This window comes from Canis lupus, chromosome 27 (assembly GCF_048164855.1).
Source record: "Canis lupus baileyi chromosome 27, mCanLup2.hap1, whole genome shotgun sequence".
Taxonomy (NCBI): domain Eukaryota; kingdom Metazoa; phylum Chordata; class Mammalia; order Carnivora; family Canidae; genus Canis; species Canis lupus.
In genome coordinates, this window is record NC_132864.1 from 42,427,776 (window position 1) to 42,571,954 (window position 144,179).

At 43.2% G+C, this 144,179-nt stretch overlaps 3 long non-coding RNA genes and 1 pseudogene across 9 annotated transcripts; 2 read left to right on the plus strand and 2 right to left on the minus strand.

Annotated features, from left to right (window-relative positions):
• Positions 1 to 11,850: 11,850 nt before the first annotated feature.
• LOC140619803 (uncharacterized) lies at positions 11,851 to 106,734 on the plus strand. Of its 7 annotated transcripts, none has more exons than XR_012019600.1 (4): positions 11,851 to 11,916; positions 13,576 to 14,148; positions 39,348 to 39,473; positions 42,030 to 42,245. It is a non-coding gene; the product is annotated as an uncharacterized lncRNA (long non-coding RNA). The 7 variants fall into 7 exon arrangements; XR_012019597.1 differs by lacking the exons at positions 11,851 to 11,916; positions 42,030 to 42,245 and adding exons at positions 69,102 to 69,227; positions 106,525 to 106,734 and having other exon boundaries at positions 13,046 to 14,148; XR_012019599.1 differs by lacking the exons at positions 11,851 to 11,916; positions 42,030 to 42,245 and adding exons at positions 69,102 to 69,227; positions 76,019 to 76,547 and having other exon boundaries at positions 13,046 to 14,148.
• Positions 19,757 to 37,947, plus strand: LOC140619805 (uncharacterized). Its single transcript, XR_012019604.1, has 3 exons — positions 19,757 to 21,431; positions 21,711 to 21,778; positions 29,823 to 37,947. It is a non-coding gene; the product is annotated as an uncharacterized lncRNA (long non-coding RNA).
• On the minus strand, positions 20,786 to 24,654 carry LOC140619804 (uncharacterized). Its single transcript, XR_012019602.1, has 2 exons — positions 24,229 to 24,654; positions 20,786 to 21,467 (listed from the first exon to the last, which is right to left on the minus strand). It is a non-coding gene; the product is annotated as an uncharacterized lncRNA (long non-coding RNA).
• Positions 97,314 to 100,777, minus strand: LOC140619841 (alpha-tubulin N-acetyltransferase 1 pseudogene; annotated as a pseudogene).
• Positions 106,735 to 144,179: the final 37,445 nt, after the last annotated feature.

A 144,179-nucleotide genomic window follows, 5' to 3' on the forward strand; every position in this document is an offset into this window, starting at 1 on the left:
AGCAGACTCCCTGCTGAGCAGCTCCCCCCACTACATGGGGAACTGGGGCTCAATCCCACCACCCTGAGATCATGACCAGAGCCGAAGGCAGATGCTTCACCAACTGAGCCACCCCGTGCCCCATCATGTACTGATTTGGTCGAGAAGTCTCTGCTCATCCTGATGTACACGTGGGACGGTTTTATCTTTCCCAAACTGTTTCTAATTATAGACTTGCTTTTTCTCCTGAGAAGCAGACTCTTTTCATAACATCTCTGTATAATTTCATAATATTTTGGTCACTTGGGTTCTTAAAAAAGCTTTTTCTGCTATTCAAAATTCTCCTCCTTTAGCATAGATGAGACTCGTGGGAAGGGGCTCTTGGTTGGTTCTTTTTGTTTCCCTCCATCTACTTTTCCTCCCCTCGTACCCCCAAGCTTCCATCTACCAATGCAGGGGAGGGGTGGCACTGGCTCACCTGGACGACACAACTTACTGCTGAGAGGCACACGTCCCCCCTTCTCTTGGCCACTGCTTCTCAGGGCAAAGCTATCTGCAGAGAGACTTCCAAGTATGGGTCCTCTTTTGTGGGTACCGTTGTTTTTATCTGGAGGACATTACCAGGCTATCCCTTGGGTCCTCTGACCTGGGAGATCTGGCTTGGCAATTGGCCAGTTCCCCCTTCCTCCCAGATTCCCAGCGGGAGATCTGTTCATCCCACAGCTTTTCCTGCTGAGGAGGACTTCTTAATGAAGGGATGGCCCCGGCCCTGGGTGCAGTGGTGGTGGTGGAGCTGGAAGTATGACCTAAGCCTCAGTCTCCAGTCTAAACAAGGGAAGTGTCGACTCACACAGGGTTGCCTGGGAATGTAGACTGCGTCCCGGTGCTCCCTGTCTCGCTGCCCTCTTCTCTCCTGACCCTCTCTGCACACCCAATACCATCGAGTGTTCTACTAGTTTGATGGCTCCACAAGTTTCAGGCAAGCATTTTTTTACCGTCCTCACTCAATGTGGCATGGAAAGGGAAGGTTTTGACACCTGTAATCCTAAGGACAGGATTGGGAGGGTTGACTATTCTCCTCTGTAGAGAGAAATGAGGATCGAAAGGGAGGGTTACCATTGTCCAAGCTCTGTCTGTCTCCAGAAGATGATGACCCTTATCTCCTCCCAGGTCATTCTTGTGTCTCTGGCTGATAAAGACCACCCAAGTAGCTTCTCTCCTACTTGGGAAAAAATGAGAGTCTCACCTGAAGAAAGTAGATGTGGTCCTCACCATAATGCTCTGCTCTAGTGATTATTCCAGACACAGAGAACAGTTTGAATTCCCTATGTCACACCATTTAGTGACCTAACTTTTGAAAAGACTGAATGTGGATAATAAAGAGCCATTTAAAATATCTTCCAATTGTCTTTGCCCTGGGAGAGTGAAGGAGTGGTGGCATCATCCACGAGGATAAGTGACACAAAAAGATGAGGATGAGGACAGATGACAATGTCTTCCAGTGTAGACGTGTTTAGTTTGAGGTGCTTTTGGGAGAACCAGACGGAAGAGCTCAGAGACGAGCTGGGCCTATGTATCTGAGCCTCCCAAGGGAGAAACTTGAGTTTTGGGTATAGATTGGAGACTCACTGGCTCAGAGTTGATGCTACAGATAGTGATTTTAAAAATGCGAGACTTTCCTAAGTTGAAATGAAAATTCCATTCCTCTCTCAAATTTGAAAATTTTCATTGGATTGTAGAACTTCAGGAGGGACATACCTCACATATCATCTACTGGTCCTGCTGAATATTTTTAGGTACAGAGATGTTATCAATACTACTATAGGAAAGTATTAGCTTGGGCTTTTAATTACCTGAGTAAACCCTAAACAATGTAATTTTTGTGTATTTTGTAAAAAAACAAAAGAACAAAAACCAATCCCGCCCCCTCCCCCCCCATTCCTCATAGAGATGTGTTTGTGTGGCAGTAAAGATTCTATGATGTTTGTTCCATGTGATCAAAGCAGCGATTTTACCCTCTGATCCTAGTATCATTCTTTATGGTTTGGGAACGTAGTAATTAAGACCACAGATTATTTTCTTGGTATCCATCACTTTGATAAATCTTAGGCAGCTACATGAGTTCTTTAAAGGAAATAATAAATCTAACAAATACACTTTAGTAACCATTTCAGACTGTATTTATGCCCTGAAATCTAAAGCCTTCATTATGCTTTCTCAAAAGAGTTCTCTTAGAGAGTTAGAACATAACTTTAAATGATATTTTTCAAATTTTATGAGATCCCTTACTGGGAAAGAGTCACAGACGTGTTCTTTTACTGAATGAGATTAAATTACACCAACTCTTAGAAAGAGAATGTCACATTCTTATCGGATTATCCCCCTTATTATATCTTTAAAACTCCCTGGGCAATTTGTCCAGATTATTAGAAGCCTACCCAAGGTAAATGGAATCAAAATTTTCTCAATTTTGTTATGATCTCAGTTCATAAAAAAATATTTCTCACTTACTTAAAACAAGTCCTTCACTAATAAATTTTTTTCTTTTTTTTTTTTTAAAGATTTTATTTATTCATTCATGAGAGAAACAGAGAAACAGAGACACAGGAAGAGGGAGAAGCAGGCTCCGTGCAGGGAGCCTAATGTGGGACTCGATCCTGGGACTCCAGGATCATGCCCTGGGCTGAAGGCAGGTGCTAAACCGCTGAGCCATCCAGGGATCCCCAAATTTTATCTCTTTAAATTAATTAATTAATTTTTTTAAGTAGGCTCCACACCCAACATGGGGCTTAAACTCACAACCCTGAGATCAAAAATTGCATGGTCTAGCACCTGAGACAGCCAGGTACTGCTAAAATTAATGTCACTCTAAGACAAGAATCTTTGGGCTCAAATTTATAATTTTTAATGTTTGATGCTTTAGGTATAGGGACTTTATGTAGCGCTTAGTTAAAAAAAATGTGATTGACTCTACAGTTAATTGTATACAACTGATCAGATCAGCTCTTTATAAATTACTGAACAACCTATAGGTTTTAGAAAGGACTAAATTGACCTGCTGCTTCCCAGTGTGATTGCTAGCAGCATACCATATGGCAGCCAAGCCACCATTTTAGTTACAAAGTATTTGCGTTTGAGGAACTCTTTAGACATTGGCCATATTTTTTTTTCCCATTGGCCATATTTCTAAGAATGGCCTTGTCATCAAAAATTGGCGCCAATGGAAGAGATTGCCATAGCTATCCAGGAATTTAAAAGCTGATAGATGCAGAACATAGGATATTCACAAAAAAGCACAAATCCCAGAATATTGTGGGAACCATTATGTTGAGAATGACTGTAATATGAATCAAACGTGGGGACAATTATCATGTCGAGTGCCATACTTTTGGCTTTTGATCAAAGCATATAAAGAATTCAATTCGTATAACCTATGTCCTGGTTGCTTAGTATCTCACTATTGTGCCAGGTTTCAACAAGTTGCACTTCTGCTGTGTTCTCTGATATAAAAATATTATGTTCCTAAGACGTGGGAAACACTATGGGAGCATTCGGGAAGCACGTGTACAGAGACCCTGTCACTTGTGTCCCTACAGATGGAGTCTCCACAATGCCATGTTTCTTTATGTATGTCATTTCCCTTTTGAACGCTGAAACTTTCCTTGAACCTTCCTAGTTACTAGGCTTGCTTCCAATTTTTGTAAATTTTCACTGTCTCTGCCCTGCAAAAATAATGCAGCTAAGTGTCATCAGGAAACACTAGTTGAAACTTTAAAAATCTGGTTTTTCAAACTATATTCAGCTTCTCTTTCTCTTTACATGTTGTCTCTTCCCATATCTAGTGTTCTCTGCCAGGAAGTTTTGTCATCTGATCAACAATGACCCTATAAATTCAGAGTCTGGTCAGAATTCTTATTTATCACTACTGACAAATCATACATACTATGGATAAACAAAAAAAATAATTTAAAAAATTGCATAAACCTAAAAGCATAGTTTTCCAAGGCAGAAGATTGTAGTTTCTACGTGTGATATACAGGTATTTTTATTATCATTTGTTTGCTTCCATGAATCAAAGGAAGAAAACACCAGAAACATCAGAAAGCCTTAATCCACCTAGGAAAATAATATTTACTTTGGAAGTTTCTGATATTTTGTCATATATTGAAAAACAAAGTAGAGTCACACCATCCAGTATGGTAGCTACTGTATTTAGCTTGGAATGTAGCTAAATACTCCCTCCCTCCCTCCCTCCCTCTCTCCCTCCCTCTCTCCCTCCCTCTCTCTCTGCCTCTCATGAATAAATAAAATCTTTAAAAAATAAAAAAAAAGGAATATAGCTAAAGGCAAGTTGATATTACTGTAAGTATAAAATATATGCTACATTTCAAAGTTTTAGCATAAAAAAACGGATATAAAGTATTGAATTTTTGCTGTTGATTACATGTTGAAATGATAATGGTTTGGACATATTCAGTCAAATGAAACAATTATCCTCTGGATTACACCTGTTTCTTCTTACTTTTTTAATGCAGCTACTAGGAAATTAAAAATTTCATATATGCCTTGTATTATATTTGCATTGGATTGCCCTCTGTTAGAGAATTCATTTTGTTTCCACACAAAAGCCTGAGATCAAAAGTGATCAGAAAGGATTTCTATACTCAGAATTAGAAAATGTTTGCGGGGGGCTGGTACTCTGGCTGAATCGTGGGTAAGCCACACTAGTGTTTTTATAAATGTGGTAGATAATGTGTTGATATTTAAAACAAAGGGCTTTTCCCATATGCCTGCTATGTTGTCCTCCTTCATCTAATTAGGTGGCATCTGGGTCTGACTACACTTAACCTCAGGAGTGATGACCCAGCGGAATCCAGAGAACAAGAGTAAATATTTATTTCGGAGTTTTAAAAGCCTAGAACTTGGGGCATAAACAAAAGGTTTGGGAGGATACTCTAAGCAGTCTGAATGATTTTGTCTTATCTTCAAAAGCAGATAAAGCTTTCTCCAGCTGGAGGGGAGGGCGGGGAGGAAGAGGAAGAAAATCTGAGAGAGTTTAGATGGGGTCACATCCCTGAGAAAGGACCTGAGCCCTGCAGTTCATGGAGGCCACCAACCTAGGAGTGGAGAAGGGGAAATAAAAGAATTCACACACGGGAGACCTAAGTCTTATGCAAACGAGATAGCAAGATCCCAGAGCTGTCCTGACCCCAGAGCTGTCCTGACTTAGAGCACCATCATGCTCCCTGAGCCCTCAGGAGGTGCGGGGACATAAATGGAAGGGGGGTGGACGGACGAGGGAAGGTCCAGGGACGAGGGTGAGGGATGTCACAGTGTGGAGGGCCAGCAACAGACAGATAGGCACCTCTCAGTGGAGGGTGGGGGAGCCATGGCCAGCCTCCTCTGATGGACAGCCGCCTGCTCCCTCAAGAGCTCCTGGAATATACATGAAGCCTGGGGAGAAAAAGAACAAAGAGACACTGAAACAGAAATCAGGCTGTTTGAAAAAAAGTAAAGAAAAAATACTCAGCCATTAGAAACGACAAATACCCACCATTTGCTTGGACGTGTATGGACCTGGAGGGTATTATGCTGAGTGAAATAAGTCAATCAGAGAAGGACAAACATTGTATGGTCTCATTCATTTGGGGAATATAAAAAATAGTGAAAGGGAATAAAGGGGAGAGGAGAAAAAATGAGTGGGAAATATTAGGGAGGGAGACAGAATATGAGACACTCCTAACTCTGGGAAATGAACTAGGGGTGGTGGAAGGGGAGGTGGGCACGGGGTGGGGGTGACTGGGTGACAGGCACTGAGGGGGGCACTTGATGGGATGAGCACTGGGTGTTATGCTATACGCTGGCAAATTGAACTCCAATAAAAAAAAAAAAGAAAATGGACATTAGGTAAAATTAAGGAACTCTGAATAACTCTGGATTTTAGTTAGTAATAGTGTATCAATATTTGTTTATTGTTGTAAAATACACTATACCAATATAAGATGTTAATACTAGAGGAAACTGGGTATAGGGTATATGGGAATTCTGTATACTAGCTTCTCAATTTTTCTGTAAATCTAAAAGTGTCCTAGGGACCCCTAGCTGGCACAGGTGGTGGAGCACGTGACTCTTGACCTCAGGGTCATGAGTTTGAGTTTGAGCCCCATGTTGGGTGTAGAGATTATAAATAAATAAACTTTAAAACAAGTGTTCTAAAAAAAAAAAAAAAAAAGAAAAAGAAAAAAAAGAAAGCTTGTTTGAGAAATATAAAAGAACTGAATTTAATCTCACGAGCTTCCTATCTTCTAGATGATTGATGGGGTAGCAAGGATCTTGAACCTGGTTAAAGTTCTGGATGATTTGAGGAAGTTTTGGTTTAGTTTATTTTAGAAGCATGTATCCTATATCCAGTAAAGAAAATAAATAAATAAGTGTCCCTCTGGTTTGTCTCTAGCGGCCAATCTAGTGCCTACTGGTCAGTCCTCATTAAACATTTTGCATTTTCTCTCTTTTCCCTTAATTAGGGTTTTTTTTTTTTTTTAAGATTTTATTTATTTATTTATTTGAAAGAGAGAGAGAGAGGAAGAGCAGAGTGAAAGAGAGAACATGAGCAGGGGTGGAGGGGCAGAGGCAGAGGGAGAAGCAGATTCCCCGAGGAGCAAGGAATCCGATGCCGGGCTGGCTCCCAGGACCCTGAGATCATGACTTAAGCGGGAGGCAGATGCTGAACCCTAAGCCACTCAGGTGTCCCCTTCTTTTCTAACCACCGCTTCTCCATTTGTCCCAGTGTCTGTTCAATATTTAATGCTCTTGTTTTCTTTTATATCCTCAACTTTTTATTATGCATTTTTCCCAAACAACCAGAAAAGCTGAAATGCAAGTACAACGAACACTGTATTCATACCACACAGGTTTAACAATTAACATTCTGTGTTTGTTCTAGATCTTTCTCTATATGAGTGTGCACACATTTGTTTTCTGAAATGTCTGAAAATAAGTTTCAGACAGTGTGATACTTTCACCCTTAAGTTCCCCAGAACGAGGGCCGTCTGTCACATGAGTGCAATGCCATTAGCACGCCTAAGAAAATTAACATCTTTATTCAGACTTCCCCACGTTTGCCAAGGACTATCTTTTTGAGCTCTTTTTTTTTTTTTTTTCTCTAAAGAGGAATTCAATCAAATCCCACGCTGTGTGTGCTGTCCCATCTTTTTCGGCTTCTCTTAGCGAATACTTCCCTCTACACACTTTTTTTTTTTTTTTTTTTAGGATATTCCTTTTTTCTTTTTTTTTTTTTTTAAGTCTAGACCATTTTATCCATAAGATGCTCCACATTCTGAATTTGCCTAACTGCTTCCTCATTGTGAAGCGTAATATGTTCCATCTCTCTTGTATTTCCTATACATTGAAATTGAGGTCAACAGCTTGACTCAGGGTGACGTTTTGACAAGAATAGGTCATCGGTGACATTGTGTGTTTCGTGTTGCCCCAACATCAGGACTGACAAAATGTCAGGTTGGCCGCCGTTTGATCCGTTGGAGCAGGTGTTTACAACCCGCTCTCTCTACAATAAGTCAGTCATCTGGAAGGTCATTTTACACTCCTCCTCACCCCATTTGTCCTTCCTTCTTTCACGGCTTTGGTTCTCAACCTATTGCTAACCTCAAGGAAGTTATTTCATTTCCCTGAAACGTTTTTCCTCCATCCAGTAACTAAAAATAAAACACATGGTTATTGTAAGGCCTCCGTGAGGTAAAGGATGCGAAGCAGTTTTGTAAACTGTGAAGTGTTTTGCAATTGTGAGTTCCTCGTGTTCCCATAAGGAATAAGTTTCAGATGATGCTCTGAGCGGCCTTCTCATTCGGGGGAAGCCATGGTGTTCTCGTATCTTCACAACAACCAGTTCTCCAAAGACAAAAAGCCCTGCTGTTTAAATTTTGCCCGTTTCGGAGGTGTTAATCCTTCTGCCCTGGCCGATTTCAAGCTGCCAACTCCATGTCAACCAAGCTACAAAATTTCAGAATATTGAATAATCAGCTCTTTCGAGCTTGAAAAAACCATACCAGGGGTAGGGTTGCCAGATTCAGCAACTACAACTACCGCCAATATTTGGGACATATTTATACTAAACAATTTTTTGTTGTGTATCTGAATTCAAATTTAATCAGGTGTCCTGTATTTTATTTGGCAACCTGACGTGGTGAGCATGTCTGTGTGTGCTCGCATGTGTGTACGTGTGTGTTGGGATAGAACTGTGGCCCTTTGAAAGACAGGCACACTCCTCCCCCAATAACTTCAACCACAGAGGGTCTTTATGCATTTGGCTTATTGGCATTTTTTTCTTCCCTTTTCTTCATTTTCTTTGGTTTTGTCGGAAATATTAGACCAGAATTTCCCCAATCTATACTCTGCCTTCATCCTGAGTCTTCAGGACAAAAAGGAGACTTTGAGGACAATTAAGAAGTTTATCCAGGGGCACCTGGGTGGCTCAGGGGTTGAGCGTCTGCCTTTGGCTCAGGGTGTGATCCTGGGGTTCTGGGATTGAGTCCCGCATCGGACGCCCCACAGGGAGCAGGCTTATGCCTCTACCTCTCTCTCTTTGTCTCTCATGAATAAATAAATAAAATATTTTTTAAAAATTGTAAGCAATACGATGAACAATTTTTTAAAGTTCTAAATTATTTCAAGAGGATTCCTACCTCGACCAAACTCAACTCCAGCACTTTTCAAAACACACATGTGAACACAAAAGTCAGTCATCATTAAAAAATCTAGACATTGGGGTTTTCTTTAGAGAGCGGGTAAGAAAATGGTGACTAAAAACTCTGGTGGCCGGGATCCCTGGGTGGCTCAGGGGCTTAGCGCCTGCCTTCAGCCCAGGGCGTGACCCTGGAGACCCCGGCTCGAGACCCAGGTTCGGCTCCATGCATGGAGCCTGCTTCTCCCTCTGCCTGTGTCTCTGCCTCTCTCTGTGTCTCTCATGAATAAATAAATAAATAAATCTCAAAAATTAAAAAAAAAAACAAAAACAAAAAAAACAACTCTGGTGGCTTATAACAGCCCCTGACAAAGAAGCTTCATTGGCAACATTCGGGAGAAGCAGTTCCTTTTAAGATTATGCGTGTGTGAGATAAATTGAAGCCCTGAGCGTGTCTGCCGTGGCCACACTGACTGAGGCAGGATATCCTCTGCCCAGATATTTATATTACAGAATATATAAGAAATATATGTAGTTTTATTGGGGGAAGAATAGGGAGAAAAAGTAGTTTTGTGGTTGTTTTTGTGATCTGAGTGGGCTCATTCCCCCCAAGAAAATATGCATTTGATCCCGTGGTCTACCTGTATTGACCAGTCCCCCCACCCCACCCCATCCCAAGGGGAACCGCCTACTGGGGGGCTTGGGCCACCGAGGTTTACTTTCTCGCAGTTCTGGGGCTAGAGGGCCACGGGGAAGGGGAGGGCGGGTGCTTTCCTCTGAGGCCCCGCTCCTCGGCTTGCAGACGGCCTCCCCCGCCCTGTGGCCTCCGTGACCTCCCCTCGGGCCTCTCTGCCTCCCTCCGGTCTGCTCACAAGGACGCCAGCCGCAGTGGCTTAGGGCCCACTCTAGGGGCCTCCTTTTAGCGTAATCACTTGTCTCCAGGCCCCATCTCCACATCCAGTCCCATTCCGGAGGGCCGGGGGTAGGGACGTCACTACAGGATTTTGTATTTTTTAAAATTTTCTGCGGGGGGCGCGGGGGAGGCCCACCACCCGGCCCACGGCAGCATGTGCTTCCCCGTCGGTATTCCGAGGAGATTCGAGCTGTATGTTTCCAATTCTCTTTCCACGGGAAAAAGAGTCAACGATTCAACAGTTTTAGTCAACACGCAGGCCTGAGGGCACAAGGCCCTTGGGTCCCTTCCGGCCTTGCTCAGAGCACAGTCTTTACGATGTTCTAGAAGGTTCTGCTCCATCTGCTCTCCGCAGCGCCCTCTCCTGAGAGCCAGCGTCCCCGCTCTCAACTGCCGCTGGTGGTGCCGGGCTGGGGCCACGAGGCCGGCTCCCCGGCTGAGGTCTGGGCGCCGCACTCCCGGGGCAGGGAGGTCACTGCTCCCTCCTTTCAGTCACTTGGTCCTCCTGAGCGCGTCCCTGGCCCACGCTCTCAGGGACAGTCCCCCACCCTGACCTTCCCTGCTTTAGGTTTTTTTTTTTCCTCTGAGGGCTTTTTTTTTTTTTTAAGATTCTATTTATTCATGAGAGACAGAGAGAGAGAGACAGGCTGAGGGAGAAGCAGGCTCCCTGCAGGGAGCCTGATGTGGGATTCGATCCTGTGACCCCGGGGTCACGGCCTGGGCCGAAGGCAGCCGCCGCCAGCCAGGCTGAGCACCGGGGCCACCCGGTGTGAAACCAGGGCCAGGGAGGCGCTTCGGGGGGATCTTCTTTCAGGTCCACCTTTGTGGAGAGGACGGGAGCCGCGGTCGGGGGCCCAGGCCTTGGAGGGGGGCAGACGGTCAGTCGGGGGCGGTCTCCCGTCTACACCACCTGCCCAGGGTGGGCCTCGGGCGCCCTACGAGCCTCGGCGCCCCGGGGAACCCAAGTCATCACCTTCGCAAACGGGCTGCGCCGGCCGAGTGGGGAAAGTGGGGTGGTTAACGTTTTGCGGCCCCAGCCTCAAATCTAGGCTCAGAGGAAGTGTCACAGCTGACGCGGCTGGAGACGCGGGGGGACGCCCACCCTCCAACCCCGCCTCAGTTTACCCACGGGGCCTCCAGGGGTTGGCTTTCTCTCCCCGCCCTTCACCGTATAGGGATCCCCTTGGAAACCGGTTACCGCACGAGGTCATCGCAACTGCGGCAGCCTCGTCGAGTCGTGAAGCTGAAAAGCAAATTAAAAAAAAAAAAAAGCAAATTAAAGAAAAAAGCAAATTAGGAAAAAAGCAAATTAAAGAAAAAAGCAAATTAAAAAAAAAAGCAAATAAAAAAAAAAACAATCCAGGATCCGCCGCCACGGCCAGGACCCTGCCCCTTGCCCTCCGGTCGCACACACTGTCGTCTATTTCGCTCGTTCGCTGTGTCGTGCGCGTCCCCCGCACTTGGAAACGTTCCTCGGAGAATCGCGAGTCGCGGGGACCCCAGCCCCGGGCGGCGGCATCGGCGGCGGCTCCCTCCTGCGCGGCCGCACCCGGCGGAACCTGCGACGCGCCCCGGCCCGCAAGGACGCGCTGTCTGGGCGCCGGGGTGTCTGGCGGACGGGGCGCGGCCCCCGCTGGCGGCGCACGGGGCGACGTGCCCACGGCAAGGGCGAGGGCGGGCAGCGGGCGTCAGGCCTCGCCACGGCGCCCCCGGCACGGGGCTTGGGCGGCCGCCAGGGGACGCCCCTGACTTCTGGGGGGCGGGGCGGGGTGAGGCGGGTGTGGACCCGGAGAGGCCGCTGCTGCCCCCGGAGCTCAGGGGAGTGACGGAGGCCGCTGCTGGCCCCTGACCTGAGGTGACTGACAGAGGCTCCTGCTGACCCCTGACCTGAGGGGAGTGACAGAGGCTCCTGCTGACCCCTGACCTGAGGTGAGTGACAGAGGCTCCTGCTGACCCCTGACCTGAGGTGACTGACAGAGGCTCCTGCTGACCCCTGACCTGAGGTGACTGACAGAGGCTCCTGCTGACCCCTGACCTGGGGTGACTGATCCTGATCAAGGCGTTGAGATCCAGGATTCATTACTAGTGACCTCTGACCTGGGGCTACGGATGACCTCCGACGTGAGGTCGTGACGTGAGTGACGTAGGCGTGGTGACGCACGATCGGCGACCAGTGACCTTCGACGTGAGGTCAGAAGGCAGACGGTCCGCTCGGCGCGGGCCCAGGCGCCTGCGGGGCAGGAGGGCGGAGAAGCCGCGGCGGGGCCGTGGAAGACCCTCGGGGCGAGAGGCGGACACGGCAGGGCCTGCTGGGCGCGCTGGGGCGGTCAGTGTTCTTCCCTCCGGGAGCGGAGGCTGGAGTGGGGGCGACGGCGTGTGTGTGGGGGGGGAGGGGCGGGGCTCGGGCCGCAGAGGGCGGCGCCCGGGGAGGGCCGCGGGGGGAGGGGGGCAGAGGGTGCTCCGTCGGGGGCGGCGCTGGGAGCCCCGCGGGGTCCGGCCGAGGCCGCAGCCCGGAAGGCGGAGGGCGCGCATGCGCGGCGGCGGGTGAGCGGTACCGAGGCGCGCCTCAGGCCTCGCTCGCAGCGGGAAGCGGCGGCGGTGACTGGCCACAGGGAGGACGTCGCGCGCTGAGGCCGCCTCCCCTCGCCGAGGCCCGCTGCACTGCGGGGTCAGGAGCGCCGTCCCGTCCCCCCCCCCTGCCGGCCGACCGTCTTCCCGGAACGGAGTCTGCGTTCTGCATCGGGCCGTGCCGCCGTGTTGCGGGCCGCCGGCTCTCGGCCTTTCGCGAACGATTAAAACTCGATGAAGCCTCCCCGAGAGCTTCGCGATCCGAGACACGTGCCGGGAGCGTTCTTCGCCGTAAACCCGGACGTGAGCCTTCCCTCTGCCGCTGAGGAGCACGTCACTCGGTTCTTCCCCCATCTCGGTGTCCCCATCTACAAAATGGGACGGGATCTGTTCTCATAAAGATTGGGGAAAAAATTGTTTGGATTCGTGCACGTGGAGCATTTGCAAAGACTGAAAAGACGAATCGCTGTTCATCGTGACGGTGATTCCGAATATTCTTTTCTTTTCTTTTTTTTAAAGATTTTATTTATTTATTCCATGATAGTCACACAGAGAGAGAGAGAGAGAGAGGCAGAGACACAGGCAGAGGGAGAAGCAGGCTCCATGCAGGGAGCCCGATGCGAGACTCGATCCCAGGACGCCGGGATCATGCCCTGGGCCGAAGGCAGGTGCCAAACCACTGAGCCACCCAGGCATCCCCTCTATTCCCTTTTTTTTTTAAAGCCAAAAAAAAAAAAATAATAATAATAATTGCCTTCCATATTCTCACTTCATTTTATGCAGGACTTTTGTATCCTTAATTACTTCTCCTTGACTTTGAATTTGGGGTTGTATATATTTTTTTTAAACTTTTATTTATTTATGATAGTCACAGAGAGAGAGAGAGAGAAAGGCAGAGACACAGGCAGAGGGAGAAGCAGGCTCCATGCACCGGGAGCCCGACGTGGGATTCGATCCCAGGTCTCCAGGATCACGCCCTGGGCCAAAGGCAGGCGCCAAACCGCTGGGCCACCCAGGGATCCCCTGAATATTATTTTCTATACCGGTAACTGAATCGCCTAAGTCGGTGGCATCTCCACCCCCGCAGCCTCATTCTCCCAGGATACAGCGGTCAGCCTAGGCGGTCAGTACTGCCCTTTCTAACCCTAAATGCTAATAATTCTCTGACCCTAAGGCAAGGTGTGTATGGCCTGAGGGATCTATTATGTGATTTCTTTTCAGATACGTGTACAGGCCTCCCTCTCCACTCTTAAAAATGAGACATTAAAAAATTGATATATAACAAGTGACTGAAAATAGTGGAAAGTGCCTTCAGAGAGCGTAAGGCGAGCTGTGCCTGCTTGCCCTCAAGCTGCGGGGTAGCCCCCTCACCACTTTTTCGGCCCACGGGGACGTGGCATATGATCGTCTCTTACAGGTGCACCGGAAGAAGGGCCAGCTTATCAAACAGAGTGAACGACATGATGATTTTCACAGCTGTCACGGACTCTTCACCGGTTTCCAGGCATCCTTGGCGTGTGACCACCGTGGACGCAGCCTAGCACGCTGGGCACTGAGGGCAGCACATGAAGGGTCACTGATCAGGCTTAAAGTACAAGAGCTGATGCAGGTGATCAGCTTTGCCACACTCCTCCCAGAAAACCTCTGATCCCCTTGCAACTCAGTAAGGGCAGAATTCAAGAGCTGTCCCAGAGTCTCTCTGCCCTCCCTGGCGGAAAGTACAAGGCCCGTTATGTAACTTTCAGCAAGCTCGTTGGCTAAGTTTACAACATTTGGTAAAACCTCTAATTTGCATGTGCTTTCTTTGGATTTTTAAGTCTGTCCAGTTTTGTCTGGTTTTGGAGCATCATCTTTGGAGGGAACGTCAAACAGTTCTTTGGAAATTCTGACCAGTTCCACCAACCGACTCTGATGGGTTGGACCTGTACTTTCACACCTACCTTCGTTTTTTGCAAATAAAATGCCCTAGTGAGAGCTGTAGGGATTTATGGTGAGTGAACTAAAGATTTTCTTTCTCTGTTTCCTTTGACTCAACGTTTGAGAGCACTAAGTGATGTGGTTAGCTGTGAGTGTGGGTTGGCATCCATAAAAATATTTTATACCCTAAAGTAGGCAGAGCCTCTGACTGTGGGACGAGAGAACCCTCAGCGAAATGTATTTTGGCAACGTTGTTATTTTTGTAGTGTTTAGTATTGTTTATCGTAGCCTGCTCTTGGGGGCAGTTTTCTGTATTTATGTCTCCGTCCTGTGAGGGCTTAAACATATATATCTTACTTCCTTTGAGATTGCCAAGATTGTGCACTGAACAAGTATTTACTGATCATTCATTAATAAAATAACAAAGTTCTTTCATAAACTCTTGGGACAAATTGAAGAAAGTAAGAAGCTGTTTTCCTCTGAATAGAAAATAAAATGGCATTCATTTGTGTTTAGATAGAAAAAGCCCTGGGTATTTTGTCCCGTCTTAAACCAGTTTCCTTGTACTACTATTTTATTTAGAATATTTGAGTACTTAGAGAAGTGAAATAAACCTCCACTCTTTAAAGGTTAATTAGTCCATAGAGCTTTCTGTACAATCTTATTATGGATAAAAGTACATCTTTAATAGCTAAAAGTATACTCAAAGAGAGATCTCGTAAGGCTAATTTTTCCAGACTCGTGCCTTGTTACTTAGAAAGTACACTGAATCGTGGTATATCGTACTTAAGCGTGTTCTGGAGTAAGACCTTATAGTACTTGGTGTCTGTATGTCATTGTGGATCGGCACAAAGTAAGAGTGGTTTATCCAAAAGTACTGCTAGCTTGAGAGTGACAAAGTACTTACTATTCTATAAATATATTCCACATACAGTTGTTAAAATAAACACAGATCATTTCAATAAGTCCGATACGTTTTTATTGATCCTTTCCCATCCAAATGTTTTTGAGAAGCTTCCTGTTTATCTGTCAGACAGCAGCGTATGGCAAGTCCATCCTGGAGTGTCTGGAAAGTTCATCATGCTCTAGATCCCTGTGTTTCCATCTGTCTGAACAAAATTAACCTGTCCTCTGTCCCATTCCCTTAGTCACCCATCCTGCTAAAGTCGTTACGGGTGACACGTTACACTCATAAATAACACATTGTTACCTCTTTGTAAAGTTAATGCTTTCATGTAAGAAACGGGCAGAAGTTTCAGACTTTTTTTCAAGTCGGTTGAAAAGAGAGCTTTGAGCAGGTAAGCTGGTTTATTATTTTTTGAATCATATGCTATTATGCTGCTACTTGCCATTTACTACGCATTCATCTACTCTGGAGAGAACTGACGTAAGTATGTGTAGAAGGTAGGATAATTTTCCAGGACTTCTTGGCCATTCTGCCCAACTAATGGATGTTTGAATAACAGAAGACACACATCACATGGAGTTTGGACTGGGCCCATGTTTGTACAAGAGTTTCTCTGTTTTGGGGAGGAAAAGAATGATGTATACATGGCTGGCACTTTAAAGAAACACCAGCCTGTCTAGCCAGTCATTAGTGAGGTATGCCGTTGAATTAGTGGAAGACTTCCAGGTATGCACTGGTCTGTCCTTGTGTAAGCAGTGAATCAAGCCCTGACCCTAGGCCAGGCAGTGCCCAAATAGCAAGAAGGTACTAGATGTTATCTCCTCCACGGGATCGGATTTTCATACAAATTTAAAAGGATGTGGGCAGAGGTAACTAATTTCAATCTGTCTTTTCCTTTTAATGTTTTTGCTTAAAAACATTTCAATCTCTTCGAGATTTTGAGAGGATAGGAGTATATATATATTTTTTTACAAAGCACTGAACTTGAAAAGCAAGTGGGACATTAAGAACAAAGAAAGCCCTACAAAGTAGCTCAGACTTCATTATTACAGACCTCAAATTCTGTTTTAGGCTCTGCCACTGTGATGATGTAAATGTACACGTGACTCTTCAGCACCCCACTTTCTCTGTCATCTCCTCCTCCTACGTCAGAGCAGCTTTTCCCTTTGCCTGTGTTTTTAAGGCCCGTGTTCTCAAACAGCGAAATGTTCTCTTAAAATAGTTCTCATCTTAGCAGACTGGTGGTTGAAATAAGCTACCTGTTGTCCAGACAAAGATAATCAAAATATGTAGGAATCGTCTCTGATCCGGGGATTGAGTCTCTGGTTTGAAGAGGTCAGGCTCTCCCTAGAAAGGAAAGGGCTTTTCCTGAAGAGTTTTCTAAGTTTATATTAACGATTTAAAACCTACACTGGCAAGTACACACAATTCAACACATTCCAGTTTTCATCTTTGCTCTGTACAGTCCCACCTGGCATTGCTTAGCGTGTCACCCTTTCATCGCTCTCAAGCGAGTCTTCATGGTTTCTCCCGATAGACCACCTTCTACTTTTGTTCTCATCCTCCTTTGTCCTAGACTCTGCTTTCTTCCCTTAAAGCTCAACCCAAAAGCCACAAAAGCTTTCTTGGCAGTCCCTGCCCTCAAAATGGCTCTGCTCCCGTGGTCTAGCCCATGAAGTTCAGTACTTGTCAGTGGATCACCCTGTAATAATATAATCCTATCTAATGGTGTGCTGTTTATATCAGAGACCTGTTTAGGTGCTAAACCCATGTTAGCCGATACTCCCAGCAATCATACGAAGAGGACTCTCTTTTTTTAGAGAAGGGAGGGTAGAGACTGGGACCCTCCCCAGCAATCAAAGACACACGTGCCTGTGGGTTTGACCACCATGTACGTCTATGAAGACTCTCATCCTTTATATAAGTTTTACATCTTCCATAGTGCGCAGCAGAAAGTGTGTTATCACTAAATAGTGACTAATTTAACGTCAGAATTAAAGACCAATTATACTTGAGTGTACACAGTCTTATTTTACATTGATGTTGAAATCTGGGAAGAAATAGCAAAGAGTGGCTACTTTAAGAGTCTGTTTAAATCCTTGACATCACCGCGTTTATGTGATATTTGAGAGTTCCAAAGGAGCCAGTCGGTGACCATTTGGATTTCAGGCATTGCTACTTTAGCTATAATAATGATAAAACTTTTACATTAATTTACAACTTTTCCTCTCACCTTGGCAAGAACCCAGCATGGTGCAGAATGGGAGACAAAAGCAGAAACGTTGAGAAAATCACTACGTGTTCACAGTTGCTCTAGGACCTGATAGAGTGAGAAGGGTTCCATGAATCATGAATCATGAGGTAAAAGATAGTCCCAGGTTCAGCGGCTAACCACAGAAAACTGCATGTAAACCAGTTAGCCCTTGAGAGGGACACAGACTCCACAAATGTACAGCATGCATTTTTTAACCACTTACCTGGGAATAAGAGATAGTAATTGCAAAAATGAGATCATGGAAGTGCTTAACCCCGTGACCATTTCAGGCGATGCTGGCAAAGTGCTAACTGCGCCAAGAATAAAAAATAAAAAAAGTGGGTGATTTCATATCCCAGATGAATATCCAATTTACTGACTAGCTTAAAAATAATTTTTCTTGCCCACTGTAAGTCCAAGAGTAATTTTAGTGCTACAGCAGTATAAAAACAGCAACAGAAAACAAGATTTCTTGTTTTCTTTCATTCTTCCCTCTCTCCCACCTGACTTGTGCTCACCCCTCCAATGCCAAAGACATGTCTGTAGCATAGATGTGGGCTGTGTATGTAAGGTTTATGGTGAGTCTGTTCTATATAAACATTTTTCAGGTTGATGATCAAAGACTTTTGTAAAATGCAAGGGATCCAGACATTTGTCCTTTATATTTCGACTGTAGTATCAAGTTTATTAGAAAGCTAATGAGTAGTGAAGTACTGATGCACTAACAAGAAAAAAAACACAATTTACTAACATCAGTATAGCAGTTGCTATCCTAAAATCTCCTTCCCTGACTCCCATCTGTACAAACCCAGTACAACTCAAAGGATGACTTGATTTCTCTTCTTTAAAAAAAAAAAAATTAAATATTTTAAGATACAATTGAATTAAATTTTTAAAGCTTTTTAATTTTTTTCATTTGACAAAAGTTACCACTTGCAATAGGCAGTTGTATGACATCTACAAATACTGTTGCAAAAGGAGATGACCATGGGTTGGAAAGCTGTAAATAGGAGTCACATTGCTATACATTGTGAATAGAAAAGTGGAAAGAAAGTATCTTAGGAAAAAGAAAAATGGATCTATGAATATGGCTTCACTTTTAATTCCACTTTCATTTAGACACAGCAGTCCTTTGTTTTGCAAATAATTCTACATGGGAAACTTCGTTACATACAGTTTACCATAAGAGAAAATGGCAAAACACTTAAAAAAATTTTTATATAAATTTTTGTGCAGAAAGACCAAATTATATTTTTAGGCACTTATGAAAGATTTAAAATATGATTGTATTCTAAAGGTTTTTGTTTGTTTTGGAACCATACCACAAGAGAAGTTTTCGAAGCAATTAATTTCTCGAGGGAATATATAAAAATAGCTAGGTTTAAAAAAATTCTAATATAAATACAGGTCGCCTCTTTAGAAGTAGATTATTTTGATAAAGTTCATTTGTAAGTTAATGGTTTGAAAGTTAACATACCTGCTTAGAGATAGCAAAGCTGAAAAAAAAATTGCTGAATTCGGCACATTAGAACTACAAAATTGTGAGAAAGACGTTCTTAAAATACCATTAAGAGTGCTTATTTCTTAAGTCATAAACTCTTCAGTTATTCCCTGAAGTAGTGCTCTATAAATATTCTTAAATTTACGTCAAGGGATTGTTAAATAAAAAAGCAATCTAAAAATGATATTTACACGGTGATATTTGCGGGAAAAATGGTAAGTCAAGATAAAACCATATATCTGTTCATATGCATAAAATACATGTGTGAGAGATTAACATGCCAGCATACTCATTGCTTGGTCCCTCTCTATTTCTCGTTGTCGGAGTTGAACCCTAAGGGTACTCTCAGTCCATAGGGAAGCAGAAGCAGGAATTTAAAGAAGCTGCTGACCCAAGACTAGGAAAGATTTCGCTTCAGGCTCCAAATGTCGAGATGATTTTTCTCCTTCTAAGACTTGTGAACACGGGTCCAGAGAGGAAGGAGCAGGTAACTGGAGTCCTCACTGGAGAGGAGGAAGCTTCTCGATAGGACCAGGGAGTCAGGTAGAGGGACCTTGGCCTGTACTTCTGCTGGTGTAGACAACAGGCCCTGCCATCTGCCCCTGGGGGCATCTGTAAGCCCCATCACAGGGATGGAGAATTGGATACCGTGTCCACAGTCAGGAATTGTGTACACAGTTGGGGCAATGGGAAAATGCTTGGGAAGGACCTAGAGGAAGCACATGAAAGGGATAATCTTCATGACCAAGGCCATTTGTGGAATTGGGGGAGATGGGAGAATTTGGGGGTATTCTCTGTTTTAAAGGTTTTACAACAAGAAAGTATTTATTTGATGTGTAATCCAAAGAATTTTAACTCATTGATTTAAAAAATAAATCATAATCAAATACTTTAAAATTTATTCTTGACAGCTGATGATTTTTAAAAAAGTTTAAAAAGTGTTACCCGCTGAATGTCTGTATCCCCCCCTCCCCCCCACCCAAATTCACATGTTGAAATCCTAACCCCCAAGGTAATGGTATAAGGAGGTGGAGCCACGAGGGGCGTTGAGGTCGTGAGAGTAGGGCCCCCATGTGTGGTATTAGTACCACAGCCCACAGAGCTGTCATCCCTGTCACCACTGAGGGAGGAAGCATTGTGTGAACCAGGACGCAGTCTCTCCCCTGACACTGAATCTGCTGGCTCCATGATCTTGGACAGTGAGAAATAAATTTCTGTTATTTACACACCACAGGTCTGCAGCAGTTTGTTAGAGCAGCTCGAACAGAATAAAACAGGAAGCAAATGAAAATTTTAACTGAGACTCCAAATGCGTCTTTTAACTGAGACTCCAAATGCTCCAAAGGCATTGCTGAGAGATTTATGAGTTGTATTAGTTACGTCTAATTTCATGTCAAAAGACATTATTTTCCTTTTCCATGGTAATACCTCTAATCATTTATTACAACAAAATATCAGATGTGATTTAGGTTGATTTGAGAGAGATGGAAAAAGAACCAAAAAGGGAAGAGAAAGGGGAAATGTGAAGGACTAAACAGGATATGTGTCTATAGCAGCTGCCATTTGTTGGCATTTATTGAGCGCTTTTTGCATGCCAGCTCCTAATTTTAGCGCTTTACGTAAATTATATAACGAAGTCTTCGAAACAACTTCAAGAGGGAGGTGTTGTTACTACTCCATTTTACATTTACAGTTGGACAAACACTACAACTTGCCCAAGGCCACAGAGCTGGAGGGAGTGAAGAGAGGTGACCCTTGAAAGTTTGACTTTAGGTGTGAACTGCCAGCCAGCATATCTGATTTCCTCCTTCATTGAGTGTAATGCAAAATAGCATAGAGGACTTTAAGGCTGGGGATGGAAAGAGAAGAGTGGAATGTATGCGGGAACTGGTACAAGAGGGAGTCAATTCTGGATCAACCTGTTTCTGTAATTACCACTAGGTGGCAGTGGTGGCCCAGGACACCTTAATTATTTTCAGGAGCAAGAGGGTTAAACCATAGGCCTTAGGGTGATAGGGAGTGAGAAACTGTACAGTCTCATTCAATGGTATGAGATGTTCTTGGATCAAAAGTGACCGCTAAAGGGACCTTTCTGACTCTGGCTCAAGACAGGCATGGCATATTATCTATTAACATTCTCATCAGTTTCTTCTATCAACCTCAAAAATTGTCAACTACAATTAATAATATCATCTCAATAAAGAGATAATTCTGTGCCAAGTATCATGTATTTGTCAGTTGATAAAAAGACTCCATCCTTCTTCTCCAGGGTCATTATCACAAAGATGACAGTGTGACACGAGATTAAAGTAAAATGGTAATTATTAGAAATACGTGTGGCATTGGGCTATAATCAAGTGATATTTAGCTAGGAAATCTAGGATTACTGAACCTAACCACTCGAACCCTATAAAGTTCCTGAGAAGGAGATGCTACTTGCAAGAGGAACAGGTGATAAACTAGTTCCCACCCTTTTGTTGGGGTTGACTTTCTACTAACTGCCCACTAACTGCCCCGTTTGGAACTTGCTGGAAGACTGGACGTTCACAGATGATCTGAGCTCAAGCACAAAGTGGAGCTTCTGCCTTCTATTAGGGCGCTCTTCTTACTGCCAGCTGGTTTGCACGATGAAATAAAAGAGTTAATAAGTCTAAATTCTTCGTGGCCTGAGCAGCTGAGAGCCCAGGATGGCTGGTTTGTATGAAGGGTCTGGATCCTGGGTCACTTTCCCTGTGGAAACAGAAGAGCAGAAAATGTAGGGGCAAAGTCCAAGAGAGAAAGCCATACCGACCATGGGAACTGCTGGTACCTAGCCATCAAAGATTAGCAGCTGTGGCCTGAGCACTGTTCTGGAAGCCAGGCCCATCAAGATAACTTCTCTACACTTTCAGTAGCAAGTGGGGAGAGAATTGAGAATCCTATCCTTCTCCACTGTACAAACAAATAAGGGTAACTGCATTTTACCTTTCCTAGGGCTGTGCTACTCAGAGCCAAGAGCCATCAGCAGCTAGTGAGCACTTGGGAGTGTTACTGAGAGACCGGTGAGACTCAAGAAACTGAATCTTAGATTTGATTTGATTTGAATTAATTTCAGTTTAAAAAGCAGAACAATATAAAATATTTCCCTGTTAAATACATCTTTATTGTCTTGATAGGATTCATTTCTCTTTAGCCATGGTATTGGTTATCTAACCCCTGGATTATCTAACCATTGGTAATCTAACCATTGGATTAGATACTGTTGCATTGTAATGAGTGTGTTGATTCACACATCCTTCCTGGTCTTACAAATACATAACGCCACCAACTGAATCAGTGTCAAAGGATTGATTCAATTGGGGTGGTATTTGTGATGTGTTTATGTGAATTTTTTATTTAGGCAGCGTGAGTTACAGTGATACCTATGTAAATTGTAATTTATAATTAAATTGAAATGTTTAAATGATAATATACTTTCAACATTAATATAAGTGTGGACAAATTTAAAATAAAGGCATACGTCTGATTCAGTCAGTTGGAAAGGAAGAAGATGGTATTTTGAAGGAAACAGTAAAGAAAAAAAATGGAAAAATATATGTGAGAATGTAATGATAAGAGGCAATTACATTCTGTTGGGCAAATCAAAACTGCTTGCTTGTGTAAAAATTTTTTTGAAGATAAAGTGGACAATGTTCAGAGATATTTTTAGCAAACACGTAGTAAATTTGGTAATTAAATGTCTTTATACATTTTAAGTTATTTTTTAACAGTATCTGAGCTTGTAACTCTGACAAGCTATAAAATGACTTGGATACTTGCATAAAAAAAAGAAAATCCTTTTTAGATAGATGACAAAGAAATCATTATTTCAATTACAGCAATTTTGTTAGATAATAAAAAGACTAAAAAATACATTTTATAAAAAGTTAAAGATCATTGAGTAAACTGTCAAATAATCACCCGTAAGGGGCACTGGGGTGGCTCAGTGGTTGAGCGTCTGCCTTTGGCTCAGGGCATGACCCTGGGGTCTGGGGTCCTGGGATGGAGTCCCACATCGGGCTCCCTGCATGGAGCCTGCTTCTCCCTCTGCCTGTGTCTCTGCCTCTCTGTGTGTCTCATGAATAAATAAAATATTTTTAGAAATTACCAATAAAACACAAAGTCTTTCTAAAAATATTAAAGATCAATTGAAAATTTGAAAAACTGAAATACTTTCTTTAAGGTTTAAGATGAATCATGCAGTATGAGATATTGCTCCATTAATATCTTAGTTACCTTTTGTGTCAAAAGGCCTTCAGGTTCACCAAAAAGCTGTTAGCAACTCATGACCTGGAAAATTAAGTTGTGCTATAGATACATTGAATACTTAACTTCTGTTAAGAAGAATTTCAAATTTGTTTCAAAAAGTCACTTTCTATTGTAACAGACTCTAGTTACATTTGGTCAAAAATTCAAATATATTGGAATTTTATGAAACGAGACTCATGTTTTCTTATTGCTTCATTTCACTTTAAGGTGCACATTGGAAATACTTGTGCTTTGTGTACTGAGAGTCTTAAAAGTATCATGAATGAAATTGTTAAAATTATTCAAATTTAAATGTAAAGGCCATGGATATACATATATTCACAGATCATGAGTTATCGTTAGTTTTGGTAACTATTGAAAGAAAAGACAACAGATTCATGAAATCCTGTGTTCTCTGCTAGTGCTCATTAGGTGAGTCATGTGAGAATTTTACAAAGATGTATTGTTACCTCCATATCAGGATTTTTTTAAAGATTTTATTCATTTATTCATGGGAGACACACACACACACACACACACACACACACACACACACACACACAGAGGCAGAGGGAAAAGCAGGCTCCCTGTGGAGAGCCCGATGGACTCGATTCCGGGACCCCAGGATCATGCTGAGCCAAGGCAGACGCTCAACCACTGGGCCACCCAGGTGCCCCAAACTATGGTTGTCTTTAACAGATGCCCCCATATCAGGATCTTTTGAAACAGAGGTAATAATGATGAAAAATGGCAGTGGGATTTATGTTTTCTCAACTTATATCACACTGCATAAAAATAAGTGAAATTTAAAGCTCTCGAAAAGGAAGTATTTGCAACTTAGCTAGACAGGTACAAAAATTTATGTCAAAACTAAAACTATTCATGTTTCAAATCAATATTTTATACATTTTTAAAACGAATCAACAAACAAGACAGTTTTAATTGTAATTGCCAATATTATGTAAATTGGTTGTAAAAATTAGAACAATTTGAGGAACAATGTTGATATTGATAAACTTTTAGAATTGCTTTTTGATTCAGGAAGTTCTTTGAATTTGATGTTAATAACATTGAGCTGACACAAGAGTTAAATTTACTTAATTTGGGTAGACACAGTTGAAACTGACATATTTCTGCTTCAAAGACAAAGTTTTTCTAAAGAATCATGAATCAGTTTTGTCAGTGCAGATGTGAATATTAATAGAAAATGATTTTTTTTACTTGCCTCAGTTATTGGGAAACATTTAAGGATATTTGGGAAATCAGTAGGTGAATCTACTTTTTCAACTGCGAATTTTATGAAGTCTGAGTCCAGATCATGCATTCCCCAGTAAAAATTTAGCTCCCACACAATATGTGCTATGGTCTGTAAATACAATGTGCACACCAGATTTCAAAAATTTAGTACAAGAAAAAGAATGTAAAATAGCTCATTCATATTTTAAAATATTGGTTGTTGAAATGATAATATATTTTGGGCATTGGGTTAAAGTATAATACTCAAATTCAGCTCTCCTGTTCCTTTTTTCTTCTTTTGTAGTTACTGTAAAACTTTAAATTACTCCTCTGGCTCTCATTATCCTTGTGTTGAGCATCATTGGTCTGGGCTGTGCTCCGAATTACTTGGGGAGCTGAGCTCAGCCCTGAGGAATATTGGAGCCTTATTGTGACCTAACATCCTTAGAATGCTTGATTCCAGAGTACTGTCTCAGAAGGGAAGATGCTGTGAGAGCAGAGGGCTTTCCTGGTCTCTCCTACCTCTGGAGTATACATTCCATGACCAACACCTGAGCATACGGTGTCCCCCTGGATCCCAGAGCAGCAGCTCTCCCTCAGATCTGGGGCTGTCCTTCTCTGTTCCTCCCCTCTTCACCCCCACCCTGCCCTGTTTCCTTTGACTTTATTTTTTTTATTATTTTTTTTAGAAGATTTTATTTATTTATTCATGAGAGACACAGAGAGAGAGGCAGAGACACAGGCAGAGGGAGAAGCAGGCTCCATGAGAGAGAGCCTGATGCGGGACTTGATCCCGGGTCTCCAGGATCACACCCTGGGCTGCAGGCGGCACTAAACCGCTGTGCCACTGGGGCTGCCCTCCTTTGACTTTATAAACAAAGCCTTAGCCCCTGCCCTTCTCTAGCAGTCTTATCTTTTTTCCACCCAAGTCCCCCCAAAAACTACCACAACCCTCTTTTCCTTCCTTTTGTCCAGGGCACACACATCTGCTGATGCTAATTGGCTTCCTTTAGAGTCTCTTAGAAGGAATCAGACATTCTAATCAACAGAGAGCTTATCATTTCGTCCATCTGGTTCCAAAAACTTTAAGGAGTTACTATCTACTTAATGAAAGACATGTCTCCTCACCTTCATATAAACTTACAAAGAGGAAAGAAAACCCAGTGGGTTCATTCTTCCCGGGCCTCCAGTTTATGGCTCAGAAAAAAAATCAGAATTATTATGGAACATGAGTCAAAAAGCCAGAGCAAATGGACATATTTATCAGCAAAGACTGATTTAGAAAGTGTTTTTGAAGATTAGCATGCATAGAGGGACAAAGTCTAATGTTAAAAACCTGCTCTGCAAAACTGAAATGTTATAACAAATTCAGTCTGAAATTGTTTTAATTGGTGTGTACATGTGGAAACAATAGAAATCCCTCAAGTAGGAAGTATGCCTATTCAGTTCTGAATGCACCCAGGAATTTTATGAATTATTTTATATTAGAATTCCAAGCAAGAAAATAATACAGCTTCTTCGTAACAGCGAATGAATCCTATAATTAGTTTCTCTCTTCTTTTTCTTTTCTAGCAAAAATAAATATTTTTGCGATAGGTTTCATGTAAATATTCAGGTTATGCATTTAGGGTAATCTGTCCCTTTTCTGATTTTTTTTTTTAATCAGAAAATGGTAAGTCTAAGGTGATGAGTACTTAAAAAAAAAAACATATTTGCCTTCTCTCTAGGCTGATTACTTAATGCTGTAAAATACCAATCTCTCTGAATATTACCTCTCAGTTTTCTTTTCTTCAAATAGGAAGGATAATAGTATCTACTCCTGGGGGTGTTGCAAAGATGAAATTAGATGACCTACCTAGCACAGAGATAGGCAAATAGTGTTATCATCCATTCTCATTCTCATTGCCTGATCACTGTCAGCATCATCCCATCCATATCATTATCAAGTTGCAGTATTTATCAGGACATGTCCCTTCTAGAGTGGCCTTACATCATAATCACATTTAACGTAGGCAGCTTGAACTCTGCTTCCTCTAGAAAAAGGAGATGTAATAGTTTTGTTGATCCATTGGTCCCATGTTTGTAATGTGAGCATCACCAAATAAGATAGCAGAGTTTGAAGAGAGATCTTTTTTCATGCAACACACACTTATTTCAGGAATAAAACCTGGTTATTGGGCTAACTGCAAGATAGTATTTTTTGACTTTTTCAGAGACTGACCTGTATTTCTAGGTAACTTCAGGAATTTCACAGATGATTTTTATAAATGTATTTACCATAAATGTTAATTTCAGAACCTAATTCTGACATTACACAGGACTCTACTAGATGGGACAAAATCTACCTTTTGACAGTTTCCTCTTCATTGGCTGTGTCTTAGCTTAGAATTGTTAAGTCTCTTCCTCTCTCACACAGAAATGAGAGGGAAGCCTGGGAGGGTCTTGTAAATGCCTTTAGTGCCCTAGACCTTTGTACAAGATCAAGAAAGCTTTGGCAGCTACTGAGAGTTTTTGACTAAGAAGTGTAACTGAAATGATTATTTTAAGACATTAAACCGATTTTTAAAAGATTTTTCCCTTGGACATCCACATGCAGAAGAATGAAACTAGACCATTCTCTTACACCATACACAAAGATAAACTCGAAATGGATGAAAGATCTAAATGTGAGACAAGATTCCATCCAAATCCTGGAGGAGAACACAGACAACACCTTTTTTGAACTTGGTCACAGCAACTTCTTGCAAGATACATAGATGAAGGCAAGGGAAACAAAAGCAAAAATGAACTACTGGGACTTCATCAAGATAAAAAGCTTCTGCACAGCAAAGGATACAGTCAACAAAACTAAAAGACAACCTACAGAATGGGAGAAGAGATTTGCAAATGACGTATCAGATAAAGAGCTATCCAAGATCTATAAAGAACTTTTTAAACTCAACAGCAAATAAACAAAATCCAATCATGAAATGGGCAAAAGACATGAAGAGAAATCTCACAGAGGAAGACACAGACATGGCCAACATACACATGAGAAAATGCTCTGCATCACTGGCCATCAGGGAAATACAAATAGAAACCACAATGAAATCCCACCTCACACCAGTGAGAATGGGGCAAATTAACAAGGCAGGAAACAACAAATGTTAGGATGTGGAGAAAGGGGAACCCTCTTGCACTGTTGGTGGGAATGGGAACTGGTACAGCCACTCTGGAAAACTGTGGAGGTTCCTCAAAGAGTTAAAAATAGATCTGCCCTATGACCTAGCAATTGCACTGCTGGGGAGTTACCCCAAAGATACAGATGCAGTAAAATGCCGGGACACCTGCACCCCAATGTTTCTAGCAGCAATGTCCACAGTAGCCAAGCTGTGGAAGGAGCCTCGGTGTCCATCGAAAGATGATGGATAAAGAAGATGTGGTCTATGTATACAATGGAATATTCCTCAGCCATCAGAAATGACAAATACCCACTTTTTGCTTCGATGTGGAGGGAACTGGAGGGTATTATGCTGAGTGAAGTAAGTCAGTCGGAAAAGGACAAACATTATATGTTCTCATTCATTCAGGGAATATAAAAATTAGTGAAAGGGAATAAAGGGAAAGAAGAGAAAATGAGTGAAATTATCAGGGTGACAAAACATGAGAGACTCCTAACTCTGGGAAATGAATAGGGGTAGTGGGGAAGTGGGCGGGGGGTTGGGGTGACTGGGTGATGGGCACTGAGGGGTGGCAATTGACGGGATGAGCGCTGGGTGTTATGCTATATGTTGGCAAATTGAACTCCAATAAAAAAATAATAAAAGCTTTATCCCCTGGAGTGCCTGAGTGGCTCAGGGCTCAGTTGGTGAGCATCTGCCTCCGGGCTCCCTGCTTAGCGAGGAATCTGCTTCTCCATGCCCCTCCTCCCCCAACTCGTGCTCCCTCTCAAATAATTAAAGGTCTGGATGTCCCAGGATGACTGCATGAAGGAAGAAGTAGGTGGCTGAAAATTAACAGTAAGCGTACCTATGGGGTGCCTGGGTGGCACTGTTGGTTAAGCGTCTGATTCTTGATTTCAGCTCAGGTTGTGATCTCAGGGTCATGAGATCAAGCTCCGAGTCTGTCCCCACACTCAGTGGAGTCAGCTCGGGTTTCTCTCTCCCTCTCCTTCTGCCCCTCCCCTCTGTTTGCTTTCTCAAAAAAAAAAAAAAAAATCTTAAATAAGCATAACTAAATAAAATTAGGCTTAACTGCAAAAGGGTTGTCCTGGTTCGGAGTGAGGAAACCAGTGCAAAGTGAAAGAGCCCCAAGGAAAGGCCACTAAATTTCAAAGCATCCATGCTGCCAGCAAAAATCAAAATGTGAAACCACAAGGAGTTTATTGAGCTTCATGGGAGCAGTCACTCTGCTTACCTTGTGAACACAGACCTTAGAGCCATAATCCACAATGTATGCTGAAATTTCAGAGCGAGACCTATGCCAAGACTCACCGGTTATTCATCAGTTAGAATCAGCAGGGCTAGCAGTGTGTGCTGTGTGGATCAAAGTTCCCTTTTCCTTGTGCCCATGAGATTGTATGTCCTTAGATATGCTCCTAATAGCACAAAAGAGGTAAGAACTCCAAAATGAGGGTGCCTGGGTGGCTCAATCGGTGAAGCGTCTGCCTTTAGCTCAGGTCATGATCCCAGAGTTCTGGGATTGAGCCCTGGGTCAGGCTCCCTGCTCATTGGGTGTCTACCTCTCCCTCTCCCACTCACCCTCAGTTGGTGCGCGCTCGCTCTCTCTCTCTCTCTCTCAAATGAATAAAATCTTAAACCCCCCAAAACTCCAAAATGATGATTTATACCCTAAAGAGATTGAATTAATCTGAGCCTTTATAACCACAGGAGACAAAGTTACCATTCATCATCGGGGGTTTTCTGTTTGCTTGGTTGCTTGGAATATACATATATATATATAAAATTCATTTTTAATCAGAGAAATAGATGATCCAGGGCAAAATGAGGTCTGTCCTAGGACATAATAAATGACTATTTCTGCACATCTAAATTGTAGTGTGTGAATTTTAACCTTGCCATAGGAGTATCAGAGTACTGTTTAATCCTCTTCTTTCCTACCTCATGCAAGCCCAACATGCTCTACATATGTAGAATGTAATTTTTTTTCCATCTCTACTGGTAGTAAAGATCAGAATGTTAGCAATTCAATTGATGAATCAAATGCAATCAAAATATTACTTGGAATATAGAGTGAGACATAGGAGATCTTTACATATGGACCAGATAAGAGCTGAAAAGAAAAACTGTTTGTAGAAACAACCAGAAAACTGGCATTATTAGCTGTGAGTCTACTGACATGGCTATTTTAACTGCCATCCTACAGGTGGTGTGAATGAGGCACCTTCCATGGCTTGTGACAATAGCGACTTGGCGGTTAGACACCACCACCCCCCCCCCAAAGGATGCCCCTGCTTGGGTTGATAATTGACAGCACCACACACCGTGATCATTTATAACCTCGGGGTGTTCTCTTGAAAGTTATTTTTAGTTATTTGATGACACATTTCTCCTAATCCACAATACTGTGCTCTTTTTCCTCCAGCATTACATCGGACCAGACCACAGAAGCAGTGTTCAATAAACCATTTCATATCCTCGCCACTTGAAATCTTGTCTACATTTTTGAAAAAAAAATCTCCACCCGCTTGCTGTTGAGTCATGCCTTTTACTTTAAGAAGCAAAAGAGGCAAATGGTTTTTAATTGCCCTGCAAATATTTACATCCTATACATCCTGTGATTCAGCAATTATACTTATCAGCTTTCCACCCCCTGCTAAAGTAAACCACAACATTGTCATGAGGAAATCATGGAAAAAAAAATACCGTAGCAAGCTCATTCAGCTTTGCATGTAGTGCAAGCAGAAATGCCATCCCTCACTAGCTTGACCTGCAAAATTATTTTCCACCCTCAGGAGCAATTGGTCTTTCCCCACCGCTGATGGGCCACCACCGTGGCAGGATCTAACTGTTCCCTCAGAAATTCCGGAAAGGTCGTTCTCTTACAATGCTGTGTCCTGTAAATACTTGAGCTGTGCCTGTAATTGCCCTGAACTGCGTTGCCTGCTGTGCTGACTTACGTCCCAGAGTAGTTTCGAAGGTCAGCCTGAGCGCCTTGATAGCTGGTTGTTATTTGGTAATGAAGTCATCAGGATAAGAAGCTTGGTTCATATTTGCATCTCAGTTATCGAAGAAATGCTTCTGGAAGTCTTTCCTAGGATGATGACGTCACTTGTTCTGACTCGAGTATATATTTAGAGTATTAAGTGGTTGTTTTCAGGAAACATGTAGCAAGCACAGAGTCTCTTGCTCACAAACAGACCTTTCCAGTGATCTGAGGGGAGGGTCGATCTCTATGAATTCTGTGCCTCAGAGGCTGCTTGGCCTTTTCCCTGGACCCTTGCTCTTGGGATAGACTGGATTGAGAATCTGAAAATAGCATCAGTGCCAGGCTGCGTGATGAACTCTTGCCCTAGGCTCTGGGGGTGCTCCACTCGCACAGCCCCCCAGTGACATCCTATGCTAGCTCGCTCCACAGGAAGAGCCTGAAAGAGCAGCATCGCATCTTTCCGTGGTGAAGAACAGATATGATGGCAAAGCGGATGTGGTTAGGATGGGTGTCCTCGCTAGTGGTGGCCCAGGTCAGAGTGCACACTCCCTGCAGCACAGCCCGCAGAGGGGAGTGGGGGGAACCGGGTGCCATTCCCAACCACGCTTCCAAGGGCCACTGGCAAGACACCAGGCCATCAGCACCCCCTCTCGTTGTCTCTTGGGTGAAGAGGGTGGTGCCATCCTGCCAGCCGACCATCAATGCCTCAGGCTTGGCACTGACCCATCTGGAGCTCTCGTTCCTCCAGGTGGGAGATACAACACTGAAGGTGCAGAAAAGCCCCGCCAGCTTAGAACTTCAGTAGGATTCTTTAGGACTGCATTGCCCGCCGTCTTCTCTCCAGAGAAAGATCCATCACTCGGTGGCCTTTTGGTCACAGCCAGCCAGCACTGAGAAGGCCACATGGTGTCCGCCTCGTTCTTCACACCATGTGAGAGCTTACTAACTGTCCTGTGTTGGAGAAGAGCTATTTTCTGAGGCTACGATATGAAGTTTTGTCTATTTATTTGATGTTAGCAATAAATATTCCCTCAAAGACTATTCCCAGATCAATCTAGACGGTGTCAAATGCCTGTTAACAAGTGGGCACAGTGGTAGGCCCTGCTCAAACTTCATCTTCAGTGTTTGCATTATTGACACAAAGCAGATTTTGTCTCTGTTTTACAAATGAGAAAAGGAAGCTTAGGGGGCCTCAATAATTTGCCCACAGTGGGAATTTCAGAATTTGAGCCCAGACTCTGCAGCAGTGCCATCCCCTTTGCACAAATGGAACGCAGAATCCTGAGCCACATGAGTAGCATTTCAAGGACTCCTAAAGGCCATATAGAAGGAAATCCCTATTGGATGGGGAAAGCCTGTGGTGGATATTTTTGTCTGTCACTTGACTGGGCCATGAGGTCTCCAGCCTGGGTGTGTCTGTGACAATGTGCTGGGAAAAGATTATTAGTGTTTGAATAGGTGGGGTGAACAAAGCCGCAGGCCATCCGCAGCATGGATGGGGACCATCTAATTAGTTTGGGGACTGAATGTGACAAAAAGGCAGAGGAAGGTTCAAACTACTCTGTGCCTGACTTCTGAGCTGGGACCTAGGTCTCTTGCCCTTGGAGGTCCTGGTTCTCAGGTCTTTGGACTTGGACTGGAGCTACCCCTGGCTCACCTGGGTCTTTTGCTTGCACATCTAGGATCATAGAACTCAGCCTCCATAATCACATGAGCCAATACCTTACAATAAGTCTTTCTCTCTATATATAGAATATATGTTTTTCTATTGGTTCTGGTTCTCTGGAGAACTCTGAGAGTTACAGTTTTAATACTTTCATATATGTGAGACACATGAACTACATGTAAAGCCAACTAAATTTTAATCTCCTTTAAAGCAGTGACTGTAGTTTTATCTTCTTTGTCATATGGCTGGGCATAGTTTAGAGGCATGCCAGGTTCTTTTACATTTGTCTTTTTTTTAAAGATTTTATTTATTCATGAAAGAGAGAGAGAAAGAGACAGAGGCAGACACAGGCAGAGGGAGAAGCAGGCTCCATGCAGGGACCCCAATGCAAGACTCAATCCTGGGACTCTGGGATCATGCCCTGAGCCAAAGGCAAATGCTCAACTGCTGATCCGCCTGGGCATCCCTACATTTGTCTTAAATGGAAAGATGAACACAAAATGGCCCTGCCCCCGGGTTTTGGTCTCCTTCACTACCTTTTAAGTGCTTTAAGAAGGATACTGTTTTCTAAGAAAGCAGAGACACATGGTGACTTCCACTGGATCCTACACTACTTGGGGTTCTATGGAAGGTAGGGACCCAGTCTTTCAGATCTTTGGTCATCTACAATTCCTAGTACAATGATCTAGACGAAATGAAGGCCTGCCCCCAAAGAAGCTGGATTTCAAGACATACAGAGTTTTCTTCTGTGCCTTTTAGCTAGTAGGAAGTTGTTTAATTTCCCAGAGGTGGAGAGAAGTATCTTTATTTACCCTTTATGTCCACTTCCCTTTTACTTAGATGAACAAAGCCTTGTGCTCTGAAGGATCAAGCAATCCCTTGATCTAGCAGATCAAGGATCTGCTCAGAAAGAGAAGCTCAGGCAGGAGAACATTTAGCCTTCAGTTTAAGGAATGGATCTTGGAAGATTCAAGCACCCAGTGGAGAGAAAGGGAGCTTGGGTGGGCTCTGACACTGAGCTGACTGTGCTGATGAGGACGCAATTTGAGCAGAACACAGAGTGACTGGATGCACCAGATTCCATCATTTTTACCTCAGTGGACTTTTGTGAGGCAAATCACAGGGTGTGCAATTTGGAGCAATAACATTTCTGCTACACTGCAAGGGTAGGGTCACTGCTGCCTTGTTGGCACCTGAGTTACTAGATCTCAGTACCAAGACTGGCATGTGATGCTTACTTAATAAAGTTCATGTAGGTGAATAGATAAATGAGTAGATAAATGTTGGGTAGGGACTTTTAATGTGGAAGAGCTAGAAAGGTCCAGAGTGGAATCCAGAAAAGGAAACGTCAGCCAACTATTCCTGACAGCTTCTGCTACACTGTCTACTATAGCAGCCTTCAGCCACACAAGGCTATTCACATTTAATTAATGAAATCTAAATAAAATTAGAAATTCTGGTTTTCAGTCTCACTAGCCATATTTCAAACATGCAATAGCCACATGTCTCTAGTGGCTACATAAGGTACAGCAAAAATACTGAATATTGCCATTAATACTGACAGTTGTATTGGGCTGCGCTTCTCTAGGACATTTAAGGAAAAAAGGCAAAGGATGTTTTTAAGGTTTTTCTCATTACAGTATCCATCCTAGCTCACAAGTAAGAATGTGAGCAGGGCCCCAGGGCTTTAAGAGAATTCTAGAATATAATATGCATTTGGTTGAGAATATCATATGTTGTTTTATGACAGCAAAAAACAAAAAATGTTTTAGGGAAAGCTATAGAGTAGGAGGGGATCCTCAACATTTCCTCGGTTCAGTCCAGTCTCTGCTTATCGGTGTTAGGTTCTGGGGATTCTGAACTCGTCTTTTTGGGACTCTCAGGACTGGGAACAAATTTTTACATTAAAAAGAATGTGAGGGGCAGCCCAGGTGGCTCAGCAGTTTAGTGCCGTCTTCAGCCCAGGGCGTGATCCTGGAGACCCGGGATTGAGTCCCATGTCAGGCTCCCTGCATGGAGCCTGCTTCTCCTTCTGCCTGTGTCTCTGCCCCCCTCCCCATCTCTCGTGAATAAATAAAATCTTTAAAAAAAATGAAATTTTTCTATTATTGCAGAAGTTCTCCGAAACAAATTTAGGAAATCAAAGTAAATTTAAAAAAAATATGAGAATCAGTTATCTCTTATATTTCAGAATAAACTTTTTCTTTTTTCTATGCACTTGATAAATGCAATGCACTAAAAACCATTCTGCACGTCATTGTTAAACATTCCTCTGCACCATCTTATTAATGAGGGCATTTTATTACATTTGGTGAATATATTATAAATTACTGCATTTTGTCATTGGATATTTAATTCGTTTTTGATGTCACAAATTTTCATGAACACTCATACAGTAAACATCCTTACACAAAAATTTAGTATATATTCTTAAAGTTGTTATGAAGCTGGGAGTTCTGGATCAGATTATAAGCATAATTTTAAGTCTTTTTGACGCACATTGCTAAATCTACCCTCCATATGAACATATACACTTGTGTTTGTCCACTGAATTTTCACTAGAAGAATGTTCTTCTCACAAAAAGTATATACAGGAGTTGTACTTAACTGTTACTCTTGGAGCTCAACTCATGGAAGTTGGTAAAGGTGCATTTTATAACAGAACCAAGGTGGGTTTGCTCCTTGGTGAGACACAGGTACAGCAGGTGGGGTTGGCACACAAAGTAAAATTTATTTGCAATGAGTAAGGAGATCACTAGGAGTAACTTCCAAAGCCCTGACTCTCTGAGCAAGGGTGGATGGGTTTCTTTGTTTAGGGTTAGGATGAATATTCAATTAGGGAAGACTTGTTATGATGTGTAGAGGTGGGCATGAGGTTGGGCGTATGTGTTAAGGAAACATGCCTGCATATACATTACATGTTATGTAATGACATTTGTGCCCCTCCTCGGGCCAAGATTTTATATTAGAATGAGGTAATTGTAGTCATCAATTACTCTAGAGGTCATGCCACGGTCCATCTGCACAGGCATGAGTGGGGTTTTACTCAAACTGGTCTGGGTGGTCAGAGCCAGCTGCAGGTCTTGTCAGGGCAGTTGCTTGCTGTGAGGGGTGGTTTCTGGTTTCCATTTGTTTAAGAGAGAAGCTGGGGAGAAGAGCTCAGGGAAAAATGTGGGACAAAGGTCTGTGAGTACAAGCAGGTGGGGAGTCAAGGTGAGGTCTTGGGGTCCTGCTGGTGACAACTTCAGTGGTTCAGATCTTAACATGATAGCTAGTGAATAAATCATCATGCCTTAGGAATCTACATTGATGAAGACTCCAATAATGGCTCTTTAATCAACACCTGCATGAAGCTATAAAAGGTTGATAAAGTTTAGAGGAGAAATGGTTATGTTTTGCATTGTCTTGTTTCTTTCAGTCAAGGTCACATTGTGACAGTAGCAGGGACGGAGAGCTCAAAATGGAATATATTTATAATTTGATGTTGGTGTGTTGGGGTAGGTAGGGCCATGGTATTTTGCAAACACAAGCTTCTTGCTATCAGCAGTTGGCAAACTCTACTCCATCATCACCCCAGAGTGGAGGCAGAGTGTGCTTTTTCTCCAAAATGACATGTTTAGTCATCATCTTAGACTGTGTGCCAACTCTGGTGCTCTTGGATTCCTAGGTTAAAATGGCATATGGGGAGAAAATAGAATCTTACTCCCTCTTATTCTTAAGGCCCTTACACAGGGCTTACATTTCCAATTAACTTCCTACGTTCATTTCATGTTTTACTAGTAAGATTATACGCTCTTGTCATCCCCACAGTGGAATTATTCAAGCCTTGTTTATTGGATTCTTGTCCTACCACAAACCCTAGTGTCCGTACCTTCCCTAAAGACAGGGACTAATACAAGGATTCAGTGTTGTCCTTTTTCTAAGTCCTTGTGCAGTGCTTTTGTGCTGATTTTTTCTTTTTCTTTTTTTTTAATATTTTATTTTTTTAAGGTAGGCTCCACACCCAAATGGGGCTCAAACTCAAGTCTCCAAGTTCAAGGGTCACAGGCTCTACCAACAGAGTCAGCCAGGCACCCCTGCACTGGTCTTTTTGAGCACACATTTAAAATGTATGAAAGAGAAGCCTCTTTGAATAGTAAAAAGAGTAAATGCACAGATGCTGAAACATTCATCTGGCTTCATGTCTTGGCCCTGCTACTGGCTGGTTGTGTGACTGGGGATGGCTTACTTAACCTTTTTGGCCCTCCTTTATTTGTAAGCTTAGGATACAAATAGTACCTACCTTGTGGGGTTATTAGGATTATATAAACTAACATCTGTGAAGTGCTTATAGTAGTGCCTGGTCCTTAGTATTATAAACCATTTGTTAAATAAAATACCGACATTTACTCTTAAGTCTTTCCTTTTACTGTGGCCAAGTTCAAAAAGGATGTTGTCTGTGTTCTCCTCTAGGATTTTGATGAATTCTTGTCTCATATTTAGATCTGTCATCCATTTTGAGTTTCTCTTTGTGTATGGAGTAAAAGAATGGTATAGTTTCATTCTTCAGCATGCGGCTGTCCAATTTTCCCAGCACCATTTATTGAAGAAACTGTCCTTTTTCCAGTGGATAGTCTTTCCTGCTTTGTCGAGTATTAGTTGACCATAGATTTGAGTGCCCATTTCAGGGTTCTCTATTCTGTTCCATTGATCTATGTGTTTTTGAACCAATACCACACTGTCTTGATGATCACAGCTTTGTAGTACAGCTTGAAATCCGGCATTGTGATTCCCTCAGCTCTGGTTTTCTTTTTCAATATTCTCCTGGCTATTCGGGTCTTTTCTGATTCTTACAAATCTTAAGATTATTTGTTCCAACTCTCTGAATAAAGTCCGTGGTATTTTGATACGAATTACATTGAATGTGTACATTGCCCAGGATAGTATAGATATTTTCACAATATTAATTCCTGGAAGATACACCCATGAAGGCAAGGGAAACAAAAGCAAAAATGAACTATTGGGACTTAATCAAGATAAAAAGTTTCTGCACAGCAAAAGAAACAGTCCACAAAACTAAAAGACAACCTACGGAATGGGAGAAGAGATTTGCAAATGATGTATCAGATAAAGGGCTACTATCCAAGATCTATAAAGAACTTATTAAACTCAACAGCAAAGAAACAAACAATCCAATCCTGAAATGGGCAAAAGGCATGAAGAGAAATCTCACAGAGGAAGACACAGACATGGCCAACAAGCACATGAGAAAATGCTCTGCATCACTGGCCATCAGGGAAATACAAATCAAAACCACAATGAGATCCCACCTCACAATGAGTAAGGAGAATGTGAGAATGGGGAAAATTAACAAGGCAGGAATCTACAAATCTTAGAAAGGATGTGGAGAAAGGGGAACCCTCCTGCACTGTTGGTGGGAATGGGAACTGGGGCAGCCACTCTGGAAAACTGTGTGGAGGTTCCTCAAAGAGTTAAAAATAGACCTGCCCTACGACCCAGCAATTGCACTGCTGGGGATTTACCCCAAAGATACAGATGCAGTAAAATGCCGGGACACCTGCACCCCGATGTTTCTAGCAGGAATGTCCACAATAGCCAAACTGTGGGAGGAGCCTCGATGTCCTTCTACAGCTGACTAGATAAAGAAGATGTGGTCTATATATACAGTGGGATACTCCTCAGCCATCAGAAACGACAAATACCCACCATTTGCTTCAACATGGATGGAACCGGAGGGTATTAATGCTGAGTGAAGTAAATCAGTCGGAAAAGGTTTCATTCATTCGGGGAATATAAAAAATAGGGAAAGGGATTAAAGGGGAAAGGAGAGAAAATGAGTGGGAAATATCAAAAAGGGAGACAGAACATGAGAGACTCCTAACTCTGGGAAACGAACAAGGGGTAGTGGAAGGGGAGGTGGGCGGGAGGTTGGGGTGACTGAGGGGGGCACTTGATGGGATGAGCATTGGGTGTTATGCTATATGTTGGCAAATCGAACTCCAATAAAATATACAAACAAAAAAAGTCTTTCCTTTTACCTGTCAATATTTTCAGAGCATGTTTGTCTTTTTCCGCCCCTCCCTTTCACATTTTATTGCTTTTGTTTTTCTGTAATAGATTTCAAATGAGTTTTTTAAATCCATAATTTTCCCCTCTCATAAGGGATCAGACATTTAGGATTCTCTTGCCAGAATGGACCTTCATTGAGACTAAGTAATAAAATGTCCTAATAATTGCTAGCACTATTTAAGCACTTACTTATGAACCAGAAATGATACTGGGAACTGTACCTAAAGTCTCCTTTATAAGGCTCACAAAATCCTATAAAGTAAATACAGCTATAATGTTCATATTAAGTGAGAGATTTGAAGGATTAAGCCACTTTTCTGGGTCATACAAGTAGTTGCAGAGCCAGGCTAGGAGCTGGATTTGTTGGAAGCTTTTTGAAACCACCCTCCTCCTGCTTTTCACCCTATTTAATGCCCAGGTAGATAAAAAACTTGGTTTACCTCCATCAAGATGCCATTGCTATTGATAGTGACACTAATATTAGCAAAGTGACAGTAAAAATAACTGCTCTTCCCCAGGAGTCTGCTATTGTCAGGGGCCTGTTCTTGCTTATGCCTGTTGGGTTAGCTGCACCAGGAGGCCCTCAGACCCAGCTGGCTCGCACGTCCGCCGTGGCGGCTCACAAGAGCAAACCACACTCTAAGCCTGTACATGCCTTAAAGTCACAAAATCAAAACACTGAGGACCACCACTCACAAAAAGACAACGAGGCTTTAAACTCTGGCCAATCAAATAATTTCCTTACTCTGCTTCTGCACTTTCTCCTTATATGCCTTTGCCCTGCACATCTGACCACTCTTAGTTTTACTTAAATAAACTTAACGTTTTTGTATGGCAAAGTTTATTTTTTAACAGGTTCTGAAAAAACTGTCTAGGCCCGAGATGGGGCCACTCCCGCCCAGAGTGCCATGTCAGCAAACCAAAAACTTAGGTGGCTTTTGAGTTCCTGTAGATAGCCCACATTTACACAGTAAATCTGCACTGTATCCATTCAGTCCCCAAACACCAGGCCACCTCTGGGTCTTCTCACCCAAAAAAGGTTGAGTGTTTGGCCCCAGCCAATCAGATATTCTTTGTTTCCTGTCTTTATTCCTTATCTTATAAAAGCTTCTTGTCCTAGCCCCATTTTACTTCTCTGGACCCTTGAGAACAGAGACTGCCACTTCCTGGAGTGTTCAGTAGGGTTTGTTTGCATCAACTAAATTGTCTTCTTAATATTCTTTTAGCAGTTTTTGGTGATGAAGAACGTGTTCTGAAGCTGACTGCTAGCAGGCTACAGGACAAGGAGACACACAGGCAAGGCACCTGCTAAAACCAGGTTCAGCATTCCTCATCGTTACCAGAGGCCGTGGGTAAGTCCCTCTTGCATTTGAGCTCCGCTCCCTTGCATGCAGCTCTCTGATCCAAACTGACTTTATTTAAAATATACGTGTACATACATATGACAATACATATGTATAATAATAATGTAACAATAATAACATATTTTTTTTTTCAAAAATGAATCTGGGACCCCTTTCTGGGGTTTGTTAAAGTGCCCAGAAAGTTTCTGGAGACCACAGAAAGGTTCTTAGATTTATTTAAATCCCCAGAAAAGGGGTGCCTGGGTGACTCAGTTGGTTAAATGTCTGCCTTCAGCGCAGGTCATGAACCCAGGGTCCTGAGCTCCACCCCACGTTGGGCTCCCTGCTCAGTGGGGAGTCTGCTTCTCCCTCTCCCTCTGCTGCTCCCCCTGCTTGTGCTCTCTCTATGTCAAATAGATAAATAAAAGCTTCTTTAAAAAAATTCTCAGAAAATTCTGGGGTCAGGAAGAGACTCTAGGTAGTTATGTTGGATCCACAGCATTTGGCAGCCTTTAAAGGACTAAAAAAAACAGGAATTAGAATTCTGTAATAGGGGACTTGCTGAAATTAGAATTGGACTGTTTTGATCATCAAATCTAAATCTAAATCTTATTTTAAAAATCTAAATCTGAGCATGAATCAGACTATTACAAGCCATCAGAAATCTTGTCATGAAAGACCTGTAAGTCCAGACTCTTGTTAAGTTGGTGTTGGGAAATCCATTGGTTGTGGATCATTTTCTGCCAGGAACAGCAATTTTCTTTCTTGTCTCATTTTGTGCTCGGAGACCTTGGCTTGGTTTTCTGCCTGCCGGGGGCACCCAGGTTACCTGTTCTCACATATGCAGATGGTTCAGCTGTGAGGTTGGGGGCCCCAAATATGACTGGACAGAAATGTACATTGCACTCCATTTGTGACTGGATGTGCCTGCATAGAAATGTGGGTTGCACCCCCATTTATACCTAAGGTTCTGTTGACTGTTGCCAGCTTTAAGGGGATTATCTAGGTCTTCTTTCTTTGGTTGTCTTTGAGTGTGGCTCTGGATTTGGGGAGTATATTATCTTTTGAACCCTCTTTGGGGATGTCTCTTTGGTCCATAGGGTTATTCAATCCTGCAGGGAATGTTTACTATTTGCTCTGGCTAAAACCTGACAAGATATTTGAAAAGATTTTTAAGTAGCTCTAGAGCTAGAATTTGGACAAAATTTGAAGCTGATACAGAGCCTGATGGGAATTTTTTGGTACACTATGTACCCAGAAGGAAAGAGAAACATTCCAAAGACAAATAGCTTCAAATCTAGAACACAGGAATCTTTTGGTTTCCATCTAGCTGAAGATCTCCCTGATACAAAGAAGCAAATTGAAGATAATGTAGTTGGATAGGTGGGTCAGCTCCTGATATCATTCATGTCGTGACCAAATTCTTTGAGCAATTAAAAACAACTAAATGGGTAAAGAAGATGTGGTATTACATATACAACAGAATATTACTTGCCCATAACAGAGAATGAAATCTTGCCATTTGCAACAGCATGGATGGATCTAGAGGGTATTATGCTAAGTGAAGTAAGTCAGTCAGAGAAACACAAATGCTATATGATTTCACTTTTATGTGGAATTTAAGAAACAAAACAAATGAACAAAGAGAAAAAGAGTAAAAAAAATACAGATTCTTGAATACAGAGAATAAACTGGTGTCACTGCGGGGGAGGTGGGTGGGGGGAATGGGGTGAAATAGTAAAAGAGATTGAGAGTCTACTCATCATGATGAGCTGTGAGGAACTTCTAGAATTGTTGAATCGATCTATTGTGTACAACATAATGTAACACCAACACTGCATGCTATTTATACTTCAATAAAGCAAACACACAACTCTCCTATAAAGTAGGCCAGAATTTCTTACATAAATCTGTCCTCAAGCCATGCCATGTTACCTCACCTGGGAGTCCTCATTTCTATTTTGAATAAATAAATTTTTCTATCAAATTTACTTTATGTGTGTATGCTTGTATGTCTGGATTTGGAGGAACCCAGAGGGTAATGCTCTGGAATGAAGCAGTATATATCAATAGAATAGGAAGTCTTGCTGACAAGAGTTACCTTATTGTGCGTTTTCCCCTTAGGAATGTAAAAATCAAAAAGACAAACATCCAGCTGCAGGAGGCCTATCTTTGTTCTTACCATGGGGGGTGGGGAGGCCAAAGACTACAGATCCAGATCTAGTTTATTGTTTTCTTCAAGCATTAATATTCATCCTTTACTGCCAGGAATGCTTGTGAAGCTCTGTCACTCTAATTTAAAAATGCTTTTGAGGAGGGCTCCATACTGTCTGCTCTGAAATGGGACCTTGCCATTCCTATTTGTAAACTGTCAGCATGAGGCAGGAACTAGCCATCAGGAAGATTTGCTTTCGCAGAAATATAAAGTGATTGGAAAACCCCAAACATCTATAAGTCTAACTTCTTTCATGCCTTATAGTTTTCTTTTTCTTGTGCCTTAAGAAGAGAGCAGAGCATCCACTGGGGGGTTTTCCATTCATTGTTTTGCTGACTTTTAATTCACAGATGATTTATGCCACGGCTGCATTTGCAGAACCAGCTCATGTATATAGGTTACAAAAGAACAAAATAGCATTACAAGAAGTTTTTCTTTCTTCGCTCTCAAAACTTTCCGTGATTTTCAAAGTGAGCGCCTTCTGGATTTCTTCCACACTTCAATACACCAGAGAGCCAGGAGATGGAATCAATGTTATATTAAACAAGGATTGAATAAAGGATCTGTCTTAGGAATTATTTGGTGTCTCCATCTCATGTGTGGTCTCTGAGTGTTTACAAAGGAAGATAACTTTCCCAGTCATCTATGCTGCTCTCCCAGAAGCCCCCACTTGGAGGCACGGCACCCTCAGAGCGGGGAGAAGACACCCAGCAATGAGTTTTAGAGGTGAAAACAGGGCAGCTCAGTAATTATCGGGCACTGCGAACACTTGGATCCACCAAGGCTTATCTTGACTTGTGTCAGATTTCTATTAGGCCAGGTGTGCATTGTTTTTGGGAACCCACAGATTTCAGGGAGTGCAGCCTTTGCATTGACTCTGTGTCATCTGCTTTCACCCTCTTGTCAGTCTTCCCACAAGGACAGGGTGAAGCTAGGGAGCACGGAAAGATGAATATTTACCATTCTTTCCATAATGGAACCATGTACCGACAGCCCCTGGCAAACCACTGGCCTCTACTGGAATTTCAGCCTGCCCTGAGAATTGCTGTTTCCAGAATAACAGATGCACCACTGGCTGAGGTCTGCGAAGCCTTTACAATTTTCCCATCATCTTCTATGTCCTTTTCTGCCACAATATGGTACATATTCTTCTTGTAGATCAACTGTCCATTGGTCTACATTAGTTGGTTTCTCAGCATATTTACCAGCTTGAGTTCTTAAGGACCAGGAATTCTCTCTCTTGATCTAACATCTCAGCTAGCAAATGTGTAGGGCTTCAAGAAGTATTATTTCATAAATGAATGACTGAGCAAATGAATAGAAACAGTGCTTCATTTACTCTTTCAATATACCACTTGCTTGCAGAGATAGGCACTAAAAATCATTAAAAAAAAATAGAGCACAATTCGTTAAGAAGTAGAAGTACCCAAGTTGAGATAAAAAGAATAGATACTTGCCAAATTTTTAAAAAGGAAACAGAGAAATGTCTTAGTCAAGAAAAAGGGGGATTGATATATCATGAGTTTTGCAAAATTATTTTCATTTAATTCACTTTGTATATATTTTAATTTTTTTGATATTTTATTTATTTGAAGGAGAGAGAACATGAGCAGGGGGCAGGAGCAGAGGGGGAGGGAGAAGCAGACTCCTCGCTGAGCAGGGAGCTGGATGCAGGACTCCATCCTAGGACCTTGGGATCATGACCTGAGCTGAAGGCGCTTAACCAACTGAGCCACTTGGGCACCCCTGTATATATTTTCTAATTGATTTTTGTAAATTATTGGTAGTAGAGTTGGGTATGGAAAGAAATTTGCAGTAAGTTGAAGCTCTTTAAATTTTTTTTTTTTTTTACTTATTTATTTGAGAGAGGTGGGGGGTGAGAGGCAGAGAGAATCTGAAGCGACTCCGCACTGAGCACAGAGCCTGACTTGGGGCTCGATCCCACAACCAGGAGATCATGACTTGAGCCGAAACCAAGAGTCAGATGCATAACAGCCTGGGTCACCCAGGCACCCCTACTGCTCCATGTTTCAAGAAGCTTAATATTTAAGGTATGTGAGGACTATATAAATATATCCTGTAGAAATGCTTCGGTAAGTGTTGTGAGACTGATGATTTCTGAGAAAATCATAAAGTCACCCCAGGGGGCCCTAGAGTACACTGTGTCCCCTAGGAGCTTGGGCTCTGTAGGCAGGTTTCCTGCTAGCTGTGCGCTTTCTGGCCTAGTGTCCTTGGGAGAGTGCTGAATCTCACTATTCCTAGGTATCCTCATCTGTAACATGGGGGCTCAGTGACCAGACAGCTTGCATCAGGGGACTGGAGGGAGACTTCAGGGAATGGATGTACGTGGAGTGCTTAAGGTGATGTCTAGAGGATGGCGAGCAAGACTGGTGATGCTTTCTGAGCAGAGTAAATAGATGTTTGCCTGCTGTGACGGAAGGGAAAGGGCAAACCAAGAGGCATAGCATTTACAGGGCTCAGAAATTTAAATCACGGGATGTTTGAGGAGCTGGAGAATTCACAGGGCCTGGAGCACGTGGTCCAGGTCTCCAGCGTGAGGCTGTGGCCGTGGCAGGAAGGCAGCCCTAGGCTGTGAGCCCAAGGCCTTGACATTCTGCCCGTGAAGTAACTGCACAGACGGCATTCGCTGACTTGTCTGGTCATAAACACTCTGACTTGCTTGGTAACCTTTGTATTTTAAACTGTAGCACAGCTTAAAAACTAATCTTTTCCAGCTCTTAGGGTTCTTATCCAGTTTTATGTCCTTTCACTAGTTGTTTTTACTTCTTTTAAAACCACATTTGTGGTCTTTTATATGAGGAGTGTACAAAGGGTAAAGGGGAGGAGTTATTAGGGGGCCTCTGACCCCAGGGAGGCTCTGTGTATCCTTCTGTCCTGGTTAGCTCAGGAGCACAGACACCTTTAACCCTGCAGACCTGTGTGGTTCCTTTGGGGGAAAAAAAAAAATCATGTCTCTGAAAGAGACCAACAGTTCCTGTGTAGAAACAGGTGAGCCAACATTGCTTCTCAACGTAGTAGCCAGCCCATTGGTAGGACCTCAGGAACCTCTTGTCAAGTCATAATCTTGTGTGTTTCTAAGGCCGGTCTACACGGAAAACAGCACCCTTGGCTCCCATGTAGTGAACACCAGATGGATACCCCTGCGTGTTTAATTTTAAAGCACTGATTTCTCACCTCCAGACAGCATGTTGTTTTCTCTGGTTTGGGGAAAGGAGGAGGACAGTGTGGGAAATTTTTCACAAAGCTGTCTTTTTTCTTAGTTTAAAGGATAATAACTAACTCTGAAATGATGATGTTTCATTTTTTTATTAAGTGAAAAATACTTTTCAATTTTTTGAATATTGTTAACTTTAAATATTTAATAAGAAATATTTGTTAGGGGATCCCTGGGTGGGTCAGTGGTTTAGCACCTGCCTTTGGCCCGGGGCGCAATCCTGGATTCCCAGGATCGAGTCCCACATTTGGCTCCTGGCATGGAGCCTGCTTCTCCCTCCTCCTGTGTCTCTGCCTCTCTCTCTCTTTCTCTATGTCTATAATAAATAAATAAATAAATAAATAAATAAATAAATAAGTAAATAAATAAATAAATAAATCTTTTTAAAAAATGAAATATTTGTTAAAATATTCCTTTAATGAGCTTATGACAACAAAGAGATGATAATGTTTTTTTAAAGGTTGAATTTTTTTTAAAGATTTTATTTATTTATTTATGAGAGAGAGAATGAGAGAGAGAGAGAGGCAGAGACACAGGCAGCGGGAGAAGCAGGCTCCATGCAAGGAGCCTGACGTGGGACTCGATCCGGGGTCTCCAGGATCAGGCCCTGGGCTGAAGGCGGCGTTAAACCGCTGAGCCACCCGGGCTGCCCAAAAGATGATGATAATGTTAAGTGTTCTTATGTCCCAAGATAAGACTCTGACATCTTTATGATGTATTCCATCCTTTATATTTTTTACTACTTGGTAAGTTCTAGAAGTTCCCAGACTGGGGGGACTTTTAGAATTTATCTAGAGTATAACCAAAAATTAAGAGATTTTTTTTTTTTGGAGTTAAGACTAATTAAGCATGACAAAGGAACTACTAGAATTATTTTCCTGTGTGCTTGCTTCTAGAAGTAGTTTAATTAAACTTAGCCATTGACAGTACTATTCTTAGGGTCCACTGTACACATCTAATACATAAAGGAAAGAAACAATCTCTTTTTTCTTTTAAACATGATCTAAACCTCCCTGCTTTCACACCTTTGCTTCAAGTATTCACTGAGTTAGAAATGCCATCCCCTGTCTATGCCTGTGGAAACCAATGTGAACTGTAATGCTTAGCTCAAATGCCTTGTTTCTCATGAAAAATCCCTGGTTGTTTCTACTGCTTTCCTCTGAAATCTTGGGATGTTTGACATGAACCTTCCTTATATTTACTTATTTATTCTGGGAATAATTCTTCTGGGATTCTTCTGGGAAGCAGTAAGCAGTTGTATTGCTTTCCTAGGGTGGCCATAGAAAACTTCTAAAAACTGGGTGGATTAAGACACTAGAAGTGCATTGTTTCATGGGTCTTGAGGCAGGAAGTGTGATTACCGTTGTCAGTGGGGCACACTGTCTCTGAAGGAAGTAGGGAGGAGGAAACTGCTGCACACCTCTCTCCTAGCTTCTGGTAGCCTCAGTCATTGCTTGACACGTGGGGGCTTCTCCAATAGTCTGTCTTCCCGTGGCATTCTTCCTGAGTGTCATCACAGTCTTTACATGTCTCCCCTGTCCACGTTTCTTCATTTCATAATGAGGCAAGTCATGGTGGATGAGGGTCTGCCCTAATGACCTCATTTCAACTTGATTACCTCTGTAAAGACCCAGTTTCTAAATAAAGTCACATCCTGATGTGTTAGACATTAGGACTTCATGTGGCCTTCTGGGGGACACAGTTCAAACCATTAAGTAGTTCAGAATGAGTAGTGCATGAGGATTCTGGAGATGAGATGGGAGAGTGAAACTACTGGAGAGGAGGTGGGAGAGTGAAACTAGGACAGTCTGTAAGGGCCCTTTCTACCTAGTTAGGAGTTTGAACTTGATCTGATTTGAAAGGCTGGAAGGTCTGAGTGCTTTCTCCTGGCTACTTGGGGTAGGTAGAAGAAGGACCCAACCATTCAGGGGTTAGAACTACCTTTCCCCCTGACCATTTTAATGGTGGATTTCCCAAAAGAAAGTGTGGGCTGAATTTAGAAAGAGAGGCTGGATGCAAAAGAAAAGGAAAAATAATGAAATTTCTTAATACAAAAGGACTAAAATAGAGTTTCATCCTAATTCCAATAAAATTCAATCAAATTTCTAAGACTGTAAGTGATCATACAACCAGATATGTGTTATTTACTTGTGTTAACAGAGTATTCTCACACTTTAGCAGCTGTGACATAGTAAATATATATTTGGTCTCTGACCTTGATTCCTGACACAGATCTCCTAAACCCTTGTAATATCCTGAGTAATGGGAGGAATAGAAGTGTCTTATACAAGCTTCTAACTTCCTTGAAATTTCCTAGCTATAGGAGCATCTTTTGTTCTAACAAGACCACTCATGGTAGGCTCCTGGATGGGGACTGGTCACTGGAAAGACCAAAGCCATGGTTAGAAACCTGGCACTTTCAGCTCCACACCCCCTCCACCAGGGAGGGGAGAGGGGCTGGAGATTGAGTTACTTGTGGATCATGCCTACTTGATGAACCTTCATAAACTGGTGAATATAAGTAGTTCCCTGAGTTCTGTAAACATTAACTGCAAATTATTGAAGCTGAAGAGGAAGCTGTGGGAAGCCCCAACTCAAAGTCATTAAGTTGGAAGCACAGGAGGCCCAGGACTTGTGACTGGCATCTAAAGTGAGAGGCAATCTTGTAGAGGATCCGTGTTAACTCTGGATGGCTAGTGTCAGAACTTAATTGAATTATAGGACACCTACTTGATGTCTGGAGAGTTGGAGAATTGGTTGGTGTGGTGAAAAAAATTAATAAAACACATGCTTAACATCAGAAGTGTTGGGTAGAGAAACAGTTTTCCTTTAGAAGCTTAAGACAACTACTATTTTGGGCAGCCCCAGTGGCTTAGCGGTTTAGCGCCACCTTCAGCCCAGGGCATGATCCTGGAGACACAGGATCGAGTCCCACATCGGGCTCCCTGCATGGAGCCTGCTTCTCCCTCTGCCTGTGTCTCTGCCTCTCTCTCTCTCTCTCTCTCTCTCTGTCTCTAATCAATAAATAAAAAAATCTTAAAAAAAAAAAGACAACTACTATTTTATCTCACAATTGTGGGTCAAGGAATTGGACAGGGCTCAGTTGGGTGATTCTTCTATTTGTTATCAGAACTAAGGTTTCTGGGGGTATCCAGCAGGTACTTAGACTGGTCTGGCCTCTCTAGACCCTGGCCACTTGAGGAGGATGGATGAAAGGTTAGAACCAGCTGAATTGTAACTGTGACACATACAGTAGTCTCAGCAGCACTTGGTCTCAGTGTAGCTACATTTCTTACACAGTAGCTCAGGCACCCAGAATGAGTTTCAAGAAGCCTGAGCCATGTTGCAGGTTTCCTGCTATCAGCCTCAGAGGCCCAGGAAGTAACTCTCTATTGATCAAGCAAGTTACTAAAGCCACACTTCATTCAAGAGGAAGAGAATCAGACTCTACTTCTCAGCAGGAGGAAGAGTAAAGATTGCATAGCTATCTTTAATCTACCACAACAGAAATTAATATTAGGATGACTGTCAGGAAAAGTGCTGCAGATATTTTGGGATATGCTAATAAAATTTTTAACTTTATTTACCATATGCTCAAGCAAGTAAATATTTAAAAGTTAATCACGTGCTTAGCTGTATCATTATAGTATTGTGCACCGATGATGGGTATAAATAAAGCTAAGCCTATGTACTGGAAAACGTTACAGCTAAAAATTTTACTAGTTTAGAGTTGAGAATGGTTACTTGATTAAGCCATCTGCTTAATTTCTAAAACATCTCACATTACTATTTCCCACAATATCATATAAACTATTGTAATAGTATAATATGGGACTTGTCAAAAGAATGCCATCCATTTAGAGAAGTAATCGAAGTTTTGGATGTGCGTATACAGGTTTCAATCAGTATTTCATTGTATTCTTTGAAAATACAGCACAGCTTAAGAAAGAAAACAACTTTGGAGGTGTTGCCATAATAAGTTGGGACAAAGATTAGGACCACTGGGAGTATTTAAAAACCCAGCCCTTGGATACTCTGGTATTTTCTTGGTTTTACACAGTTCCATAAAACACAAATAGCAGCTTTATTGTTGCTCTTCTGTTGTTTTACAAGCTTAATGTTGGCAGCCAGTGTTCTGATGCATCAGCACTTTCAGGCTGGGATGCTCAAAACATTATATCCGAAAACAGGGACTCAGCTTCACTGATGTCCTGTAGTGTTGTTCCGGGAAATGCCATGCTGGTGATTATAAAGGATGAAGTCATATATTTCTACCACCACATCCTACCATTATGGTAATTCTAATTGTAGTGAGCTGTGGAATCAATGGGTGAGAAAAAAAAATAACTTTTCTCCACAAAAATAAGAAACAAACAAAATAAAACTTTAAATGTTTGGCAATCTTTTGTTTAATAACATAAGATTATAAAATAGGGTACATTATGATTCTGGAAGAACAAAGGAACAGGGGAAGAGTATTAGCTTTTAATTGAGGGTCTCTGAACATATAGAAAGGTATTATTAGTATTGTTATCATCCTCATTTTGTATGAAGTTATGGTCTTGAGGACTCGCTGGTTGAGGTTAAAAGCAACCTCAAGAGTTAGTTACGAGGACAATTTGTCTGAGCTATCATGCTCCTTTTCACTAATTACAGTACCATTAACTACTTCTCTACCAACATGTACTCTTCTGCTGTGGACAGACTATTATTTTCTGGGTTTTTTTTTCTTACCACTAAAACCACAAAATTAGAACTGAAAGATAAAGTTGTGACCTCTCTGACATTCATTCCCACTACTGGGGTCAGTATTTGCCCAGGGCGAGGTTCAATAGGAGGATGTTCTTGTTCTTGCCTTACCATGGTATGATTTTTAATTTTGGTCCATTTCATAATATCAGGTCCATAGACAAAGAAAAAGAATCTCTCCTTTTTTTTTTTCCCCAGGTCCATGATAAAAATAAGTGCCACATTCTTTCATTCAGTATCGTGTTTCTGGTTAGTTGGTGTCAGTAAGGTCATGTAGGGGTTCAAATGAGAAAAATATCTGTGATACAGGGTTCTACTATAAAGTCAAAGAGGAAGGTGTAAACATACAAATATTTAAGTGGCAACTTTATTCTTCAAATTTTCTCAAGTGAGACTTTATAAGGTGTTTCATCTTAAGTTTTAAGAATGATCGTTTGACCTAGTCTTTTACTATGTTGCTATGGAATGAATTTAAACTTTGGCTCATCGTGTTGGGATTACCATTTATCCTCAATTTCAGGTCTCCGAATTTAGTCATAGACTCCCACACGGTAATAATCCTTTTCACTTTAAAACTGCATTGTATCTCTATCGAGGGTAAAGGTATTTGCGATGCAAAGTACAGGACACCTGTAATAAGAACGTGTATTTTATCCATACTGAGTTTCGGACCTTATGTTGTACCGGGATTCAACACATCAACTATTATATTAGGGGAACCTACACGACTAGGAGCTTTAAATGATTGGATAATAATATATCTGAAAATCTGCTGTGTAGAGATGCTTCATGGTGTTGTGAAGAAAGCTACTAGTGCCGCGATGGGAAGAATCTGGTTCTGACTCTTAGGCACAAAAGAGAACAGATGTAATGCTCCCCTTTGCTACAGCATAGAGGGGACCTCACCTCAGGGTACACACTGCAGTCACATAAAGAGCAGGGGTGTAGACAGAGAGCCATAGGGCAGAGCAAGCAGAGAGAGACTCTTCCTTTGGTGACAAGTACGACAGCTGCCAGCATTTTGTTCGACATCCTAGAGAGAAGCAAAACCTTACAGAATCATTTACTAATATGGAACAGAAAGTGAATTTTGAGAAATTTTATTCAGAGAGATAATTTTCACATGGTCAAGAGGCCCTGCTACAAGGCTGCTGTGAGTTAAGCGCAGATTCCTTTGAACAGAGCAGTGTGGGTCATGGAAGATTGGAAGCTGAATGAGGAGAAATGCAGCTCTTGCTACACTTACATTTTCTTTGCCATAATTTTCATGATTTCTTTAGTGTGGAGAAAAGAAAAACTGTCTTCAGGCCCCAGGGTAAACAGCACACACTCACACTGACTCATGGTATTCAATAGAATTCGGGGGATAAACACACCATTTCCCAGGCGACTTTCCTTTGGTCCCTGGGTCACATGTTGGGAGGGTTTTGGGAAGGCACTGGAGCATGACAGTGGAGTCACAAAAATGGTGGAGATACTTTGATTTATGTGATGCGACTCCTCTCAAGAGAACCAAGCGAATCTTCAGTAGAGTGAATTAACAAGATCCTTCTCTTCAACAGATGTGTTTTATGGAAATCAGAACAGTGGAAATGAGGCAGCAGATGCAGAAACAGAAGTGGAAAATTGTAATTTTTTAGAGACCAACATAGGAATTTAGGGAAAGTATGGGAAAGGCTTTGAATTCAGGGGTGGAAGACACAGCCAAACATCTATAGCTATCTCATTCCTGAATTCTGGTTCTATCCTTCTCAACAGATCCCTAAGTGTCCAGGTAATATCTGAATTAAAGAACCTACCACATTAGGTGGGTTCAACCAATTAGAATTTAAAGATTCTAGTGCTCAGATAAGTTAGCCCAGCTAAGTAATAACCTTTCCAGTTTTCTCTTTTAAAAATATCGGATTCTGCTACATTTTACATCATCACTTTAAATTGCAAGACACCTACATGCATGCCTAGACTTGCAAAAAATATAATTATGTAGAGAGAGTTAGCATTTATTCCAAACCTAGGGGTATTTTATCTTGCACTATTTTGGTTGTATTGCCTTACAGAGTTGAACTCTGGTTTTATAGTCTTTTCTCCTCATTTTTACACCTTAACCTATCGCACAGGATATTTCGACACAGCCTTCTTTTATTTTCTTGTGCAGAGGAACGCAGCAAAAATAGCAAAACTGTGTGTGAGTGAATTGAAGAATGATTTCAGTAGACGTGTGTTCATAGCCTGCTAAGGGCAGAGGCAGAGTGTGTCTGAACACTCAGGGGTGTTCTTCAGGGCATCAGGGACATTGAACAATGTCCATCCTCAACTGCTGTGAGTCTTCAAGACCTGATGTTGCCTGTCACATAGAGGTGCTCAGTTCATGCACAGGCACTGATTTGTGTTGGATTATATGGGACACTCCCTAATTATGTTCCATACAGATGACTCATTATGAGTTTGGATAAGTGTAATTTAACATAAAGACATAAGACTTTCATGTGAATTATTCTGAACACTAAAAGTGCAAATTCATTTCCTTGTGTTCCTTCCCTCAGGACACACGGTGGGGGCTGAGGACTTGGCATTGCAAAGGACTTGGCATTGCAAAGGACTTGGCATTGCAAAGGACTTGGCATTCTTCTCTGCACAGGAGAAAAAACATTCTTTAAAATGGGAACCATAAGAGTTTGTTTGAAACTAATGTGGTTTGTAGAAACTGTTGTGTATAAGCATTTCTAGTTGCTTTTCGTTTTCTTAATAGGAAATTTGGTTCAGGAAGTATTTTATGTGTAAAAATTATTGAATCAGGGGCTCCTGGGTGGCTCAGTCAGTTCAGCGTCTGCCTTTGGCTCAGGTCATGATCTCAGTGTCCTAGGATCAAGTCCTGCATCAGGGGCTTCCCCCTCAGTGGGGAGCATGCTCCTCCCTTTCCCGTTGCCCCTCCCCCAGCTTGTGCATGTGCGCTCTCTCACAGTCTCTCTCTCTGTCAAATAAATACATAAAATCTTAGAACAAACAAACAAAAAACTATGGAACCAGATAGTGTCAGGTATTTACCTCAAAGAAGCAAAGTCTGGTATTTTTTGAAAAGGATAATAATTTGCAAATTCACCTCAACTTGAACTGGTTAAAGAACCTTCATGACTGACACATGGATGGATCAGATGACAAGTGCATTGATAGCCGACAGCTGAGCCTCTGATTACATGGGCCCCCGTGGAACATGGTAGCTGGTGACCAAATGAGGCAGTAATTACTGCGGTACATTATGAACAAGAAACCATGAATCTTCTATGGTTCGAGACTAATATAATACAATAATTAGGTTCTGTCCTTACAAAGGTGCTCATGAGTGGAAGACAACCTGCTAATGATCCAAACTTTGAACTAGGCTATGCTAAAGACAAAAGTGAGAAATTTGGGAGGGATGTAACTGTCTTACAACTTTTACTACTTCCAGAGATACTTCTGTCTACTCTGAATTTTGGCTCAGAAAAATTGGTTAGAAGTTGGGCCTGTGCATGGAGTCCTGTCTGGAATTGTGCTGCAGATGACACCACCCACACAGAATACAGCCTATTTTAGAATTTGTAGAACACTACTTGGTGCTTCATAGTTTGGCAGCACAGGGGCTCTGTGTGGATGGTTCGTGCTAGAGGCCTTGCCACTTTCTAATACAGCCACGCTGGGTGCTGTGGTACTATTTTCTTTTTGTGCTTTTTTCCTGTGACAGTTGAAAGTGCAAGACAGACTTGTGCTGTCCAGTACAGCAGCCACAGGCCACACGTGGCTCCTGAGCACTTGAAATGTGTCTAGGCCTCTTACAATGTACTGTAAGTGTGAAATACATACCAGATTTTAAAGATTTAGTGTTAAGCAAAGAATGTAAAATTAATAATTTTGTTATATAGAGAAATGATAATATTTTGATTATATGGAATTAAATAAAATATACTATTCAGATTAACTTCATCTATTCTTTTTTACTGTTAGGAAATCTAAAATTGCATATGTGGTTCATGTTTGTGGCTCACATGTTTCTATCAGACAAAGATGCTATAGGCAGATGGTTGTGGAATAATAAGAAAAAAGATGAGAGAATAGCGCTAATAATTTTGGTTGGTCAGATTTTATGTTTTTAAGGGTTAAGGATTTGGAAGACGTTAGTAAGTACAATTAATGAGAAAAGTAAGCTATAATTGAAAGAATGCCAGTAGGATCTAAATTCTACAATATCGATTTATTCCATATGGCCAACAAAGTGTTGAGCTATTGTGAAGGCATTTTGTTATTGTTGTTAGATCAGGAGAAAATGTAAGCCTTTTGTAAGGATAAATGAGAACTAAATCAAGGAAAGTAAAAAGTAAATAGTTTAGGTATACAATCAATTGATGTGATGGAGGGAGTCAGGGTTTTCATTTGTCCCACTTTTGACACATTTCAACCTTTTAAAAAAACACAATCATGAAATAAATAATAAAATACCAGTCACTGATTCACATAAAATTATGCTGTCATTACTTTGTATAAAACATCTTCTCTCTATCAAAAACCAAATTCAATCCACCAAGAAAAAAAGGAGAAAGATGAGTTTATTGCAAAGGTTTTGATCCATAAAATGGGAAACTCAGTTCTACAGGAGCAGAGAGTTCTGAGTTGCTCACAGACCAAAGAGTTTTTATGGGGTAAATATGGAGGTTACCGGTTGCCTACTGGTCTTCTTCCTTGTGAGGAACAAGGAAGCTCAGAGATGGCAAGAGCAGACTTGGCATTTGGGGATTGGCTGGTGTTCTCTGCTGATTTATGAGAAGAGCTCTCAGTTCCTGCAACTAACTTTAAATAAGGTTAAGTTTCATTTTCTTTAGTGAATCTGCACCGCCAGCTCCACTATATCCCCAACCTGTATGCCTCCATTTAGTTTGATTCTTTGTCACTGAAACGACTCCTTTAAAGAGAGCTCTTCCACTTCTTATAAGCCACTAATACCATCATGAGGGTCCTACCTCATTACTTAATCTAACTCTGATTACCTCCTAAAGGCCCATCTTCAAATAGTGTCATATTGAGGGCTAGGGCTTCATTCACATTTGGGAGACCTACAAACATTCAGTCCACAAATTGCTGAATTACTTCTTTTAATCCCACACCCTAGGATAGGTATTTTTATTATTTTTTAAGGATTTTATTTAGTTATGAGCGACACAGAGAGAGGCAGAGACATAGGCAGAGGGAGAAGCAGGCTCCCTGTTCCAATCAAGAAACCCTGGGATCATGACCTGAGCTGAAGGCAGACACTCAACCACTGAGTCACCCAGGAGTCCCTTATTATTGTTTTTGAGATAAATATTATTTTGATCCATTTCACAAATGGAGAAATTAGCACAGGGAGGTTATGTAATACATTTAGGGCCATAGAGCTAGTAAGTGGCAGGACCTAAGTTCAAATCCAGGCAGTATGGACCTATAGCCTAGGCTCCTAACCACTTTGCTATGTCACCTCGCTGTATTGAAAAGAATTGGGGACGCCTGGGGGGCTCAGCAGTTGAGCGTCTGCCTTCGGCCCAGAGAGTAATCCTGGGGTCTCGGGATCGAGTCCCGCATCAGGCTCCCTGCATGGAGCCTACTTCTCTCTCTGCTTCTTTCTCTGCCTCTCTAAAAAAAAAAAAAAAAAAAAAAAAGAATCATAAGAAAACAAAATAATGTGGACAATTCAGACTCCTGTGTCTACAAGAGCTTCCCAGTAGACTTACACTTCCTGTACATCCTCCACTCAACCCAAACATAATGGAGACATTTAGAAGAAAAGTCTTAACCTATATTTTCCCCAGTTACCCAAATGTTACAGTATCATTTGGGAACTACATATAGCTTAAATGAGAATATAGAGATTCCTCCCATAATAAGTTCTGTAAAAGACCCGTTAAAATGGATAATTCCATGTGTCTGACATGTATTTGTCATTTTGAGACGTCTTATTACTCTTCGTCTAGCTCTGAATTCTTTTTGTTATTCTGGCATTGACGTCATCAGAATGAAGGATAATTGAAGAAATGAAAATGTGGAATAATAGTGTAGTAGTTCATATAGTGAAATACACTGATTTTTAATAGTATGAGTTATATAACCTGCATGAGATAAACTTAGAGATTTCAGATTGCAATGTTTTATATCTCTTAGGAGGAAGTTTGTTATAGTGTTCATACATCTGACAACTATTTGTTGGGTTTGACTATGTGTGCCAGGCGCTATTTGGGTGCCAGAGGTGTTTAGTAGAAACAAAAGTTCATATTTTGGTGGAGGGAGAGTGGGCGTTACAGACGACACACATGTCAGCGAAAAAATCAACAAGAAAAAAATAGGATAGTCATCAGTCCTGCACAAAGAATTAAGCTAGGATGTGAGAGTGAATTACTGGCAGCTGCTTGAGAGATGGTGGTTAGGGGACCTGTCTGAAGTGGTGACGAGGAGCTAAGATCTGCCTGACAAGAAGGGTCAGTCAGGCAGAGAAGCAGAAGACCTGGAGTGTCCTGAGGAGCAGGTGGTGGGAAGGCCCTGGAGAGCCCATGTTCTGGGGCTCTTCTGGCATATTCTGGAGAAGAAAGAAGGTTCTGTGTGCTCAGCTTGAGATGAGCCCAGAGGCAGGCAGGAGGCCACAGGCAATTTGCGTGGGGCTTTGTAAGCTGCGAGACAGGACTTCTCCCAGGGCCCTGTGACTGCAGGAGGGGGAGGCATGACCTGGTGTGCGCTTGAAAAGAGGCGGGCACTCTGACGTTGTCACCCCCCTACGGTTCCTTTAGTCTTTCTTCATGACCCCTGAGAGCCTCAGACATCAGGCCTTTGTCTAGTCTCAGCAGAAGGAACACGAAGCCCAGAGGACTGGAGGGCATCTGCCAACTGAGGCATGCACAACTTAAGCAGCTTTTTTTTTTTTCAGAAACATCACCTGAAAACTTCTTGCAGTTCATTGGCCAATGCGGTGTATGTGGCCAACACTACCTTGCAGGGAAGACTATTTCTGAGTTTTGACCCAGACACACCAGTGCCTCCCTGGAGACTCCAGTCAGTGGCTCATCCCTTCTCGCCTGAACAATAATAATAACAACGATAAAGGCAATCATGATAAATAGTCACTTCCTTATGGTGAGCTTGGAGGTTTGAAGGAGGTGATGTAAGTAGAACATTTAACACAATGAATGCCCAGAACATAGGAGAATAAATGCCGTGTATTAGAATGTAAGCTCCATGAAGGTAGGAATCAGGCCCATCTCCTGCAGGTGTTCAGGAAACACTTGTTCGATACCGAATGAATAAATGCAGGAGGTAAACTATCATGGTGTGTGGAGGGTAAGACCATGGTTGCACTGCAGTCAGCAGAGTGTATATGTTTGTGTTAAAAATAAGTACATGAGGGAAAAAACACCCAGCAGAGTGTTTTTCAAACATATAATTAACTGAGCCCAGATTAGGCTCTCATGCATTCTCTGGATTTTTTGGAAGAAATTTCATTGCTGGTAATGTTGTCCCTGGAGTATTTCCAAGATTCAAAAATATCAATTTGTTTCAAATGATGTTTAGTGAAGACAGGGTAATGCAAAAGAGGAAAGAAATTAACTGTTAAAATTCAAGGGTTCTTAGTGCAAAAACAAAACAAAACCAAAAACCAAAAAAAAAAAAAAAAAAAAAACCCACCCCAAACCCCAAAAAAACTATGTACAAATTTAGATTTTTCATTCTAGGGGAATCATTTACAATTAACTGAGGGAAAAAAGAAAAAAGAAAAACCCTGACCATTGTCCTCTTTAACCTGAATCATGTTGCGGAGAAGTAGATTTTTTTTCTTAAGTAATATACGATAGCTCTTAAATTATTAAGCTACTTTTACGAGGCCTTAATGGTTTGATTTTTTCCTGTGTTGAGTAGCTATGCAGAAAGGGCTGCGAGCCGTTTGCTTGCTTTTCTTCATGTAAGTCAAAATATAAAGCCCTCTTCTTGTCTGGTCTCGCTTTTCTTTTCTTTTTTTTTTTAAGTGTCATGTTATTGCACATTCATTTTACACAAGCAAAAATGATAGTCACAGGCCGATTTTGAAACCATTAACTTTCTAAAGCCCAAAGCAGAGGAGCAGAGGTGTCAGCCTTCCCGTCTTGGTGGCAGAAGTCATCGAGGAAGGCAGGGAACTCATGAGGATGCATGGGAAGGTCGTGCGAAGGAGCTTCGGCCCCATGTGGCGACCCTGGGGAGCTGTTGAAGGATTTCGAGCAGAGGTGTAACGTGGGCAGGGTTTGAGGTTAGAAATCGAATCCCGAATGCAGGAAATCAGGGGTAAGTAGATTGAGAAAGTCACATGGCATGACGCAGGCACAGGGGACAGAGTATGGAACTGGTCGAGCCAGTGCCTTTCTGACTTAGGGCACCCACAGTGTAGACACGGGTGAGCAGATCCTTCACGACTTACACTCGAGAGTAGAATCAACTGGACTGAATGGGAAACGGAGATGCAGACAGTCAGAAAGAGGAGGACACAGGGAGGGCTCCGGTCTCTGCAGAGGACAGTCAGGTGGAGCCATTCACCTGGATAACGACCTTTCACGGGGGAGAGGGAAGGATTTGAGAAAGGGTGACCTGGTCTGTCAGCTGTTCCCAGGAGCTGGGCCTCTGTCCTGCAATTAATGGGAAACACAGAAAGGTCGTTAATGGGGAGCCATAGGGCAGCATCGTGCTGGTGGCAGTTAAGCAGGCTGGAGCGTGGGGGGTCTGGCTGGAAAGCGGGAGACTAATTAGGAAATTCTTACAATCACTTGCTGAGAGATAATGAGAGTGTTGACCAAGATAGCAGCGGTGGGAGAGGATGTGAGGACAGAGTGGAGATATATTTGGAATTAGTTAAATATGAGGGCAGAAGGGGAGTCAGCAGGCCAGCGTGATGCCCAGGGCCCTTCCCGGGGCGACTGGATGAAAACATCCCAACGGTGACAACCAGGAGAGATAACGGAGGAAGAAAGGGAGAAAGAGGGACAATAGGGCCAAATGATTGGGGAGAAATTTGGAAAGAGAGTGTTGTGGGGAGCACCGAGGTTGTCGAGTTTCCAGAAGCGGTCAGTGGTGCTAAATGCTCCTAGTGGTCAAGCAGATTAGGAACTAAGAATTTTCCCCCTGGTTTAACAACCAGAACAATTTCTGGGTGAACGCGGTTTCGTGGGGTGGTGTGGACAGAAACCAGACTGCTGTGGGGGGAGGCCGAGGGGAGGAAGTGGTAGTAATAGTCTAGACGCCTTCTTCACGGAGCTCAGAAAATAATAAAAACGAGCGAAAGACAGAAAATGAGGCTACAGAATAAATCCAGTTTCTTTGTTTCCTTGACTGGGTGGTAGGTTATCTATTTGTGAATCTCTCTTCCTCTGTAAATTAAATCATTTTATCTAACGGTGTGAACAATTTTCCGTAGTAAAAAGTGGGACAAAAAATATTATTAAATACTATCCTATGTTATACAGGGAATACTTTTCAACAGTAAAAGGTGGATCATGAAAACAGTAATATTAATACCAAACATATTATTGTTTTACTTTTTAGACTATATCATTCAAATATTATTTTGTCAAAAAAATTTTTTTAAGAATAAAATCCTTAAGAAGAGGAAGTCCTCCCCCACTGCTTATATTTTCCATATGTTATTTATTTTTTAGCAATAGGATAATTATTTCCAGATTCCTCTTTAACCTCTGAAGGCCTCTGGAATGTTTACTTTACTTGGGCTTTTGTCTTATTGTTGTGGTGCTAAGCATTTCTTTAGAGCGGCATTTTGGATACCGGGGATTAGCATTCTTGAAACAGGAGAGCCCTCTCATCAAGAAAACCAAATCCCTAACAACTGCGTGGCTTAATAAAACAAAAATGTGTTCCCCCTTGTTTAAAAACAGGGAGTATCAGCTATGCTAGAATTAATGACGCTCCTCACATTTATATTCTTAACTGCCTTCGGATGCTTTCCCTAATCCGTTCATTCATTCATTCCCTAATTCTCATTTTGGGTCTACGCGGGCTGGGTATCTGATGCTAAAGGGCGCATCAGACAACATACACAAAAATCCCTTCCCTTCGCACCTTCCAGAATCTCTGGATCACAAAGTAGAGCTCTAGCTGCGGGTCCCGTGTGGATGCCCCCATGCCTGTGCCCTCCCCCCCCCCCCCCCCGCCACGGGGGGCCTCTGGTCCCCTCATCTCCGCCCTCCCACACTGACCCGGGCGCCCGTCCCCGGGGGTCAGTCGGAGGGGAGAGGCTTGGTGAAGCGGGTGCACGTCGAGGAGCCACTGTGGAGCATCAAGGCAACGCCCCGTGGGGTGAGGCGAGGAGGAGTGTCTGTATGTCTGTGTGTCTGTGCTCTGGCCCACCTGGAAGTGTTTGCTCTCTTCCTCCATCTGCTTGGAAAATTGCAGTGGAAGAGGCTGGGGATTGTCCTGACTTTCATGCCTCTCACTGGGGAATCTCTGGTTCCCTACCCTCCCAGCGACTGGAGGACCAGTCCTTTCAGATGATGGTGTTTTGCAATTTCTGCAATTTTTCAAGGTTTTGAAGGGAGAGGAAAAGCAAAGCGTAAATTAAAAGTGGGGAAGACCTGGAGAAAGAGGAGAAAACACCAAGTAAGGCAAGAGTGGAAACAAGAGAAATGGGAGGGACACCTGGGCCCCCACCCCCCCATCACCCCACACACCCCCACCCCACCCTCATCACCCCCCCCCACCCCCGCTCCAGCAGGACGCCTTCCAGGCACCTGTCTCCTCCCCCTGACGCTGCTGGGAGGGACACCTGAGCCCACCCCCTTGCTCCAGTAGGACACCTTCCACCTTCCTTCCGGGACCTGTCCCTCCCCCGACCCTGCTGGGAGGGTCACCTGGGCCCACCCCCCTGCTCCAGCAGAACGCCTCCTGGGGACCTGCCCCCTCCCTGCCAACCGACTTCCAGTACTTCTGCCCGAGTCACCTCCCTTCATCCAGATGCCCACCTTGCTCTGCCCAAGGTGGACACAGGTGTCAGGACAGAACTGCTCTGAAGCAGATGAGAAAGGAAAGAGCAGAAAGGGGGGAAGAAGGAGGAAAAGAGGAAGCTCAGCTACTTTTTTAAGACTCTCACGTAAAGTGAGTCCTGCCCTTGAAACTTCACATTGTAGAGTTATTTGTTAAGCTCCAAGAGCTGCAGTCAGAAAGATCCAGAATCGAGCTCACTCTTTGCCACTTAGCACACTTATGCCCTTGAGTAAAACCCCTTCTCCTTCCAACCTCACCATCAGTTTAAATATATACATAATTGTAATAGGTCACATTTTTTGGATGAAATGGACAGGAAGACCAGACCTAACTGGTTTCCTCAGGAAAGGTGCATTTTTTGGCTTCTGGAACTGGAACATGGGAAAGAAAAATGTGTCAGGATGGACAGGACCCAAGCCCCGGATCCTCCCCAGGGTTTTTGGTTCATTTTCTGTGTTTTGTGCGTTGGCTTCCTTCTCTCCGACTGCAGCTGGACTTTCCCCGTGAGGAGGGGGACAGGGCACTGCCATCCTGGGACTAGCAACCCATCAGCCCTGACACCAGAAGCGGTTTTTGCCTATTAGGAGCAGCCAAGGGGGGAAAAAAACAAACAAACCTGGAGATGAATGCAGATTTTGGCTACTTTGGGCCACTTACTCGCACATTAATCCCTGTGGCCGAGTATGGGTGTCAAGTTTAGGTGCATGTCTTGTCTCCTGTGGCCAGCCCCAGGGCGTCAGCTGCGGAGCCTTGCCAGGCAAACTGAGACAATACTACCTACCTCAGTTTCCATCAGGTTTAAGGTGGATTGTAAAAGTGCAGCCAGTAAATTTTTAAAAAATGGGATTCAACAGAAAGCAATCATAGGGCAACTCTGTTCCTTCTCCCAGGGCCCTTGAAATTCCTCTTGGTCTAGTTTTTCTATTTTCTCTATCCTTGGGTTAGAGTTAGGTAGGTTGGAGAATTTCTTTGGTTCATTTCAATCATGAGAAAAATCCCATTTTAGTAGTTAAAAGTGGACATTCTAGCATAGTGTCATATGGAAGTCCAGAATTTGGGGCGAATTTCATCAAACCCCCAAGATGTACAGATGGTTTGTTTTCTCTTTCTCAGATTTCTTCTTCTTACCTACTAGCTATTTGTCTTAGTTCATTCAAGGCTGTTAGAACAAAAATATCATCGTCTGCGTGGCTTAAACCACAAACGTTAGTTTCTCAGTTACCGAGGACGGTGAATCTGAGATCAAGGTACTAGCAGGCTGGGTGTCTGACGAGAGCTGGCTTCCTCATTCACAGACGTTGTCTTCTGCGTCCTCACGTGTCCGAGGGATGAGGGAGCTTTCTGGGGTCTTTATTATGAGACCACTAATCCCATTCTTGGGGGGCTGGTTTTGAGTCAGATAACCTCCTCACTTCCAAGGACCTCACCCCCTGAGAGCATCACATGGGCATCAATCACACTGGGGTTAGGATTTCTGCGTGAAGTTTGGGGGCACACAAACGTTCAGGTTCCGTGGTATCTAATCTCTGAGTTGTGCCCAAGGGGAAAGATGGTTAAGGCCAAGGGGCGGTGCGCCTGGCCCTGTTGTAACCTGGCCCATCCCATCACTGAGCAATGTGCAGTGCCATGTCAGGGGCGTGCAGGGTGTCAAAACGGGGTCTCATGAGACGTTTGCACATTCCTTAGACACCCTCTGCAGGAAACTTCCAAGTGCAGTACTGTCCATTGAGGGAGGGCCTTCTCTGGCCGTCAGTCACGTCCACATTTCATCGCAGGAGCAGGCCTTTGGGTGAAACACCACTCCTGCCAACGGCCTTCTCCAGGGAGGGCTCGTTCCTGATGCTCATCCTTGGAGGGGCCGTTTCCTTCATCACAGCCCTGTGTTTCTCTTTGTTGGGCAGCCTGGGACCATATCGCCTGTGTGCATCCCCTAACCTCCAGGGCGCATACGCCAAGTGCCATGGCAGGCCTTCTGCCAGTGGCCTCAGGGGCAGCAGTGCAGAGGAGACAGACGTGGCACAGAACTCCCCTGGGTCAGCCCCTGTGGGTGATGTGGTGGTGGGTGACCCCACGGGGACAGAGCAGCTCGCACCCACTCTTAGCTCTGGGTTAAGAACATCGCACGATAGGGTGTGGGAGCACTTGTCTATTGTAGCGTCCCCACCTTTAGGGCTTCTGGCTCAACATCCTCTTACAGGTGCAGAGCTCAGGGCAGGACCTCCTCAAATTCTGTGCCCTGCCAGCCTCTGCGACCTCATCCCCCTCCCTGCCCTTTACTGCCCTGGTCAGTAAAGTACCTGGTATTCCACGAATGCTGCCCACGTGATCATTGTGTGCACTTGACCACTGTTACTGTTGTTCCTGCTCAGAGAAGAAGAGGTGACATTTTCTCATCTGGCTCGCATCACCACTTGTAGGCTTTCGGAGATCTCCTTTTTTTTTTTTTTTAAGATTTTATTTATTCACGAGAGACACAGAGAGAGAGGCAGAGACACAGGCAGAGGGAGAAGCAAGCTCCCCACAGGGAGCCCAATGTGGGACTCGATCCCCTAACCGAGATCATGCCCTGAGCCAAAGGCAGACGCTCAACCACTGAGCCACCCAAGTGTCTTTTTTTTTTTTTTTTTTTTTTTAAGATTTTATTTGGAGATCTCCTTTTGGAGGCTCAGTGATTGTTTTCTCTATCGGTCCTGTTCTGGGTGCACCAGCCGACCCAGGGCAGCTCTGAACATAGGCACCATCATTAGGAGCATGAAGTTGGTTGTCACAGGGAACCGAATGTGCGTCCAGCTGCAAGAACTGTTCCTTGGGACCTCATATAACTTACTCTACCCTTGGGAGTTTCAGTTTCCTTGGATCGAAGATGAGGACAGCAGAAAACTTTCTCATTGCTGTTAGACAATTAAAGGACACAAAGTATGTGCCGTGCTCGGTATATGGTTCACGTTCCATGGTGGATGGCCTTAGGGTCTGTGACTGAGTCTTTGGGTTCCTTTGTGCCCTCCTGCCCTGTGGACGCTGCTCCTTTGGGTTGAAATGGTTTACTCTCCTTCTCCACTCACGAGCATTTTACCTGTCTGGCAAGCACACCTCCAGTATGGGCCCATTTGTCTCTTCTGTGCTTCCATGGAGCGTTTTATATACCTACTCTAAGTTATTCTCAAATTTACGAGCGTTCTTAGCAGAGGAACTGATTTCTTTATTTTTTGTAAAATCATATGGGAACACGTGAGCATTTAATAAGGTTTGTGGAAGAAAGAAAGACTATATATAAATATAAATATATAAAAAGTATTTCTAAATCTCTAAGTCTTAAATTATATCAGATATATAGCAATGAAATGTGTCTTTTTTCCATCACTGCTCACTGTTAACTCTCACAGCACTGTTTCATGTCTCTTCTGGAGCTTTATACTCTATCTTTGTTATAATAGACACTTTTACTTTTTATTTTATTTTTTAATAGACACTTTTATATAATTTTCTGTCTTTAAGTTACTATACTGTATTTTGAGGAGGGCTTCTCAATTTTATTCATATTGTTTTTTTTAAATGAACCATAGTATGTACTTAATAAATATCTTTCTTTTTTAATATTTTATTTATTTGAGAGAGAGAGAGAGAGAGAACATGAGCAGGGGAAGGGCAAAGGAACAAGCAGACTCCCTGTTGAGTGTGGAGCCCAATGTAGGGCTTGATCCCAGGACCCTGAGATCATGACCTGATGCTTAACTCACTGAGCTACTGAGGCACCCCATAAACATTTTGCTAGTAAAGATGTGTATAAAATGTAGGTTTGGGCACCATTTATTGCCAGATCTTTTGCAAATTAGCAATGATTCATAATAGATATCTTGCAAATAATTGTTCCTTTAACATACATGGAAGAGACATCAGCTTATACTTTTTTTTTGGACAAATTATATTATGAATGGAAAAGTATGTACGTACTGGTCTCACTTCAGAAATGTGTACAACTAGGAATGGAGAGGTTAGCTGAGGTGCTCAGAGTAAATTAGCTGTGTCATCAGTTCATAAGGAGTCAACTGACTAAATATTTCTTTCTCTTAATTGATGAATTTAAGTACAAGGATGAGTTTTAAAATCCCCGTAAATAGGCCTCATATTTTTTGTGATGCTTTGCACAATTTACATCTTTCATCATTTTTATTTCACTCATTTTCATTGATCATTTGTAGCTTATTTTTATGTAAGAATCCAGATTCAGTTTTGAATCTGTGCTCTGTTGGTATGGGTTGGGCACGTTACTGTCTGTGTCTTAGGTTTATCTACACAAATTAGAGCATGTTTGTTGAGTTAGCCCAGTAGTTCCCAAGCTTATGTGAGTATGGTGCCTGCTTTCTCCAAATCACATACCAACCCTCCATGAAGCTAGCCTCTGGAGAATACGCCTCTGGAGCATTTGAGAACATCAAACCAGTGGATTAAGTCAATGAAGTGAAAGTAAGAAGTAAAATTGTGGGAATGACAAATGAAGTGGCCGTTGTTTCCAGACAGCCTGTACCGCTAAATTATCCAAAGAGAACCAGTTAAAAGAATAAATGATATTGTTACCTGAAAGGCAAATATATAAAAACTGTTACTTTTAAGTGTTTATATATTTTTTTCAAGATTTATTTATTTATTTTAGAGAAAGAGAGAGCGCTTGTGCACAAGAGAGTACAGGGTTAGGGGAGCCATAAGGGTAGAGGGAGAGAGAGGATCTCAAGCAGACTCCCTGCTGAGCACAGAGCCCAAGGTGGGGCTTGATCCCACGACCCTGAGATCACAGCCTGAGCCAAAATCAAGAACTGGCCACTTAACCAATTGAGCCACCCAGACACCTCTTGCTTTTAAGTAAGACTTAAAATACTTTTTAAGTATTTAGAAAGTATAATACAGATATGCCATTTACAGTAGTAACACATATTTTAACATGCAGAAATTTTTAATTTTAATGACATTTTCATTAGATTTCAAATGCTTTTCTTATAGGAAATGCTGATGAAGATAATCATTATTGCTAAGTCCTTTTTATGTGTCAGTCACATGCATTTAAGCATCTTACATACAGCAACCCTAATAATAACCCCTTGAGAAAGTACTATTACTGTATTTTCCTTAAAGATAAAGAAGCTGAGACACAGAAATTATACAATGTGTTCCAGATTATATAATTTTTTTAAGATTTTTTTTTATTTATTCATAAAGACAGAGAGAGAGAGGGGCAGAGACCCAGGCAGAGGGAGAAGCAGGCTTCATACAGGAAGCCCGACGTGGGACTCGATCCCAGGTCTCCAGGATCACACCCCAGGCTGAAGGTGGCACTAAACAGCAGCGCCACAGGGGCTGCCCCCAGATTATATAATTAATAAGTGGGGCTGCCAAGATGTGAGCTCAAGCAGGCTGGCTTTGCTTAGACTGATCTTCACTTTACTCACAGTGGCAAACTGGGAAACAAATTCTACAGTATTTTTAAAGGAGCATGAAGGAGAGACCTACTTTATCAATGAGATACATAAACATATTAGAAAGCATCAGTATGGGGATCCCTGGGTGGCTCAGTGGTTTAGTGCCGCCTTCAGCCCAGGGGTGTGATCCTGGAGGCCCCGGGATCGAGTCCCACGTCGGGGTCCCTGCATGGAGCCTGCTTCTCCCTCTGCCTGTGTCTCTACCTCGATCTCTCTCTCTCTCTCTCTCTCTCTCTGTCTCTTATGAATAAATAAATCTTAAAAAAAAAAGAAAGCCTCAGTATGTAGATTTATGTCACATGCCAGCCTATAAAGCTCAGACGGAATGAGGATTAAATGGGAAAAACCTAACAATCAAACATGCAGAAATAGAAGTGATGCCACCCCTGTTTGGGTAAGACTCCCTAATTCTAAACGCAGTTAATTAATACAATAAATATTGACGGAGTGTCTGTCTGCCAGGCCTCCTGCTAAGACATTATGGGTTTAAGGATGAGCAGTCGAGAAAGGCAGGGACAGTAACCCAAAGGGATACTGATTCAATACTGACGTTAAGACTGCAGATTTACTGCTCAGCTGCTCTGTAGGGTGTTGGTTAGAGTATCTGACCTGCACCACGTCCCCGAGGAAGGCACGATGGAGCTGAGGTATAAAGGTTTGAAGGGTGGGCTCGAGGTGACCAGTGGGGAGGAGAGACGAAGAGATGTGGAGGGGGATGTTTCAGGAAAGGGGGCACCGTCCATTAGGCTGTGGGAAGTGGTGCGAAGAGGCTCACAGGCCACAGTACATCACGAGGAGAGGGAAGTGAGATGCCTCTGGGTGAATGTTTTGAGTATAGAAGAATAGAAGGTTTCAAGTATGTTAAAGTATAAAATTTCTGCCTGTTAAAACCAGAGTACAAATAAATTGGGAAAGAAGAAAATATTTACTACAATGGTCTCATAAATAATGTGTGGAAATTATCTAAGATATGAACCCAACTCTGCTTATAAATGGACCGAGGACGTGAACGGACAACTGGCCAGAGAGGAAAACTACAAATATAATGAATATGGAAGCCATTTAATCTGTTTTCAGTGGAGGGATACATCAAATATTCAGAAACTTAGTAATGGGAGTATTAATCGGTGCAGGTAACAGTGAATGGGGTGTTTATAGGAGATGGAGTCTCTTTTCAGAAAGCATTTCGACAGCAAGTACCACAATGCTTAAATAATGTTAACATAGTTTGACCTTGTGATTCTAAGTCATATGTCAACCAACCCATCTGTCACCTGTTCATCAAACTCTCACTGGGCAGCTACTCTGAGTCCAGACACTAAGGACAAAATTTCTGTTACAGGAAGGAATGGAATGATAGGTAGGATTAGACTACGGGAAGGGGCCTTTCGACAAATATATTACTTTTCACAAGGTGACACCCCAGTGATCACATGCAGTTTGTAAATAAAATGAGCTGCTGTAAATAAAATGGACACACACACACACACACACACACACACACACTCAAGGGGGGACTTGCAGAGGTTTTCTTATAACTTTATCATCCTACAGACCTAGGTAAAAATGTCTACTGGTAAAAAAAAAAAAAAACCTAGGAAAACAACATTCAGTTTTATCTAATCATGGGCTCTTGAAAACTGAATTAAACGTCTTACTTTTCCTTTTCTCTGAAAAATATCTTGTATGTGAAGGCAGTCTAACCCAGTTCCTGAAAAACAAAAGAAGTTTCCCATTGTCTGGAGTCAGTGACATGCTTAAGTAGATGGAATGACATTGATGGCAGGACATTGGCTTCAGTTTCCTCTCACTAGAGAATCATAGATTTTAGTCATCTGGGTTTATGGGGTGAAACAAGAGAGAAAGCATCAATCTCTTTTAACAATACTTCCATGTAGAATGATATAGATTTTAAAAGGATATATTTTAAAATATATCTTTGGAGCGCTCTGAGGGACTGTTTGGTTTCTCATAATTTACCTACATCCTCTGCATTCCACCTGACACCCTGGAATTAAGTGAAGTCTGAAGAATGAACTCTACACAGGAAAAAATAGGAAATAGGTTTTCCTTTGTAATGTTCCTCATGCCTGAGCATTCATTTCTCTTAAAGTTGCTGCCGTGTCCAGACACTTACTGCTCCACACGCGGATTATTATAAAACCTTAACTGCTCTTTCTCCATTAACTCTCCCTTACATGATGCCACCAGATTCGTTTTAGAAACATATCACTTTTATTCTCTCACTCTCCTGCTCAAATGTCCTTTATCATCTGCAGGATCAAGTTTTGATGATCTCAAGACATCCTAGTTTCTTCCCTTTCCACCTGAACCTAACTCCCTTGACCTGTCTCCCACTGTTCACCAGCACAAATCTTGACTCCATATGCTTATCTCAGGTCCCACATGAGTTCTGACGTCGTACCTTTGGTATATTTCTATTCTTTATGGTATGTTTTCTATTGCTGTTGCAACAGATCACCACAAAATTAGTTGGCTTAACACAATACAAATGTATTGTCTTACAGTTTGGGAGATTAGAAGTTGACATGAGAGTCTCACTGGTCTAAAATCAAGGTGTCATAGAGACTGCTCTCCTAGGTGCTCTCGAGGAAAGTCCATTTCTTGCCTTTTCCAATTTCAAGAGACTGCCTGCATCCCATGGCTCCTGGCTCCTTCCATCTTCAAAGCCAGCAGTGGCAGATGGAGTCTTTCTTCCTCCTCACTGTTCTGACTATGACTCATTGATGGCCTCCCTCTCCCTCATTGATGGTTACAAATGCCCCCCCCCCAACAATGGAAGATAATCTAATTTCAAGATCAGATGATTAGCAACCTTGATGTCTTCTGCTCCATTAATTCCCCATTTGCCATATAAGGTATCAGACTCAGATTCCCAGAGGCCATCTGTTTTCTCTTCATTTGTTACCTATGGCTACTCACTTATTCCTCAGGGCCTGGTACAGGAAGCCTCCCCAGATTATGGTCAACCATGACAATTTCCCCCTTCTCTGAAGGGAGAGGAGAGCCAAGAGAAGCCTCCTTGTCTCCTGTCACCTGGATCATCTCAAATAAGAGGGGTGAGTCTGCCCATGACATCTGTATAGTGAAACCGTGATCCTAGTGTACATTGTGTAGATGCAATGAGTGTATACTTTCTTGCTGCTTTTTGTTGTTCATCTTAAGACCTCAATTTTCTCATTTCCGTAGGAAAGTAGGTTGCAGGGTTTGGCATATCATGATTCAGTGTGTTCTATGGATAAAGAATTGTAGAAGTTGTGGATAACAGCCTGAGTCTGACCCCTCCTAGAATGAGCTTTATGTATTATCACTGTTGCTGGATGTGCAGTGTCAAGTCCTAAACGTGTTTATCCTAAGGACATAATAGAGATGTGAGTGAAGATTTTTATGCAAAGAGATTCATTGTAGCTGTGGCTCCTAAATCAGAAACTAAATAGGGGATACTTAAATTCGGATAGATAAATATGATAAAACATTATGTAGGCATTAAAAATATGTTTTTAAAGATTATCTAAAAATAGAAAAAGTGATTGTATATATTTCAAGGAAAAAGAATGATACAAAACTTTGTGTGTATATATTTATATTTATATTTTATTTACATACTTACTTCTTGTTTACATATATTTCAAATCAAAGAAAGTTTATGTGAAATTAAAAGGACCTGGAAACAAAAATACTAAAATAGTAAAAGGGGTAATAACCAAGGGTAACATTATAAATGGCTTTTAAATATTTTTTATACCTTTTCTTATTTTCCACATTCCTTCTAAATTAAACATAATTTTTAGCTTCTGATAAATTATAACTTTGATGTATAATTGAACTACATGCTATTTATTCTTTTTCTTCATAATCACAGTGGTTAACCTTTAGAATAAATAAGTTTATTTAACATTTACTGGATGTTTGCTCGGCTCCAGACACCACACTGGGTACCAAGTATAAGTCAGAGCCCATGTCTTTTAGGAGCTCATCCTTTGCAAGGTAGTTGGACAAGTGAGTTAGTCAGCTGGGGCTGCCGTGAGAGATCACAGGCTGGGGGACGTGAACAACAGAAATTTGTTTTCTCACAGTTCTGGAGGCTGGAAGTCTGAGGTCAGGGTGTCAGCATGGTTGGTTTCTCCCAAGGCCTCTGTCTTTGGTGTGCAGATGGCCACTTTCTCACTATGTCCTCATGTGGTCGTCCCTCTGTGTGTACACATGTCTGTGTGTCTCTCTCACGTGTCCAGACCACCTTGTCTTATAAGGACACCAGTCAGTTTGGCTCAGGGCCACCCAAACAGCCTCATTTTAACTTAATCAGTTCTCTGAAGGTACTGGAGTATGGCCTTCAACACATAAATTTTGGAGGTGGGGGATGCAATTCAACACATGACGGTAAGTACGTAATAAATCTCAATATTTGCTAATGATGGCAATATTGGTGGTATGTACAGGCACACGACTCTTTTGGGGGGGCAGCAGTTCTTTTTAGGAAGTGGTCAAGGTTGGATTCATAGAGAAGTAAACATTTGAGAAGAGCTTTGAAAAATCAGTGAGATTTTGCCAGTTTCTAGTTAATAGAAATGTGTCCTATAACTGTAATTGATAATATACATAGCATCAAATATATGAAAAGTGTAATTTTTACAGAAGATCAGAAAGCATGATTTTATTTTATATCACAGAGCATTAGGGTTTAGTGTATTTTGGTCGGGAACCTGATGTCCTTGTGGAGAAACGAGTCAAAGGAACCATTCTCTTGACAGTGCTGACAGTGTCTTTCACTTTTCCTGGATAAAGAATAATATCTGGGTGAAATGAAAAAATAAACATGTCTTGGGAGAAGTAGCTCTTTTCACAACTTGTGCAGCCACGTTTGGCACCAGACTCATAAGTGGGGATGTGGTGGATGCTAGGAACCCGCATTTCTGAAAAGCTCCCAAGAACATTCTGATGGTTGTCCCGGTTTACAGCAAAAGTCAGAGTAGGTCAGAGAGCTATGGGGCCTCCTGCGTGACTGAAGACCCAGTTTCCCCATGATGACTTCCCCATCCTGCAAAATATTTGTTACCTACATTAGGTAGAATTCTAAAACATTGAAAGTTTAGAATGCATTTTCTATATCGTTCTTTATTTATAGGTACTTTCCTGATTAGACTGTAAGCCTCTTGACTGGAGACCCAAATCTTTACATTTGTGTCACACATCCTGTGTCATCCCTTCCCGTGTGCCCTGCCTGGAAATCTGCGCTTGGCCCTGTAGGACAGTCTCTGATGAAGGCAGTGTTTTTATGAAGACTAAGAAATCCTTAGAGTGTCCATAATAGCATCTGTAGCTATCTTCATACTCCTGTAGGTGTTTTTTGGGGTTACACTGTTGATTGAGAACGTTTCTTACTAAGGCATCAGTGGCGTAGTGGATAACATTTCTTACTGCCCTAAGTAGACTCTTATAAACATAACAGGCCAGATTTTCACATATTTCTGTCCCACCTGTTTGGAGTTATACTGCTCCTTTTACCTCTTACAGCTAGCTGCATGTGTCCTTTATTACCTTCCGGGGATACTCTTCCTGACAGGTGTTGCCGTAACACCATATATATTTATTGTAGGAATAAAAAACCCTGTATGTTGATCAAAATTGGGCCACACATGTATGAAGAGTTCATGGAATACCAGACTTCTTCTGACAAAACGGTTGAGAAACAAAGTCTAGGGGGTCTGATGGGCCATTGCATAAAGGTTCCTGTCTAATTAATACCTTGTCACCTCAACAAGGCAGTTATATCTTTGAAGTGTTCAAAGACAGCAAAGAGATACACATATTATCTAATGGTTTATCCCTCAGATGTTTATATTAAATCTCAGAGAATAAGAATTCACCAGTATATTTTATCCCAATTTATTGTGAAATCCCAGTTGAGTGCATTTCTGTATGAATAGGTTCACTGACAGGTCCAACAAATGACCTTTATTTTGGGGCAAATTTCTAATAAGGGAGATCTCGGGAAGTTATATGTTGCTCTGATCAGTAGCTTTACACATACTTGAAAAAATACTCAGGGGATATTAAATGGAATAATTCCAAAATACCAGACTGATTCTATTAGCGTTGGTAGCCATTCTGCTACACTTTTGTCCAATGAATCCCAGTCTCTCAAACTCTCCTCCCTCTTCTTGTTCTTGTTCTTTCTCCCAACCAGGGGATATTTAAACATTTTTCATCTCGCTTCAAACTTTCCGGTGCCTCTGTGTTATGCTTTTTCTCAGCTGGTGATCTTATTTCCACTGAAGCACCCACCACCACCGCTACCCATTCATCTGCATCTATATCACATATTACACCTTCCTTCCTATTGCTATAGATGGACTGTTCATGTTCTCTTTAAAAATTTATTTATTTGAGAGAGAGTGAGAGAGTGGGGGGAGGGGTTAGAGGAAGAAAATCTCAAGCAGACTTCCCGCTGAGTGTGGAGCCCAATGTGGAGCTTGATCCCAGGGCCCCGAGATCATGACCTGAGCCGAATTCAAGGGTTGGGTGCTCAACCAACTGAGCCACTAGGTGCCCCAAACTGCTCATGTTTTGATACAACTTCTCCTGGGGCAGAAGACCTCAGCTCTCCCTCCTCCTTAAGGATATCACAGTGATATATTATCCATTCTTTGTGTGCATCATTGATGTTTCTGCCTCTACAGGATTATAGCCACCAGCTTACAGATTTTTAGTACTTTCTCCCATCTTAGCAAGGCACCCTCTCCTTGATCTAATGTTTACTCCAGCTACCACCACCCATGTCTCTCTCTTCTCTAACAGCTGAGCTCAAATAGCTTGCCTACATGCACTGTCTCTCTCCACACTGGCTTCCCACCTGCACATGAAAATGCTCTAGTGAAGCGGCCAGTCTCTACTGCACCGCTGAAGCAGCTCTTGCCAACACCACAACTGGACTTTGTGTTGCTTGGGTGAAGAGCTCATTTCCATTACTCACGCTACTTGATCTATGAGCAGCTGATAAGCTTTTTCCTAATGATTCACTTCCTTTCCAGAATGCCAGCATCTGCAGATTTTCATCCAACTTCAAGGCTGCTCCATCTCCACCTCTTTTCTGTGGTCTTATTTTATCTGTCTGACCTCTTAAGTTGGATTTCCCCAGGGCCAATTCTTGGACTTCTCCTCTCTAGATTCACTAATTCTTTGGTGAGCTCATGAGTTTCAAGTTATAAATATCAATATGGTGGTGACTTCCAAATGTATATAGCCAGCCAGCATATTTCTTGAACACCAGTCTTATTTCAACCACGAAAATGGAGATCAGCTAATGCCATTTCTCTGCTCAGACTTTACCCATGATTTTCCATGTCACTCGGAACAAAAACCAAAGACCTCTCAGGGGCCTGGAAGGCCCCACCGGAGCTGATCCCTGCCTTGTTCCCTTCTGGGCTCCCTCTCACTCCCTCAGTCACACCCTTTCTGGTCTTCCTCATGTTCTTTAACCTTGGCCATGGCGCTCCAGCTTCAAGGCATTTGAACTGACTGTCCCTCCAGATGTCCCTGACCTACTGTTCAGTTCTCTTGAAGTCTTTGGTTGAATTTTGCCTCCTGAGTAGGGCCTCCCTGACCACCCTCTTCATCATACCTTCACTACTTTATTACACTCCACTTCCTGTTTTGTTTATCTTCATAGCACCTACGACTTACTGCTGCCTAACATGCCATATATTTTAATTATGTATTTATTGTATGTCTCCATCCAGTAGGACATAGGGTCCATGAGGGCAGAGATTTTTGTCTGTTTTGTTTATTGCTGTCTTCCCAGCACATAACCCTTGGCAAATACTGTATGTTCAATATATTGGCATTTCTCAAAGTTTGGCGCCCAGACCAGCAGCATTAGAACAACCTGAAAATGCCAATTCTTGGACCCTACTGTATTCTCACTGAATTTGAAACTCTGAGGACAGGACCCAATCATCTGAGCCCTCCCTTCAGGTATTTCTTAATTTCTGCAAATTTTGAGAACAATTGTGATGAATATTTATTGAATGAGAGAAGAAATGAGAAAAGTTTTATTCCTGTACCCTTTTTAAAACCTTCTTTAAACTTTAAACTTTCTTTTTTTTTTAAAGATTTTATTTATTTATTCATGAGAGACATAGAGAGAGAGAGAGAAGTGGAGAAGCAGGCTCCATGCAGGGAGCTGGATGTGGGACTTGATCCCAGAACTCCAGGATCACGTCCCGGGCTGAAGGCAGGCGTTAAACTGCTGAGCCACCCGGGCTACACCTCCTGTTACCCTTTGACAACTACAGCAATCACAACTTTGGTTTAAGATGTCCTACAAATAAATGAGTAAACTCACTTCATAAAATATGTTTTTCTAATATAGTCATAATAAATTTAATAAGAAAAAGTTCTAGTTTATAATATAGAAAATAAAAGACCTACACATTATCCTAAGCCATGTATCAAATATATTGAAAACTGGTATACTTAGAGAGTCATAACTGAATCTGTAAAATTAATTTATGGTTTTAATTCAGTTTTAGTTGAAACTTGTGTTAAAAATTAGTTCCAAGAACTTTGCCCTATGATTTAAAACTGTCATGGAACTGTTATGAATCAACTTGCATCCCTTGGTCTTGTCTTGTTCTTAAACTTTTGACTCTAAATTTCTAGGTTGAACTATGCTATGTCTGTATGTTCCCTGCGTCCAAATAATCATATAACATGTGAGCATCTGTTTTGCACTTGAATCTGGGGATACACATTCTGCCATTAATGAGATGGAGGCAGAGCATCTATTTAGGTTTGCAAAATCTCACGTGTTCTGTGATTATGAAGCAAGCTGACACGTCCTCCCTTCTGTCTGTGCATGAAGTTGTGATAACTCTTTCCAGGCAGAGCAAGTGTCTCTGTTAGCCCAGGACAATCTGTGTTTATACCTCATATCCTGATGTAATTATTATCAGCATCCCTCATCTCTAAAAGTGTGATGATACATTCTATGGCCACCCTATATATATATATATATATATATATATATATATATATGTCGTTCCACAGTGTATGAAGAATATTGGAAACCAGGGTTCTAAATATCTCTGATATTCACTGGGAATGTCATTAAAACATTCTAGGTGTTAGTCCTTTAAGTACTACAGTGAGGAAGGAAAGCTTTTATATAACGTGTACAAACAAGTATTATATGGCATTATATATTTTACCAAGAATTTCCACTTGTTAACATGGTATTTTACTTGCATTCAGTTTCATTAAGGTGTCTCCCAAATCTGATCCTAAATGTTGGTATCAATTTCCGAAGATGTCATGTTTCTTAGTTTGTATTATCAGGATGATATTGTGATATTACTGCTGCAGACAGAAAAGTGAAAAAGGCAATTACAAACAGATTGCTCTGCTGAATTTCTTTCCTTTAGTGAGTTAACTAATCCTTTCACTTATGTGACATTGTGAAGCTACCGCCTCAGACCCCACACCTGTAAAGAGTGTGGATGTGTGCCGAATCATAACTGGGTGTGACTGGGATTTTGAGTTACGTTCTATGGACTGGTGCTCCCCAGAAATTTTTAGTTTGCATCACGTTTTGGGGCAAAATGAAAACGTAAATAAGATAAATCCACATATCTTACTGAATAAATGCACTAATAGGCTCAAGTGCTTTTCCTTTAAGAACTCAGACCTCAAATGTAAATTGTACATGACTGTGAACCAAGCCTTGCTAGTGTATAACAACCTCTTTGGAATGGTTTTAAAGATTATTTGGCTTTTAAAAATTTCAATTGGTCTTGCACACTAATTTGTAGAGAATTAAAGTTTATTGATGGATCGATGTCATCTCCCCTAGGCTTTGCCATCCATCATAGATCGTTTTAATGGAAAGATACATGTCAGTTGGAAGGAATAAATGTCCTGTCCCTAGAACCATCCATATGGGGTGTTTCAACAGTTACTGCAATTCTGTGATCAATTGTGCAGCTCATCCAGACCACTAGAGTCTTTGTGACATACATGTTTGTTGACTTGATTCGTCCTCATAAATGCATCAGTGCTCTGCGAGGCCTGTCTGACCAGCCTGTTTCTGCTGGCCTTCCTCACAGTTATGCCGACACCCATTCCAGCTGCCGTACCCAGAACCACTGTGCACAGTTCCACATGTGTAACAAAAATGGTTGGCACAAACACACTGACCTTGGCATGACACCCTGTGTGGGCGGTTTGTATACATAATCATGACCACAGCCTGCTTGGCCTGCTTAAGGTCCTATAACAAGTGTGGGTTTGGTTACAGCTTGAAGTCCTGCAGTTCGTAGTCTGAGGTTGACCTTAAAATAGCCAATCCCAACACTTTACTTTTTTTCTGCAATAAATGCTGTCAAAATGGTCTCAATTTTATAGAGTGTATTATTTTTATGGGAAAAAAGTAGTTGTATTGGCCTAATGCTACTCTCTCCAATGCTACAAGTTGCTTTGTAACTGGGATGCACTTACTTCTGAGAGCTCTTTTGTTCTGGGCCGGAAGGGATGCCGGGTCCAACGTGACAGCACATCTTCACTGTGTCACTTGGTGGAGAATATATTAAGACAAAAGTATATATTGCAGAATAGCATGCGGAATCCATACATGGTTTTAAAAATACGAGTCTTCCAAAAAAATTAAGTTTTGAGAGCCTGTTTTCAGGCTAAACAGGCAGATACTTCAGGAGCTGAAGTTTCTTCTATTTTGGGTACTAATTATGGGTATTTTGGTGAAAAAGTTTGAAACCAGCAAATCCCAATGTCAGAGATTTTTCCCATCCTATTTAGCAAGTTAGATGCTTCTGAGTGTTGCACTAACTCTAACAGAAAACTAAAGATGGTTCTGTTGCTGCATTGGATCAAATGTCAATGATCTCTAATCTATTAAAAATAGGCTTATTCAGTAATTTACAAAAATTGGTGACTTTATGACCAGCTATACAGTTGGACTGTTCAGCATTTCAAAAGCAAAAAAGCAAAAATAAGCATACAAAAAGATCCTTGTCACATCCTCCCTTTTTTTCGAACTTCAGTTTTAATCTGTCTTTATGGCACTTGTTTTCCAGGTTGTCTTATATATTTGCTTAGTTTTTCTTAGGAAGGGACTGGGTCACAAACACAGAGAAAAGAATTTTGAACAGAGTGAATGCTAAAAGTCCCATTTTTGAGAATGGATATATTGTGAAATAAAAGCTCCAGCCTTGATTGCTAAGTCTTCACTGATTTAAATATTCAAAGGCCCCTGACTGCTTCACTCTGGAAGAGATCCCGTCTTCAGAGGATAAAGCAGAGTTTTGAGAACTTTAGTTGCAGTTTTCACAACCGTCTGGTATCTCACAGCTGGTGTCTCAGACCACTCCACGTTCACTTATTTAGGGAACTTCCGGATGTGGTTAAAAGAAACACACATTTCATTGTCATTTCTCAAAATACATAGGTGATTTTTCTTCCTCGAGCTTATAAACCCCAGCAGATACAGATGGTTAAACCTCTAAACATACTGCTTCTCTAGCATGTATTTCTTAGAGTGAACCTCGGCCATGCCCATTTTTGTTTTCTGAGTAAAACAATTGGAACATAACATATGTCTCCCCAAACTACTGCCCCTCCCCAAATAAACCAAAGCATTAGATAAAATTGGTAGCACCGAAATTGAGGATATCTAAAAACAGCAACCTGTAACCTTGGGAAATTTTGAGTGATATAAATACAATGGCTGAGAGCATGGTAACCGCACAATTTTTGCCTTAAACTTAGACACTTGCAAGGTTGTTGAGTTGCTCTCCTCTGGCCCATATTAAAGTGCTCATGTTTGGGAACAACAGAGTTCACATCCAATGACTTTGTTTGTTTGTTTGTTTTTTCAAATGAATCCATATTGGTAACCAACTTGTAATGTCTGGGTCAGTTCCCAAGCAAACGAGCAAACACACTTTCTGAGCAGTGATAGCAATTCTATACCTGTTTGTTTACAGATTGTCTGGCAATGAGTCAGAAGCCTGTGATTTTTTTTTTTTTTTTTTTAAGTATACAAACCTTCTCAGATTGAGTTAGCAATCTGGAATAATTTCCTGTCTGTCTCTCGATCTTTATAATGTGAGAAAAATGCCTTCAGTGCTTTCAGCCTTTCTGGCCGATACGGAAGTAATATCATGCATCTCACAGAGAAAATAATGCCTTCTCAATTCCATTAAATTGTACTGACTTCTCACAAAAACCCTGGTTTTTGGTTACATCATCACCCACAATGCTGCTTGTGCCCAAGGAAGCATGGCTACTCTAATTAGCAGTAAATCAAAGCTCTTTCTCTCTGATGGAACAGGACTGTGAAATTGTAATGGGTGAGCTGTATCAGCAAGCATCAGTGATTAGGAGGACTGGCTGACAAGTCGAGGAAGACTGCCCCGAAGGAAACCCCACCCATTTAAGGAGAGGCCGGGGAGGACATTTTCTGTGGTTTTACTGTTGATCTCTGTTTCCTCACACAAAGTTTATTATAATTGACAATCAGACTGGCACTGCACAGGATGCTTTAATCTAAATATTTGAAGGTGCTTTTTTTTTTTTTCTTCTCTTTTTGTAATCTAATGAAGTAGGATTTTTTAAATCGAATCAACAGAAACATAAGACCATGGTTACAAGCAACAACCAAAAGCATTAAAATAAATAGGGGCAGACTGTGCTCCAACAGAGAACATGAGAAGTTGGAGCACGTTACTCTTAAATGCACACATATATTCAGCAAGAAAGGTACAGTAATTAGCCTGATTTACTTGGCTTGCTTGGCTATAGTTGCCAAATGCACGAGTCAAGCAGTTCTCCGACTAATTTTGTTGGGGGGCTAGCCCCCAAACTACAAAATTGCTTATGTTTTTTTTTAATTTTTATTTTTTTAAAGATTTTATTTATTTATTCATGAGAGACAGACAGAGAGAGAGAGAGAGGCAGACACAGGGAGAGGGAGAAGCAGGCTCCATGCAGGGAGCCCGACGTGGGACTCGATCTCAGGTCTCCAGGATCACACCCCGGGCTGAAGGCGGCACCAAACCACTGAGCCACCTGGGCTGTCCCAAAATTGCTTTTAAAAATACTTTTTTGCAAGGTGCAATCTAGACAAATTGGTTAATGATCAATCAAAAATTGCGAATTATATGCACATATATTGTGAAATGATTACCACAGTAAAATCCAGTAACGCATCCATCCCCTCACGTATTTATCATTTTTCTTGGGTGTGTGTGGGAAGAACATTTAAAATCTACTACTTGAGCCGATTTTGAGCATATAATCTGGTATTGCTAACTCTAGTCACCATGTTGTATGCCACATCTTCAGAAATTCTTCACCTTACAGTTGAAAGTTTGTACACTTTGACCAGTAATCTCCCCATATCCCCCACCCACCCAGCCTCTGGCCCAAAGGAAACAAAATTACTGACCTGCAGAGATACCTACACCACCATTGTTCACATTGGCCAACCTAAGGCTGTTGATGGAGGAGGAATGGATAAAGGAAAAGTGAGCTAGATATATCTATAGGTCTATATCTGTATCTGTTGCACATAGAACGAAATATTAATCAGCCATAAAAAAGGAAAGCCTCCCCATTTGCAACAGCATGGATAAAACGTGAGGACATTATGCTGAGTGAAACCAGTCAGGGCAATGTACTTATAAAAGTGGAATCTTATAATCTTATAAGAATTTTTTTTCTTATAAGCATTTTCAAAGTGTCCCAGTGACCTCTGGTCTCTATGCGGTGCTTACACCTCTATGTCCCTTCCTTTTACTTGCCCATGTGTTCTCTAAGCTCAGCCACCCTTCTCCCTCTTCCTCAAAGTCACCAGAATTATTCCTGCCTTAGAGCACTTGTACTTGCCTCTCTGGAATTCCTTTCCCCACCAGATCTTCACGTGGCTCTGTTCTTCTTGATATTTAGGGTTCAGCTCAGATGTCAGTGCTTCAGAAAGAACTCCTGCAAGGCACCCACCAAGTTACACTGTCTCACATTAGCCTCTTTTCTTCGTAACCTTCTTTAAAAATTTATTGAAGTGTTTGTATGCTTGCTTACCATCTCAACTATTAGGAGAAGTTCCATATTCCAGAACCTCTATTTTTTTTTTTACACCATCCTCATCCCTCAAGCAGTGTCTAGCAGCACATCCTAGACACATAATAAATTTGCTCATTTTAGAAACTCTTTATTAAGCACTTACTATGTCCCAGGCTCTGCTCTAGGCAGTAAGGGTAAAGAGATGAACACAGCAGATGAAATAAATCTCTAAACAAAGTACATTCTTAAGTACCCGCAGGACAGGTTCTAGATGAACTCAATTCTTACAGGGAATGTTCCTTTTCAATGGTGTTGAGGTCCTGCAACTACAAGCAAACAATCTACAGTGAGTTGAGAATGTTTGGGCCTGCAGCCCAACCTGCTGGGAGGGCTGCGAAGGGAGGAATGCCTGACCTCACAGAACCTAAACCCCGGCTCTGGCTCTACCAACACTGGCAGCGCTGAAATATTAGACAAGACACGAACTGTGTACTTGTGAGGAGCACAGGTTCTGAGGAAGCTGGTTTCAAAGATGGACAATTATAATTTACTCACCCTCTCCGGCATTTCGTGTTCTCACGACAACGTGTGAGTGATGATAAGTCACTGAGGATCAAACAAGGCAAAGAATGAGAAATGAAGTAAGGCTAAAAAGGGTGCAGAAATATACATCTTAATTCATAATAGCTGTGGTTGCATTAATTCTTCTTCAGTTCCTTTCTCAGCCTTGATTCTTTTCATCTCTGCAACAATGAAGTAAACTAACATTTCTGCCATCTTTCCCAGAACTTGCATTTTCAAGATATTCTTGATGATTGACTCTGGGGTCTTTGACAATGAACACGTTCTGCATTTTTTTTTAACAAATATATATTCCAGGGGGGTACTTGGTGGGATGAGCACTGGGTGTTATGCTAAATGTTGGCAAATTGAACTCCAATAAAAAAAATTAAAAAAATATATATGTATTCCAGAAAAATGTAAAAACTCATCCCAGATTTCTTGGCTCTTCTATTTTCAGATCCTATGAAGGATTAAGAGGAACAATGGTGTGATCACACTCAATGTTTTGATACTCATAGTTTTTTTTTCCCCTTATTTTGCCTTATCAGTGTGTTGCTTTACTCCATACCATAGGTTTATATTTTTGTTTTGCTTTTTTGCTCTAAGCATATGCAGTTTTCAAGTCGATTTTCCACAAAAGTTAACTATGTTTTTTGAATGGATAATTTTAGTTCAATGGAATTTGTTAGCCCACCCCTCATTACAATGCTCCTGACTTTGAACGATGGAGGAAATTGCTCTGGGTGGGTAGCCAGCCAGTCTGACTAGTCCACTGGGCACAGGCTCCCTGGCCACTGGGATCACTAACGCCTAATGCCTCTAATTATAGACACGTCTCATTCCTGGCTACTTAACAGCCTCACCGCAGGGAGTGACTCCACTTCCTGACTGGAAGCCTACCTTCATTAGCGTAAACTGTACATCATAACCATCTAGTCTTACAATAACCCACGGGGCCCTTCCTCCCAGGACCGTGGCAATGTGACAGTCTTGGTATTTGAACCTAGAGACAGATGATAAGAATTTATGACTTCAGACTTTAAAGTGCACAAGGTAAAACTTGATACGCCATGACTTTAAAAGAAGCCATCTGTGCCGATAATGGAGAAGATGCAGGAGTGTGTTCCACTTACCCCTCTTCAGAGTCCCTTGCTTCCTAAATGAAGCAGGACCTGTGCTAAGTCTCTCAGCACTGGGGAATCTGAACAGGGTTGGAGACTGAGAAACAGATGAGCCTGAAAGCAGCTTAATCCCAGTTCAAGATTTAGTACATCTAGAAGTAAACAAATTCTCACTTAACTTGGATTAGAACTTTGGGTCCTTATTCAAACCTTATCTACTTTTATAATCCTCCTCCCCTTCACATTTGTTACCCTTTATGGAAAACTCTTCATATGCTGGGCCCTGTACTAAGCCCGTTAGATATTATCTTCTCAGCTATTCCCCTGAACACTGCAAGATAGGTTGTCTCCATTTGTCCAGGAAAAAACTAAAACTCAAGAAAAGCTTAGGAAATTGCCAAACTCATGTAGCCTATGGCCAGGCCGAGATTTAAACTCTGTGTTATTTGATTCTAAACTCCTCTCAAGGGGGCCCCTGGGTGGTTCAGTTGGTTAAGTGTCTGCCTTTGGCTCAGGTCATGATCCCAGGGTCCTGGGATTGAGCCCCATGTTGGGCTCCCCAGCTCAGCGGGGAGTCTGCTTCTCCCTCTCCCTCTACACCTCCTCCCGCTAGTGCATGCTCTCTCTTTCAAATAAATAAATAAAATCTTAAAAAAACCAAACCCCTCTCAATCCACTCTACCTCTTCTAGGCTTTGTTGTCCAGTGATAGTAGAATGACTAGACACTTAAGGGCAATGCTCCTACCTCTGTGCTTTCATAAACATTCCATCTCAACTTATATTAAAATAATAAAATTTCCACAACAATAATAACAGTAACGAATTTTACTGAACGTTTATTACAGGCCACACACCTAGTAGTCTCGTTTGGTCTTTAAAATAACCCTTACATCTTTATTTTGAAGCGAAGATATATGAGGTGTAGAGAGGTTGCTTGGATGGCGTGTGGTCACACCTTACATGGTGGAGCCCAAACCCACTCTCATGACATTGCCTCTCATGGCAGCACGTAACCACATACGTCATACTTAGATATATATTTAGTTGTCTTCTTGATCACACAGTGAGACACAAGAGAAAGGATCACATAGTCTCCTCACTGACTAGGACTGTGACTGGCACATAATGAGGATGCAGCAGATATTTGCTGAGCAATGAGCAATTTTAGTTACACTTGAGCCAGTCATTAGCTTGTTCACACGATGGTGAAACCATGAGAAGGTCTGCAGGCCATATGACCAAATGAGTGCTTTGTGCATTTTTCTAGTTACACTAAAACCTTGTTATTTAGCAGTTAAATCTTCATTTCTGGTCCATGGTGACTGTAATGTTTCAAGAAACATTAAAACTGCAAATGGAGGTAACAAACCAAAAACAAATCATAATTTTCTGACAGGTTAAAGACCATTGCCTGTTCAAAACAAGGCCACCCAGAAATCTCAGACTGTGGAAAGAAGGCCAACAGAAAATGTCGCTTCATGCGTTGCTATATATACGCTGTAAAAAAGTACTGGAGGAATGAGAAATCGGAGTTGCCTGATGGCATCTCTTCTGACTAAAGTTAATTCTGGCTCATTCAAAATAATAATCTATTTCATAACTCGGGAAGCTGGAATGGAATTTAGGAACCCCTTATGAAAAACTGTTATTAACTAATTATACAAAATAAAGTATAGAATCTTGTGTTTACATAAATAATCAGACCTAGGATAGAAATCAGTTTTGGGGGCCGACTGCTCTGTATCTTGCCCACAGCAAAATAAAACTATCCATTTTTTTCCCCATAGAATTCAAAATTTCATTATGTATCTTTGTACACATGTTTTAGTACTCCTTCCCAAATCCACAAAGTACACACATACCACCTCCATGTCTTCATGCTGGTCCGGGCCACCATATTGGCTTTTGGCTGGATTGCTGCTGGCTTCCCTCTTCTGATCTTGCCAGACTGTGATTTCAAATATGGTTTAGATTATGTTGCTCCTCTGCCTCAGGACCTTCTCACCTCCAAGGAAAAGCTGTGTCTTTTCAAGAGTGTACAGGGCATCAAACATCTCACTGCCTGTGCCTTCCTGACCTCATCACCTCTACTCCTCTGGCCCATGTCCATCCGTCTGTGTTGTGCCCTCCTGGTGCCACTTCTACATCTGGATGCTTCTGTCTAGTACAGGGATTTGGCTCTTACTGTTCCCTCTGATTGGAATACTCATCTACTCATGCCCCACATACCGCTTGCTGATATATACATATTGTTCTACTCTCTGCTTAGATTTTACCGCCTCAAGGAAGCCTATAATGACCATTGTTATTGTCATATTATAATCTAGTTCTTTATTTCTATCCCTTACTGCCCCATTCTTTCAATCCCAATTATTCTTCCTTATTTTAAAATTTTTCCATATCACTATCTTACCATTTAGTTAATCAATCACTTAACTAACTTAATAGCCATTATCTCCTCAGGATTTCCCATTGGTATATTCCACACTGCTGTATCCTAAGCATCTAAATTAGCACTTAACACATAGTAGGTGCTCATGTGTGTTACTTAGATGGCTTTGATAAAATATATAATCATATATGTTTTAGTGGCCATAGATATAAAGTAACAAATTTAGCAATCAGTATAATAATATGAACAGATAAATTAATCATATAGGAACAAATCCACTATTTTTTAATTAAATCGCATTTCTAGTCATAGAAAATTATTGTTCTTGAACTTCCCAAATCTAACAACAGCAAATATTAACAGACATGAACACATTTACCCAGGTTTTAATGTTTATCTCAAGTGTATTTTTATTTATTTATTTATTATTTTTTTATTATTTTTTTAATTTATTTTTTATTGGTGTTCAATTTACTAACATACAGAATAACCCCCAGTGCCCGTCACCCATTCACTCCCACCCACCGCCCTCCTCCCCTTCTACCACCCCTAGTTCGTTTCCCAGAGTTAGCAGTCTTTACGTTCTGTCTCCCTTTCTGATATTTCCCACACATTTCTTCTCCCTTCCCTTATATTCCCTTTCAGTATTATTTATATTCCCCAAATGAATGAGAACATATAATGTTTGTCCTTCTCTGACTGACTTACTTCACTCAGCACAATACCCTCCAGTTCCATCCACGTTGAAGCAAATGGTGGGTATTTGTCATTTCTAATAGCTGAGTAATATTCCATTGTATACGTAAACCACATCTTCTTTATCCATTCATCTTTCGTTGGACACCGAGGCTCCTTCCACAGTTTGGCTATCGTGGCCATTGCTGCTATAAACATTGGGGTGCAGGTGTCCCGGCGTTTAACTGCATCTGTATCTTTGGGGTAAATCCCCAACAGTGCAATTGCTGTAGAGAGATTTTCCTGTTATTCTTCAGTTATTGGATTCTAATTTGTTTTGTTGTGGTTAGATTATACACTGTGTACAATTTCAATTCTTTAAAAAATATTAAGTTTTATTTTATGATGCAGGATACAGTCTACCTTGGGATATGTTCCCTGGGTGCTTGAAAGTATGTACAGTTGGCTGCCCTAGAGTACAGTGCTCTATCAGTGTCGATAAATCCTATGGGTTGGTGACTGTTGAGATCTTCTGTATTCTTGCTCATTTCTGTCTAGTTGTTCTATTAGTTGTGTAAAGCAGGCTACTGAGGTCTCTAATTATAATTGTGGATTTGTTTATTTCTCCTTCCAGTTCTATCAAGTTTTGCTTCATAGGTATTTCACCTCTGATGTCTGGTATAGATGCATTTAGGATTTTATGTATTCTGTATATTCCTGGTGGATAGACCCTTGTATCATTATGTAATGTCTCTCTCTCTCTCTCTCTCTCTCTCTTTTCCTGGTAGTTTTCTTTACTCTGAAATATACTTTATCTGATATTAATATAGCAATTCTTGCTTTTTAAAAGTTAATGTTTACATGACATATCATTTTCTATTTTTTTTAACTTTCCTGTAGCATTACATTTGGTGTCGGTTTCCTGTGAACAACATCTAGTTAGATTATGTTTTTAATCCACTTTACCAAACTCTTTTAATTGGTATATTTAGGCCATTTATATTTAGTGTTAGGTTTTAAATCTGCCATTTTCTATTTTGTTTTCTGTTCTATTTTTCATTTCTCTCTTTTGTTTTTTATGATTTCTTATGGAAAGCTGAACTGAATGTTTTTTAGAATTCCATTTTGACTAATCTATAGTTAAGTTTCAGGTATTACATTGTATATACTTATCTTCTCATGGTCTGTTGGTATCAACTTTTTATCAATTTAAGCAAAATGTAGAAATCTCACTTTTCTTTACCTTCTCCAATTTGTAGTCATTTTTAAGGAATTTCCTCTTTATACATTGAAAACCACATCAAATACCATTATAATTTTGCTTCAACTGTCAAACATTAATTTAGAGAACTCAAGAAGAGAAGAAAACACAATTTTTTCTTTTTCTTTTCTCTCTATTTCCTTTATATCCTAAGATTGTGTTGATGATGTTAATCATTTTCCTTTTATTTAAAGAACTTCTGTTAGCCATTTCTGTAGGGTAAGTCTGAAACTGCCTTGGTTTTCCCTTCATTTTTAAAGGATATTTTCACTGGATTTGGATTTTTATCAGAACTTAAAAAAAATACTGTTGACATTTCCTTCTGGCCTCCATTGTCTCAGGTGCAAAAGTAAGGTTCATTTCTTTTCCACTGCTTTCAGGATTTCTGTGTTTCTTTGGTGTTCAGAAGTTTGACTATGGTAGCTTTAGTGTGGATTTCTTTGTTATATCTTCTTTGGGATTCACTCAGATTCTTTAAGTCATTGGTTTCTCTCTTTTGCCCAATTTAAGAAATTGCCAGCCATTATTTCTTTGAATATCATTTCAATTCCTCTCTTTTATGTATCTTCTTCCTGGACTCCAGTAACATGAATATCAGATCCTTTGTTCTACTTCTATAGGCCCCTGAGGTTCTGTTCTTTTTTTTTTTTTTTTTTTTTTTCTTCTTTTAGTTCGTCTTTGGTATTTGGATTGGGTGCTTTCTGTTGTTTTGTCTTAAAGTTCCCTGATTCTTTCCTCTACCCTCTGCATTCTGTTCTGAGGTCCCTCTTTGAGGATTTTAAAAACATCTTGATTATTGCATTTTTCATTTATTTATTTTTATATCTTCCTTTTTTTTTTTGGCTGAGACTATTTCTTTGCAAAATTTTTCTTTTTTTAAAATTAGTTTCAAACATGTTTGTATTGCTCAATTAAACATTTTATTTTGGTTGTGTTAAAATCATCCTTAAATAATACTAACATCTGTACCATCTTGAGGTTGCATCTGTTCACTGCCTTTTCTCAGTCATGTTAGAATTTGCATGATTTTTTTAATATTTTATTTTTTTATTCATGAGACACACACACACACACACACACACACATGCACAGAGGCAGAGACACAGGCAGAGGGAGAAGGAGGCTTCATGCAGGGAGCCCAATGTGGGACTCGATCCTGGGACTCCAGGATCATGCACTGGGCCGAAGGCAGGTGCTAAAACCCCTGAGCCACCCGGCATCCAGATTTTCCTGATTCTTGTTGTGGAGTAATATTCAATTACAAACGGGAGCATTATGTTATGAGACCCAAAGTTTTATCTCAATGTTCTGTTTTAGCAGGCCTCCTCTGAAACCATGCTGGTAAGGGAAAGGTAGACACCACCTTTTATTGCTTGATGGGGTAGAGTACAAGTTCCCTACTCAGACATTATGTGCCCCTTGCTACTGCTGGATGGAAGTGGGACTTCTGGCTTCTCAGGCTCTGCTGATACCAGCTAGCAAGGGAAGTTAGGTGTGCCTCATTGCTTCTACCCATGTATCTTCCACTGACACCATCGGGTGAATGTGGCTTTGTTACTACTAGCAGTGGTGAGAGTTCGACTCTTTATTTGACCTCCTCTGACACTACCCTAGCATTAGAGGGGAGAGACCCCTTGTTATTGCAAGATGGGAGTGAAAGTCCAGGTTCCCTTTGTAGCCTTCCCTGAGACCTTTCGTGTGTGGGCTGGTGACTACCCCACAGGGATGAAAACCCTGGCTCTCTGCAGGATCTTCTGTGACACCACTCCAACAGGGAGTTTGGAGCATTTCACTGCAGCCTGGAAAGGGGGAAGTGTAGACTCCTCCTTGGCCTTGGCTGTTGGGTAGAACCTCTGTTTTTTCTGTGGTTTTCGGCTGAAGTAGAGTGCTTATTTGTCTAAAAAGTTTTCTGGCTTACTAGGCTGCCCCTCGCATGGTCCTTTATCTCAGAGCATTCAGATTTTCTTGGAGCTTCTTTGTCTGTACCCATTTGCCTTTCCAAGGTGTTATCTTCTCCAGCACCCTGTCTAGAATATATGAAACAAAAAGAAAGCCTAGAAAACTCGGTGCTGTGTTGTTCTTAAGGTCTTGATGTTCCTTACTGGTTGACCCTCTTCTCTCCAAATTTTAGAGTCTTTTTATGTTTGTTTTATATATAATGTCCAGGATTGTTAGCTGTACTTGTGAGAAGGAATAGAGAAATGTACTTCTTTCTTTCTTGATGCAGAAGTCTCTTAAAATTCATTTCTCTGTGGTTCAGCCTTGATTTTTTTAAGATACCATGATTTTCAGTTGTCAGATTATAATAAGAAGTGTGATGATTATAGATTTGAACTTTGAGAATTTCCAGTCAAGTGTCTCATGTATGCAGTATATTTTAAAAGAGACACAAAATAACTAGAGTGGAAGTTACTACTAACTTTTCTTTTCAGATACTACGCATGGTTTTCTGAGATAGATCTGTGCATCATGGAAGAAGAACATTAAGTGAATTTAATTCTCAGAGAGATAAGAAAATCCCAGAATAAATGGAAATATTTAAATAATGAGTTAAAGTCAGCATGTACATTTAATGAATATTATTGATGAAAGCACATGATGATGATGGTAAATGCCAACCAAAAAATTTCCCTTTAGATGAACACTTCTTACAGCATATTGAATTAGAGATAAATGATAAGAGAAGCTTTGTTTTTTAAATTAATGTAAAAACATTTAAAGGTTATATTTTGTGGTACTGCAATAATGAAGGTTTGTATTGTTAGTGTGCCTTCAGTTTTACTGTAACAATCAAGGTACTAGAATAATATTGTGGAATATCAGTAGATCAGATTATTGTTGATGATGATGTCATTGTTTAAAAAACTACAAAAATCCTTTATTTTCTTGTGTTTCAAATCCATATTGGTGATTTAAGATTACCTTTTCTTTTCTAATGGTAGGGAAAGGTAGGTAGCATTTGGTGTTTAGTACTGACAACGATTGATTTTTGTTTTCCATTCCAAATGTTGTTTCTCAATGCAATTTATTTTTGATATATTTTTAAATGATGACATTTTTACTTATTTTACCACAAGAATAAGTAACAGCTTTTAAATTAGCCTATTTAATTACAACTGGCATGAAGAACTTAGTCCTGGTGCATTGGACAGTAAGTGAGGCGTGTTCAGAGCATTCAGACCCTAGAGTTTCCCAGTTCAGGCTCTGGAGTCAGAATGGCCCTATTTAGAATCCATCTCTATTATATACTATTTGAGTCCTGTGACTCAAGAAGTCACTCAAACCCTCTAGCCTTAGATTCCTCTTTAGCAAATTGGGCTAATTGTGGTTGGTAAAACTGGATGTCATGATCTCTGAATATTTCCTGCAGAATAAATAGTGAGTTCTGGGGCACATGGGTATTGGTGTCCAGGTCGTCTTAGAGTCCAGATGTGTCATGTTCCTTTGCTTGTTTGATCATCCGGTCTTTCTTCTGATTTTACAAACAGGGTAAATTCCCTTTTCTCATTCAGTAAGTCAAGTTTATAATTCATTTTTAGTCGTGAAACAGTCTTTGTGTTGATAGATTATGTTAATGAAAATCTCTATAGTCCGCCATTTTAAAGCCTAGGTCAATTTACAAGGATGGGAGAAATAAACCAACATATGGGAAGTGTGAAAAAAGCAAAACCAGGGTTTCCCTGAAAAGGTGAACCCTACCCCCTTCCTCAGTACTATCATAGCAGAAAAAATAGGCAGTTTAAGGAGCATGTTTGAGTACACACAGTTCGAGTGTGTGTGGGAAAAAGAGGCACATGTTCTCCTCTTCAAGTTCAATCACGTGGAGGGATAGTTTGATAAGTATTTTGTTCCTTTTTCTTTCCTTATTGCTTACTCTTCTCTCCCTTTCTAACAATCCTTTTATACTTTTGTCTTGAGTTCCAAGTTCTTTTCCTTGGGTTGGATAGTATCTTCAACAGGGCTTTCTCAGAGTAAATTGGAATTAAAACATTGTAAGAAATTTCCACAGCTACCTTTGATTAAATAATTTTTCATATCATATCTCCTAAGTGTGATTTATTTTCTAGCTCTACAGACCTGAAACATTTTTAGCTTCTGCAAAGTTTGTCCTCTTTTCATGATATGACCTGAACACCAACCTGCCCCAAATCACCTGTTCCAACCAGTCTGCCCAGAGCCTCGAATCACAAGATATACCGTTCCTTGGAATTGGTGTCTGGAGAACTCTTAACAGAGAATTTTATCTGAAAAGAAAAACCTGCATGAAATACTTTTACTGCCATGATGATACTTGAAAATTGCATTTGGTGAAAAATGAGCTAAAAGGCAATTTGTCCTCCATAATCACTATGTAGAAGGGAAAAGACAGGAGAAGAGAAGGGAACATGCAAGAGATCTTGGTTGGAAACAGGAGGTAAAACAGGATGATAAATCTATAATCATTAGCATCAATTTTGAGGATACTAAGGATAATGTGTGGCCTATAATTACTTAGGACAATTTTCCTAAATATTTTGTTTCAGGAGTATATATACCAGGTCTCCAGTACAGGTGGATCTTCAGCCAGTAGTTCTTAAAGAATACACTAAATATCAGGGGCTTGGAACTTAGGAATTTGGATTTTAAATAAATACCCAGATGATTGTAATGTGCAATAAAGTTTTTAAATAACTTGCTTAAGCTGCCTAAAAATGTTCCAGGGCGATTATGACCAAGTTTGACTCCAGATTGTAAACATCTATAATCCAGAACTTTTTAAATTCAGCTTTTTCAAATTTGTTTTTTATTCTAAGATTTATACCACGTGTGTCTGGAAACATGTGAAAGAAATAATGATTGAGGGAAAGAAAGCAGGCTGATATTGTGTTTAAAGTTATTGTGTATCCTCAATTATGGCCAATTTTACCATTTTGTGTCTTTATTTCTTTTCATGGACACTCAGGATTAAAAAGTACAATAAAGGAGCACCTGGGTGGCTCAGTAGGTGAAATGTCTGCCTTTGGCTCAGGTCATGATCTCAGGGTCCTGGGATTGAACCCCATGTCTGGCTCCCTGTTCAGCAGGAGGTCTGCTTCTCTCTCTCCCTCTGCCCCTCCCCCCTGTTAGTGCACGCTCTCTTCCTCTGTCTCTCTCATTCTCTCTCTCAAATAAATAAATAAAACACTTAAAAAGTACAATAAAGGTAATCTATTCATTTCTTTTAAAGATTTATTTATTTTATTTATTTATGATAGACATAGAGAGAGAGAGAGAGAGAGAGAGGCAGAGACACAGGCAGAGGGAGAAGCAGGCTCCATGCAGTGGGACTCGATCCCGGAACTCCAGGATCGCGCCCTGGGCCAAAGGCGGGCAAAACCGCTGAGCCACCCAGGGATCCCCATCTATTCATTTCTTAAGGAAAAAGAATCATGCATATGTACGACTAATTTATTGTATGGATGGTCATCACAAAGTATGTATAAAGTGAAAAATTCAAAACTTAAATGTCCTGCTATGGAGGAGTTAAATATGCAAAAACACAGGGATGGGATAATATTCATCCAATTTAAACCATTTTTTAAAACAACACGTACAAAAAGTGCTCACAAATCATTGATTAGCTGAAACAAAAGAAAACAAATAAAACAAAAATTGACAGCCTAAAGTTTCTCTCATGTCCTAGTGCAGGCAGGGATGGGATGATACTTCATGGAGCTTAATCAGATTTGGCAGGTTTCCCTCAAATAGAAGCAGCTTATACCTAATTTTTGGTTTTTAAGTATGTGAAACAAGGCCAGCACTCTGCACTTATGTTACCAAACATCTGATTCTGACTCATATAAAGCAGAGGAGCTGAGAGAAATGGCATGAACTGTAAAAACTATTTGAATGTCATGCAGATAGTTCTCTACATTCAATAGTCTTATGCTATTATCGATTAATGTCAGATCCACCATAAGGATATGGATATACAACTGGACTGTATTTTGCTTTTAATGAGGTTTTCTTTGGTGATATAGTCTTGGTTTTTAAGTGATGAAACTGTAAACAGTATTAACGAGCTTATTTTGAATTTTATTTTAAAATACTCTGAGGGACGCCTGGGTGGCTCAGTGGTTGAACATCTGCCTTTGGCTCAGGGCGTGATCCTGGGGTCCTGGGATCGAGTCCCGCATTGGGCTTCCTGCAGGAAGCCTGCTTCTCCCTCTGCCTGTGTCTCTGCCTCTCTGTGTGTCCCTCATGAATAAATAAATAAAATCTTCAAAAAATTAAATAAAACACTCTTAATAGCCTTCCCCGGATATTCTGTATTACGCTTCCATTTCTGTATATTCCATCAGTGTGCTTTCTTATCCTTTGAGACCCAACTAAAATATCTTCTTTGTTAAGAAAGTCTCTATTTCCCACAGTCAAAATTAGTCTTGCCTTCCTTTGTGCACTTCGATTATTTTTTCATATAACGATTATAGTATGTAATTTTGGTTGTTCACAGTTTCACAGACTTTACACCAAAAGTTAATGATCAAAACAGTAATTTATTACCATTTTTCATGTTTCCATAGATTGACTGGGATCAGTTGGACAATTCTTACTTGGAGTCTCTCATGTGGTTGCAGTCAGATGGCAGCTGGGACTCCAGTCATGTGGGAGCTTGACTAAGCTTGATAGATAACGAGGCTTTTTGACTCACATGTCTGATGCCCGAATTGAGATGACAGGAATAGATGAGGGCTGGCCGGGTACTTCTGTGTCTCCTTATATTTTGCTCCATGAGGCCTGCTTGGGCTTCCTCTCAGCAGGACAGTCTCAGGATAACTGCACTTCTTACACAGGGACTTGCTTCCTCCAGAGCTAAAGCTGCCAGGTTCCTTATGACCTACCCTGGGAGTGCTGGAACGGACTCCTGCCATATTCTGTAGGCCAGGGAAGTCACTGAGGCCAGCCCAGATTCAAAGAGAAGGGAATCAGGCTCCATCTCCATGTGAGGAACAGTATGCATTTCCACGAGGGCAGGCATTGATGGTGGTCATCTTTGGAAACAACATCCCATGTGTAAAACAGAACAGAATTTCAGTGCTGGAAAGGATTTGAAAGATCATCTGATTCGACTTTCTCATTTTGATAAAGATAAAAAAATAATAATAATTAGAAACATGAAATGACTTGCCCCATATTAACGATATACATTAGGCTCTCTTCCCTTTATGAACGAAACCCCCAAACTGTGGTAGGATTGCTCACAGCATCGTTCACAGCCTAGCAAAGGACCATGCATAAATTACAAGTACAAGCACTTTCTAAAATGAATATAGGGCATGTTATAGAAAATAAGTGTAGCTGCCCTGCATTTCACTTTAAAAGGAAAGAAAAAAAAGCCCAAGTTTCCTATTTTGGCTATGTTTTGCACTGGAACACCTGCGCTTTTAACCTGATTTAGCTGTTGTTCTGTGCCGTGAAATCAACCCAGGTAGAGTTTTTTACGAATAGGTTCTTATAGCTACACTTCTTGGAATATACCTTGTTGTATAGATTTGACTTTGGAACTATAAAATGACCTACAGTCATAAAGCAAAATTAAATCAAAATAAAAATGAAAAGCATTCCTAAGCATGGAAAGCAAAACGAAATAAATAAATTTTATTCTGCATTGAGTTGGTGACTTAACCAACTGGGAATTATTTCACATTACCTTAAAGTGCAGTAATTTGATAGTACATTTTTACTTGGATATATCCTAAGGACAAAATAACTTCAAAACAAAACAAGACGAAATTAAAACTGTTTTCAGTAATTATATCATTGGTAATAATAACAGTGTAGTTATCCTAATACTATATTCCATGTGTAGTAGGATAAAACTATAATAATGTTAATATTAGGAATCAAGATTTTTGTAATTAAAACAGTTGAAATTAGTAAAAAATTCTGTATTAATAAATTTGAATTTAAGATTATTAGTGTAAACTCAAGATACACATTCTTATAAATGTCATTTCTTAGCTCTGTCCAGTAAAATATCTTGGAAACAATAAACTAATGATTGTCTAGTTGTAGGGAGCAGCGTTAAATGCACAGATTCTGATCTCTAAAAACCATTTCCTCCTAAATCAAGCTCAGGGTCTTTAGAAAAATGGTACAGGAAACATACAAGATAAGCCTGGAGGGACGCCTGTGTCACTCAGTAGGTTAAGCATCTGTCTTCAGCTCAGGTCATGATCTTGGGGTCCTGGGATGGAGTCCTGTGTTGGGCTCCCTGCTCAGCAGGGATTCTGCTCTCCCCTTTCCCTCTGCTCCTCCCCCTATGCTCATATGTGCTTGCTCTCTTTCTCTCTCAGATAAATAAATAAAATATTTTTTTAAATTTTTTTTTAAATAAAATATTTTTAAAAAGAAATCCTAGAGTATTTTGTGATGACAGGAAACAAGAAAAGCCATCAAAGACTGTTGAGGTCATGGTCATGTCAGAAGGAATCAGAAGCGAGAAAGAAGTGTATCCAAATAGCAGAGGTTGGGACAAATTGAGAATCAGTATGAATAACGAGAGAATAATCAACAAGAATAAGATTTAGTGAATTAAAACCAAATATTTTTAAAATCACATGAATTGATAATTATACTTAAAAAAAAAAAAAAAGCTTCTTGGACATGTTTGCTACCTGGAAGGGGAGTGATTTATCACTCTGAAAACTGAACTTATATTTTCTGCCTAAATTGTAGATCAAATGCAATAAAATAGTAGATGAGACTTTTTTTTCTTTTTTAAAAAAATATCTCAGTTAACGAAAGAAGGGATGATAAAGTTAGCATATTCTTTTGCGAACCACAATATAAATTACTTGGCAAAAGCAACAATGATCAGTGGCTGATTGTGACATAAAAAGTGTTGAAGTCAGACATCACGCTCCACCCGGTAAAAGTGCAAGAACACCTAGGAAATTGTTCTGCCAAGAAACCAGCCTTTGGTCAGGTCAGCCTTGCAGACTTAATGACCGTTAACAAGAAATGCAGGAGACAGATAAAACGTGATAAATGGCATCACAGAGTTACGATCTACAAAGTCCAGACTAAGAAACTCAGCAGGAGCTCTCAAACTTGAACATGCATATAAATTGCCCAGTGATCATGTTAAAATGCAAATTCTGACAGCTCTGTGGGGTGGGATTGAGATTCTTTAGTTATAATGAACTCTCAGGTGTTGTCAGTGCTGCTGGTCCATGGGCTGTACTTTGAGTAGTAAGGTTTAAAGTAAACTTAATTTGTTATGAGGGGCTGGGAGAAAAATGAGAATTAATCTATAAATTAAAAGTGGCTCCAGAGATGTAATCAAATGCAGTGTCTACACCTATGTCTAGGCCATTGAGCCAGTCAATGTGAAAAATTATGAGAAAATGATATCCTGATATTTGATATGATTAAGGAATTATTGTTCACTTTTTAAGATGTGATAACTGGGATCCCTGGGTGGCTCAGCGGTTTGGCGTCTGCCTTCGGCCCCGGGTGTGATCCTGGGGTCCCAGGATCGAGTTCCGCGTCGGGCTCCCTGCATGGAGCCTGCTTCTCCCTCTGCCTGTGTCTCTGCCTCTCTCTCTGTCTCTCATGAATAAATAAATAAAATATTTTAAAAAAATAATAAAATAAGATGTGATAACTGATTAATTTTTTTAATGTTCTTGTCTTTCTGAGATACATAATTTATGGCAGGATTGATGTGATAATTGGAACTAGGTTCAAAATCATTCAGTGTGTATTTTTCTTGGGGTTATGGGGATTATGAGTTCATTTTCATTTCTCTACTTTTTTATGTTTGAATTTTTCCATAAGAAAGATTTTTAAAAACTGTCTCTGGATAATAATAAGCATATTTTGGAAACATTCAAGTTTTTGTTTGTTTTTAGTATCTCCATTAATTCTTCACCAACTTTTTATGTACATGTGAGTGGATCACTTTCCTTGCAAGTCTATAGCTTTCATTACATTTTCAAGGATGATTGGACAGGAATATTACTAATGGTATCTAAATTCAAGAAATGATCTCCTTTGAAAACTAACAAATTGAAGAAAGCCATTGGGATAATAATTGTATTAAGATACATTTCTTACTCTTGAGTAAACACTTTGAAACATATTTCCTAGTGGGTAATGTAGTGTATTTTAATAGAAGAGCACCCTCTGCTGCCTTGACAAGAAATGTCACCATAAACGTGGAGACCTTGTGTCCTTGATTTTTCCAGTTATCAGTTATGGCAAGTGGAACATAGAATAACAACAACAACAACAATAACAACAACAACAATAATTAGACCAGAGTAACTATTGAAAAAAAATTAGCAATCAGGAATAAAAAGGGGGAGGGGGGCAGCCCAGGTGGCTCAGCGGTTTAGCACCGCCTTGGGCCCAGGGCATGATCCTGGAGACCCGGGGTCGAGTCCCACGTCGGGCTCCCTGCATGGAGCCTGCTTCTCCCTCTGCCTGTGCCTCTGCCTCTCTCTCTCTCTCTCTCTCTGTCTCTCATGAACAAATAAATAAAATCTTTAAAAAAGGAATAAAAAGGGGATATCATTATTGATCCTATTCGATATCAAGAACATAAGGGATGACTGAACAATATTATGTCAATGGATTTACCAAGTTAAATTCCTTGAAAAATAAAAATTAACCAAAATGATACAAGATCAAATAAAAACAGCCCTATAACTGAACAGCCCTATAACTACCAAAGAAAGTGAATTTCTTATTAAAACTTGCCACCAAGACAACTCCAGGTTCAGATGATTTCACTCGTGATTCTATTAAATATGAAGGAAGAAATAAAATGAATCTTACACAAACTCTTCCAGAAAAGAAGAATAAGGAATGATTTCCGGTTTATTTTATTTTTTATTTTTTTTCTCGTGATAAAAATAAATACTTTTATTATTCTGTTAAAAGTAAAATAAAATACAAATGACTTGGCATTGATTAGCCCATGGAAGGAAGGAAGTTAGAAGGAATACATCCATTTGGAGGAACGGCTTGGGCTACCTCCTGTAGTGAAAATACTGACTTTGAAGGTGCGTGTGTGGGGGGGGGGGTGGGGGGGGTGCGGGCTGTGGTCACCAAGGCCTGGTGCTGCGGCGGTCCTGCAAGTTTCGAATGAACCTGGCGTTGAGTATGTCCCCACCCATTGTCCAGGACTGGGTCTCTCGGGGAACAGTGTGCGTGGCTTCCTCCCCAGACCCAGCCTGGGACAAGCCCTGCTCCTGGCCGGCAGACCTATTCTCTGTTTCCTGTTCCCCCTGCTTCGATTCCTGGTGGCCTGTATTGGGGGATGAGGAACTCAGCCCCCCATGGCGGCTGTAGCAGCAGCTTTGGGCTACCAGCCCTGGGGGAGCCCCCCTGGTGCGGCGACGTTGGGCTGGGCTGCCCCCAGGATCAGTAGCAAGCAGAAGGCGAGCAGCAGGGTGTGGGGGGCAGAGGCGCAGGGAACGCAGCAAGTCCTGCTCTGGCACAAAGGGGCGGAGGGGACCCCGCTCTGGGGAGCTTCCCAGGCTGCTGGAGCGAGGGGGTGGGTGGGCTGGAGGCGTAGCTCGGCGAGGGGCTCTGTTCAGGGGCCAAGGGGGCTCCACAGCTACCTTCAGAAATTCTCGGTCACTAGAGGAATATGGCTTAATGTCTCCCTCTGCTCTCTTGGGTGGCAGCTTTCTTGCTGGAGCAGGGGTGTAGGATCAACCACAGCAGCACGAGAGTGTCGAGATGCCCTCAGGGAGGGAGCAGGGGGCCGATGCTGATGGGCAAAGAAGCCTTCGAAGATCACAAAGTTGTTGACCTGTGGGACTGTGGTCTCCAGGTTGTAATGTTTATTCAGGAACTTAAGCAGCTTCTGTGAGGGTCGGTCAATGGCCAGTTGGTGTGGTTCAACTCGCTCCTTCTGCAACATATAGTGGAAGAGTTCTCGCCCATGGCCATGACGCTGAAGTGATTCATGGATGTAAAAGTCCAGAATGCAAAGTGGTTCTACCTCATTGTGAGCCTCGCGATCATCCAGTACAAAGAGTTTCTTGTATCCAACTTTAAGGAAGCCGATTATGGCTCCTTTGCCAGCCGGTCGTGCCAAAGTGTCTTTGAGCACATACATAACATGGCGATTACTCTGCATCCTTGATGCACTGGTGATGGGAGCAGGAAGATGCTGGGCCTTGGCAGAAGCCTTGCCCAGTTCATCTACAATGGTCATAATTTGCTGTTGTAGATCAACACTTGGAGGCCTCCGGTCTGGTTTTCCACCCCACCTTTTCGATTTCCAGTTTATTGATGAAGCCAGGATAACCCTAACATCAAAATCTGAAAATACAAGAAAATATTGCTATTTGTAAAAATTCCTAACAAAATATACCAAGTATTTCCAACAACCTGTTACAAACATATGATCAAATCACATTTTCCCAGAAATAATAAAAAATAATAATCTACCATATTAACAAGTAGACACTTAGAAATCAAGCATTGAAATCTATATTAACAAAATAGGGGAAAAATGATATACTCATCTTAATAGATGTTTAAAAATCATTTTAAAATTCATTACTCTTTCTGAAAACTCTAGGAAACTTGGAATAAAGGGAGCACCTTGCATGGAAATCAGTAAAAATCCTAAAGCTGACATCAGCCTTCATGGTGAAGCATGGACAGTTTTATTGTTCACGTTGAGAAAAAGTCCAGGGTGTCCTTGCTTATCACTTTTATGCAGTATCTTTCTAGTCGTTGTAATATATCAAGGAAAAGAAAAAAAATAGCAAGAATATTGGAAAGAAGTAAAACTTTTCTCCATACCAGAGAAGACATGATTTTTTTTTTTTTACATAAAAAAAAATAGCTGTTTAGAGTATCACGCTAAATGAACTAAATCAGAGGAAGGCAAATACCGTAAGATCTCACTCATTATGTGGAATTTAAGAAACAAAACAAAGGAGCAGAGAGGAAAATAAAAGAGAGACAAAGGAGGAAACAGACTCTTAACTCCAGAGAACACCCTGGATCCCAGAGCGGAGGTGGGGGAGGGGATGGGGAAACAGGTGATGGGGATTCAGGGGTGCAGCTGTTGTGATGAGCACCGGCTGATGTACAGAAGTGTTAAATACCGCATCGTACACCTGAAACTAATAAACACTGCATGTTAACTAACTGGGATTAAAATAAAAACTTAAAAAAATACTGACACGGTTAGCAAGTCACTAGCAGTCAGTAGGATGAACATGAACCAGGAGCTCACGCGTGTGGTGTTTGCGTGTAATGGGCCCTGCTCTCACTGTTTCATGGATACGCGTCCAGCGGATCTATCATGTAGACTCCCTTGTCTGTTCTATTCTGTAGATGAGGAAACAGAGGGACAGCACAGGGCCTTCCCCTTTCCTTGACTGGGGGTTGGGGGCAGGGGCTGGTCCCCCAGGAGGATAGGTGGGAGGGTTGGTGGCTCCCCCTGCAGTGTGGAGGGAACAGGGCACTGGCACCAGCCTCCTCGAGACTGCGAGCCGTCTTCTGGATCAAATGCTGCTCTGGCTGGGGGAGGATGCAAACCATCCCCTGGGTACAGCCTCCCACCCCTCTCTGTTCCTGTCTAGCAGCGTCGTGCCTTGGTTTCTGCTCTTACACCCAGTTTCTGACCAGAGGACAAGATGGGGACAAGGCTGTTGCTGCTTTGCCAGTTGCTTCTTGGCGAGGAAGGACCCCAGTGCTGTTCTTGGGGGCCCCAAAGGGGTTTTATAAACCTCAGCCTCATAATCTATGGATTGTCCTCACTTTTTTTTTTTTTAAAGATTTATTTCTTTAAAATCTTTAGTTTTTGAGAGAGAGTGCATGTGAACGCGTGTGAGTCAGGGGAGAGGCAGAGGCAGAGGCTTTCAAGCAGACTCCCCGCCCAGCTCAGAGCACATAGCGGGGCTCCAGCTCATGACCCCGCCTCATGACCTGAGATGAAACCAAAAGTCGGTCGCACAATGAACTAAGCCACCCAGGCACCACAGATTGTCCTCATCTTACATATCCACCCACATCCAGCTGTTGTTTGAACCATCCTGTGTACACACACACCTCCCTCCTAGCACTTGGACCTCACACACACACACACACACACACAGTCCACTGGCCTCACAGTCAGGAGCACACAAGCACAAACATAGATGTGCAACGGCAGAGTCACACCGTCCCCTTTCTCTCTGCCTCCCAAGCATGAGTCACATGGACATAAACATACTTGCAATACGTAAATGGCCATAATCACAGACTCTCTGTGACGTTGTGGTGAGAGCAAGGCCACATATGTATTTTCACCACTCTTCTTAGAATGAGTTTACACCGAATTGGGGCTGCCTGAAGATCGGTCCCACCAATCTCTGTAATTTTTTATAGGTAATTTGGTACCAGGAAAGCAACTCACTTCTGTTGAGTCTTGATCCTTCCATTCGTCCTTAAGAGCTGGGCATAGCCTTCCTCAGGTTTCAGAATGTGCGTGTGACTTACACGCTCTCACAAGCCATGATGCTGTGAAGGCCAATCTCCATCAGCATCGTGCATGCCCCCTGCATCAGTTAGGGTTCCACAGGGAAATGGAACAATAGGAAGTATGTTAAGGATTGGCTCATGAAATAGTGGAGCTGGCAAGTCAGCTGTCTGTAGGGCAGGCAGTGGGCCGGAAGCTCAGGCTGGAGTTGACACAGAGGTCTTGAGGTAGAGTTTCTTCTCTAGAAAACCTCAGTTACTCTTCTTAAGGCTTTCGACTGATTAGATGAGGCCCACCCGCAGCCTTGAAGGTAATTTGTTAACCACTCCTACAAAACACCTTCACAGCAACATCTGGATTAGTGTTTGATTAAATAACGGGGGTCAAGTCGACACATAAAACGAGGCCTCCTCCCTCCCTCCAGTCCAGGATAGACAAAGAGGTGTGCTACCCAAGTAGGAAGCTACGACCCATATGTGCCTGCTGGACCTGGGCATTATGCTTAGTCCAAATCGTGATGTGCTGTGTAAGGTGCATGCCTGATCAGGAGATTTTATTAGAAAAGAGTAAACAAGAAATATCACCTGAATGATGCGTTGATATGATTATGTGTTTGGAATGATCGTAGTTTGAATACTTTGGGTTAAATTTCATTAAAGTTAATTTCACACTTCTTTTTACTGTTTTAACATGGATTCTAGAAAAATTTAAATCCTTTATGTTTCTAACAATGCATCGGACGGTGATTATACACCCCACTATGTGTGTGTATATATATGTACACACACAGCTACATATATATACACTCCTCACTATGTCCATACACCTTGTATATGTGTGCCCTCGCTCTGTACGTGGAATGCCACTGTAACACCATGTAAACGCCATTACATATATAACGATCGTTTGAATTTCTACATACATGTAAATGGTCTTTCATGGGAACTGAAAAAAACTTTAAAAAAATTTTTTTTTAAATTTTTATTTATTTATGATAGGCACAGAGAGAGAGAGGGAGGCAGAGACACAGGCAGAGGGAGAAGCAGGCTCCATGCAGGAGCCTGACGTGGGATTCGATCCCGGGTCTCCAGGATCGCGCCCTGGGCCAAAGGCAGGCGCCAAACCGCTGCGCCACCCAGGGATCCCTGAAAAAAACTTTTGAGCAAGTATTGCTGAAACTGCTGGCTGTCTATGAAGAGAGATAATCCGTATTGGACTGTGTCACACATCCTCAACAAAAATTAATTTAAGGTTGGTAGAAGGCTGAAATGTGAAAGCTAAGTCAATAAAATTTTTCAAGAAACCAGGAGAATACCTTGATGAAATGGGAGGAGACAAAAGTGTCCCGGGTCGAATAATCAATCCCTCCAGAGAAAAGGCAAAGAATGGACAGACTGTGTATATCATGAGTGAAAATTGCTCACCAAGGGGCACCGGTAAGAAATGAGGAGACAAGCCACCAGTTGTTAGAAAAGATTCGTCAACTTCATCTTGAGAAAAGATTTGTCCCCAGGATATATAAAAATTCTTACAACTCTCCAATAAAAATGCAGAGAAATTAAAAAAAAAATGGGCTGAAGACTTGAAAATGCACCGAGGAAGGAATGCAAATGTCGATCCACACAAGCAAGACCAAGCGGTCAATATTATGATGCATCAGGGAAACGCTAATGAAAACCATCCTGAGATACTATGCACACCTCCGGGGAAAAGGCTGCAATTAAAACAGCTGCAAACAACAGGAATCAGCGCAGACAGGAGGACGCTGGAACTGCCACCCTCTGCTGGGGAGAAAGCAAATAGGTACCATGGCTTTGGGAAGGGGAGACATGACCCTGACATCTTCTTCCACATCTATTTTGACCGACAGCTGGAGGTGGCAGGGAGGGAGTGCACGGCTCCCAGCCTGGGGGGTGGTGGTGGGGTGGTCGGCCTGTCCCGACACCTCAGAGGTTCAGGGAGCAAAGCCCCTCCTCTCTTGGAGCCTCAGCTCCCACATCTGGGTGAGGGGCTCTCTGCTCTCAGGAACAGAGCATGTGGGGTTGCCTTGCACGTTTCCAGAAAGATTTGGCTTTTCCACCATGGCTTTCAGCTTATGGGAACTTGCTGAGGCCACACAGTGTACTGTGCATCCCCCTGGGTTGACCTCAGGCTGGGTCCCTCGTTCTCTCATTCATTTGTTCATTCATTCATCCCACAAACAGGAGCACGTACATCCCAGAGGGAAGGGCTGTGCTTGTGTCTCTCCTGATAACAGCTTTCCTTTAGAGGCCTTGAAATCCAGAAGCTGTCATTCTACCTCAGCCTCACATTTTCAAGTTTTTTTTTTTTTTTTTTAAATAACAAATCATACGAGTAAGGCTGAAAGTACCACCTTTGAAACCTCTGCTGAGAAAACCCATGGAGGTGCTGCCCCAGCCTGAACAACCTCTAGCTCCCCGCCCCCCGGCCCCCTACCCCAGCTCCAGTGCACCTACCTGGGCAGCCTCAGCGGTTCTCAGAGAAGCCCAGACCTGCCTTCCCCATCTGTCGGTTCTGAGCCCTTCCTAGTTTTCCATTCATTGTTTAAAACTGTGCTAAGGCAAAGAAAAATAATCTCCCTGTAATAAGCTCTTGGAGTTCTGTATCAGTCTTGGGTTTTCGAGCTCAGACATTCAGCGCCAGCTTTTCCTAGTAAGCCCGTTGTTCTGCTTCAGTTCTGCTTCGCTTGCGTTTCCTTATCAATTTCTGGTTTTGGAAACATTTCAGTTGTCCCATTCATTTTCACATTCTCTTCTTTTGTTGGGGTTCTTCAGTGTTAAATGATGCGGATTTTCCTCATTGAAAACAATTGGCTCTGTCCTACAGCTTGTTGGGGTTAGTCTTTTCATTGTGCTCCCTACAGTTTGTGCACAATTTTATTTGGTGGCTTGTTGGATCGGAAAATTATTTAGATCTCTGAATTTTCCAGGCTGTTGTTGGTTTTACTTGAAGTGTTGTTACTTCTTTCTATTTTTTTTTTTAAAGGGAGATTGTGCCATGATCCCCACTGTAGTCTTTAATATCTTTCAAAACAATTTGAGGATGTCTTGGTAGTTCAAAATGGTGAATTCTGAGGAAAATGCCATGGTGGTTGTCTGATGTTAAAAATTTGCTCAACCTTTTTAATCGCAGTACTGTGCAATTAGTAGTCTACGTCCATAAGAAATTAAATGTCCTAGTGGATTATCTGCTGGTCAGCAGAGCATTACGTATGACTTAACTCAGGATGGCTTTGTCCTTCTTTCATTCGAATGCCCACCCATTGATAGTTTCCACATACATGCCGGGAGCGTGGAGGACCATGGCCAGGCCCTGTCTAATGCACTGACTGGGGCCACTGGAGTGAGAGAAAAGAGTGGGTACAAGGTGGGGGTGTCCCCACAGATAAGCAGTGGAAAGAGGAGCTTTCTGGATTGAGACAACAGTGTGCATAATCCACTGAGACAACAGTGTGCGTAGTTCAGGAGGCCTTGGGGGCCACAGGAAAAGTTATGTAAGGAAAGAGCGAGCCAAGGGCAGAGTGGAGTTCTACATTGCTTTGGGCCTCCTCGCCCAACCCTCAGCAGGCGTGGTCTACCCTGGTCGCCTGGTGCAGGTTTGGTTCTGACTAGAACCCAGGGAGACATGTGCATGGGGTGGTGTGGTCCAGCTGGCTGTGATGGCCCTGGGCACCTCTGTGTCAGACTGGGCCGCCATGGAGGAGCTTCACCCTGCTGGGGCAGATACTGGGCCGTTTCATGACAGCTGCCTCTGACAATACGAGCACAGGTCACATTGTCCCTGGGTATCAGTGGCAGGTGGGTAGATGGTGCTGTGATAGCTCTAGAGTCTTAGTTTTCTTGCTTTGAAGCAAAATTGTACGGTCACTCACAGAAGGGCTTTCTGCACAGGGAGACGGGGACACCAGCCATGGTGAAATGTAACACTCCTAACAAGTTTCAGCCTAGGTTGAGGAAGAACCTCAGTGTTCAGACCAGAAACGGCCTGTGTCTCAGACAGAAGAAGGGTTCAGGCTCTGCACCAAAAACAGAAAACCATTGAAACACAAGCATGAGAAGCTGAAACATCCTTAAAGCTCTTGCCAGCAACTGAAAAAAGGCTCAAGCTCTCTGCAGTGATCTTCATGGCATATGGGGAGAGTCAGCTGTTATCGCTGCAGGAAGATTGGCTTGAGATCAAAGACAGGGCAGATTCCCTGGGAGGTGATGACATGGTCAAGAACTTAGAATTAAGGGAACCAGGGAATGGAGAGCATGTTGAGGACCAGATAAAAAGGTCCAGGAGGAAACCGAAGCTTGCTGCTCCATCAAGCACACATTTAAACACTCAAGATGGAAAAAGCAATGCCACAGTAATGTTGCCAAAGAAGAGAAGACTAAAGCCCACCTGACAGGTCATCACAAAGGTGCCCCGACTGAAGAGGCCTCCATCGAAAGGGCAGATCAATATTTTGAGGAAAAAAGAAATGAAATGAGTGAACTACATCACCAAAAAGAAATGGAGCATCTGGGGATATTACCTGTCAGGGCAGATATTGACTTAGAGCAGAGGGTGGGCAGTTCTGAAGCCAATGGCCTGATAACTCTTAAAACTGAAGAGCTGGAGACCTACCAAAAGCCATTCCAAAGTCTTGAATCACTGTCGGAAAGAACCGTTTCTTATCTGTGGCCGATTCTGATCCTGAAAAGAACAGCTCTTGATGACTAGTTGAGAGCTGGGGAGGCTAAAGGAATCCTCAGAGTCACCAGACAAGAGGTGGAAGGCCTGAGACAAGGAATAAGGAGAAGAGAATTCAACTTCGGCTTCTGGAAGTAGATTCTCCTCTATTCAGTGACCTCAGTGGAGCACTTGGTGGGAAAGATTGTCCCCTGCTCTCTGTGCATGGGTGGGTGCTTCCTCTGAGGTGAGACTTGACTTGATTACCTCTCTCACTCCTCCTCCTCTTTCTCCATCACCTTCATTTGTTCTCCTCCTCTTTCCCCAGTGAGGGGTTGACTGTGAGTCTCAATGGGGAGTTCCTGGCAAGAAGATGTCCTCTTCCTCCACCTCCTTCAGGAAGGCTGTGTGCACCCACAGGAGCCATCTTCTCCCCAAAGCCTACTTGCCCTCTTTTTCATACACTGTGGCCTTTTAGTCTTCTTTCCTGGACACTGTCATCCAGAAAATGCACATGTGTTACCTCTTGGCTTCATTCAGCCTCCATACAACACTAGAAGCCAAAATCCTGAGACACAATCCTAATCGTCAGTCACCAAGTTTCTCATTTTATCCTCGGAATATCTTTGAGTTCTCTATATATTTATGTTTTAGGGCAGAAATCTCTCTTTTTAAAAGGTTTTATTTATTTTAGAGAGCATGCACATGTGCACAAGTAGTAGGGAGAGGGGCTGAGAGAGAGGGAAAGGGAGAGAATCCAAGCAGACCCCATGCTGAGTTCAGAGCCCAACTTGGAGCTCAATCTCAGGACCCTGAAATCATGACCTGAGCCAAAACCAAGTTAGACACTTAACCGAGTAAGCCACCATGCACCCCTAGAAACCTCTTTTTATGCAAGTGGCTTGCATCTTGATGATAATATACATCTCAGGATGGATTTGGAAATTTGAGATTATTTAAGTTTTCCCATTATATGATAATCTCTAGAAAATGTAAGTAATATATTTTTATTTGATGAGTGAGCCTACTATTCTTTAAACAACATAATATTATCAATGAGCAGTTTAGCCTACAAAGATGTTTGACATAGAAAGGCACTTTCTCTGTTAATTTTTTTTTTTTTTTTTTTTATGATAGGCACACAGTGAGAGAGAGAGAGAGGCAGAGACACAGGCAGAGGGAGAAGCAGGCTCCATGCACCGGGAGCCCGACGTGGGACTCGATCCTGGGTCTCCAGGATCGCGCCCTGGGCCAAAGGCAGGCGCCAAACCACTGTGCCACCCAGGGATCCCTCTCTGTTAATTTTTCTGTCAGCAGCATTTTAAGAGGAAGATATGAGCTACTTCATGATCTCAATAAATTATGCTTGAATTAAAGACTGGCTGACATGTGGACTGAGTGCAGAGGGAGGCCTGTGAAGTGGGGAGTGTGGAGGACTGGACCAACCCGTGGCTACTGCCCTTGGCTGTGTGAGCCCCTGGAAGAGGCCAGGCTAATGCCGACACTTGGTGAAGATGGAGGTGGGCCAGTCTGTAACTCCTCACCTTTGCCCCACATCTCTAGGAGACCTGGGCCACTGTGGCCCTCAACATAGTTCTCTAGATGATGTTTTTATGCCACTGTCAGCCTTCACAGTGCCATCATTAGGCTTACATGTTGGTGTCCCTGGTGGTATCTTGTGCCAAGCACTCAGGTGTCCGGGAGTATGGCATATAGAGTGGATCTGACCAGCAACTTGTCTGACACGAGATCAAGCAGGTCCCCAGGTTTGGCAATGGGGACTGTCATGAAAGGTGCAAGGGTGAAGCCTTGGGTATTTTAGCAAAGAGTCTTTAGTCCGAGACAAGACAAGTCCCACTGTACAGAATAGGTTGTTAGTCTTTGCTCACGTGGAGCACGTCCAGAGACGCAACCATTCTAAGCAAATCATCTGTCGGTCTTCAGGGGAGTTGTGCCTCAGATCCTTGATGTCAGCATGATCAAAGTATGTAACGGGGGCCTAGAACCTGCAGGTCATCTGACTGCCACTGAGACTCAGGTTCTCCATCTCTGTGTGGGTCCAGCGTTTAGCTCCCTACTAGTAGTGCTGAGAAGATCCCAGTAGAACTCAAGGGTCTCCCTGGTACCTGGAAGCCAGCACAGCCCCAGAAATGGAAAGTAGCCTATAAGACTTCTCCAAGGATGCACCTCTGAGCCAGGCAATGGGCAGAAGGGAATGGGCAAGCACGGGGGTATTCCCAGAAAAACCAAAGCACCGTGAGGGCTAAACACTGTAGCTGCCAAGGCACCCACTGAGGGAAACAGAGGCTTTGGGTGGAGGCAGGGACTGTGGGGTATGAGGACTTAGGGACTCGGATCTTGTGCTAATACATTCCAGAGACTGTGTCTCTTCAAGGCAGTCCACCATTGAGAGTCTCCTCAGCACAGATTGTGGGGAGAGGCATCTACTGGAGGCAGATTGTTCTGGTTCCTTCCTGCCCCATGCCCCATGCCTGAGATGGTCATACTTCGTTCTGGTTCCTATCTTTGTTTATATCACCTGATCTGATCTGGTTGTTTCTGCCTTGAAGGCAGAGAGACCCATCTCTGGGGAGGTCATGGGCTTTCTGTGTCAGCCTCCTCATGTAGGTGCCTAGTGAGAGGTGGGGGAAGGCTTAGCCAGTCACCCTGAGGCCGGGGATGTGGTTGCAAGAGTCATGGGGGTTGTTACAAAGCCGTGCTACGCTGCATGCCCTGTGGACATGTGGGGTCTGTCACTGGGATGACCAGCATCCACATGTCCTACTGGGAAAAATTCTGTCTCATTGCCCTTTGGCGTCAGGGAGGGGACAGGAGAAGGTAATGGGTCAGCATCACTGCTGGAGAAATCCGTGTGTGGGAAGGACACGAGCCAGGACTTGATCCCATCCCTGTCTCAGCTGCTGTCCACATGTGACTTGCTTCCCCGACGATTCTCTCACACCTTGGAGACTCCTGTTGTAGGAAATCAGTGAACGTTTTCCTTGAAAATTACCAGTAGAGGGATCCCTGGGTGGCCCAGCGGTTTAGCCCCTGCCTTCAGCCCAGGGTGTGATCCTGGGGTCCTGGGATCGTGTCCCACGTCGGGCTCCCTGCATGGAGCCTGCTTCTCCCTCTGCCTGTGTCTCTGCCTCTCTCTCTCTCTCTCTGTCTCTCATGAGTAAATAAATAAAATGTTTAAAATCTTTCTTAAAAAAATTACCAGCAGAGGGCAGCATACACCAGGGGCCCTAAAGAGTTCTGTCATTTCCTGTCCCTTCCGTGGAGTTGCCTTACAAGGATGATTACAACATCCAGCAGCTCACTGTCCCTGGCTTACTCTCCTTCCTTGTATTTATGCTACTTACCCCTGTTTTCCTTAACAAACGTTTCTCAATTTTTTTCTTTTTACTTATATTCTTTTTTTTTTTTTTTTTTTTGAAGATTCTATTTATTTGAGAGAGAGGATGAGAGAGAGAGTTCAGGAGCAGGGGCAGAGGCAGAGGGAGAAACAGACTCCCCCCTAAGCAGGTAGCCTGACTCAAGGCTCCATCCCAGGACCCTGAGATAATAACCTGAGCCGAAGGTAGACGCTCCCCAGGAGCCCCTCTTTTCACTTATGTTTTTCTTTCTTTTCTTTTCTTTTTTTTCTTTTCTTTTCTTTTCTTTTTTTTCTTTTCTTTTCTTTTCTTTTCTTTTCTTTTCTTTTCTTTTCTTTTCTTTTCTTTCTTTTCTTTTTCCTTTTTTTTTTGACTAAGATCACTTATGTTTTAATATATATGCTAAGTGGAGTAAGTTAATCAGAGAAGGACAAACATTATATGATTTCACTCATTCTGGAAATATAAAAAATAGTGAAAGGGATTATAGGGGAAAGGAGAGAAAATGAGAGGGAAATATCAGAGAGGGAGACAAACCATGAGAAACTCCTGACTCTGGGAAACGAACAAAGGGTGGCGGAAGGGGAGGTGGGCCGGGGGATGGGGTGACTGGGTGTCGGGCACTGAGGGGGGCACTTGATGGGATGAACACTGGGTGTCGTACTATATGTTGGCAAATCAGACTCCAAAAAAAAAAATATATATATATATACAATAACAAACAAAAAGCAAATATAGGCTTTTGGCCCTGTGTGTGCCAGGTCATGCACATGATGACGGGGGTCACAGTGAGCCAGGCCCCCTGTCCTCTTTCATAATTTATTCTTTCAACTTCAGCACCCATGTTTGTCTGTTTGTGGACTGATCCTAGAAATCCAAGAAAAGGAGGGTCTTTTTTTTTCTCCTAGAACTGTATGTGAGCCCCTATTTCCTATAGAACAAATGTGAGGACTTCCCTGGATTACCAAGGGCAGGTCCTGAGAACACAAGACTTTGTGGGACGCCTCCCGGTGTGGTCCCACAGGACTCCCCTCCATGTGCAAGGTTTGCCAACCAGGGGCGGATGATGGGTGTGAAATTGAGATCCTGCTGCAGGAGCAGTCGAGCCCTGCCCACTGCCTCTCACTCTAGGGCATGAGAGTGGTGCTGGAGGGAAGGGGGACCCCTTTCCTTTCTGTTCCATGGTGCTCTGGGGAGTTACACCTGCTGGCCATGATGGAGGAGCTTGGTCAATCTACCTTTCCCACCGATAACAATGATTAAGTCTGGACAAATTATTCTTAAGAAAGCACTCGATGGAAGGCACTGCAGAGCCATTCAAATGAGGTGGGTCCTGGAGGGGATGTCTGTGGGAAGAAAGCGCTAGGAGCGAGGTCTCTGTACAGTTAGTTGTTCAGCCATGGAAATGCCCCCAATACTCAGTGAATATTAAACTTCACCAAAATGACTCATCAAATAGAAAATCTTCCACATAAAGTCAACCTTGAGCTCAGATGACTTTCCTGGTGAATTCTATCAGCTTGAAGGAACAAACAGCCCTACACTACTTCTTTCAGAACATAGAGGAAGAGGGACGACTTGGTGATATATTTTGGGACACCGGTATTCCCTGCTACCCAATGTCAAAGTGTGCAAAAGCAGAAGTACAGACCGGTGTGCCTCCTGATGATGGTCACAAAAATTCATAATGAAATATAAGCTAATAACTTAGCAGCATTAGACAAATAGAGACGATCATGACTGAGTGGCATTTATAAGGGCAGCAATGCAAGGTGACGTTTACATGTCAAACTTGAAATTCAACATATTCGCTTAGTCAGGGAAAGGTAGAAAATAATCATTTCCATAGATTCTGAAAAATCAGTTGATAAAATTTATGGCTCATTCATTATTATTTTTTTTTACACTCTCAGCAAATTTGGAATAGAGGGGCATTTCCTCCATGTGATAAAATACGTTAATGAAGAACCTTGGGCTAATCTTATTGGTGACACATGGAAAAATTTTGTGCCTATGATTGAGAAAAAGGCCAAGAAATCAGCTCTTATCACCTCTATTTAGTGTTGGGTACAGGGCCCAGTAAATGCAATATGGTTAAGGAAAGAGAAAGTGGGAGAGAATGTTGGAGGGAAGTAGAACTTCTATTCACCAAAGGCATGCGTTGATATAGAGAAGTCCTAAGGAATCTGTTTTTAAAAGTACTAGAACTAGAAAAAAATAAAAAAATAAAAAAAGTAAAAGTACTAGAACTAATGTATATATTTGGCAAGGTCTGAGGGTATGAGGACAATGTACAGCAATCGATTTATACTTCTATATTTTAGCAATAATAATTTAGAATGTAGAAGTATCAGTATCATTCGATGTCACTTCTCAACACAATAGTCTGGATTCAACTCAATGTTAATTGTAACCCTAGAGAAATTGCCAACTTACTCCATAATTTATATGGGATGCATTAGGGGAGGATTATACTCCCATGATTTTGTGTATAAAATTCATGATTTTATGTATAAAAATACAGTAATCAAGATAGTACCGGATTGGCGTGGGGACACATAAATAATACATCAGTGTGATAGAATAGAAAATCCAGCCATCTACCCGGTTTCTGTAATGGGACCTGGATTCTCCCAGTAGAAGTAAAAGACCTTTAGTGGAGAAGACAAAGACTTTTCAGCAAGTATTGCTAAAGCCGCTGGTTGTCTATGCGAGATATAATCAATCTTGACCTCTGCCACAGAGTCACGTAAACTTGGTTCAGTTTTATGACTGAATATAAAAACTAAGTCAATAAAGTTTCTACAAAAAAACAGGAAAATATCTTCATGAAATTGGAGTAGGCCGAAAGTCTTGGTAGGATATTAAAACCATAAACAAGGAAAAGAAATGGGTAGGCTGCCCTTCATCAAAAAAGAAAACTGCTCATCAGAGGCACCAGTGAGAAAATGAGATGCGACACCTGTTGTTGGAAAATATTCATAAAATTCATCTGAGAAAGGCCTTGTCCTAGAATGTATAAAAATTCTTGCAAAGAAATAAGAACGTGGGCATGAGACTTGAAAAGGAGTGTACGAAGGGAAAAATACCAAAGCTCTGTGAGCAGAAGATAAAGTAATTAGCACCACTTGTCATCAGGGAAGTAGTCCTGAGACCACGGTGAGACGCTGCTCACATCCCCAGGACAAAGGCTGCAATTCAGGTGACAAAGCACGGGATCAGCCCAGATGCTAGGAAAGCAGAAGTGCCCCATTGCGCTGCGTAGGAGGTAGAGAGGGGCCCCCACTTTAGGAAAAGGTAGGATGACCGTAACACCTTAGGTAGCATACGGCGACCAGGGGTTGGAGGTGACAGCTACGGAGCGGTCGGTGTTTCTGCGCCACAGGCAGTGGGGGCAGCTCTCAGGCCCTGGCCTGACCTGTCCTGAGAGCCTCAGCAGGCCAGGGGCAGCGGTTAAGGTCCAAGCCTCTCCTCTCCCTGAGCTGGTTTCCGCAGCCGCACACTGGCCCCCCTGCTTTGCGTGAGCAGAACACCCTTCCTTGAGCTGTGGGCTTCCTCTGTCCCCCACAAAACTGGCCAGGAGCAGGGGCCCTTCCACCACGGCTGCAAGCACCTGCAGCGACCCCCGAGCTCCTGGTGTGTGCACAGATGTGCCCTGCAAGTGCGTCCTCGCCGCTCATTCCTTCACCTGCAGACAGGCCCGGGCACCTCCCAGAGTCCCCAGCAAGCCTGTGGGCACTAGCTGCCACTCCTCCCCTTTCCAAATTCATTTTGCTAATTATCTAATAGAAGAAAGCCCAAATAAAGCTACGAGGGTGGTCCCAAGTCCTCCTTCTCTGAGGGTGATGCCCGGCTGTGCATTTCCACCCTGTACCACCTCCGGGCTGAAGTCTGGGCCGCAGCCGTCCTTCTGTCTGTCTGGCTCCACGATGCGTGGGGATGGCCCAGGGGGAGGAGGAGCAGGCGGCTGGGAGAGGGTGCTGGAGGGCCCAGCACCGTGGTGTTCCCAGGGGTCCCCCCTGCACCTTCCCGCACCTGAAAGGTGGGCTCTGGAGATTTGGTCTCCTCTGGATCTTGACCTGTCCACTCTCCCTTCTTTCCAATTTCTCCCTTCTCTATGTAAGAGGGACGTGGCCACTCTGTTTCTGCACTCGAAGTTCCAATTAAAGTCTCCTGATTTAAAAAAATGATAATAAATTTTTTAAAAATAAATAATTAATTAAAGTCTCCTGATTTTCTGACATGTAAAAGCTACTCTTCCACTATAGTCAGTGTCCTGGTCCACTGGAGCTGTTGGAACAAAACGCCACAGACGGGAGGGGCTCTGGTTCTGCACAGCAGGCACTTACCCCTCACTGTCCTGCAGGCTGGACGTCCACGACCGCTGCGCTGGCACGTTTGGTGTCGGGGGGGGCTTCCTGGTTCAGACTCCCAATTTTTCCTTCTTGTCTCTAATTCTCCTAAAATGGAACCACGGGAACATTGCAATATCTTAGTTTTCAAAAATAAATATCTTTATTTTTTTCCAAAAAAACCCCCTGAGGATCATCTTGTGGTCCAAAATCATGAGTTTCTTATCCATGTTACCCAGCCACGTGATAGTAAACATTTGTTCAGCGTTTGAAGTCACATGTGCTCCACTATTGGATGTTGCCAGGAGTGTTAAGTGCTTAAGGAAACCAGGTGCTTCATAGATTTTTATGCAAGACCCCTCAGGGATGACCAGGGATGGCTTTGCCCCTCGGTTCTTGGTTCAGACCCCCAATCATTTACTCCTGCCACACAGGTGCATGGAGCGCTGAGCACCTCGTCGTGCCCAGGCCCTGTTGGCTGGTAGAAAAGTGAGTACAAAGGACCGACCTATCCTCTTCACATCTGTGAAGGCCCATCTCAGCCTCAGAGTCCCATCAGCTCAACAACAGCAACTGAGCCACAGCTCAGCTTCTCCCTCTACTCAATCTAGGTGGGCGTGGGAGGACACTGGGGAACGTGGGTGAGGAAGGACTGTGGTTCCACAGGGGGTCGAGCTCCCCCACTGTGGGCGAGCAGGGGAAAGGCAGAGGAAGCAGCACGCACAGACCACAGGGCGGGCATCCGGGCCCCTCAAAGGAAAGTTTAAGCAGAGGGGGAGAGGAGCCAGAGCCAAGGAGGGGGTGTGTGCGTTCCTTGTTGTCGCAGTCCTGCCCTGCATGGGGTCAGCCTGGCCCGTGGGGTCAGCCTGGTCGTCTGGTGTGGGTGGAGCTCAGCGAGCAGCTCAGGTGGGTGATCCCTGAGGTGAGTTGTGCTCCCGCCAGCCCTGGTGGCCACAGGGCTCTCTCTACATCAGACGGGCCCCTGGGGGGGGGGGCCACATCCTGCTGGGCTCCGTACGGTTGGCCACCCCAGTTTTATGGCAGAAGCACCCAATCACATGAGAGCGGCCCTGTCTCTGGCTGCCTGTGGGCAATGACGGATAGGATGTGATCATAATAGTTCAGCTGTTCAAACTTATCTTGATTTTATGCTGAATTTTCAGTTTTATAGGGCGATGAGGACCGTGCCAGTAGCAATTCAGGGCTAGATGCAGCAAAGTGGAACACTCTCAACATGTCTCGTTCTGTAGTGGAAGTGACATAAACCCAGACGTGCCAGATGTGTGGATTGTTAGAAAGCCATGATTAGAGACGTCGTAGGCATTATGGTGAGACGCGGGGGAAAGAAAATCCTCAAGTGTTCACGTGAGAAGGAACTGATGCGTGTTCCTGCAGCCAACACCCAGTCAGCGGAGGAACAATCCATCACAGCACAAGCAGAAGCTAGAACACATTTAAAAGTGCAAAAGTAGGCAACTGAGAAAGATGCAGCATCTCCCTGATGACGTCCGGGGCCACATGCGGGGCCAGCTGTCATGTCTGGGAGCCAGGAATGAGCGGGTCCTTGGAGAGAAGAGGGCCCGTGTGATCCTGTTCACCCGGAGAGGGGGCCTGTGCATGTGATCCTGTGCACCTGGACGGGGAGCCTGTGGATGTGATCCTGTATACCCGGAGGGGCAGCCTGTGGACATGATCCTGTGCACCCAGATGGGGGGCCTGTGGACGTGATCCTGTGCACCCGGAGCGGGGGGGGGGGGGCTGTGTACGTGATCCTGTGCACCCAGAGGGGCATCCTGTGGACGTGATCCTGTGCACCCAGAGGAGGGGCCTGTGGACGTGATCCTGTGCACCCAGAAGGGCATCCTGTGGACGTGATCCTGTGCACCTAGAGGGGGGCCTGTGCACGTGATCTTGTGCACCCGGAGGGGGGGCCTGTGCACGTGATCCTGTGCACCTGGATGGGGAGCCTGTGGATGTGATCCTGTGCACCCAGAAGGGCATCCTGTGGACGTGATCCTGTGCACCTAGAGGGGGGCCTGTGCACGTGATCTTGTGCACCCGGAGGGGGGGCCTGTGCACGTGATCCTGTGCACCTGGATGGGGAGCCTGTGGATGTGATCCTGTATACCCGGAGGGGCAGCCTGTGGACATGATCCTGTGCACCTGGATGGGGGGCCTGTGGACGCGATCCTGTGCACCCGGGGGGGGGGGCTGTGTACGTGATCCTGTGCACCCAGAGGGGCATCCTGTGGACGTGATCCTGTGCACCCAGAGGAGGGGCCTGTGGACGTGATCCTGTGCACCCAGAAGGGCAGCCTGTGGACGTGATCCTGTGCACCTAGAGAGGGGCCTGTGCACGTGATCCTGTACACCCGGGGGGGGGGGCTGTGGACGGCCAGGGGGAAGTGAACGACAGGGCCATGTGAAGCGCGGGATCTGGAGAGACCCCGGTGCCACTCGCCTGCCGAGGAAGAGCGGCTGTCGTAAGGATATCCAGGCCCAGAAGCCTCAATCAAAAGGGCAGCTCAGCTTCGGCCAAGAGAGAAGATGGGAGTGACCGAAGTTGCTGGAGAGAACGAAAGGGAGCTTTCCGGCTGTTTTCCTGGGAAGACCGACCATGACTTGCGGTAAGAGATGAAACGTTCCCCCCAATGCACGGAGCTGGGGAATCCGCAGAAGGTGATGGGAAGAGCGCAAGGGTGAGGTGGAAAGAGACATTTGTTCTTCTCGGAGTGTTTCTGTCCCTCGAACTAGAAAGCTCCTGAGCCGAGGCAGGATGAGGGATCATCTCCCTGCAGATTTGAGGCCCACCCAGCCAGACGGAAGAGGGGTTCACCTGCAGCCTCACGTGTCTGACAGCGGCAGCCGAGCACCTGCGGGGAGAAGCGCGGCCCTGGTCTGGGCAGCGGCTGGGGTGTCCTGTGTGATGGGGGGTCTCGGGCCCGCCCACTGAGACCCTCCTGTTCCTCTACTCCTCAACTTCTCTAAGTCAGCCTGAGCTTTCCGTGGGCCTGAATGGGGGGTACCTGGCCAGGCAGTCCCTTCCTGCACCTCCCCAGGAGGCCTGGGGCGCACGGCTCCGCGTGGCTCCCCATCACGCTGAGGTCACAGTCCTGATTTCCCTGGGACTCCCCTCTCCAGGAAGTGGAGTGATTTGTCTCCTAGACTCACTCATCCCCACGTTACCCTGACACGCCCCGAAACCTGCAGGTCTCTTGGTTTCTTATTTTTTCCTTAAAATCGTCTTTACCCTCCATGTTTAATTTTCCGAAAGAAAAGTCTTCTCAGTAAGGGATTTTACTTGCTCGTTTTGCATCTTGATCGGAGCATCATTTTCACGGTGCATTTGCAAAGTAGAAATCCTCTCGTTTCTGCCCACTGCGTCGTACACAGCAGAAAACCGAAGTAGAGTTCTCTGTGGTGAGTCAGCCCAGCCCACTGTTCCCAAGACAATACAGGATCATGGGTGAGCATTTTTGCTCAGAGACACGTGGGAAACGAGCAAACATTCCCTCTGTTAATGTTTCTGTTTTCCAGCGTTATAGGAAAAACATGAAAACCCCTTGGTGGCCTCAGTGATTTACAGCTGAATCGTAGGAACAGGTAATCTGGTGAGTGGGAGGAGGGGAGGAGGGCCGTGACCGGAGCCGGGGCAGTCGGGGTGGGGGGCTTGCAGGGCGCCCGCTGGCTGGGCCCAGCCTCAGCCTGGCTGTCCCTGCTCATCCTTGGCCCGCGGCAGCCCATCTGGGGGTGGGGGGGCCCCTCTGGCTCTCCTTGGCATCCTGCGCTCCTGCTAGTGGTCCTGCCTCTGTTGCTAAGGGTGGGGTCAGGAAGCAGGGGTGCTCAGCAGCCCCGCGGACCCTAAGTCATGGTGTGGGACACGTGGGTGACACCAAGCGGGACTGGAGGTCGGGTGGTGAGGTGGGGGGTGCTGCATCTGGGGTCCGGGCCAGGCCAGCGGTCTAGGGTGGGCCTCGTCCGTTTGCACAGAGGGGCGGCCCGTGTTGCGAGAGGACGTCTGGCGAGGACTCTGGGGTGGACCTGAGCCGGATTCGAGCTGGGGCCCCAGGACCCTTTGGCAGTGGGTGTCTTTCCACTTAGAGCTCTTAGCTGGGCCCCCCCAGTTCCCTGATCTGCAGGGGGGGCATTCTAGGAGCAGCCGGCCGGTGACCCTGGGAAGGTCCCAGGAGGAGCAGGGGGCTCCCCCACGCCGGGCACGCGGCCGATGCCCCGATCCGCAGGGAGGCGTGAACCAGGCTGTACCCGGTGGGCACCGTCAGCACACTTGCTGGCTGCCAGGCCGTCGTGTGTTCGTGGGCCGGGGCACAGTCATTCCACACCTCTCTGCGGTTGGGACGTCTCCGAGCTGTGCCCCAGCCTAGAGCGCGTGTCTACACCGGTCACCACCTGTGCCCGTGGCGTCCCCCTGCCTGGCCTCGCCCGCCCTGGCCGGGCCTGCCGCTCCGTGAAGCTGCAGCCCGGTGCCCCGTGTCCTGTGTCCTGTGCCCTGTGCCCGGCCCTCGGCGGGCTCGTCTCTGCAGGAGCAGCCCGGGGACGCTCGGGGTTGCAGGGACACTGTGTGAAGGGTTAGCAAGGCCCCTTGTCCTGTGTTCTGGAACTCACCGTTGGGCTCACGTGGCGGGGCTTGGCCGTGCTCCTGAGCAGCTCCTCCACCTGCCGGGAGGACAGACGGACAGGCGGGAGGCATAGCTTCGTGCTCCCCAAGTGGGACGCTTCTGGGGGGACTCCCGGGCCTGCTGTCATTGTGGGTGTCCACGCGGCCCCCGGAGCCTGTGCCGGCTTCACGCCAGAGCCTCCCAGTGCGGGTCCCGAAGGGGAGGGAGGCGGGTGCCTGGGTGGGGCTGTCCTTCCACCCGACCCGGCGGAGGAGGGTGTGTGTGCACACGTTCGAGTCCCCTGGCAGCCCCCTGCCCCCCAAAAGTGGCCTCTTCATATGGTGGGAACACTCTGCTGTTCTTTCCGTGGCCACCCCAGCCGGCTCCTCCACGGGGACCGCGGGGCACACGGGAGACAGGCTGGATGAGGTGCTGGGTGGCAACAGGGCAAGGGAGGCCACTCTTGGCAGGGACGGAGGTTAAAATCAACCTTACGGGGGCAGCCCGGTGGCTCAGCGGTTGAGCACCTGCCTTCGGCCCAGGCCCGGGGATCGAGGCCCGCGTCCGGCTCCCTGCATGGAGCCTGCTTCTCCCCCTGCCTGGGTCTCTGCCTCGCTCTCTCTCTGTGTCTCTCATGAATAAATAAATCTTAAAAAAAAAAATCAACCTTACTGCCACCATGAGAGGGAGGCAGGCCCTCCAGGCGAATGCCGTCGAGGAGGAGACCGGGGCTGGAGCATCCGGCCCGCGCAAGGACAGAGGTTGGGGGACCCTCTCCCAGCAGGCCGTGGCCGGGCCGTGGCGGCTCCACGAGGTTGGAGAGGACGCAGAGAGGCGCAGGTGCTGCAGGCTCCACAGTGAGAGCCTCCTGGGCTGAGGAGCTCGGGGCCGCCCTGCCCGTCGCTGTGAGGCCGCGACCCCATAGATCCTGGGACAGGAGGGCGCCACGGAGACAGGTGTGAGAGCGGATGTCCCTCTGCCCCAGCGGGGGTGGAATCGGGGCCGGAGGAAGCACGAGGAAGAGCTCAAGTCGTCAACCTGCGATCGCTGCGGGGGTGGCGTCCACACTGACGTGGCCTGCCTGGTCAACCAGCTCTCGGGGATGCAAGAAAAGTCATTAACTTTCGGTTTCTTTGGCTTAATGTCACTGTTGTGAAGATGGGAGCTGGACTTCCAAGCCCTTCACATGTTGGAGCTGAAACTAGAGGTGAAACGCATCATTTTTTTTTAATTTATTTTTTATTGGTGTCCAATTTGCCAACATACAGAATAACACCCAGTGCTCATCCCGTCAAGTGCCCCCCTCAGTGCCCGTCACCCAGTCACCCCCACCCCCCGCCCACCTCCCCTTCCACCACCCCTAGTTCGCTTCCCAGAGTTAGGAGTCTTTATGTTCTGTCTCCCTTTCTGATATTTCCCACTTATTTTTTCCCCTTTCCCCTTTATTCCCTTTCACTATTATTTATATTCCCCAAATGAATGAGAACATATAATGTTTGTCCTTCTCTGATTGACTTACTTCACTCAGCATAATACCCTCCAGGTCCCTCCACGTCGAAGCAGATGGTGGGTACTTGTCGTTTCTAATGGCTGAGGAATATTCCATTGCATACATAGACCACATCTTCTTTATCCATCATCTTTCGATGGACACCGAGGCTCCTTCCACAGTGTGGCTATTGTGGACATTGCTGCTAGAAACATCGGGGTGCAGGGGTCCCGGGAAACGCATCATTTTTTATATAACCAAATGCTGTCTTTCCTGTAAACATAGTAAAGGAGGAGGCAGTGGGCAGAGAGGACAGTCCCTGCCTTCCGGCCCATCCCCGACAGCGCGTTGCCATTTGCTGCTGGGCTCTGGCTGCTTTGGACCCCATCCCGCTTCCCCTGGGGCACGAGGACCAGGACTCGAGCACGTGCATGGCCCGGTATGGCTCGTCCCACAGACTGGGGAGCGCGGGCTTACGTGTGGCAGCAGTGGTGGGGCCCCCGTGGGCCTATGTTTCCCAGCCAGGGCCCCCCGCGCAGCAGCAGGGCTCAGCCCCAAGTAGATCCAGATTCCTCCCAGATGAATGGGCAACGAGTGATTGACTGAGGATTTGTAGACAAAGATTCTTAAAGCACAATTCAGCTAACACTTCATCAACTTTATTATTAGAACTCTTTTTTGCTTTCCCGGCCAAATTATTTTTCTCTTCTCTTCTCTCTTCTCTCTCTCTTCTTTCTTCTGATTCCCATCAGGGACTAGCAGGATGCCCTCCATGGGCCTGACCTGACCAATTTCTTTTTCACTCCCATGTGAATGCTCCACTCAGAAAAACTGAAGCCCCTTGAATTGTGTCCATCCACTATTTTCAAAGTTAAGAACTAGTTAAGACTTAGGTGATCCTGGGACACCTGGGTGGCTTAGCGGTTGAATGTCTGCCTTTGGCTCAGGTCCCGATCCTGGGGTTCTGGGATCAAGTCCCACATCGGGCTCCCTGCAGGGGAGCCTGTTTTTCCCTCTGCCTGTGTCTCTTCCTCTCTCTGTGTCTCTCGTGAATAAATAAATAAAATCTTTAAAAAACAAAGACTTAGGTCATCCATCTACATCTGGGAAAGAAGTTCTTTGCTGTTTTTGGTCCTTGATGCCATGTTTTTTAGCTTGTGTAGGCAGTGTTTCCCTCCCTGTGGCAGGGTTCCTCTCATTCTTGCACACATCCCAGCCTTGAAAACTCCAGATGGCTACCACCCAGTGTTCCAGGCTAGCTGGAGAGGAAATAGATATTTGACTCAGAAAGAGCGGGGGTGGAAAGTCAGGAAACACAGGATCCTTCCAGAAACATAGCTTCCTGACCTGTGAGCTGAGGGATGTAGAGGTAATTTAGGAAAAGAATTTCCAACACCCACTTAAAATGTTTAACAAACATTAACATACTTTGACAATTTGAGATAACACATTCTTCCCAATTCTTTTCACGTTGTTTTAGAAAGATACGTTATCCAAATTATAATGGAGCAACGTCTGCTGGCAGAGGAGGATGGTTATTTATTTGTTTATTTCAACAAATCAAATTTTCACAAGATGTCTGAACACACGAGGCAACATTGTGTGATCACAATTTAATTTCATATGGTGAGAAAGAAAACCTCCTCCCTTCCTTTTTATCTTATTTTCTACCTTTGTGCAAATAAAGTATAAATAGTGGGTACATTTGCCCTCTCACCTGCAGTCAGGTATTGGCTTTCTTTCTAGGAAAAGAGGTTTAATAACAAGGAAATGAACATACAGAATTCTCTTTATGAACACTTTCATTAGAAAACAAGAAGTTAGGCAAATTTCCTACCCTCCTGGTGCACCTAAATGGTACTGTGGACTCATTTCCACTTTTAACTAAGGATATTAAAGGGAAGCCAAAACATGCCACCCAAAAAAACATGCCACTTCGGCAGATTGATTATTTTGAGCTAAAGTTACTTAAAATCAGTGCAAAAAGGACACTTTGACCCTCCTTTTCCCCCATGAAAGCAAGAAATAGATCTCTGTGTGACAGTAGAAGTCATCCTTACCATTCTTGTCAGAGACAGGAATTGAGGGTCAAGAAAGCTGTAAAAACAGACCTCGTCACTCCTTCATTAATTTGTTACCCAAGCCCAAACTCCCTTGCCTTGTCAACTCTTCACAAATATATTGTTGTTTGTCTGAAAGGGATAAAAGCTGCTCTTTCGGTCACTCTTTGAGTCTCACAATTTTATGGGCTTCCACACATACAAAATTAAATTTTCCTGTTTATCCATCTAATGTCAATTTAATTATTAGGCCAGCCAAAGAAGCTAGAAGGGCAGAAGGGGAAAGTTTTCCTCCCCTGCAGCGTTAAAGAGGTAAACATACTTCCTACAGTCTTATGAAAGTCATTCTGTAATAAATAATTTGTGCTGAAGTGGAAAACTCACATAAAGGAATTGATTTTAAAAAAAGGAATTGATTTTTGAAGTAAGACGGAATAATTTTGTAAATTACAGAAAGAATATGGCTTTCAAATACTTGAAATTATAGTGCAAAATGGATTTTAAAGGGCCAACCATGACATTCCCAATAGATTACCACAGCAGCCACCTTCCATTCATCTGGCAAAATCAATATTCCCTTTAGTGACAGTGCATTTTCTTTTCCAATTAATCTGCATTCCCTGATCACACATACATAAAACGGAATGATTTTCAAGTGCCCGATTCAATCATTCCTGACTTGGTATATCATCATGGCTGGAAATTTAGGAATAACAATATCTTTATTGTGAGGTATATGAAAAATAGCAGTATAAAATCATTTGTGATTCTAAATAAGAATTACTGATATGTATTTATAACTCTGTTGTCATTCATAGCATTATTTGGAAAAAAAAAAAACTTCCATAGATAGAACATACATTGAATGCAGTTTTCAAATTTCAACAACTAACCTTCATGCCCTTAATCCAGATGATGCGGAAAAACTCATGGAATTACCAGGGTCTAGCAGCAGAAGTGAGTACGATAATATGCTTTCCAGTGCTTACTTACATTCACAGCTGCCTGAGACGCTTACATTTAGGGAACAGGCAAGTTTGTGAAAACGTGGCCTGATTTGAATTGTGTATAACTGAATACTTTTAAAAGTGGTTAGAGGTGAAAGATTTTAGAACTTTGCTTTACTTTGGAGCAGTGCCCTGTGCTAATCAAACCATGATCGAGTTTTCCTCTGAACCATTTGTTTATCCTTTACAGATAAGCAATAGTCTTCTTTAGGAGGTTCCTATAAAAAAAGAGTAAGAATGACTCAGAGCACAATCACTCCCGCTGGAGATACTCTTCAGGTGACACATCAGTTTGTTCCTCTACAGAATGAGAGAACCTGAATATTTGTGTGTAATAAGTTAGCGATTTTTGCTTCTCAAAACTTTTATTTTTACAAAAATGTTCTAAAATGGACTTTTTTGGTTTTGCTGTTTTAATTAAGAAAATATCGCCATATAAGCTTGTCAGCGCTATTGATTTTTTCATAAACCTGCTCTTGCAGCAATAGGGAAACAGTAAACTAAGTTCAGTACATGTTATCTGCAGTGCGAAAGGGGTTGCAGGTCAAGCCTGGTGTAATATTTTGTTGTTATTTCCTCTCATTTACTCTCCAAAACAGACTCCAAACTTCTTTATAAAAATATTGCTGTACTTCGGGTTTCCACCCTGACATGTGAGAGCTTGGAAGCCATTATCCGCACCGTTCCAACAAGAAAAAAAGCTGAATGCAAGAAAATCAACAACTTTTCATTAGAGAAGTTAAGTCGCAGGGCAAACTGCCACTTGAAAATGTAGAGAGACAAGGGAATGCAGAGAAACAGCTGACATCAGCTTACCTGGGGCAGAGACCCTGAGCCTGGAAGCCCTAGGAACACTTACAGGGTGATTTTGATGAATTACTGGAGGCTGAGTGTGGGCCAGTTTGAGAATAAGAAAATCCTGAGAGCACTGTTTAAGGAGGGACCCTGCACATTCAGGGCCTTTAACTCCAGGAACCTCACCAAGTAAAGAGCTGAGGAAAAGCCTGTGTGTCTTCGTCAGGAGGAGGAGAAAGGAACCATTTGGAAATACGTGCAATCCGTAACAAAGGCCTACCTCCCGTGAACAGGACTTTATCAGAGCTGTCCCTGGGAGGGCCTCGTATTTGTCTGTTCCCTCTTGCTCCTCTTGTCTGGGTAAGTGGGTCTGAGAAGTCTTGTAAGTCCATTCAATGATTGGATCTATTGGAATTGTCACAAAACCCAGTATTTTTCTGGCCTGCAGTTGGAGGCTCATAGACACTCAAGATATTCAAACAGGTGAAGTCTTTACACGGGCAAACCATTATCATCATTTGGGGGGCTATAAATGCAAATTTTGGAGCCTTGTTAGAACCAGAATCGGAAGCTTCAGGGCAGAGCCTGGGATCTTGTAGCTGCAACTCCGACCAGGTGGTTCTGATGATTTGCGCAATTTGGGAACCCCTAACCTAAACCTGGGAGATCCTCAATCATCCTCAAGCTCTATCACCGGCCCTACATAGAAGGTATGTGTCTTGTCTGCTGGGAATAGATTGTCCCCACATGGGTAAAAATTACAGTGTTAAATAAATAGAAATAGAGGAAAATGTTGGGTTAAGCACTCAATACATATTGTCTTTTAAACTTTTACAGTAAATCGCTCAGTAAACTATAACTGTTTACAAATGTCGCAGTTAACCTCCAAATATATTATTATAAGTCTCATTCAAACTTGTAGAAAAGGAAATGCCATTATTATACAGTGGTCATATCTGGAAACCAGGAACATGATTATGGCTGACAGACAGTGGTCTCTACACATTTTTAGAACCACCATGACTGTCTTGTGCTTGCTGATGTCAAGGGGAGCTATATATGCCATGGTGTGGGTGTCTCTGCCTTCTGTCTCTTACCCCATTTTAGATCCTTGGCTAAATTAATTAGAATTTATCTAACCTTTCCTTGGAAATATGTCTGCTAGGACAAAGTAATCCAACCCACATGGGTTAAACATATGATATAAATGAATTAAATCCACAGAAAATCATAGGTGAAACAGGATATCCTTAAAATTCAAAGAAAAACACTTGCACCGAAATCCAAACTACTCTGTTATAATAAAGTGATTTCTTTCATCTTGTTTATAAGTGAGAGCCCACAGTCTCAACTAAATTTGGGAGGGGGCTTCAGTGGCAAACAGATAAACTCTCTTTAAAAGTTAACACTTAGGATCCTTGGGTGGCTCAGCGGTTTAGTGTCTGCCTTCGGCCCAGGGCGTGACCCCGGGGTCCCAGAATTGAGTCCGCATCAGGCTCCCTGCGTGGAGTCTGCTTCTCCCTCTGCCTGTATCTCTGTCTCTCTCTCTCTCTCCCCTTCTGTCTCCTCTGGAGAGTCTGGGGCTCCCTCAACAAGACATAGTCATGACGACTCTTACTAATTGAGTGGGGTTTGTTCTGGCCTATTTTAGACATGGGACAGCATCACAGGATTGTCCTCCTAAGTTAAAGACAAGGAAAGTCTACCATCTGGAAGGAAGAAGGCATAGATTTTGAAACCAGAAACTATAGATTTGATTTAAACTCCAGCACCCATAAAACATGTGATCTCTGGTGAACTGTTTGTCACCTGGGAGTACCGGTATCTTTGTCTACAAAAACTAGGAAACAGCTTTTCCTAGAGGTTCCTAGGACCCTGGTTGGGATAACATGGGATAAACTATACTGTAGTACCTGGATCACATTGCACCTTCGAAGATGCTAGTTTCCTTTTTTTATCTTCTTCAGATACTTTGTGATCACCTTCATGAGGCCTTCTGTAGGACAGTGTATTTTAAATGGGAGCATGAGGTCACTTAAATTCAGTGCCTAGCTTGAGCAGATGCTTAATACATTGCTGTATAGAGTAGAGTTGGATCTTTGTCCTGGAGGAGCCTGTAATATAATGAGGACAAACATGTATGTGTATAAAAATACGCCCCACAATAGGGCGCCTGGGTGGCACAGTTGGTTAAGTCTCAGACTCTTGGCTCCAGCGTGGGTCATGATTTCGGGGTGCTGAGATGGAGCCCTGTGTCGGGCTCTGAACACAGTGTGGTACCTGCGTGGGGTTCCCTCCCCCCTCTCCCTTTGCCCCTCCTGCTCTTTCTCTGTCTCTGTCTCTCAAATAAGTCTTAAAAAATATATATGCCCTACAACTGAGAGGTGCGTGCAGGCTGGGGGATATTACAGGGCAGGGTGACTTCTGGGAACCACTGCAGCCATAAAGTCCTGAAAAAAGGAGGACAGATAATATTTATGAATATGAGGAGCATCCAGCACACATGCAGGCTCTGGAGGTTCTCAAGCAGAGGAGCCGAGAAGAGGGAGCAAGACACATTTTGGTGAGCTGATGAAGGAGACCGAGTGGAAAGGACAGTTCACAAAGCTGAGAGCGGGAGTAGCTGCCTGCTAGGTGTGAGTTGCTCACTTGCTTCGTTAGGAGGTTTGGGCTTGATTCTAAACCACAGGACGACATCAAAGACCTTGGAACATGTACTTGACAGGTGAAATAAGTATCTTCTGGAAAAGTTAGTCTTGGGCAGAACTGATTGGGCTGGAGTGCTGACGTGCTGAAGTCTGTGTTTTAGGAGGCTCTTGATAAAAATCCTGGCATTAGCTGAAAATATTTTGAATGTTTTCTTAAGATACGTTTAAGTGAGGAATGCACTGTTTCTTGTTAAAAACACAGTAGGGAGAGTCTAATCTCTGAGATATGTTGGTCACCTTGAAACGCTTCAAGAATATTTTTTTCTAGCAGCCAGAGCTAAGGAGCTCAGGGTGCAGAAAGGAAAGGGAATCTGGGAGGAGAGGGAGGAGCTAAGAACTTGGGATGCCCTCCTTGTTCCCCAGGAACACTGGGATTTCCTGGATATTGGAAAGCTGTGGGATGTAAACAGCATCTTGGCATCAAAGAGAGCTTGGTTTCAATTCTGACTGTCCTTTTTGGGCTGTGCTATCTTCAGATAGCTACTTAACTTCTCTGACTGTCAGTTTTCTCATTGGTAAGTAGAGGTACTTAGGCCTACTTCTCAGGGTTACCGTATTAGATGAGATACGTAGACACGTCACAACGCCTGGCGTATAATAGGCAGTCAACGGATCCTGCTTAGTTTCTTTGGTTTGCAAGTAATGGTAGTAAGGGGAAGGGCCAGGTGTAGACTGCTCCCATATGATGATGCTTCGGACAAATTCTCATGACGACAGCTAGCCATTAGATATAATTACTTTCTAAGAAATCTGTGACATAGAAAAGTGCAGTTGTACAGGTCAAAAGAAAGCCCTGGTTACCACTTAAAACTTCTTTCTTAAAATTCATAACCCAGCGAATTGTATCTATTCTCATTAACTATTCTATGTGTCTTTCTCTAGTAGGGGAAAGGGCATTGCTTCAGCTCACAGTACATTCATATCTTTGTGAATACAAGATGTAGGGCGCACAGGAGCTATTTCTCACCACTCCCTTGATTTCGAGAGTGAGTTCAGGCTTATCACTTTCCAGCTGAGAAGCCCAAGGTGAGAGATTAAGTGACTGTCATTATCACATGGCTCAGAGATAGGGATGCTCAACCCACTGAGCTGTGAGCCAAAGGTGTTTTCGAGGGACAGATAAGTTGGATGTGAGTTGTATTTTGTGAAATATGAACTTCAGCTCCAAAATACTGAAGTCCTCACTATTAACCTCTTGTTGAAGGTCAAATAAAAATTGTTGTAAGCAGCCAGACTCTACTGTCTAAGTCAGATTTAAAAAAATCGTTTATAAATCTGAAGCGGAGATCACATTCCCCTGCCTGCATAATGGGGTAGGGCTCTAACGATATTTGGGGTTCCGGTAGCCTATTTTACGAGCCAGGTTTAATCAGAATGTTTCTTGGCCCACACAAATGAATCTAAATATTACTGATTTAATTAGAATCCAGGCTGGTGTTTGAGAGTGCATGAATATGTTCCATTATTTACAAAAATAGTACCATTTCCTGTTACTCCCATGTGGTCCTGAGTTGACCCCGCCTGTGGAAAGTTGAGCTGCTTCTCTCTCCCTTGTGGGGAGAATTTCCCCAGCCCTGGAACGCTAGGTGGCAGACGTGCTCTTGACAAGGTTTGCAGAGCCTTCCAGGAGGCACCTTTATCCTGTCAACGGTGATGGGTGATGAGCTTGCTTCATTAAATTGTCACCCCAGCCCCCACCCAGGAGCCCACGCTGGGTGTTCTGATTGGAAGAGACATGTACGCTTCCAAAAGTCTGCAGAGAATTGGCTTTTACCACGTCGGTGGCTGGGCCAGGGCCGGGTTTGGTGAGGCTGGCTTATTCATTTTGGTAATGGGCTGTAGCCCTCTTGGGCTTCCCTTGCTCATCCATCAATGATGACTTTTCAAAAAAAAAAAAAAAAACATGAAATCTGAATTTAAACCCTGACAGAGCATCACATTTGCTGCTGAAAATCTCTGCTTAGAAGTCTTGGTGTCCAAGGACAGTTTTACAGAAGACACAATCCCCTGCGTTTTCTACTCTCACAACCAAGGAGAGAGGTCTCGTTACAGGAGGGATCTCAGTAATGACACAGTAACCAGGCTCTAGTTCCAAGTGGCCCTCAACCCGATGCCTCAGCATCTGCGCTGCTTTGGGGAAGTTGCAAGTTTTTGGACACTTGCCTCGACCACAAGGAGTCAGAAGACCTGCTGCACACGGGTCTGAGGAACTGCACGCCTGATTCTGAAGGGCAGACTTGCACCCTGGGGAACGTTGGTGCCCAGAATCTGGATCAGCAGGTTAACAGGTGCGTGCCAGGGCCGGGCTGAGGAGCAGTCGAGGATCCAGGCTGCAAATCCATTCTCTCCCAACAGCCTTCCAGGGCTCACAGCCCCGCCCCCGTGTTAGACTCGGGGTTCCAAGTGTAGCATCGCATGGGACGTAGGTCACTAGCAGACATTTGCTCTCTCGATTCGAGCAGGTTCACAGGGTGTCACAAGCAGGCAGTAAAGCCTGAGGTTTTATGAAGTCGCTGCCGAGACTGTCCCTAAGACTTGGCGGTGCCAGTTCAGAACCTGGGAAGGCCTGTCACTCAGCTGGAGGCATGTGAACCCAGGCTCCTTGGTTTTACCTTGACTTGTCCCTGTGAGCTGATCTATTTCAGTGTCACGGGGGTACTGTTCAAACTGCCACTCGATTGAAATGAACTGACTAACAGCAGTCGCTTCAGTGAAAAAAAAAAACAAACACTTTAACTTGTGTTTTGATAACATGAAGTTCCAAGAAATCCTCTAATTCAGTTACCTTTTCCTTTAAGTACGTGTGTTGTAACCTCAGGAGGTGACGTTCCCCATTGGGGGGAAAACATTGACTAACTCTGGGTGAGCCAACCGCTCCTCTCGTTTCTTTACTGGCCTTAGCTAGCCTCTTTCTCTCTTGATGTCTTTACTGACATATCTGTTGTCACAACCCAAAGGGAGGTCAACACTGAACTCAAGAAATCCAATGAACATCGATGCCAGTGACATTTTGTATTCTGTTTAATCAATATTGTTACCATAGGCCTCCGAAAATACTCAGACACAGCCTTCCAGGATTTATGGTGATCTTGCCCCGGGTCAGGTGAGAATGGCTAGATTTCAGGGACACTGAGAAGCATCAGATCAACAGGGAAATTGTCTCACCGAGAAAGATATTTTTTGCGTTTACAGCCACCGGAATCTTTCAGCTTTGTAGATTACCGCTGGGCAGAGAAAGGATTGGGGTGACCAGATCTCTCCACGGGTCCTCGGGTTCTAAGCTTGGGCTGAGCTGTAAAGAAACCTACATCTCCCAAATTATATTTCCCTGTTGCACGCATTTACGGAGATTGCAACTATTTCTCAGGGGGAAGCTGTCATAAATATTCCACTGGAAGTTAGATGTTTTATAGCTGTAGCTTGGAGAAGGAGTCACTGGCAGCAGGTGGATGTACTTGCCCTTGGTGTTGAGTAAGAGAACCCAGAAACGTGTTCTGCATTTGTGCTGCTTAGTCCTACCGAACGAGAACATTACAGAAAGCCTCATTGGATAGTATGGAAGTGACAATGTGTTGCTTCTGGAAACTGGCTTATAAGTGCTGTGTTGGTTGGTGGTATCGCTACTCAAAGTTTCACATCAAAGCGGGCTGCCACTGTGAGAATGAAACAGATGAGGAACAGACCCTTATCTATTTATTATTTGCTTGATGGTTTGCTTCTCTGTACTAAACACAACCATTTGCATTATTCGAGGAGAAAGCCAATTTCAGTCTTACTATTTATTGCCACGAAGTAATTGGTCATAGGTAAAAAAAGATAGCATGAACGTTTCTTGGATGCTCACAATCGACTTCATAATAAAAATGCATCTCCTAATGAAAGGCGCTTACAAAGACGAGCTGCCTGAAATACCACATGATGGATTTACAGGACTCTATGATTCTGACCGGAGGGAATGCCTTTATCTGGTGTGTCAATAAATCGGTTTGCCAAAAAGACAGAGCCTAAAGCCACACCATACACTAACAAGTCACTCACAGTATTCCTTTGTTTGTTTGTCTGTTTGTTTTTGGTATACTCACAGTATTCTTGTTAAGAACACAGGCCCTGGGTTGCGGAAGGGGTGGTGGGTGGGGGATGGGGTAACTGGGTAACGGGCACTAAGGAGGGCACTTGATGGGATGAGCACTGGATGTTATATGTGGGCAAATTGAATTTAAATAAAAAATAAATGTTGAGCAAGAAAGAAAGAAAAAAAAAAAAAAAGAGAGAATACAGGCCCTGGATTCAGAGTCACCAATTTCTGGTTATGGTGACCTTTGATTTCTCTGAATTTTAGTTTCCTGATCTGCATGATTTTAGTGCCTGCAGTAGGATTCTCATGAGCAATAAATGACAGTCAGGTGAAGGTGCTCAGCACGGAGCCTAGTACACTCTCTGTATGTGGCCAGTGGGAGGTATTCCTCTTCTTGTTGCCCTTCCTCACACCCAGCCCACCAAACTGCACGGCAACACACGCACCCAAACCCAGCCAACGTGGTTGTACCAACGACAGCAGTTAGCTGAGTTTTACTTGGCACATGGCATGGGCTGGACACTGTTCACCTGCCACTCTGCTTAATCCTTCCGTAGCATTATGAGGTTAGGTATCAACAGTATGTCGGTTTTACAGGTGGGGAAACTGAGGGCAGAAGTGGTAAATCTAAAAGACCCAGGGTAAGGAGGCAAAATGGAAAAACAACTCTTTGATTTTTTAATTAATTATTTTTTTAAAGATTTTATGTATTTATTCATGAGAGACAGAGAGAGAGAGGCAGAGACACAGGCAGAGGGAGAAGCAGGTTCCCTGGGGGGAACCCAATGTGGGACTCGATCCCAAAAGCAGATGCTCAACCGCGGAGCCAGCCATGCATCCCTCTTCTTTGATTTTATAACCCAGTCTTAAAAAATGGTTTTCTAAAGCTTTGACATGAAATATCCCAAATTGAACAATTTATGAAACATGAAAGATAAAGTCTCTTTTTATGTCAAGTTTGTACTTCAGACTGAGCTGTTAATAAAACTAATCCCTCATCCCTTTGTTTGACAGAAAAATTAAAGTCCTAGAATGTGTACAAAAGTCACTGCTTGTTCTGTTTCTCAGAGGATTCAGTCCCAGGCATCAGGGGCTTTGCTGGACTCTTTGTTCCCTTTTCAGCAGCCTCACCCCAGCCTGGCTCTCCTGTGAACAGAGAGGCTCCTCGGCCCCTTCAGTGTCTCTGGCAGTGGAAAAAACACAGCTCATGCTCCCTCAGACATTTCCTTTTTCCAAAATCTCGGAGCATACCCACCCCCAGGAGTTCAGGGTGTGGGTGGGTGGGATCCTGGTGAGTCCTGTCTCCCTGGCTCGTGCTCCTGCTGTGTTGTCACATGGTGCAGAGAGGGACATTGTGTCCCTTCTTGGAAGGGCACTAATCCTCTTCATGGGGGCTCCACCCTCACGACCTAAGTACCTCCCAAAGGCCCCACCTCCTCACACCGTTACCATTAGCCTGGGGATTAGGCCTTCAGCATATGCATTTTGAAGGGACAGAAACGGTGCATAGCAGCACCCATTCACCTGGGCTTTAACCCCTGTGAAAGCTCCAGCTTCTGGATCTGTGATTTGGTGACCTTCCCAACCCACAACAATGTTCTCCATTAGTGGAGGCAAAGAACAATTCAGGTAGAGGATGGACTGAAGCCCTGGGGTTTCCTCCATCTCCGCACTAGACATCCCAGCTGTGGGCCATGCGTCAGACACCTGTGCTGCCCCGCGGTACGCCACTCCTCCGCAGCACATCTCCTTCCCCTCTTCCTCCCCAGAGAAGACTGTGCCCCTAAGGGTCTGGGGAAGCAGCGCCTACTATGTCTTTGTCCCAGATTATCGTGCCATCTTGGGGAGGGAAGTGGTGCAGTGATCACAAGGGCGTAGACAGTCCAGATGCTGGCCCTGCCTGTTAGGACCCGTGGGAAGGTGGCCAGATCTCCATCCTCACCATCATATTTGCACTGTTGCCTTTATCATCTGTGAACATCAGCATCGGTGTCAGCCAGGTGGCGGGATGTGAGAGGGCTCACGGGCATGCAGCACGGGGAGGCAGGAGGAGCGCAGGGCATGTCACTGCCCATGGTGATCGTGCACACCAGGTAGCTTTTCGGGGATGCTCTCTGAGGTGCTCACTACTGCGGAGGGCCTTCGATGTGTGATCGGGACGTGGTCCTCACATTAACTCCTTGGGATCAGTATTATTACCTTTGGGTCACAAGAAGGGAAGTCAGGTCAGGGGAGTTGAACGAGGATGGACACCTGTGAAATGCGGAGCGATGAATGAAGCCTCGTCTTGCTACCTCAATACCTACCCTCTTTCCGCATTTACTATAAAAAGAATAGAAGAGCAAATGGGAGAAGAGAGAAAAAGAGCAAAGGGCATAGGTTCAAAGGAAAGGGACTAGAGCAGAGAGAGAAAGCAAGCAGTGCTGGAGCCTGTCTGCATGTGTGACTCCTGATCTCTGACCCCAAAGAAGGGGGGTGGGTGGGGTTGTGAGGCCTCAGGGGAGGTATTTACAGGCCTGGGGTAGGAGTCAGGGGTGGTTCAAGTGGATGAGGGCTCGGGGTAGGGGCGTTGGAGACTTCCTGGGAGACTTCGACTCCTTCCAAATTATGCCCTGCGAGCGCCACTCAGAGAAAATACTGGTGGGGAAATGGGTGCTCGTTACTGCTTGTTCTGTTTTCATGGGAATTAATTCAAGGATCAAGAGAAGACAGAAGGAACCATCCAGGGAAAGAGTCAAAGTAGCTTTGCGAAGGCAGCCTTTGTAGTCATTCCAGGTACTGCAGATGCCCGGGCCTGCTGTGACTATGTTCATTTTCTTGGTTTTTCTGAGTGAGTTTAAATGTGTGAGTTCCTATAAAAATAGACCTAATGAAATTATAGCAATAGGCAGGAGATTTCCAGAATATTCCAAATCCCTGATTCCTTCACACGGCTTCCTCCTTATTTTCGCTTTCAACTCTTGCATGTGTAAAATGTGTCACCGATGGAATGTGCCTCTGTTGGGCCCTGGGCTGACCCTGGCAGATACCCATTACGTGAGGCCACCATAATTAATGGCACTTGATAGTGACCAGCACGTTTCCGTAGAGTTTCGGTCTTGTTTTCTCTCTTACTGCTTTTTTTTTTTTTTTTTCCATGTGTCTCTCTTTGAACTGAGAGTGAGATACTGGCATACAGGGATCTCTCATTCATTCATACGGTCATTCATTCATTCACTTATAATCACGAGTTTACTCATTAATAAGATCAGGAAAATCAGCTACAGTGTATTGCTCAACCATCCATTGCCTTTCATCTTACTTACTTAAGATAATTATATTTCAGGCATTCTTTGTTTACACCACAACACAGCGACTTGTTTCCCCTTTGACGAGGATTCTCTAAAGTGTTGCACTGTGCATATAGACTTAAGGAAGAGCCACATATTTTCACTTTCCCCTTATACCATTCAGGGCTATGTGGTCCTAACCACGTGAAACCCATGTGATGGTTTTGCAAACTTTTATCAGCCGAGAGTTAGAATCTGAAGTAGTGAGGTTGATGGAGAGCCTGGGTGGCGCGTTCGTTAAGTGTCCAACTCTTGGTTTCAGTTCAGGTCGTGATCTCAGGGTCGTGGGATTGAGCCCCAAGTCAGGCTCTGTGCTCAGTACGAAGTCGGCTTGAGATCCTCCCTCTCCCTCTGCCCCTCCTTGCCCCACCCTTACTCTCTCTCTCTCTCTTTCTCTCTCTCAAATAAATAAATCTTTTAAAAAAATGAAGTAGTGGGGTTGAAAGTGTCTTAAAGAAAATTATAATGAAATTCCAGTAATACCATGAAAGTAATGTTATATATTATTCTCTACGCAGATCTCCTGATGTTATCCTTGTATTAGAATGAGTTGTATTTTTATCTCTTCTTGTCCAGTCCTACAAATTTCTTTCAATCAGAAGTGACTCTCATTAGTGGAGATCATGCAGCATGGTATTTAATTGCCTTCCTATCACTGAATGGAACTCTGATGTTTTCTCTTTTTTTAAAAAAATTTTAAAGATTTTATTTATTCATGATAGACATAGAGAGAGAGAGAGAGAGAGAGAGAGAGAGAGGTAGAGACACAGGCAGAGGGAGAAGCAGGCTTCATGCCAAGGAGCCTGATGCAGGACTCGATCCCGAGTCTCCAGGATCATGCCCTGGGCCGAAAGAGGCGCTAAACCACTGGGCCACCCAGGGATCCCCAACTCTGATGTTTTCTAATACAATTAGAAACAATGGTATAAATTATACCTCAGTGGAATTTTCAGCATAACATCCCATGATTTTTAGTGTCTTACCCTTTTGGATGAGCTGATTTTGTGCTTACATTAAAAAAAAAAATAGTCCATGCATTCTGTTTGGTTCCAGGGAAAAATTTGTGTGTCATGAATATAGTACATTTGTATAGCACAACCTTCACCCAGTTATCTGATTCTGATTGTATGAAGGCTTTGTGTCTTTCATTGCTTTTGAGCTATTTTACAACTCTTAAATTGTAGGTAGCTATTTAAATAATTTCTGTCTATAGAAGAGTAAAACATTTGGTCCACTAGAGGGACAAATCTAGCCCTTCCATTGAAAATCCAGTTTTGCATCTGTTTTAAATTCATGGCTATACTCCTGATTTATAAGTGTGCTTATTTTTTTTAAGATTTTATTTATTTATTCATGAGAGACAGAGAGAGAGAGAGAGAGAGAGGCAGAGACAAAGGCAGAGGGAGAAGCAGGCTCCACGCAGGGAACCCGACGTGGGACTCGATCTTGGGTCTCTAGGATCAGGCCCTGGGCCGAAGGCAGCGCTAAATCGCTGAGCCACCCGGACTGCCCCATATAAGTGTGCTTATTTTTGGTTTTCCTTTGAACTGGTTTTAAAATATGTCTGGCTCTCTTGTTTAATGATGAGTTAAAGAGAATCACTGTCATGTGCTTATTTTACATCTGTACAAGAGTTATGATTTTACCTTCAAAAAAATCCTCCCTTTACAGTCCCACTGCCTTCCTAATGGAACTAGAGTCCTCATCTCTTCCCTTTTATCATATTCCATGTCATTCACCAACATTTAAAGTCAAATAATAGCTCATTTTTTGCTTTTGTCCTGAACACTTTGGTACCACAATACATTTCAAGTGAATAGTACCAATGGCTTTCTAGCTAGTCATCTAAGAATTAGTTGTAGCACACCTAGTAGAAAATAGTGACAAAGAAGATGGTCAAATAGAGATGTGGCTGTTGGTAGAGTTAGAGCTTAGGTAGTAAAGCAAATATCTCAGGTATCGAACAAATGCATAATGATTAAGATGTCATTCATTAGAACATTAATCTCTATATTCAGCTTTGTTATTTTACGAGCCCCAGGATAAAAGCAGCCTTTATTTACTGTAAGACTTCTTATTGATGCTAGATGCAAGAGATCAATTATTATTAGGGTTCTCCTTTGTGGTGGCAGTCTATCCATTTATTTCAAAGAGGGGTAATGCAAGTATAAATCCTTCTAAAATGCCGTTCATTCATTTGATGCCAGTTAATGCTACATTACAGTGGGAAAAGAGCAGTCTTTAAAAATGGTTAAATATGGGTTATTCAGTGGGGAAATATAGGTGACTTTTAAATATCTTTATTTATCCTATTTTCCAGGAGAGAAGCTGAAGTCTTGAGGGATTTAAAACTACTCTTTGGGATTTCCTAATAAAGTTGCTTATCTCTGTGGATTTGTGTGTTGTGTATAGTTTGCGCTCTTTTCCCATAGGAAACAGGACGAGACTCCGGAGCTCATTTATATTCAGAAGGCTTAAAACATTTGGTGGTGGTTGTTCTGGTAGAAATCTTTGGGAAAAGCTTTCTAAATATATTTTAAATATATTTTAAGGAAAAGTGTGTCCCTGTTACCGTTATGTTGTCATTGGGGCACCTGGAAGGCTCAGTCAGTTAAACATCTGCCTTCGGCTCAGGTTGAGATTGCAGGATCCTGGGATTGAGCCCCTCATGGAGCCTGGTGTGAGCCCTGCCCTGGTTTGTACCCCTTGCTCAGCAGGGAGTCTGCTTCTCACTCTGTCCTGCCCCCCTACTTGTGCTCTCTCCCACTCTCTCTGGAGCATGCTCTCTCTCTCTCTAATAAATAAATAAAATCTTTTTAAAAAATAACTCATTATTCTGCATTCAAATATAAACAACATTAAATATTGCTGCCTATCTAATAAATTACTCACTGAAAAGGATCTTATTGTCCTCCGTGCACTAAATACCATTAAAAACAAAGAATTAGGGATGCCTGGGTGGCTCAGCGGTTGAGCGTCTGCCTTTGGCTCAGGGCCTGATCCTGGAGTCCTGGGATCGAGTCCCATGTCAGGCTCCCTGCATGGAGCCTGCTTCTCCCTCTACCTGTGTCTCTGCCCCCCTCTCTCTCTCTTTGTGTGTGTCTCTCATGAATAAATAAATAGAATCTTTAAAAATAAAGAATTAAGGGACAGAGCAAATATTCAGAGCAGACTCACAATGAGGAGGAGCTTGAGGTTGGTGTCATTGTGATAGTCATGGTCGTGATCATCATGCTCCTGGACTGAGTACCTACATAGTGGGAGTTAGGTTTGTGCTCACTGGCTTATTTTACATAATTTTTTCTAATAAGACTATGAGGCAGCACCTCTTATTCTTTCCATTCTATAGATAAGGAAATTGGGAAGCATACTGCACTGACCAAGGTCATCTTGCTAGTATGTGTTACTCAACAAATCTGTGCCTAAATAGCTATTTTCACCTCCACAGAACATAGCCTCACCCACTCAGTATCAAACTACTCAATAATATCTCATCACAATTATATACATCTATGCTTAAGTTAGTGTACTTTAAAATGTATACAATTCTCCTGTCAGCATTAGGTTCAGACATTTCCAAAAATGAGGCTTCCAAAGTTAAAATAAAGTTCATAAAAATCAGAGTTAAATACCCCCCACTCGGGTACAATCACGAATAAAAAGTCCATCTGGAATAGATTCCTTCTCTCTATCCTGGTCAAATGTGGGTATCTAGATTTAGCATAAACTATACTTCTTACAGAAATATCTGTTAAGAATAGTTCATTTTTTTTCTGGATGTGCTGCTCATAGTGTATTTATTATGATCATTTAAAGCCCCTCACTTGGAGAAGAAACCCTACCAATGTGGGCACATAAACTCAACCACCAAGACATCCATTCTGTGGAAACAATGCAAAAGACTTTTGAGGTGAGAACACAGTGAACATCTTCAGTTCTTTCTTTTTGCTAGTTCTTTCAAGCCGATATGAAGTGTCCTTTGTGCCCTGTGTTCTCTGAAAATAATTGGTTTTATTAAAATCATTGTGATGACACGGTTGGCTCCACATCAGCTGTGACATTCAGCCCACTTGCTCTCTTCTCATAGAATGCTGGCCCGAAGTTTTCGGTAAAAATTTTTCTCTCCTGCTGAATGAGAATAATGGATTCTCGCTATTTACTTTGTTGGAAAGAAAGAAGAGTCCCAAGCATTTCTCAAATATATCATTTAACTGTGGCTTTATTTGATTGCTTACCTTGGGCCTTTATGCGGGACCTGGAAATAAGCTAGGTCTTCTCTTCCTTTGTGATTTTTTTTTTGTATGTTGCCACCCAAGATTATAAAAAGGATTTTGCTTTTAGGCAGAAGGTTTTCTTCCTTGGATCCTGTATTCCCCTGAACATTCAGGAGCAAAATTATCCATTTTTTTTTCTTTTTTTGTGTGTGTCAACAATGTAACCTTTTCTTCTTGCTCAACTTTTTTTTTCATAACTCTGCTAGAATTCATTTGTGACACAAATACATATCCCTGTTTTCCTGTTGAGTATTATACAGAATAGTCTACATTATTTTGGAGAACAAGGAAGATGAAAGAAGAGGGATAGGACTATCAATGGGATGGTAAATAATTTAAGAGGTGATGTTCAGGGTACAATAATGCTTCAGGTACTTCTCTTTCTCCAGCACTTCCTGGAGTCCAGGCCCTCAGGGGTCTGCCTTTCATTACTGTTGTCCATTCTCCTTCTCTGAGGACAGAATTTCACCACTTGTCCATCCCTATATCCTGCCATTGGACCTCAGGAACCCACAGGGCCTTCGGTTCAAGAGTGTCCTACCTTCTGAATACAGTCTTAAGAGAAATTCTTGAGAAAGATAATCCTGCTGCTGGCTGATGAGTTTCCTGGTGTTGGATGAGCTGCTCACTGCTGGTCCAGTTGGTCACGGCCAAGATGATACTGGCCCAAGATAGTTTGAAGAGCCTGTGTAAGACCTGCGGGCAGGGCAGGCGTATTTTATTATATCATCATTAAGACCTGTGACTGGCCCAAGACGTACAGCGCTGGTCTTCGAGAAGATTATCTTTTTGACGGCCTTTAAATGCACCTCTCATTTCATATAGTTAGCTTTTTGTATTAAGGAGAGATATTTAAAGTGTTTTTATAATCTTACTCGATCTCATCGTACCTTTAAGGCATCTTGACTCATTCACATTCAGAACTTTTCAGTTTTATTAAAAACAGTTGCCCAGGACACCTCTTTTCCCTTCACCTCAGTTCTGTAGTGTCTTCCCCTCCACCTGTCACTTGACTTTTACACCTGTCTGCCAGAGGCACTACCTGGCCTAGTAGTTGCTCCTACCCTCCTTGGCTGGACCAAAAGATTCTTTCGCTCTGGCTCTTCCTTCCTTTTTGCTGCCTTGGGTAGAGCATCTTGTTTCATCTTAGAGTCTAAGACCTGAACTTCCCTACGGAATCACTTGGTGGCCATCTTAGCTCTTTTCAGGCATCCAAACCTTGCTTAGATTATTCCCTTGACTATCATTTCCACATTATTTCTGTGGCTCTCCATTGTCCTTCCAAGGAGAGCTAATGAGAGCTCCTAATGGCAGAGGCAGAAGCTTCCTACAACTTTGTTGGCCATGTCCAAAAAATAGAAAAAAAAATGGTTTTCATGTTTGCTTTCTGATACATGTGAATATGAGGCAAATCAGCCTTTATTTAGGTAGGAAACAAACAGACAAAAAACATAAGACAGGAAAACCTGGTTGGAAAGCCATTTTAACTGAAGGGATATCTTTTTTAACTAATGATAAGTTAATTCTTATAAATTTTACATATCTTGATTGGTGATATTTATTCTTGGTGGCCAAATTTGTAACTCTAGAATAATCAGTCATTTCAAACTTATCTTGATAGATTCACCATTGGTCATTCCATCCAAAGAGTTGTGGTTTTTGTTTTATTGTTTTCCTTAATTCAAATATAATAATTAACAGTGTTATATTCATTTGAAGTTTACAATATAGTGATTCAATAATTCTATACATTTCTCAGTGCTCATCAAGAACATTATTTCCCCATCCATCCACCTTCCTTCTGGCCACCACCAGTTTGTTTCCTATATTTCATTAAGAGTCTGTTTTTGTTGTTGTTGTTGTTTTGTTTGCTTATCTCTTTTCCCCCTTTTTGTTCATTTATTTTGTTTCTTAAATTCCAGATATGAGTGATCATATGGTATTTGTCTTTCTCTGACTGACTTATTTCACTTAGCATTATACCCTCGAGGTCCATTCATGTTGTTGCAAATGGCAAGATTTTTTTCTTTTTGATGGCTCAGTACTATTGCATTGTTTGTATACCACATTCTCTTTATCCTTTCATCTATGGGTGGACACTTGGTTTGCCTCCATAACTTGGCTACTCTAAATAATACTGCTAAACTTAGAGATGCATGTATCTTTTCGTATTAGTGTTTTGATTTTCTTTGGGTAAATACCCAGGAGTTGAATTACTGGATCATATGGTAATTTTATTTTTAAGTTTTTGAGGAACCTCCATACTGTTTTCTGGAGTGGCTGCACCAGTTTGCATTCCCACCAACATGGGAAGGTTCCTTCTTTTCCACATCCTCGCCAACACTTGTGATTTCTTGTATTTTTTATTTTAGCTATTCTGACAGATGTAAAGTAATATCCCATTGTGGTTTTACTTTGCATTTCCTTGATGACCCATCCAGGGAGGTTTTAATAATGTATCTGAGACTTAACCACAATATCAAAGCACTGAATGCTTTTCTGGTCCAGCCTCAGATCAGAAACCTACACATTGTCTTCCTCCTTCACTGGGACATTAGAACTTTTGAGATTTGGCCACCCAGGAGCTGGTGTTTTGGACTATTAAAACATGAGAAAGGCTTTTGAACACAAAGAGGTAAACTAGCAGTAAGCTGTCCTTTCCCTTTAGTGTTACCTATCTACATCACTGTGAATGGTCAAGTATTGTACAACTTCTAGAATTATGATTTCAGGGTTTTTTTTTTAAAAGATTTTATTTATTCATAAGAGAAACAGAGAGAGAGAGAGAGAGAGAGAGAGGCAGAGACATAGGCAGAGGGAGAAGCAGGCTCCCTGCAGGGAGCCAGAGTGGGACTTGATCCCAGGACCTAGGGATCACGCCCTGGGCTGAAGGTGGCGCTAAACCGCTGAGCCACCCGGGCTGCCCTTTTTAATTTAATTTAATTTTAAATTTTTTATTATTTTTTTTATTTCAGGGTTTTATGAAATCTTTGAAAGCTGATTTCTTTAAGTTGGGTTTGGCCTGAGACTGAAGGTATGGAGAAGTACTTGCCAATAAGTAACAAAATTCCCTAGGTTTCTGTTGGCTGATAATTGATCTGAATCATGTGGACCTCAGACTGCGGATGGGGACGTCAACACGGGGCACTGTGTGGCTTCAGAAGTCACGTATCCTGGCTGTTTAAAAGGCCACCACTTGAGGAAGACATTCATTACATGCACACAGTTCAATGTGATTTACAGAATTGGTTTTACTGACGTAATGCTTTTCCTATGAGTAAACCCAGAAGTAAGAATAGACATTTTACTTGTGTACATATCCTCACTTTTATTTTAAAAATGCTGTTACTGTTGGGGTGCCCGGGTGGCTCAGTGGGTTGAACTGCTCACTATGGGTTTTGGCTCAGATCATGATCTCAGAGTCTTGGGATCGATGAAGCTCCAAGTCGGGCCCTGCGCTCAGTGTGGAGCCTGCCTGAGATTCTCTCTCCCTCTGTTCCTCCCTCTGCTCACACATTCACTCTCTAAATAAGTAAATAAAATCTTAAAAAAATGAAAATAAAAATACAGTTACTGCAACTAATGTGCATTCACAGATACATGCTAGAGAGTAAGGTAGATAGTGCACAAGCGCTTGCAGAGCCGTCATTCCAGCAGTCTTGCCATAGGATGATTAAGATCACATGAAGCTTACTTTTACTCTCTGCGACCTGATGGAATATCTTACTTTTATTTATCTTCTTTCTCCGTGTTTATGCATGGACACTCCAGTGCTATCTCAAGGTGAAGTAAATGGCCTCAGGAGCTGTGATTCTGCAGCTCTCAGGATGTTGGCATGGGAATGACTATCTGAAGGTGTTTGCATGTCGGATGTTCCCATGTCCATTTTAACCTAAGCAGGCAGGTTATTATTACCTTAAAGCATGGGCTGAAAAAAAAATATGTATATACATATTTTTAAAAAGCATGGACTGTTTTGCCTGTGTGGCTTCTGGATCAGTGAATAGTGTTTTTTCTTTTCTTTCTTTTCTTTTCTTTCTTTTCTTTTCTTTCTTTCTTTCTTTCTTTCTTTCTTTCTTTCTTTCCTTCTGCTTTCTTTCTTTCTTTCTTTCTTTCTTTCTTTCTTTCTTTCTTTCTTTCTTTCTTTCTTTCTTTCTTTCTTTCTTTCTTTCTTTCTTTCTTTCTTTCTTTCTTTCTTTCTTTCTTTCTTTCTTTCTTTTTTCTTTCACAAGTGGAATTAAAAATGAAGGCAAAACAAATATGACCAAGGAGAGAGAGAATATATTTCAAATAAAATACTTGAAAATTCATCTTTAGGCCGCTGGAGCAGCTAAAGTGCTTCCCCTTCTATGGTACACGAGTCATCTGTGTGCTCTGTGACCCCGCCCAGGATGAAGAGGCTGCATCACAGTACTTTCAAATATTAGTCATTCATTTTATGGACTCTTCCTGGAATTGGTGGCAGAGTGAAAGTAAGTGAGCCATTTCTACATAGGCAGAATTTGTAAATTTTTCTGTCATGTTCATAAAAACAAAACAAAACAAAAAACCCAAAACAACAACAACAAAAACAAAACAAAACAAACAAAAAAAAAACCCTGTCTTTTTTCTCAGCCAAAAGAATCAAGAAGTCAAAAAGAAAAAAAAAAAAATCAAGAAGTCACTACAGTACTTTATCTTGTTGTCTGTCCTAAACCAGTCTTTGATTCTCCATTTCGGCCCTGCAGTGCTCCAAAATTGGACTGTGTCCATCTGAGGCCAGCACAGGTGCCCTCCCTCCCCTCCCGTCCTTGCTTTGCACCCTCCTCTCCCCTTCTCTCTCTCCCCATGCCTACCCTTTCCCTGTTTCCCCTGCATCTCCCTTTCCCCCCACCTCTTTAGGATTTTTTACTTATTGGAGAAGAGTGAGAGAGCACAAGCAGCAGGAGCAGCACAGGGAGAGGGAGAAGCAGGCTCCCCAGTGAGCAGGGAGCTTGACCTGGGGCTCGACCCTGGGACTCTGAGACCATGACCTGAGCCAAAGGCAGATGCTTCACCCCCGGAGCCCCCCAGGTGACCCTGTCCCACTGTTTCTGAAGGGCCTGGCAAACGCATTTAAACTAATTTACTCTTTGTCATCCTCCTGTGAGGGGCACCCCTTCCCTCTGAAGTCCCAGACCCACCCCTGCTCCTCAGCTCAGAGTGACTTTGGGATTCCCATGTCTTTGCGGATTCCCCATACGTCCACCTATTACATTTGGTTTTCTCCTGTGAGTCTGTCTCATGTCAATTTGATCCTGAATCTGGCTAGAAGGACCGTGTAGGGACAGGAATTCTCGCTCTCGCTCCTTGACACAGTAGTTTCTACATTTTATTCCCCTCCCCAAATGTTTAATAATCACTATGTATTATATCCAGGTTTTGATTTTTTTCACACAAGGGGCTGCAACCTTTTTGTTCTCCCCACTGGGTGTCTGTGATGGCACATGGGGGATCCCGCACATGACAGTGGTGTGCTGCACGCGAGGGTGCACAGGGCTCCGGGAGAGGGGGCGCCCAGGCTACAGACCCTTAGAGAAGTTGAGAGGGCGGCGCCAGAGTCCTCCCTGCAGGCCCTGAGGTCCTGCCCTGTGCCGCTCTGTGCAGCCAGAGTCCGGCCCTCAGCAGGTGTAGTCAGTGCCCCGTGGCTGCACCTTGCACGGTGGCCGTGTGGGCGCGGGTGTCCTCTGACCCCAGCCCTGCGGCCTCAGGCCCTCCCGGAGCTCCTCCTCCCTCCAGGACAGTGGCCCCCAAGGTCCCCGCCTGCTGGCTGCCTTCTCTGAGCGCGGTGCCCAGGCTGAAAGGAGACCCTGCTGCAGCTTGAGCCCTGGGAGCAGGGTAGGCGGTCCACACTGCAGTCCTGCACAGGGCAGCCTCAGGGGAGCAGGGCTAGGCTGTCCACACTGTAGTCCTGCACAGGGCGGCCTCAGGGGAGCAGGGCTAGGCTGTCCACACTGCAGTCCTGCACAGGGCGGCCTCAGAGGAGCAGGGTAGGCGGTCCACACTGCAGTCCTGCACAGGGCAGCCTCAGAGGAGCAGGGCTAGGCTGTCCACACTGCAGTCCTGCACAGGGCGGCCTCGGGGGAGCAGGGTAGGCTGTCCACACTGCAGTCCTGCACAGGGCGGCCTCAGAGGAGCAGGGTAGGCTGTCCACACTGTAGTCCTGCACAGGGCGGCCTCGGGGGAGCAGGGCTAGGCGGTCCACACTGCAATCCTGCACAGGGCGGCCTCAGAGGAGCACGGCTAGGCTGTCCACACTGCAGTCCTGCGCAGGGCGGCCTCGGGGGAGCAGGGTAGGTGGTCCACACTGCAGTCCTGAGCAGGGCGGCCTCGGGGGAGCAGCCCCAGCCCCCTCGGTGGATCAGGGCTAGGCAGTCCACACTGCAGTCCTGCACAGGGCGGCCTCTGAGGATTGGTGAACCCATGAGCTGCGGGAGTGAACTCACCACAGGCCCTGCAGCTGGAGACCCCGGGGGAACAGTGGGAAGGAAACAGGGCGCCTCATGGTGCCAAGTCAAGGCCTTGGGGCAGGGGGTCTTGGGGTTTTGGGCTCATGGGGCAGGGATTGGGTTCATGGGGGGAGCCTTGGGGTCTTGAGGCGGGGTCATAGGCTCACGGGGCAGAGTCTTGCCTCATGGGGCAGGGTCTTGGGTTCACAGGGTGGGGCCTTGGGCTCATAGGGCGGGCGGGGC